The sequence below is a fragment of the Xenopus laevis genome, chromosome 1S (genome assembly GCF_017654675.1).
Source record: "Xenopus laevis strain J_2021 chromosome 1S, Xenopus_laevis_v10.1, whole genome shotgun sequence".
Taxonomy (NCBI): domain Eukaryota; kingdom Metazoa; phylum Chordata; class Amphibia; order Anura; family Pipidae; genus Xenopus; species Xenopus laevis.
The window spans coordinates 92,274,951-92,419,129 of record NC_054372.1 but is presented as its reverse complement, the minus strand read 5'-3'; the positions used below and the strand labels follow the sequence as shown (position 1 = coordinate 92,419,129).

General features: G+C 39.4%; 1 protein-coding gene across 2 annotated transcripts; it reads right to left on the bottom strand.

The window, feature by feature from the left end:
* Positions 1 to 34,869: 34,869 nt before the first annotated feature.
* Positions 34,870 to 114,184, bottom strand: LOC108706858 (neurturin). 2 transcript variants are annotated; one of them, XM_041579916.1, is made up of 4 exons: positions 113,163 to 114,184; positions 77,006 to 77,079; positions 39,369 to 39,597; positions 34,870 to 38,100 (listed from the first exon to the last, which is right to left on the bottom strand). In XM_041579916.1, the coding sequence occupies exons 3-4, from the start codon at positions 39,568 to 39,570 to the stop codon at positions 37,667 to 37,669; spliced, it is 636 nt and encodes a 211-aa protein (XP_041435850.1). In that variant the 5' UTR covers positions 39,571 to 39,597; positions 77,006 to 77,079; positions 113,163 to 114,184; the 3' UTR covers positions 34,870 to 37,666. The 2 variants fall into 2 exon arrangements, with proteins under 2 accessions (XP_041435850.1, XP_018099115.1); XM_018243626.2 differs by lacking the exon at positions 77,006 to 77,079.
* Between the last annotated feature and the right edge of the window lie 29,995 nt (positions 114,185 to 144,179).

Genomic DNA, 144,179 nt, shown 5'->3' with positions numbered 1-144,179 from the left:
TCCAGTATATGGAGGATTCAGAAAGTGACTTGATAAGATAATTATAATTACAAATGGCTGCTTTGGAACCCTAAATAGTTTTTATTTGTTGCACAGAGCTTCTGTCTCTAATTTATATGGTATTATCTTCGTGTTTGCTCCTTCACATATCACTTTTTTTCCGCATATACAGCATTCCTTCACATTAAGGCATTGGACATCACAAGGAATTGTCTTTTTGGCAGCTGCATTAGGACCTTTTCCTTCCAGTCTGAAAATTAGTAAGGACAAGTTATGTGCCCATGAAGCCAAATTATGTGCACAGTTTATTTAAGTTGCCTCTTTTCGTCCTTTGTAAAATACAGTTAACTCTTTTTGGGCCTGCTAATATAATAAATGAAATCAAGGCTGTTCAGCTGGGTCCCTTGGCTTGTTTAACTCATGTTTAACTCATTTTATTGTTGAGTTGATGAGCTTCACAGGAGACAGGTGCAACATCTGCCACTTCCCAACTGATGTCTCATGTACACTCAAATAAGAGTCATTAGTTTGTCAAAAATGCGTCTTGACAGGCCAGTGCATGCACCACGTAGTAAAGCTAAATTTCCCTCTGTCTTGCAGTGTAGGTGCATGTAATTGCCACCTTTAGAATAATTTCTTTTGCGGCTATAGTTGTACTTATATACTTATGTACTTATAGTACTTATGTACTAATAGAACAGTTAAATGTGAAGTGTAGCTATACTAAGCAACTTTGCAATTGGTCTTTATTATTTATTTTGCATGGTTTTTGGTTTAGCCTTCATATTCTGCCTTTTTGCAACTACAAATCTTGTGTGGTTTTCATGGACAATTCACCTTGACAATTGAAAAATAAATTGATAGATCCATGTTTCCCCCCTTTTAAATATTCATCTTTTCTGTTGATGTTAAAACTGATTGATCGTTGCTAGGTTCATTAACCTCCAAGCTACAAGAGAGAGAGATAAGGCTAGTTCTAATAAACGGTTAATTAAAAAATAGGAACAAAAACAGAATAAAAAAAATGACTGGCTATAGACATGACCAGTTCTTTATGGTATTGAGCTTTGAGCTAAATGGACCCATATTGTACCATGGTTACATGTGTATGGAAGCCTTCCCATTTATATATGTTATATAGAATATTATGAGTCACAGATGAGTTCCATGACTATATATAGGTCATGGGACTTCTCTATGACTTCTATGAACAACTTTTAGCTATCCCACTCTTCCACTATGCAGATACAGAGGTCGGCAGCAGAAAGTGAGAACCACACACACAGCCACTCCCAGTTAAGGGATAGTCTTTTATAGTCAATGCAATTACGCCATTCAATGTTTAGATGTACAGTTTGTACAACAGAGAGAAATCTTGCATGTCACAAATCGAGGTGAAATGAATCTTCTAACTAAATATTTTTTACTTGCCTTTCCTTTTTTTTTCCATTTCTTTTTTTCTTTCCCAATTCTTACACCTAGGGGCAGATTTACTAAGGGTCGAAGTGAATTTTCGAAGTTAAAAACTTAAAATTTCAAACTATTTTTCGGGTACTTCGACCATCGAATAGGCCTAAATTTAACTTCAATTCGAATTGAAAATACTTTGAATATTCGACCAGTCGATAATCAAAGTACTGTCTCTTTAAAAAAACTTCGACTTCGACACTTTGCCATCTTAATTTAAACCTGCCTGTCTATGGGGAACTCCTAGAAGTTTTTAGAAGTCGAAGTAAAATCAATCGATCAATGAAATTGTTCGATTCGAAGGATTTCATCGAACGATTTGACTTTGAAAACAGCTAAATTCTATTAAAAAAGACCGACTTCGACATTCGAAGTTGAAGTAATCCAATTCGATGGTCGAATTTCGAAGTATTTTCCACTTCGAAATTCGACCCTTGATAAAAATGTCCCCTAAATACAGGTAACCCTCCTTAATTATTATCACTTACCTGATACCCAGGGTTGGTGCTCCTGTTATCTGAAAACTGCACAGGCCCAGGGTATTCTGTGCGAGCACCATGGAGCAATCTTATTCTAAAGTAATGCTAGAATGTTAACTGTGCCCATGTACAGTTGTGTTCAGAATAATAGCAGTGTGTTTAAAAAAGTGAATAAAGCTTAAAATCCTTATAATAGCTTTTATTTCCATGCATTGGGAACACTGCTCTTTCTGTTCCAAATCAAAACGTGATTCACTCTTTCTGCCTATTTCTGCTTGTGCTCAGTGAGGAAAGGAGATGTTCCCTCTCCATCCACGTGAGTTGTTTCAGTAACAAGTCATTTTGTTCTTTTAAGCTCTTTAGGTCATGACACTGGTTACTGCAATGTCACCGAAAATACTAAATAAATAACACAATAATAAGTAGTTAAATGAAATTATATGAAACACAGAAATCAGAGGCATAGTTACTGTATATTCTGCTGGGTCCCACTGCAAATGAATCAGAAGGTGAACTATTTTACCAATGTACAGTTGTGTTCAGAATAAAAAGCAGTGTGTTTTAAAAAAGTGAATAAAGCGCAAAATCTTGTAATAGCTTTTATTTCCATACACACAAATGCATTGAGAACGCTGCACATTCCAGATCAAAACATGAAGAAAAAATGTATCACATCTGTGTTATTCCTTTACAGAAAGTGAAGAAAATGGAATATTAGACTGTTCCAAAAAAAATCTCCATGTCTGCATTCTGCAAATTTACACATTCACTGTATAAACTGAAAAATGTTTGAAGATTTTGCTTTCCTTTGAATCACTGAACTAATATTTAGTTGTATAATCACTGTTTCTGAGAACTGCTGCACATCTGTGTTACATGGAGTCCACCAACTTCTGGCACCAGTTACATTCCACAATTCTTCAGCATTTCTTGGTTTTGCCACAAGTTTTCTATTGGATTAAGGTACAGGGATTGGGTTGGCCACTCCATAATGTCAATCTTGTTGGTCTAGAACCAAGATGTTGCTCATTACTGGTGTGTCTTGTTAAAACATCCATTTCCTCTTCAGCATGAGGCAAAATTACCTCTTCAAGTATTTTGATGTATTAAAACTGATCCATGATCCCTTACATGCGATAAATAGGCCCAACACCATAGTATGAGAAACATTCCCCATATCATGATGCTTTCGCCACCATGTTTTACTGTCTTCACACTGTACTGTGGCTTGAATTCAGTGTTTGGGGGTTGTCTGACAAATTGTGGCCCATAGAACCAAAAAAGAACAATTTTGCTTTCATCAGTCCACAAAATATTGCACCATTTCTCTTTAAGCCAGTCAATGTATTATTTGGCAAATTGTAACCTCTTCAGCACATCTTTTTTTCAACAATGGGACTTTGCAGGAGCTTCTTACCGATAGCTTGGCTTCACATAGGTGTCTTCTAATTGTAACAGTACTCACTGGTAACTTTAGACCAACTGGAGCGGATCATTCCCTGAGTCTTTGCCGTTTTTGCTATTTGTCTATCCAGTCGAATGGTAGTTTAATGTTTTTATCCACGTCTTTCATGTTTTGGTTGTCATTTTAAAGCATTTGAGATCATTTTAGCTGTGCAGCCTATAGTTTTTTGCCCTTTTTTTTTTATATGTTTTACCCTCTCCAATGTAATCAAAGTCTGCTGTTCATCTGAACAATGTCTGGAATGACCCATTTTACTAGGATTTTCAGAGAGAAATGTTAGGTTAGTGATGCCGGACTGCTATTATTCTGAACACAACTGTAACTGTGCATAGGCACCTCACTCAAGGCACAAGCAGATGGGTTTGCATATGTGTCCAATGAAGATGGCAGGAGTGGTGCGTATCCTTACATTGGCTTTTTTTATACTATTGCACATGTTTATCTGCCAAGAAGAAGATGTTCTCTCTGTGGTGCTTGCACAGAAGTACCCCTGGTCAATGCAGTTTCAAGAGCACTTGGCTGGGGTACCTGGTAAATAATTTTATTCAATGGGGGCTGCTTAACCTTTAATGATTATAACTTTCCTTCTCTTTTAAGGTAAATGTCATCAAATGACATCAGCTAATGGTCAAGCTGATTGAAAATGGAACAGCTTAACCACACATACAGTATGTATCAAAATCTTAAATAGAGCTTGCTGTAGCCCCCCTGAAATGTTGACACTTTCTAGTCACTATGCCAAATGCATTTGGAAATCACAGCATACAATCATTTTTGCTTTTGTGTGCCGAATTCCCAAGAAAACACAGAAGAGAGCAATGTGTTATTACAGCAAGTGCTGAGAGAAAGTCAGGCAAGAAGGCACACTTTCCCATATAGGGGCATATTCAGAGCTGGCACATCAGTGCACACAGTGATCTTTCAAGTAGGGTTTATCAACTGGATTTTGGAGTAGAAGCCTTTTAGAATAACAAATAAGAATTACATTTGTATGTGAGAATATATATTTGAAAATGAACAATGTAAGTGAATTTAAGTAAATTACAGCTGCAGGAATCAGTGTGTTAATAGAAAAACAATATATTTGCAAATGTAAATTTTATTTCACAAACTTTAAACATAGGGACAAATGTCCAGTTATAAACAGGTGTTTTGCATGGTCTCCTCTAGGCAACAGAGTTTTGATCTAAAAATGGATGTAATTGATGCCTACAAAGCAGAGGAAGTGTATAACATGATTGCAAAACACTTTCAGCTTGCAATTTACACTTGCAAGGCGAGGAAGTTCTATGTGTCTTCTACGTTAAGGTGAAACCTAAAGATGAGATGAGGTCACCAAAAGAGAGAATGTAAAGAGACCTGGTTAGAAACCATGATTAAGCAGAAACAGTTATAACAATAATTTGTAAGTATTTTACAAGAGTGTCTCTGCTCCCTACCAGCATGGATATCATTTATGACCTTCAGTGCAGACCTGCGCAGAAACGTAACTGAACGGGGTCAAGAAGATGGTTGTTATGCAGAAACTTCAGCAAATGTTTGGAGACAATCCATTCTAGTTGCTTGGAGGGGAAGTATTGGAGTGAGATAGGCCTATATCTATCAAGAGAATTTGGGTCAGAGGTGTGACAAGTGCATGCTTGACAGTGGATCGGAATACTGTATATGAATTGAGAGGGATGAGCTGAATATGGGTGTTCGTGCAGCAAAAACAGGGCATGATGGGGCTTTTGGAAAGTTTGATGGAATGGGACCAATAGAGCATGTTGTGGCTGTGGAGGAGCAGAACAGCTGTGACACAATTTATCTTCAGTTACAGGGAGGAAAGAGTTCTAGGAAGCATCATGTTACAGAAGGCATAAGAAGACAGGGATGTTACTTTGGCATATTAGGTCAACTTTGGATTTGAAGTGGTTTGTGAATCGTTGTGGTGAGAATAGAAAGCAGGTAGTGATTGTGCTACAGTATGGGGATTTTGAAGTAAACTGAACAGAGAAAATGTGTTGTGGATTAGAAGTATGTTTGTGAATTAGTTGAGAGAAGTAGGACTTTAGCCTAAAAGAGAGCAGTGTTAAAGGAACAGTTCAGTGTAACAATAAAAACTGGGTAAATAGATAGTGCAGTATGTGCAAAATAAAAATAAATGATTCTAGTATAGTTAGTTAGCCAAAAATACAATCTAACAAGGCTGGAGTGGCTGGATGTCTAACATAATAGCCAAAACACTACTAAAAAAAACAATTTTTATTTTACATAGCCTATCTGGATGTCTAACATAATAGCCAAAACACTACTAAAAAAAACAATTTTTATTTTACATAGCCTATCTACTTCCCAGTTTATTTTTATACTGAACAATTCCTTCAAAGCAAAAGAGGTTGAGCAAGTACAGAAGCAAAGTAAATGTGTGGGTGTTTAAACAGGGTCTAGGATAGGAGAGCAGCATGAAGATCCAGGGAGGAATCTTTAAGAGCTGAATTTCTGTTTTTTAAACTGGAAATTCAGCTGTTCTAGTGCGAGCGCACAATTGCCCCTCCCTGAAAAGGTAAGCGATGGGGAGCTGCATTGCAGGATGCACCTCCTGACCCTGAAACGGTGCTGTAGTTTTTGAGTCATCATGAGAATGAGTGAATGCCCCTCAGGCAGAATAAATGGGGTTAGCTCCCTAGACAAAATTCTACGTGTGTGCGGTCTGGAGAATGCAGGTGGAAAGCAGAAGAGTAAGAGATCATGGACAGTGGAGATTTTAATTAGGCAGTCAGCATCCCATAGTGCACAGGAGAATGGAATAGGATAGGTGACATTGGAGGCTGCTCCAGAAAAGAAAATTAATGCCAGAGCAAGTCTAATGCACAGCACGCTGGAGTTCAGGAGGGGCCCCAGGGACTGCCAGGAGGGGGGCCCTGGGCCCCCAGTCTAACTCTGGTAAGGCCCATAACTGGGATTGATATCCCCTGAGAAAAGAAGCAAGTGCAAGGTGAGGAAGTACAAATTAAAAATGATCTGTAACTGATTTCCTGGAGGAATTGTGGTTAGAATCTGCAGATAGTAAAGTAGCTAGTGAGTACTAATATCTGGGGAGGCCAGAAGGGATTGGGTGGTTGCAGTAGATCAGTTACAAGGGGAGCTATGTAAGGCAGGGGCAATCCGTGGGCTGCTGCCGTCTGAGGCAGCAACCCCGATGCCGCCCCCTCTCCCGATCCGTGCTTAAAATTTTAGCATCAGAGTGGGTAAAAAGGGGCGGTATCGCTAGTGTAATGAGCACATACTGCGCTTTCTGCACTAGCAGAGCCAAATTTCCGGTTTAAAAAACGGAAATTCGTCTGTTAAAGTTACAGGAGGCGGCTTTTTGCCGCCTCTTGTAACTGGTGCTCACCTTGCCTCATGGCAGGAACAGCCCTGGGCAGTGGAAGTTCTGACAAGTCCAGTAAAAAATATGACAATTACCAGCACACAGTGCATGTTAACAAATCAGTATGTTGATATACTGTCATTTATAAATGCTGGGCGAATATGTACATGAGCAGTAACCCATGGCAACAATCAGATGTTTTCTTTCACTGTTTTATATGCAGCTGACTAATCACTGATTGGTTGCTGTGGGTTAATTCCCAGTTGTAAGTTTGACCAGTGTTCAGAAATGAACCCCAGTGGCAGGTAAAAACAGCAGACAGAGTTACCAATCTAAACTGTCAGTTGCAGAGCAATTAAATGTGGTAAACTTAAAATTCTGGTTTCAGGTGTCAGTTTGGTTTTTAATAGGTGATGTCCCCTGAAGCAGCAGTATATAGGACAGCAGCAAACTGTGTAGATGAAGAAAGCCCAGGACCTGGGTTTCTGTTTCAGATTTCAACTCCATTTCTAACGCCAAAACCTCATACTGTAAGCCTGTTCCAAAATGTAGGGAAGACAGACTAGATAGTTAGGATGGTAAGAGGCAGTGGCACATCATGCAAATGTAGTTAACACATGATATTAATAGAGTTGACAACACAGAATGCCGAGTTGGGGGCTGCAGCGTGAGGCACAGGTCCATGGGCTCCATACTACTTATTGGGGCCCATGGACACTTGGAAATATACTTGGAAATACCAAAACACTTTCAAAGTCAGAAAGGCTGTTTATGTGACTCCTAACCAGGGCTGCTCCTGTCATGAGGCAAGGTGAGAACCATGTTTAATTGCGGCTACAATTGAGAAGCAGGCATGGCGGAGCTCATCCTAGCGTGCATCGTTCCCTTGCTGGTCGCAGCTATCGAGAGAGTTCGGTTCCTCCTCCTGAATGTTCCAAATTTGCACAGAATGATGCTCGCTTGCAGCACTGACCGTTCCGTAAGGAAGATGCTGGGTAATGTCAATCCAGCTTTATTGTATATTAACACTGTGAAAACATAGTAACAGTGGGTGTGCACAGGTGAGAACCATGCCTCAGGCAGCAGTGAGTGGCCAGTTACAACTTTTGTAACTTTAAGAGCCGAATTTCCAGGGTTTACCCTAGAAATTTGGCTCTGCTAGTGCAGTGAGCACTATTGTGCTCATAGAGCTAGTGATGCTGCCCCCTTTTGGCCCACTCCAACGCTGCTTTTTAATCATGGGGGCGGGAGGGGGGTGGCCTCAGGCGGCAGCAGTCATGGGCTCACGCCTGGTCCTAACTAATAGCAATCTGTCTGAAGCAGCACAACTTAACCCTGCAAATGTCTAGTGTTAGCAGCAATCCCCTTATGGTTATGGGCCCCTTACAGAATTCATCTCTGAAATTTTTATGTGTTTTCCTTTATGCTTAATGTATATACCCATTTATTGTACAACGCTGCAGTATTTTATAGATACATGTTAATAATAATAATAATAATAATAATAAGGAAAGCTGCAGTACCTCTGAGCTCCCTAATTATAATTATCCAGGTGTCTCCAGACACACTGGTGTGAATCCTTGAGTAAAACTCTGCCCATACATACATTTTTATGTTTACCAAGTGTAAAAATCTGGAAAAACTCTAATAGAAAACTTTTTTCCACTAACCTTCAGTTTAAACAAAGTAGTAAAAGAACAGATCAGCCGATGTTCTGCCCCTAACAACAATCGTACAAAAGCTGGTGACAGTCTCCCACTGAAAATCGTCAGATCGGCAATACATGCAGAGATATTATCTGAAGCCGACAGACCAAACGGCCAATCTCCATGGGATGAAAAATGTCAAGACACTCCACACATGGTCCGAAAATCATACGAATTGAGTATTCGTACGATCAGACCTTTGCGTCTATGGCCAGCTTAAAAGCTGTTGAGGTCATGTAGAAATCAATTGTAGCTCTTCTTTGCAGTTTGTAAAAATCTTTCTTTGCTTTGTCTTCTGTTGGCTTTTTGCCAAATATTAAGCCCTACTTTGGTTGTGTGCATCATTGTTGTTTGTCGTGGGAAGGAAAAAAGTTTTTGGTACAGCAATCCAGAGGTAGGAGATGGAGCAGGTTTGCCATTGTTAGCAATATTTTGGTTCCAATGTAGCTATCGCTTCTTGTGCCATCTCCAGGGGTAAAATGTGTGACTTTGTCTCAATTAGTTTGTAGTATGACACTCTGCTATAGTCTTTAGGGACTGTGTGACCGACCTCAGTGATGTGGCTGGGAAAGTCAGCGTAAGAATGATCTGCAAATAATGCCACTTGAATACCTGTTATTTCATCATTTTGCCTGTATTGTTCTGGCCAGGGGTTCCAGTGTCAGACTGAAAATGAGTGGGGACAAGGGGCATCATTGCCTCGTTCCGTTATCTGTAACGATTTTGAAAGGAAGCCAATAAGCTGTTGGTGTGGTATAAAAGAATGGCATGGTGGATAGGTCCTTGCAGCCCAAATGTTTAAAGGACCGCTGCAGGTAGGTCCAATGTACCCTATCAAAAGCCTTTTAAGCGTAGAGGCTTATTAGTAGTGTAGAGTCTTTTCCTGGTGATATCTATAACATTTTCCTTGCATTGCCTGGGCCTTGCCTGTTCTTTGTGAACCCTGCTTGGTCCATCGGTAGTAGGAAGGGAAGGATTGCCATCAGCCTGGTTGCTATTACCTTGGCATATAGTTTTAAGTCTGTGTTTTGTAGGGATATAGGGCGGTAATTAGCACATGCCTCTGGACTTTTTTTCTGAATGATAGTATTCGTTGCTTTAAGCATTTTCTCAGGAAAGCTGCCTGCTTGTAGTATGTAGTTAAATAGTTCAATGAGGTGTGGGATAAGGATATTTTGGAAACTCATAATATACGGTGGTTAATCCATCAGGCCCCTGTGCTTTTCCTTTTGTAGTTGATTTTAATGCCATTTTTATTTCATCTGGGGAGATGGACCTGCTCAACTGTTCCATTTGTTGTGCTTGGACTTGTGGTAAGTTGGCTGCTGTTAGAAATTGGTATATGGCTTCAGTGGTCTGCTGTGGAGTTGATGCATCTATGCGTATATTATACAGTAGATAATCCCGGGCCTAGGACGGCAAGTTGGTAGCGGCAGCATGCCGCCCAGCCGTTGCTGAGGAGCACTGGGGACGCGCAGCTCCCTAGTGCTCTGGTGTGCCTGCTCTCGCAGCTGAAATCCGGCCCTGACAGTAGAGTAATAATCAGCAAATTGATCTGCAATTTGTTGATAACTATCTTACCATCTTGGCTTATAATTTGTTCTTATAGATGGGTTGACTTGTTTTTGTGTAAGCATGTTAGCAAGTAGTTTAGTGGCTTTGTTTCCTTTGGTGTGTTGGAGAGTTTGTCTGCAGAGGTACCATTCCATTTTTTTTGAGTTCTATTCCTTCTACTTGAGACTGCAAGTCCTGTATATGTTTGGTTCTATTTTTGTTTGGGGGTGTTTTGTTTTGGTTCTCTATGGTTTGTAGTTGTTCCTATAGGTATTGTAGATTGTTCTTCTCCCTGTTTCGTTTGTCAGTGGCCCCTATTTTTATCAGTTGTCCCCTAATGACTGCTTTATGTGCGGCCATTGCCCTTTGAGCCTTGCAGAGAAGAAGTTGTCAAAGATTACGGAGTGCGTGTGTTGGTGGATTGGCTCAGAGTTGGTGGATTCGGTTCTGGAGTTAGGTGAAGCTCGTCCTGGTGGCTGCAGTTGTACTCGGCATCTGGGATTCATTGGGGTATATTTATCAAAGAGTGAAGTTAGAGATTACCACAGTCCTCTAGATTTTGAAAGGCGTATTTTTCAAATGATGTACTTTCACTTTTACCCATTGATAAATACTCTTTTAAAAATCCCATAGAAATTAATGGAGAGTGGCGGAATTTCACTCTAGAGGACTGTGGTAATCTCTAACTTCACTCTTTGATAAATATGCCCTATTGTCTTCCTTATCATTTTGAGGCGTGGATTTCCTGGAGTATCACTGTCTTGTGGGAGAGAGATAACGGAACCGGAAATTAGAGATAGCTCTAAAAAAGAGAGGCATGTTAACAAATAACATAACAGCAACAATGTGTAACTTATTACAGCAATACTGCAGTGGTATTGCATGCGGGGGATTTGGCAGTGGTCAGCCCTTTAATGGGTCTTTGGCTGTATAGTCAGAAATATTGTTTTCTGTTATCAGGGTGGGCCCAAGTTTCTGGGGGGTAGATCGTTCAGTGTGCAGTGAGCTTGTGGTCCCATGGGGAGTACTTATGCTGGAGCTGATAGTATTTAGGTGTGTTATACCAGTCCTTTGAGGTGTATAAGTAGGGACCTTTTGGTATTGTCTTGCTGTCGGGCTCTTCCATCGCTGTTAGATGCGGTTGGCTTTTCCTAGGGTGTCTAGCTTGGGTAGCCCAGTCTGGCTGTATTCTTGCTTTTTCTCCATAGGTTCCATTGTTTCAGCAGTTGTTCGCTCTGACTTGGCGTGTCCACTATGACTGGCTGGTTGTCCTTTAGGATCCATAACTTAAAAGGATATAGCCATCTGTAGGGTATTTTATGGTTCCTTAGGATACCGGTCACTGTGGCATATTGTTTCCTTTTTTACTGCGTGTTGCTGGACAGATCTGGAAAGCATTGGATTGTTGGTAAGCCAGTCTTGTTTCTAAAGGCTTGTTGTAGTTTGTCTTTTACTAGGTAATAATGTATTCTCATTATTGTGTCTCTGGGGGCACTTGGTGGGGCAATTTTGGCCCTTGCCAGTCTGTGAATCTGTCTTTGATCATAATGCAGACATAGTCATTTAGTTCTTAGGCCTGAATTTGTTCACAGATGCCCCTCAGTCTGATGTTATTTCTTCTGTTTTTCTCCTCCAGGTCTGCTAGCTTGGTTGTTAGTTTCTGTACTTCCTCTTCTAGTACACTATTTGCATCTATCAGATCATTGTGTCAATTAACTAGTTCTGTCATTTTATTTTCCAAATGGTCGGTGCGTTCCCCACTTGCCTGATGTCACTGCGCAGGTCAGCTACTGCTGTTCTGAAGTCAGTGTCGGACTGGGATGCCAGGGGCCCACCAGAAAACTTTTTGCTGAGGGCCCACTTTCCAAACTACTGTATTATACTTCTTCTCCTCAATCAACCTCTTTATTTCTCTAGTCCTTTTTCTCTACACACTATACTCTATTCTTCCATTATTAAACCTCTTTGTTCCCATAAAGAAATGGGGAATGACCATGAAATAGGCCAAATAGTTAAAAGCAAGAGTCCACATGACACATGGGGGGCCAGTCCCCATAATCAATTTGCATCCATTAGTCGCTCTTTTACTGTAGAAAAACGTAGTGTTTCCCTGGAAGCTCCGTCCCTGGCTTCCTCGTGTAAGTCAAATTTTTATCAAAGTATGGGAATCACACGCTATAGGCAGAGTACCTGCATTAAATATTTATTATATTTCCACACACTGGAGGGGGGCCAGTCCGACACTGTCTGAAGTCCTCTTGCAGTTCTATCGTAAGCGTGGCTAGGAGTGCCTTTAGTTCTGGGATGGTGAGTGTCTCTTTATCTGTGGCAGGTAATTTATGTACTGGAGTAGTGCTGTTGTTGGGTGTGGTGGGTTTCTGGCTTCCGCGTCGGCACCATCTTGAGAGGGAGATCGCAAACCCGGAAGTGATACTGCATTTGGATAAAACACAGCCATTTTTATAGGTGAGGGCTTTTTCTTTTGCGTGCCCATGTCTCTGATATCGTACCTGCCCTGCTGCGGTTACTGGTGCGAAAGGGACTAGTCACTTGTTATGTAATTTTCCCGTGGGTTTACAGCTCCTGGTTCATGTGTCCATTCAGCTCCGCGCCTTGGCTCTGTCCCCATCCTTTGCCATTCTTATATGGATTCATTCCTTGTTTTTATCAGTTTGCACTTTATTTGGATATTTTAATAAATAAGTAGACATTTAAGCTTTTTTCAAATGTGAGTTTAGTTGTGTTTGAAAAAAACTCTCAAACTACACTTTGAATTTTGATAGATATGCCTCCAAAATAACTGCCATGGAAGCCCATTAAATAAATACACATAGAGATATGAGAATTTCTTCTTATTTCTTCCTATACATTATTAACATTAACAAAGTACACAATATTTAGACATCATCTGCATGTAGAATGAACGACAATGCACCAAAGGAAAATAGCGCATGAGAAAAGTTTGAGACAGTCTTTCTAGTAGTACTACACTAGTAATGTGCTGGCCAGGCTGAAGCCCACGGGACCTGCGGGTTGGGTGTTTTTGGGCTGACTTCTGCACAACGTCCTCAGGTGGCCTTCTTCTGCCCCACTTCCCTTTTGCTCACTTTTTATATACTTGTGAAGGCACGCCCCTTTCGTGACATCACAGCAGGGCAGGAGCGTGTAGATAAAGAGGGGAGTACGTCTGGTTAGAATCAGGTGTGAGTTCTTCTTGACCCACACATGACTACACTATACATACAAAGGCTTTTTACTAGCGAGCTTAATATTCTGTACCCCAAAAACATTTTGTATGTAATCAGACATTTCCAAAATGAACAGAAAGTTAATGGTTTTCATGCTAAACTGTGTATAACTATTCCAACTAATTATTTTCCTACCCCCTATGGACCTCTCCATCTTTCCTGCCCATTTCTCTCCAGTTTAAGCCAGACTAATGCTGCCACCAATAGATAACTACATCCATGTTTGATTAGGCTAGATTTCTTTTTCAAGGACTCATTTATGTTTTTTAATTGGTTTATCATTATATTGGTTTGAGAAAACCAACATTTTGTTATTTGACTTCAGCTTATTCTTCCGCTACTACTTCTTCTTAGCGCCCTCCCTTTTCTAAACGCTTTGCCTTCTTCAGTTTTAGGGGTACAACACCCAAACTCTCCCCACTTCTTCATCTTATTGCAGATCCGGTTGCTTATGCTTTTCTAAGCGGTCCCACCCTCATCTTTTTAGGACAGCACCCTGATCACCCCAATTTTTCCATTTTACAGGGAAGAATTTTAAAATGCTTCCACACCAAACTTGAATAACATAATAATAATGTCACCCCGAATGAAACAGCAACATTTATTGGATTCCCAAAAGTGGATGGAGCTATGAACAACCATTCAAATTTAAACCATTAATTTTCATTGTGGAAATTTAAATTGCTCCTATTCTCACAGTATTAACACCATGCTTGTCACTATTGGACTGCAGTTTTAGATTTGGGAAAATAGGCAGAGCCACCAACAGCCAATCAGATTTCACCTATTGAATATTATTGGTTTAAATGTAAATGCTGCTTTTCTGATACTATTTACTCCAGGATTCCCAAACTTTGCAGAGTTAATCACTGGGTGACAATAATTCAAGGTTTGAAAAAAAAGGGGGAGCAACCAACAGCCAATCAGATTTATTTAATTGAATTTAATGGGAAATTTTAAACTGTTGCCATTTTCACATGTTTAATGTCAGGGTCCCCAACATGGCACAGTCAGTCACTGGGTGACTACATCTCAAGTTTAGAAAACTGGGCAGAGCCAATAAAAGCCAATCAGATTTCACATATAGCCTTTCACTGGCATACATTTAAACTGTTGCCATTCTTTAAATATTAATACCAGGGTACCCAAACTTTCCAGAGCTAGTCAAGTGGTAATTTCTGTTCAAGGTTAGAACAAGTGGGTGGAGATACCAATCAAATTTTACCTATTTACTGTCAATGGGGAAATTGAACCTGCTTCACAGTAGTAATGACAAGGTCCCCAAACTTTTCATAGTTGGTCACTAGGGGACTGCAGATTTAGTTTTAGGAAAGCGGGCAGAGCCACCAACAGCCAATCATATTTCATTCATTGAGTTTTATTGTTTAGATTTAAAAAAGTCCCGTTCTCACACTATTTATACCAGGGTTCCCAAACTTTACATAGGCAGTCACTGAGTGACTACATATTCAAGGTTAGAAAAAATGGACGGAGCCGCCAACAGCCATTTCACATCACATTTCTTTCAGTGATTACAGTGGGGACATTTTAACTGCTGCCATTCTCACAGTATTAATGCCAGTGTCCCCAATCTCCTCACAGTTGGTCACTAAAGAACTGCAGTTTTAGGTTTGAGAAAGTGGACAGTCAACCAGATTTCACCTATTGAATTTTATTGGTTTAAGTTTATATTGCTGTCATTCTGACACTTTTAAAACCAGGGTCTCCAAAATTTATACAGTGGTTTTTACTATATGACTATGGTCCAAGGTTAGAAAAACTGGATGAAGCCAACAGTCAATCAGATTTAATTTAGTGATTTAAAATGTTTTTTCAAACCAACATGAAGTTTGTTCTCAAATTTCTCTTTCTAGTTATATTTAAGTACTGTTCTCCTACTTCAGCGTATTCGTCCGCCCCTTCTTATTCAGATTATACTTAGTGCCCTGCATTTTCTACAGATTTAGGGATACAACACCCACACTCTCCATACTTCTTAATCCTATAGTGGAGCAGGTTGCGTGTGCTTTTCTAAACCATCCCACTCTCCATATTTTCGGGTAAGCGCTCCGAACACCCTGAATTTTCCATTTACTTTGACATGAAAGATTTTCAAATTGCTGCCCTTCTTACAGCTGTGGGAGAAGCCAACAGACACTCAGATTTCACACATTCATTTTCAATGGGGGAATCGAACCTGATTCCATTCTCACAGTATTAATGCCAGGGTCCACAAACTTTATGGTTAGTCACTGGTGGGCTGCAGGTCAAGGTTTCTTTCATTGATTTCAGTGAGGAATTTTTAACTGCTTCCATCCTCACAAGTCACAGTCCCCAAACTTTGCACAGTTTGTCACTGGGTGACTATGCTTTTTTTACGTTTAGAAAAGTGGGCAGAGCCAAAAACAGCCCAGTCAGATTTCACCTATAGACTTGCATTGGTTTATATTCAAACTGCTGCCATTCTTTAAATATAAATACCAGGGTCCAAAAATATTGCAGTCACCAGGTAACTATGGTTCAAGGTTAGAAAAAGTGGGTGGAGCCACCAACAACCCATCATTAAGAGTTCATATTTAGGGATGGGCGATTTTTTTCGCCTCGTTTCGCCTTGGAAATGACACCCATAGACTTGTATGGCATCGTGTGTCAAAAAAAATGAATTGCGTGTCAACATTTTTTTGCTGTCCCTAGACTTTAATGGGCGTCGGCGACATTTTGCCAGCGGCTGATTTATGTCGAAACTAAACGGGTCAAATTCGCCCAAGCCGATTTATATTTATATATTTATACTTTGAAGAGTTAGTCACCGGTGGATTGCAGTTCAAGGTTATTCAAAGTTGGCAGAGCCACCATAGGCAACCAGATTTTACCAATTAAATTGTATTGGTATACATTTAAAATGCTGACATTCTCACATTATTAAGGTCAAACAAGATTTCACCAACTGAATTTAATTGGTTTAAATGCTGCTACATATTTATCACAGGGTCCCCAAACTGAGTTAGTAACTGGGTAACTGTGGTTCATGGTTATTGACAGGAGCCACCAAAAATCTGTCAGATTTCCACTATTAACTTTTATTGGTTTAAATTTAAAATGCTGCCATTCTCATACTATTTACGCCAAGGTCACTAAACTTGTCACAGTTGGTCACTTGGGGACTGCATTTCAAAAATAGAAAAAGTGAACGGAGCCACCAACTGGCAATCAGATATCATTGACTTTCAGTAGGATAATTTTTATTGCTATCTTTCTGACACTATTAAAAACAGGGTCCCCAAAATTTGTACAGTGTTTTGTACTTCCTGTTGTCTCTGCCTGAAACAGAATCTTTTTAAAACAGAACTCATTATATTTCCTCCAAGATCCTCTCCTGTCCCTCTGATATCACTCACAATTAATAACATCACCTTTCATTTGACCACCCAGGTACTCTGCCTAGGAATTATCTTAGACTCTCATCTGTCTTTTTCACAGCACATCCAAATACTTGCAATTTAGCTGAGCAACATTGCCCAAACACAACCGTATCTCAGTTCAGATACAACCAAAACGTTTATCCAGTCCCTTATTAAATCCAGTCTCGACTACTAACAAGTCACCTTTACCAACTCCAATCTGTTCTAAATGTTGCTGCTAAACTCATTCATCTATCTCACCACTCAACATTAACTGCTCCCCTATGCATATCCTTTCACTGGCTCCCAAACTTCTCTAGAATCAAATTCAAACTACTCACATTCAAGGTCCTTAACAATGAAGCCCCTCCCTATATTTTATCTCTTATCTCGAAATACACTCCTTCACACAACCTTCTGACTCTCATCACTTCATCCCATTCTCTTCTTCAAGACTTTTCTCAGTATTCTCAGGCTTCTGTTTTTCTCTGCTACTCTCAAATTTAAAATTAAAATTTTATTAGTCACATACACAATCATACACAGTACGACATGCAGTGAAATGCTTGTTGCTGTGCAATGCCCGACCGTAAGAATTTACAGTAAAAAGAGGCAAATAAGAGTTATATAACAGATAAAAATTAACATGGAAGTAAGGTCTAACTGGAGGATATAACTTAAAGAATTAAAAAATTACTTAAACAGTTGTAAGTTAAGATAAGTGCAAGTTAACGGTGTGCAAAGTAACAGTGAAAAAAACAAGTTACTGATGTATATTAATGAAGTCCATTATTGTTATTAAAGTGCATGTGCAGTGATGTGATATATGAGAGAGTCCAGTCCTACACCTGGTTCAGGGACTGAATGGCCTGATGCTCCTCCTCCTTCTCTCTATGTTGACCTTAAGGGAGTGGAAGCGCTTCCCTGACCTCAGCAGTGAAAAGAGTCCATTTTTGGGATGGGAGAGGTCTTTCATAATCTTCCTGGCTTTGGTCCTGCACTGCTTAGTGTAGACAGACAGCAGGTCATGAAGCTCAGAGCGAATTATGCGTTCAGCCTAGCGCACCACTCTTTGAAGAGCTTGTCTGTCCTGCTTGGTGCTGTTCCCATACCAGGTGCAGATATTTCCTGTCAAGATGCTCTCGATGGTAAAAATTCTTAGGCACCCTCAGAGGCAGATGGAAGTCTCTATGTCTTCTGAGGAAGAAGAGATGCTGACGGGCTTTCTTCACCAGCGTGTTGCTGTGACAGGTCCATGACAGGTCCTGTGTGATGTGAACACCCAGGTACTGGAAACTGTTCACTCTCTCCACTGGCGCACCACTGATGTGTAGGAGGCTCGTAATTCCTCGCCTGCTTTGTGCTAAAGTCCACAATCAGCTTCTTAGTCTTGCTGATGTTTAGGAGGAGGTTGTTCTCCTGGCAGCAATTCTCCAGGTTCCTAATCTCCTCCAGGTAGGCCATCTTGATTTTATCAGAGGCCCACCACAACTGTGTCGTGAGCAAACTTCCTCTGCTTTGAGCTGTCAGCATTTCTCTTTCCATCCAAACTTTTAAAAGCTCCCTAAAGACCCACCTGTTAGGGAAGCTTATTCAATGTATCATAAATGGAAAACTATACCCCCCGAACAATGTAGGTCTCTGTAAAAATATATTGCATAAAACAGCTCATATGTAAAACCCTGCTTCATGTAAATAAACCATTTTCATAATAATATACTTTTTTTAGTAGTATGTGCCATTGGGTAATCATAAATAGAAAATTGCCATTTTAGAAATTAAGGGTCGTCCCTTGGAATCCTAGGATTCACGGTGCACATAAACAAAACAAACAAACAAACAAACCATACATGAGCCACACGAGCTTGTTGGCTCTATATAAATAAAGGAATGATGATTATGTTATTAAATTATAGGGAGCATGCCAATAGATTCCCTGGAGTGCATCATCATCCTACTCACTTCTGTCCTACTTTAGACTACTGATGTTCCCTGTCATATTCCCCATATGTCCCTTGCTTGTGTCAGGTCTGTGAGTGCCAGTCTAGGCTATTTATTTTGGGTACTAAGGCATTTGAGCTGGGAAACATTTCAAAGGTGTGTGTTAGTTCCAGTGTTTGAAAATATGTAATTTGGGCATGGCCAGGGGCTCTGCGCCCACACAGCTGTTGGTACTCTTTAGAACCATTCCAAATATTTCTCTTTTATTGCAAGCCATCAGAAACCCAGTGGTCATGGGCCAAGGATTATTTTTGTCACCTGTTAGGGAACATACCTAACTAAACATTTCACCGTCTGAGACAGTCCTAATAACCAACAGTCATAGAACTACATGCATGTTTTGTCTGATAAAAAAAGATTTATTTTTAAAAAGATTCAAGCTCCAGCATGTCTTACACAATGAAACAATCACTGTATTCATTTATATCATGTACAATCACTGTATTTATATGGACATCTAAAATAAGCCATGCAATTCTCTTTACACTATTGCACATGTTGAATATTGCTCACCTGCAGCCAAACTCTTGGCACTGCTGTGCTTTTCCTCCCTGTCAGGTCCTAGACTTTATACACTGTCAAAATATGATACATTAGTTCATACATTTCTCAGCAGCATCAGAAAATTTCTTGGTTACCCTTCCAATGTCTTGAAATTTCCAGCAGCTAATTTATCAGCTGTACCAGTTGTGAAAGTCTTTAGAAAGACTTTATTAAAGGTCAGTAGGGGTGGCAGCTTTCATTCCAGCTGATGTATCAAATCGGAACAGTTTTGAAAATCAGCAATCTGACTCATTAAGGTGCAAAAAAATATTTTATGGTGAACTTTTTCAAAAAATGTTAAGTTGAAACTGTAAATAAATCGAAAATCCGTAAAGTGCTGAATGGGTCAAAAGACACTAGTCGTTTTCTTGGCAGAAGACCTTAGACATAAAAAGAGCCAGATAACAAATCTCATTGCCGAGAATAAATGACACTTGATTATAACATAGTTTTCTAGTTTCCATATTTTAATCTCTTCCAGTAAAACTATCAGTTTTAAACTCCTCTATTCTTGAGCCCAGGCAGTTACAGATCTGCCAGATTGCCATTCAGTCCACCCACACAGTAATATGAAACATCTCATAGAGGCAAGAATGGGTCAGTATTTCCCATGTGTAAAGCACTCTAATGTCATTGCCATGTTTACAAGAAACAACACAATATTAAGTATCTATTAACCATGACTATGTCAATCAATTGCTCATACCATTAAAACTTGGCAAGATATGGCCAACAATATCACAAGGGTGTTTCAATGCCATCTTTCAGGTTGTCATTGCTCAATCAATACAGGGGCATAGGTGCTTAGTAAGTGGTGGTGGTGATGGTAGGGGGGTTGAGAATACAAAGATTAAAATAATGTACATTTTTAGTATTCTGCATCTATTTTGTTTTCATAAGCTCCATGATACAACAATCAGCTGTCACTGAGGACTAGATGATGCAGTAGTGCAGGAAAATGTTCAAGACATGGGAAGGATCGCCCAGATAAAGAGCTTTAGGACAGGCCATGTCAGCTGTCAAAAGCAAAGAAAAATTAACCAAGCTGTTTAGCTTATAATATTTTGGACAGGACTCTTGGCTACTATAGATATGTATCCATTTTCAATATTCAAACAGAAAAGCAAAAAAAAGTTTCAATGCTAAGACCAGTTCATTTCAGGGGTTTACTGCAGCCACAGTTCAGTTTGGGATTTCGCAGTATGATTCATACAAATATTTACTGACTTATTACTATACCTTGATGGACAAATCAAGACCAACATAGGCGATAAGATTTTTTACAAATATAGTGTCATTTGTGTTTGGTAGAATCTTTTCTGATGGATTCTATACTCAAATAAAAAAGGAATAAAATGCACACCACAAGAGACTTATTTATTAAACATCTTGTCTGTGTGGTATCAGGAATTGAACCCATAAGCAAGAAAATCCTTTGCTACATTTTGAACTTGACTGTACCATTCACATGTTATATTGGAGAAAATGTTTTCTGTGTTTTTAAATGTGTCGAGCAAAAGATGAAGTCGATTTCTGGTCACTTAGTAGTTAATGTAAAATTTTTTTTTTGTATGATCCACATAGAATCTTGGCAAATATTATTTGTTTGAAACTTTGTTGCTGGATTGTTAAAAATTCAATAAAGAAAATTTGAAAAACAAGAACTGTCCCTGCTGCTCTTCTGAGCCACTGGGGCCTTTTGGAATGGGTTTGTTATCCTAATGGACTTATTCTCTCTTGGTTATTCTCTTGGTTGCTTGATCATTGAGCTCCCCAGCCAGATCTAGCCTGCGGCTCTGTTGTATTCTTGTCTTGTTCCAAGTCTCCCTCTTCCTTGTCCTTGTTCCCTGTCTGCTTCATGCGGATTTCCTGGTACTGCTTCGACCTGCTTTCTGGACTTCTGCCTGTCCTGACCTTGGCTTGTTTATTGGACTTTGCTTTTCCCTGCTGGTACCAGTCAAATTATGTTTATTATTTGATTATGCAAATTAGGGTCAGGGAGGGAAATTGCATGACATTTTGTCACAAAACAAGGAAGTAAAAAATGTTTTTCCCTTCTCACCCCTAATTTGCATATGTAAATTAGGATTTGGATTCGGAAGAATCTTTCGCGAAGGATTCGGGGGTTCGGCCGAATCAAAAATAGTGGATTCAGTTCATCCCTACAAGATATTTAATAAAAATCAGTCATAGTATGGTACATGGATTCAACACTAACTATCTCTGCCTGGAGGGATTACAGTTAAATTAGGGTTAGGCCAAATCCAGGATTCAATTTGCTCACACAAAATCCAAACCCTCAAAGTCGTCTCTTTAATGCTACTACGTTTGTACATAAATGATGTATCTATTTTAGTTTTCTCGCTTTTAAATGCAGAAATTAGATTAGGCTGCATTCTGTTTCTGTATTTGAGCAGACTCCTTTATGGAGGATTTGGCTTTTGGCAGAATCCAAAAACAATGAATTTCATGCATCCCTAAAACAGAAACTTTATTCAATATTCAGCGTTTCTCAATAATTGCTTTTGCACTGGATGAGATTTGGTATAATTTAGATCTTATTGCCATATCAGATTGGCAAGTAAAGAGAAACATTTAAAACATAGATTTATAACTTGGTTAAGTACATACTTCTCAAAAAAATATTCTCAGAAACACTTTCCTTGTGCTGAAACTAAGGAGCTGGAGAGCTGCTGAATAAAAAGCTATTATATATATAACCCGAAAATCTGTTGGGTGCCCCGAACGATATGACTTGCGTTCTGATAAACTTCATACACTCTTTACTGTTGCACTACAAGTTGGAGTGATATCACCTACCTTCCTTTCTCCCCCAGCAGCCCATCACCAGAACAATGTGAAGGTAACCAAATAACAACTCCATGACACCTGCATTGCTAAAAATGCTAGATAGATATGAGAACAGCAATCAATAGTAAAAATCCAAGTCTGACAAACCCAAGTCATGACTCCTTGTCAGCAACGCCGCAGAGCGCACAGCAGCGCGTCTTCTCCCGGCGGCGCGAAATCCAAAATGGCAGCGCCCATGCCACCCATGTGGATGCAGCCCGGCGCGGTGACGCAAGCACAATGACGTCATCACCCGGCGCCAAAGTTGAATAAAAGGACGCCTCAAAACAGTGTATCCTTGCCCAAGTATAGGTTTTTCTGCTATTTGAACCTGGGTGTTTATTCTTCTGATTTTCCCTGTTTCCTGACTATTGCCTGTTCTGGATTTTTTGACCCTTCGCTGCCTGCCTTGTGAACTCTTGCCTGAGACTTGACTACAACTCCTGATTAACCCTTTGGCTACCATGAGCACTGGGCTTCCTCCTTGGTCCGGACTTCTCCCTTGGGAGCCGCTAGGCCCCCTGACATTATACTTGGGCCATGGACCCCTCTGAGGAAGGTACGCCTGATGTCGGACGAGCACTTCGGGGTTTGGCGTCCCACATGGAAGATTATGAAGATCAGCAGTTCCGCATTGGGCAAGTACTCAATACTCTCTTGTATGCCTCCAGTGTCTCCAGTTGCTGGCAATCCTCCCACGGCCGCTGTTCCTCCTGCTGCTATCTCTCCGGCTGGGGAGCCGCGCATCCCACCTCCACCTCGCCTGCAGAGGTTTTGCTACGCAGTGCCAGATCCAATTCGAGTTTCAACCCTCTCACTACCCCAGTGGACGTGCCAAGGTGGGATATGTGATGTCTCGCTTGGAGGGCAAACCGCTTGAGTGGGCAACATCTCTCTGGGAGAAGAATTCTCCATTGACCTTTGATGTCAAAGCATTCCTACAGGCCTTTCGCACCATGTTTGATGCCCCAGGAAGGGTCTCTTATGCCTCTTCTCAGCTCCTGCAACTTCCGACAGGGAAACCGCAGTGCTAGCGATTACGCTATTGACGTTAGAACTTTAATGGCTGAGACCTCCTGGAATGAAGAGGCATACAAGGCTGTATTCTACCAAGGGTTGTCCATGAGACTGAAAGATGACCTGGTTTCCAGGGAACTTCCTGATTCTCTGGAGGATTTAATTACTCTTACTGTTAAAGTGGATACTCGTCTTAGAGAACACCAAGTTGATAAGGAGTGCAGTAAGAGATTCCAACCTACACTGACCCCACGCTTTCAAAGACCTCTGATGCCTGCACCCAGCAGCCTTCCACTCCTCCTACGGAGGAGCCTATGTAAGTTGGAAGAGCTTGTCTCTCTGAGCAAGAAAGACTTCGCAGACGAATGGCGGGTCTATGTCTGTACTGTGGAGGACAACCTCACATTGCCAATACCTGTCCTGTGAAGCCTAAGGGTTCTATTCCCCAAGGTAAATCCAGGGTGTCGCATGTAGGGGGCATTACTTCTCAATCTCAAGAGAACTCTCACAGGTTTCTTCTGCCTTTAAAGATTCATTTGGCCACTAAGATGATTATCGGCTCTGCTTTTATCGACTCTGGGGCTGCTGGGAATTTCATGGATGCTCTCTTTGCCAAGTATATGGATGTTCCCCAATATCCATTGTCTACTCCCCTTCGGGTCACTGCTATTGACGACAAGCCTCTAACGTCCGAGTTTATCTCCATGACGACCGGGGAATTACCTGTGTATGTTGGGACTTTACATAAAGAAAAATTATTGTTCCTGATTATTTCCTGCCCTTCTGTTCCTGTCGTCTTGGGTCTTCCCTGGCTGCATTTGCATAACCCTTCCATTGATTGGTCCTCTGGACAAATCTCTTGTTGGAGTCCATTCTGTCAACAGCACTGTCTTCCTGCTAAACCCCTTCAGAGGGTGAATATCTCTACAACTGATTTGAAGACGCTGCCCTCCTTCTACAAGGAATTCTCTGATGTCTTCTGTAAAAAGTCTGCAGAGTTCCTTCCCCCTCATCGACACTATGACTGCCCTGTCGATCTCCTGCCGGGAACCATGCCCCCTAGAGGTTGCACTTATCCTCTCTCTCCAGCAGAGACTACCGCCATGAAAGAATATATCTAAGAAAATCTCCAGCGGGGGTTTATTCGTCCCTCTACCTCTCCCGCAGGGGCTGGTTTCTTCTTTGTGGAAAAGAAGGATGGTGGTCTACGTCCCTGTATAGATCACCAAGGACTTAATAAAATTACTGTTAAGAATCAGAACCCCTTGCCTCTGATTACAGAAGTTTTTGACCAACCCTCTGTAATGCCCCTGCCGTCTTCAGGAATTTGTGAACGACATCTTCCGGGATCTCTTGGGAAAATCTGTGGTTGTGTACCTAGATGACATCCTGATCTTCTACAAGGACCTAGAAAGCCATTGCTCCCAGGTAAAGGAAGTACTCTCTCGTCTGAGGAAGAACTCTCTCTTTGCCAAGCTGGAGAAATGTGTTTTTGAAGTGTCCAAGATCACTTTTCTGGGCTACATCATCTCTCCAGAGGGTTTTGAGATGGATCCCATAAAAGTGTCCGCAATTCTGGAGTGGCCCCTTCCATTGAGTACCAAGGTGATTCAGAGATTCATTGGATTCGCCAATTATTATCGACAGTTTATTAAGGGGTTCTCGCATTGCACCTATCCTTGCCCTCATCCGGAAAGGGGGTAAGCACAACTCGTGGCCCCCGTCAGCTGTTGAAGGGTTTCAGTCCCTGAAAGATGCTTTCACTTCTGCCTCAGTCCTCCATCATCCAGATCCAGAGTTACCCTTTTTCATTGAGGTGGATGCTTCTGAAGTTGGAGCTGGCACTATTCTGTCCCAAAGACACCCTTGTGCTTATTTCTCCAAAAAGTTCTCTCCTGCAGAACAGAATTACGATGTGGGGAATCGTGAACTCTTGGCTGTCAAGCTTGCTCTCGAGGAGTGGCGTCACCACCTTGAAGGTTCTTTGATTCCAGTCACGATTTATACTGACCATAAGAATTTAGAGTTCATACAATCTCTCAAGAGCTTGACAGGCAAGATGGGCTCTCTTCTTTTCTGGCTTCAACTTTGTCCTGACTTATCGTCCTGGTTCCAAAAATCAGAAAGCTGATGCTCTATCCTAAAGTTTCACTCCGGTGGATCGTTTCCTGAGAGGCAAGAACCAATTATTCCTCCTGCCAAGTTTATTGCATCTCTGTTTCCTCAATTTGCTGAGCAAATCTTGGCTGGCCAGTCTTCTGCTCCTCCTGATACTCCCATTGGGATGGCGTTTGTAGCCTCTGAACTTCGCCTGCCCATCTTACAACAGACTCATTGTTCCAGGCAAGCTGGACATCCTGGTCCAGAAAAGACTCTTGAGTTGTTACGAGTATCCGTAAAGAAGTCAAAGACTTTGTTGCTGCCTGTACCATTTTTGCCACTTCCAAGGCTAGCCATAATCGCCCTAGCGGGTTATTGCAACCTTTACCCACACACACACGTGACTTGACATGGCTGCCCACACACCAATATTATAAATAAATAAAAATACATTTATTGGTTCAAGAATAAATGGTAGAATTAATTATGTACACAGTTTAATTTTGCAATAAAAAGTAAGCCATAAAAATGACAGAATCCCTTTATAATGTGTTTAATAATACATACACTGCACCGTGGTGTAAACTATGAACTATAAGGTTTGCTGGAATTATTTATATGTAAAAAATAATGTAAAACTGAAATGCAACAAAGCAGAAGAGTTTATTAAAATATATGGGAAGAAAAAGAAAATGAATCCTTTGGCAAGATCCACAGATTTCTCTTGAAGTGTTTGCCCATAATGGAAGCAGCTGGCTTAATGGTTTAAGGCAGCTGTGACAAGATCTAATATCAATGGGAAGGAAGCAAAGGATACTGGCACACCTTGGGAGGGTCAACATTAAAGCAGAAATATTGCAAGTTTCTCAAAGCAATGAAGAGAGAAGCGAAAAGATTTGTTTAAGCAAACCATGTGGTGTAATTCATAAAGTGAATTTCTCCACTAATTCAGTTGTGGATTCCATGGCTCCCTAAAGAATGTATTTTATTTCACGAACTGCCCACTGCCACCAAACATTACAAATACAATGCTCCGAGCTGTCCTTCTGATCCACAGACATTAATAGCATTATTAAGCTGGCATCTACAATTCTCCTTCAATATGTAAATTCCAACCAGTTTGAAATAAAAAATATTCACAACCATGCCATGTCAAGTGAGTTAAAATGACATACAATTAAAAACAAGCAGCGCTGCAGATGGGAGAAGGGATCCATCTCTTAGAAATATTGAGCACCACCATCCGATTAATTGTAAATCAGATGTGTCTGCAGCGCTGCTTGTTTTTAATTTTCATTTTAACTCATTTGACATGGCATGGTTGTGAATAAATATTGCCTTTTATCTTACTAGTTGGCTTGTTATATCTACAGTAGCACATTATCCAAGGATCTAAAGGTGGCCATACACGGGCAGATAAAGCTGCTGATATCGGTCGTTTGGACCGATTTGACAGCTTATCTGCCCGTGTATGGGGGCTTCCGACGGGTCTTCCCGATCGATATATGGCCACGATATCGATCGGAAAGGTTGGATTTTTAACCGACCGACCCGTCGGAACCCCTTGGCGCATCGTAATTCGATCGTTCGGCCATACGGCCGAACGTTCGAATTACCCCCGATATAGCCATGCTGTTTAGTGGCATATCGGGGAAAGATCCACTCGTTTGGCGATGTCGCCAAACGAGCGGATCTTGGAGTCTATGGCCACCTTAAGACTGGAGATTTAGTCCCAATTTTGGTGCATATATATTTATAATGCATTTATCTCTGAAATGTAAAACAGCGTACTTTGATTAAGACGTTGATTGGAGAGGGTAAAACATATAAAGAAGTGCAGAAAATGATAGGCTGCTCAGCTAAAAGGATCTCAAATTATATGCCAAAACCTGGAAGACATGGAAGAAATGGAAAACTACCATTCAACTGTATAGAAGAATAGCCAAAATGGCAAAAACTCAGCCAATATTCAGCTCCAGGAAGATCAAAGAAGGTCTAAAGATACCTGTGAGTATTGTTACAATTAGAAGATGCCAATGTAAAGCCAAGCTATCAGCAAGAAGCCCCCACAAAGTCCCATTGTTGAAAAAAAGACATGCTGAAGAGGTTACAATTTGCCATAGAATACATTGACTGGCCTAAAGAGTAATGGTGCAACATCTGGTGGACTGATGAAAGCAAGATTGTTTTGGGGCTTGTCAGGCAACCAATTCTATTAGCAATAAGGAAATACCCGTAGATTCATATGATAAAGAAATCAGATAAGGTTTATTCGCATGCGGGGACCACTCACATTTGACAACAGTTGTACATAAGTATTCTAAGGCGTCCCCGTCCCTGAACCCCTCTTTATACCCCAGAGTGAGGGGTTACACCCATGACTCTGTGCCAACAATCTGTGTCAAATGTTCATGTTTATATTAGTCCATGTTCTGTGAAGCATCCTCTCGATTAACTTCCAGGTAGTCTGGTCTAATAATCTTGTCTGGGAAGATCTTTGGGGGACTTGAGACAGCTGGATAATGGATTAATGATGAACAGAAAGTACAATACAAGCCAGACACTATAACTTATACTTATACCTCATTCTTATGCACGTAAAATTAAGATGGTCTAACTTATCCTCACATTCCCTCCTCTTGGTCCTCTTGGCCACACCTAAATTCTTACCTTCCTATCCACAGAAAAGTGAGACCCCAGGTTAGATACTTAGTACCACAGCAGCCATTTTGGCTTCCAAGGGCACAGAAGGACCCTCTGCTTGGGGAAACAAATCCACCTTTCCCTACCTCTCCCTACCCCTCACCCTTCTGTATTGTCCCTACACTCTTTTTCCTTATATATAAGAGGTGGTTGTTTTTATTATAGCCTTTATGATGAGTACTTACACAATAGTACATGTGCAATATTCAACATATCAATAAGATGCATAAATATAGTTTCCAAAACTAATTTCTAAGGATTTCACAAGGAATGAGATGTTTACAAGGCTCCCAGGTATCTTAATCTGGTGGATATCCTGCCCATCTCACTCGGTAAAACATCTTGCCATTTTTAAGCCTGCAATCTACTTTCTTATATACGTCATATTGTTCAGTGGTGTAGGACGTTAAATCGGTTCCTTCAGACATGATTGCGCTTGGTTGTGGCAGCAGCTCTGTAACAATATTAATTTAGCTATGAAGAAAAACACTATAATGCATGTCGGCCATCGCTTCACCGACGGGGACGCCCGCCGCGTGGCTCTTCGGCGCCATCTTGATTCTCCTAGGGCGCGCGCGGCGTGCCTGCGCGCCTCTTAAAGGTACAGATATAAATAAGATTCTATCACGTGCACTGGCTGGGGGTCAGAATGGGCTTTATATACATTCAAAATTGGTGCCAAAACGAGCGTCAATACGCGCTGGCGCAATCACGCCAGCGCGTATTGACGCTCGTTTTGGCACCAATTTCGAATGTATATAAAGCCCATTCTGACCCCCAGCCAGTGCACGTGATAGAATCTTTATTCTGTGGTTCCTGAAGCCTTGTGCTGTCTGTTCCTGTGTACTTTATATCTGTGATTCCTGGTTTTTGATCCCTGCCTGTTCCTGACTATTCTGATATCCGAACTCTGACCTTTGCCTGCATTTTGATTACTCTTCTGCCTGATCCCTTCTGTTTGAATACCCGGTTTTGACCCTTGCCTGCCTGACGATTCTTGTTATCTGCCTGCCTCGACCCAGCCTGTCTGACGATTCTCTCGCTTTCTCCATTTGTACCGTGACCTTCGGCCCAAAAGACTCTGCTAAACAGCCGTGCCCCTACGCCAGCCAGAACATCTCGCCTTGCACCCCTCGTTAAGTCCAGGTGGCACCCAAATAAGCTGAGGGCTCCTCCCGAAGCCCAACGGTGGTCACCCTACTGGTGAAGCCGAGCCGAGACCAGGGTGCTTGGCATTTGTTCTGGTATCGGGTGCCGGCCGTGACAACTGGCCTTAGATAAATACCATTTAGTGGGCTGGTGAGGGTCTGTTTGGGCTTCTGTGTACTTGAAATGCCAGGGCCTATTTTGATTCCCAATCCAGACTTGCTATAAAAAGTATCACACACACAATTGGTGCCATGAAAGACCAAAAGAAATTTGACAGCCAAGTTCCATTGCTCCCTAGCCACAAAAAAACGATTTCCCCGGATTTGTGGAAAGGCCACCAAGGCCCAGGCCTAGGGCGGCAGAATTTTAGGGGCGGCAGAATTTTAGGGGCGGCATGTTGCCCAGCCAAATCCACATTGGTTCAGAAACATTGGGGATACACAGGAGATACAATTGGTTTTTACATTTCCTGTGCATCAATCCCCATTGTTCCGGTCCCGATGAAGAAATTTCGAAGCAAATAAAAGGGAGGGAACGGGAGCGACGAATGGCTGCAGGCCTAGGGGTGCCTGCTATATCTGGCCCTGAGAGCAATAACCCTAGCTTTTCACTGTAACTCTCTTACTTTAGCTAGGTGTGCCTAGATTGGGTAATGAGAGTCTTGGATCCAGGTGCAACATTCATTTCCTACAATGGCACAAACTTCACCTTGCACTGCCAACAAGTAATCTAACGCCATCCTATTCTGCAAAGCATTGATAATAGAATTGGTTGCCTGCCAGGCTCGGGGCAATAGAAAGTTTGTCAGCAACCACCAAACACGGAATTCAAGCAAGAGTACACTGTAAAAACAGGGTGGCTTGGTGGCACAAGCATCATGATATGGGGATGTTTCTCATATTATGGTGTTGGGCCTATTTATCACATACTGGGGATCATGGATCAGTTTCAGTACACCAAAATACTTGAAGAGGTCATGTTTCCTTATGTCGAAGAGGAAATGGCCCTGAAATGGATGTTTCAACAAGACAATGACCCCAAACGCATCAGTAAACAAACATCTTGGTTTCAGACCAACAAAATTGATGTTATGGAGAAACCAGACCAATCCCCGGACCTTAATCCAATAGAAAACTTGTAGGTGATATAAAAAATGCTGTTTCTGAGACAAAACCAAGAAATTCGGAAGAATTGTGGAATGTAACAGGTGTCGGAAGTTGGTGGACCCCATGCAACACAGATGTGCAGCAGTTCTCAGAAACACTGGTTATACAACTAAATATTAGTTCAGTGATTCAAAGGAAAGCAAAATTGTGAAACATTTGTTAATTTATACAGTGAATGTTTTGAGTTTGTAAAGAAGAATGCAATTTTTTGGAATAATATAATATTCCTTTTTCTTCCCTTTCTGTAAAGGAATAACACAAATTCAATACGTTTTTCTTTAGGTTTTGATTTGGAATAGAATGTGCAGTGTTCCCAATGCATTTGCGTGTATGGAAATAAAAGCTATTATAAGGATCTTGCTTGTAATTCACTTTTTTAAACACACTGCTATTATTTTGAACACAACTTTATTTCAGATCATGTCATCACTTTTATTACATTCATCATTCTGGTTGATGTATTCCCTGGTTTTACAGGTCTGGTCTTATTTTTACTTATTAACATTCAGAATGTAATTTTGCCATAGTGCAAAGTAAACCTGAAGGTCAAACATTTCTGCATAGGTTTGGTTTGTCACAGAGCGACAAGAGTCAAAAATGCAAGAGAAATGACACTTACCGGCAAACGCTGGCAAAATGGCGGCATCGTCATTTGAGCCTAGCTTGAACGCATGCCAAATGCAGAAGTACGCACCTGTGCACCAACAGACGTGTAGAGACGCTCTGGGAGGTAAGAGACTGGGACAATTTCCTGGTGCGTCTTACAGTATATATTTAGGGCTTGATAAATAAGTATTTAAATAAAAAAGTCCAATCAAACTAGAATCCACAATTGGAGCTATTTATTATTAAAAAACACAATTTAATCAGATCAGGGACAAACTGGATAAAATCAAGCGAAAACCCAAATCATATGATTTTTGTCTGAGTTTTTTCTCCAATCACATGATTTTTTGGGCTTTTCCCCCGAAAAGCCCAAATTTTGCGGATATTTGCCCGAAAACATTCAACATTCAAACTTTAATACATAATTCCCTTAATTTACTGTAAAATAACAAAGATTATGTTGATATTATGTATTAAAGCAATTATTACTGTACACTAAAGCAAAGGGACCTTATTGCTATTGAAACTTTTATAAAAATACAATTGCATATGGTTAACCAAATTATTAATAAATTAGCTGTGGCTTGAATGGCAAGGAAAGTGCGTACTTCAACCAAGTGATTATGCTGGATAGAGAAAAAAGTCTAATCCAGCGGTTCACAATCATACCAAACACTAAAGAACACAACATATTAGAACGAAATTGTCTGTGTATGACTTCCCGAAATAGTATTTGAACTATGAGCATTGTGGTGATTCACTTAAACGGCAGAAGCTGCAATACCTTTTCCACAGTAAGAGACATCATGGGTAACTTGAAGCAGCTATTTTCCACAAAAGCACACAACAAACAAATGAAAGATTATTGATCTCAATCCAAAACAGACTAGTCCACTGTACTGTATATATAAAATAACAACTTTATGTGTGAATACCAGACTTTGTATGAGCAAAATAAGCTTTCTAACTCACAGGAAGGTGGGAACTGTGACTGATAAAGCTTAGGAGGTTATTTAATTAACTCCGGATGCCAAAAACCTGAAAAATTCATTTTTGTATAGAATCAAATTTTTTTGTGGAAAAAAAATCACAAATTTTTCAGATTTTATTATACCCCAAGGATGGATAAAGTCTGAATCCGAAAATCCGACATCTCAGACCTGCCGAGGTTGCATATAAGTCAATGGGAGAAGTCCCAAAAATGTTCTGATCTGTGCTGGGTTCGTTTTTGGGGTTTTTCAGGCAAAAATCCAAAAAAACCTTCCTGCCATTGTACCTGGTCCTCCTGCTAACTCCTACTGCAGTAGTACTGGGCTAAGGTGTTAGAGACTCTCCTTACACTGGGCTCAATTCGTCCTGACATTTACCTTCATCAATCCCAGTGGCAAGTTCAGTTCTCGTCCAGATTTAATGAATTATATCCAAACACAGACATTTCTTTATTAGAAGCATTCTGCCTTGACACATGTTTGGATAGCTAAGGACCTCTTGACAACATAAGCACTAATTGTTTCCCTGTGAACAAAATATATTACTTTACTTGGGAAAGCAATCCCGAGCATAAAAGGCAATTTCATGTTGGCCTAGTGTTCCCTTGGTTTTTAATTCTCCAGGCAACATAATGACAGTTGTGTTTATGACTTAAACCATGATCTGTATTAAAGTTTAATATTTCAGTGGAAACCATGTGTATTTCAATGCATTATTGTAAAACCCCCTTAGATATTATTTCTATTGGCACTGAAGTGATTCTCTTATTCTCACACAAACACTTCTTTCCAGGAAGGAAAACCTTGTTTTCACCATGATCACAATGTTCCATGCTGTGCATTACTTCTGTCATCAGTCTTTAGCCATTCTTCGCTTCCACCCTAAATGATAACTGCAGATTTATGTCAGAACTATGCTATCAGCAACATGGCCTCTGTCATTCTTACACAAAACATGAATGATTTTCTGTTAGCCAAAGTAAAAACATTATACATGAATATCATTCAGCATTGTACTGAAATATATATATATTCTTTAGATTCTATTGGAATCTATCTATCTATAGATTATCTATCTTTTTTAATTATGTGGAGTTTGCAAGCACTACAAATTGATCATTCTGTTTTGCCCAACCCTATTTTTAATCCAAGCCTGAAATGTGCTCAACCTGAGCACCTTAGAAGGCATCAGACTATTTAGCCTTCTTTGTTTTAACAGCAGCTTTCTACCTAATTACATTTCCTAATAGCCATTCGAATGGCTAAATGACTACATGGAATGGCCTACTTGCAGGGTGAGGTAAGCTGAAAGCAAGCAGCTACTGTAAATCAGTCTTACCATAACTTCTTCTTTACCAGATCTAAGAATCTAAAACTAGTGAATCATATTCCTTCACTGTGTTATAGAAATATATCTTGTTCTGAACATGTAGTGAATACGAGGCTGTCCTGCGTTAATCGCAATATGTGGAAAATTCCAATATACAGTAGGAAGAGACCATCTGCTAGTAAAGCAGTAGTCAAAGTATTTATAAAATTAAAAAGACTTTATTAGGACATATGTAAGTCTCTTCCTATATTCAAATTTTCCACATATTGCAAAAAAATGTTTGGCAAACCCTTGGTAAGAGACCACCTTATTTCTCTTCCTTTCTCTTTTTGATTTTTGTTTCAAGAACAGGGCCACACACCACTGTCTGTGTGGTTATTTGTCCTGCATTAAGCACCTTGTGCATCTGGCTGCACATATGAACCCTATTCCTATTATAAGGTCAGAGATGTAGGCATTGCATAGGGTTCTCAGTGGGTACACTATCCAGGCAATAAGCAAATATTTACCACATTTATGTCATGCATGCAGAGGCTTAGCTGCTTAGTTGGTAGAGACAAAAGGCATATATTAAAATTCTGTAAACTTTTTAGATTCCAGAAAACTTTCTAAAAGTCATGTGACATTAAAGTGCTGGACTATTGAATGTGACAATTTCTATTCTGTTAAAATGAAAATAAGGGGTTGGATTCTGTTTGCTATTTGCTATTCCAAATTATGGATTGAGTGTATCCTAACTGCATAAATACATTTAAAATACACATTTGGTGTAATAAAGTAAATTAGGTAAAACAGGTAAAGTAAATTAGAATCAAGCAGTGCAGTAGTCTCTTGTACTGTTACCACCCCCTAAATAGCTCCTAGTAGACAGGGTCAGACTGATTTGTGCGACCCCATTGGCCCCTTCCCCCTTTAGGGCCCCTGCCTCCTGCTCGCATCTGGGTCGTCGGGGCCCATCTGGGTTTTTCCACTGATCCAGCCCAACCATGCTAGTAGACATTGATAGCTATGTACTAAACTAAACAGATGAACAGACTAAATTAACATGTCCTGTGTAATAGCATTATAGTCAGGATGGCAGTAAATATGATGAAATAATTGTTTCCATTTTGGAACCCCTGTCCTTGGTGCTACCCCACTAATGAAAACTTTCATGAGAAAAGGTGCAGTGTGTTACCCACACAAGATATAAGTAGCAGAAAATTATGTTTTTCGAAAGCAAAAAGGAGTGATAACAAGGGTCTAACAGTAAATATAGTTTTTCTGTGTTCCCTTGGATAAAGGGCATATCTTAATGCCCTAAATTTGTGAATTGTAAATGTCATAGAGATCATATTTTAATTTTATAACTGTCAGTGCAAAGTTATAGATGTGTTTGTAAACTGTTCCATACTGCAAAGAAAATAATTTGCTTATTTCCCAGTATAATGCAGGAGTCTATAACAGTAATTATGAAGAAAGTAGATTTGCAGCCATTAGTTGGTTAGGGTACAGGAGTATCTTAAAGAGAAAATACACCCTGATTTTTTAAAATGAATCAGTTGGGCTTATGTAAAAAAAGATGTATATGATTATATGAGCTCAGTATATGAGCTTCCAAAAAGAAATGTATTTTTTACACAGGCATATCTGATTCCAACAATGTAATCTGGCAATATTACATAAACATGTGCCATTTTCGTTTGAAAATATTTATTTATGATTTCTTGACTTTTTTTATACAAAATAACATGGTACAAATAAAACTTTGATGAATAAAAAGGAATAAATACATTTTTACAAAGCAAACAAAATCTTAAAACAGGTTTAAATAACAATGGAAATAAAATAAACATATCTTTTGTTGGCTTTAGCAAAACTTTTAATATATTTATGTATATATTTATATATTTCAATTACGCTAATGCAAGAAAAGATGGTTACCACACAGTGTGTTATTGTTATATAACAAGTGAATGGTTATTTAATATTTGGGAATGAATGGATGATATGACACAGGCTTCTATATTTGCACCTATCAGAGATGGCATTGCCAGCCTACATGCAAATGCAACATGGTATAAGTAGAGTATAATAATATGCAGTAAAAACTGAATGATTCTGGACTTGATAATGTCAGACTCATGCACCCTGCCAAAACTGCAGTTTTAATGCATTTATTTTTCATGTGGTTGTAGTTTTTGTAAACATTTCGAGCAAGATGTTGATCCTAGAATTCCCTGACAAAATGTCATGTGGTAAATCAGACTTTCTTAGCTACAACAAAAGCTGAATCAACTTAATTTCCATATGCTGAGCTGTTTGTTTACCCTGGCTTAGATATATGTAGAGACATAGGAAAGGGGCAGGCAGCAAGGAATGAAAAACAGCCTGGAGAGATTGCTCTGCTGTAAGGTTTCCTTTTAATAAGTTAATTCCCTACAAATAATATAGAAATGTCATAGGGAAATGAATGTATGCAAGAGAGACATACTGCTGCCCAACCTTTGTAGACTGTTTTAGTCACTGCCTGCTCCTTTTTACTACTTCTCTCTCTGATCTGTCTGCTTGCCGCAGCTTGGATTCAATCAGTAATAGTGGTGATTCACTCTTCTATAAATAAGTGGTGCTCAAATCTCATTTGAATGATATCCAGATTTTATGTAGTAAAGCTTGATTTCATATAAAGTGAGCTCCTTGGTATCATAGGCATGTAATTGAAACTTTCTATTGCTCAAGCTCCTAAACTATATTTGAAAATGTTGATTTTGGAGATGAAAAGATCCTGCACTGACACAAACACCACTAGGGGGTGGTCTATCCATATAAGCAATAGATCATGACAAGCTGACTAAGGAGGGCTAATTTTCAGATGTTGAATGATCTGACATTTTGGCAGAAGATTATGGCAAAAATATATTAAAATTTCCACGTTTCGCTGCAAATTGCGAATTAATTTGTGAAACTGTCAAATTCGAAAAATCCGCATGTCAACATTGACGCGCATGAAAATTATTTTGACGCCCATTGACTTCAATGTGTTTCATGAATTCGCACAGATTCGCCCATCACTAATCGGCACAGACTGATGCAGCGATGGATTATTGTCCTGTCAATGTATACTGCCCCTTGCAGGAGAACATAACTGCATTTCATTATTCTATAAAGTGTCTACTACTGGGCAGTAGCAGCTTGTGACTGCTGAGTCACCCAGTTGTACAGAAAGCCCATTGGGGTCCTGATTGATTGTTTTTTCAAAATATGTTTACAAGACAAACTATATATCAAATTATATAAGTTGTGGGACCATAAAAGCATTTAGTTGTAAGGGCTAGTAACTAAAATCAATTTTATGTGGGATGGGGCTGTGGTACAAGCTAACAGCAAGTTCCTTGGCCATTCCCCAATCATTTCAAAGCCCTGCCAACAATGTCCACAAAGCTCACCCATTTACCCACAAGCCCCACACTTTCATGTCCCATAAATTGTGCTTTTCTATCATGGGATCCCTGACTGCTGTACCCCCATTTTCCCCTCAAAGTGCAGCTCTGAATGCAGTATTATTTTAGCAATAAAGCAACATTTATAAAACAGGACTTTCTGCATATCCCCAACAGATGTACTTGTTTCCTGTATTAATCAGTTTTTAAACTAATACTAGTATTTTGTGGAATGTGTGACTATAGCGTGTTTTAATTACCAATGGCAGCACTTTGTCTAACTACTAACTTCCCACTGCTGCTATACAGATTATTATTAAAGAGCTTGAAAATACTCATGCCCCCATACACAAACATACAGTATAGTATAAGTACTCCTTGATTCTGACAGACATACATATATGTATACAGTTAAATAAAGTTGATAACCAGTGGTCTTTACAGTCTCAGGTAAAGGTCAGCACAAATGGAAAAAGTCAACTTCACTTGTGGAATATGAGGCTTTTGGCACCAAAGTCGCAATCACTATGTTATCTGCTCAGTGTAGTTACCTACATCCTTTCTGGTAGGGAAATGACAAAGCTAGATGCAATGGTCTTCTGATACCTCATATTAATCTTGATTGTTTACTACACTCTCGTACTATAGATTTGGTCTACTGAATGGTGATGTCTTGCTGATGTGAAACTCTACATCTCATTTCAGCTTGGTCACTGTTATATAAAATAGTTGAAAACACATGAGCAGTGAGCATTCTTAAATATATTGTGATATTTGTTTTTAAAAAGTTAATTTTTTTTATTTGTAGCTTGGTATTTCCACCCTAATACCAGATCCTTCATATCAACAGCAGAAATGCTCAGAGAGATGCTGACCTCTTTTTCTGTGGGTGCCATAATATTGTGCAATTCCATAATCTTGTTTACTTAGTCCTTCTTTGCTTTTGTGTCACAAAGCTGATTTCCATTTGAAAGGTTTGAGTGAGGTAGACAATTAATACTACTTTGTGACCTTTTGTTCCCATTGGGCATACTGGCTCCAGGGAGAGAACACTGGCTCTCTATAGGGAGGTCACCTTACTGTTAGGCTAGTTACTTCTGGTTCTCCACCCTACATTTTCATCAAACACAGCCACAGTCCTTTGCAGAGACCTCTTTGATGGTATGGTAATGGTTTTTGGAGTCCAGAAAAGACACATCGTCCTCGTACTCTGTTGGCCTGCAGCAAGGTCGGGCTCTGACCTTGTCTTTTTTTATCTTCTTCTTGCCTCGTATGCTTTGCAAAGAAAGGTCGTAATTGCGCACAGCGGCTTCGCAGGTACCACTGCAATAACGGAACAAGACAGTTTCGTCGGATATGTAGCCCAAGCCAAGTTCGCTTACGCTCACCTCTAGTTCCTTGAGGGTGCAAGGTTGTTTGCGTACTCGGGCCCTCTTCATCCTGGCACCATTTTTTGGGTCGTCTCCAGAGTGTGCAGACTGGCTGTACCTTTCTACCAAAGTAGAAACAAGCTCCCGAATCTCGGCTTGTGTGTAGCTTTCGAAAAGAGCTGTGTCTGGGACAGAGAAGTGCATAAATAATTTTAAGTGTTGAGTGATATTTTACAAATCAGCAATTTCCTGCTATTACCTAATATTAGTTTTTAATATTGCTGCATAAAAGTACAGGCGGATCTGTCAGAAAAGGATAAAACCACACAATGATTCACCTGTGCAAATGTCAAATATGCTGCAAGACATTGCCTAGCACCTTCTGCTTTTCCTACAGACTTTCCACTAATTCCTCAACCTTTATTCAAGCACTTTATTCTGTTTATTTAAGTGACCCATTTCAAGCACACTTCATTCAATTATTTATCGCCAGTTTATATAAATATAATCCCTTGTTTAAATTCTTTCATTTGCTTTATGAAGCGGCAGCAAATGGATTGCAAACATGCTCATCCCTCTCTACTATTACTTTCGGTAAGGCTACGTTGTCACATGTTGCTTCAGAAAGCCAATGTATATGAAAAGATTTTTAAATACACACAGACAGTTAAATTTATCCCATTGCTCTATATTACCTCTTTTATTGTGCCATCTGATCCTTCTCTATAAAGTCTCCTATTTCTCTATTGCAACAATTGATCCACTTGCATCATACTTTCACTCCTGTTGTCAATGAAACACCTTGACATGTCGATCCTAGAAATATTATGTAATTTTCCTTCAGCTGAATTGCTGAGGTTATTATCCAGGAAATGTGCAGATCCACTTCATTAAAATGATTGGCTTTCATTTTCAACTCCCAGGTGTAAAATTAAATCAGATTGTAAAGTAATGTGGGAAGAAAATGACTGAGGGATTTCTTGTTTTCGTGTGAAGCATTTAACACTTACATTGTGGTTTTATTTTTAGTTGGAAGGGAGACTGCTACATATGTGAAACGTTTATGGTAATGGTTTGCAGGCTTTTCTGGCTAGGAAGGAGTTAAGAGTCTGTGCGCCAGTGAAATGGGTATGAGCTGTTGATCAAAGGAATACTGCTTCCTGCAATGCAGGAGAACATTCCCAAAGCCTCTAAATTAAAACCACCAGGTAGGGACCAAAAAAGCAGTAACATGAACATTACTCATGAAACAGTTTGGTACTGTAATATAATTTTGTGTATAGATGATGATGGAAGAAACAAGGAAACAAATTGCACAAGCATCATCCAAGCATTAAAAGCATTTTCCTTCTTTCCTGACAAATTCCATTCCTTAACAAACACTTGCACCTGTTCTGGACTCAAATTTATATGACCATAGAAGAAGTCATCTGGAGAAAGTATACCCTCTTACATTGAGAAATCATTGGCTGTTTGCGCTCCAGGCCTCGAGGGAATCTTCTTTGGCCATTTAAAGTTGAGCGCATGGCCAACCGTGAGGAGAAGGAGGCCGAATTGAATGTCCATCTCCTGTAGAAGACTTCGCCATAGACCAAAAGGGACAACACAGCACAGAGGAGAATCAAAACAGTAGCTGCCCTCTTCCATACCTTCATCTTAAGGACAATCAAGGCATTGAGACGCTGCAAAAGATGAATAAATAAAAGATGGATTATTTCAAGCTTTTGCAACACTGTTATGTGAACATAATGGAAGCAGTTACAAAAATCAGTAAATAATGGAAATGTGATCCCACTATATACACAATATGTCTATAAGAGGAATAACTGAAAAATAATTAAGGATGATAATTAAGTATTTTGATCCAAGTGCACATAACACACTGTGATATGTACAGAGAATTGTGTGTGATAGCACATGCTTATTCAGACCCACCCATGCAATTACCCCTCGTACCTTCCCCTGAAGAGAGGCAGATCTGGGGAATGATTTATGACTAACAAATATTATTTTGGTTACTAAACTCCAGTTATAAATAGAGAACCAAATACTTCATTCACTCCAACTTATATAACTGGTGGTTTCAGCATTTATTCCTGTTTCTCAGCAGTGTGGATGTGCAAACAAGCACACAAGTGTGGCAGTTTACACTATTTGGACATCACCTATTGCTTACTTGGCTGAATGAAAGTAAGGTCTTGCAAGTAATATTCTTTAGAATGCCTTGTTTCTCATTTGAGCATCTGCTTGGCGAACAAGAAACCCTAGCCAGGCTAATAGCATGGCTGTATGCAATTAGGCAAATGGAACAGTTATTGTGCCTGGTGGAAGTTATTGAGATAAGCCTTTTTTCATTGTTTCTTACTACAGCATGTTGCTATTCTTTTATGATATCAAACATGTGATGATAACATCCTGATTAGAAGTCTGCATTGAAGAGTGCAGTTTGTAGCCAAGGGTAGCTTAAAAAATTGATCCACCCCCTTTTTCCAAAAGGTTTGATTTAGTACAGGTATAGGATCTATTATCTAGAATGCTTGGGCCCATTGGTTTTCCAGACAAGAAATACCTTAAAGGAACAGTAACGTCAAAAAATAAAAGTGTTTTAAAGTAATGAAAACATAATGCAGTGTTGCCCTGCACTGGTAAAACGGCTGTGTTTGCTTAAGAAACACTACTATTGTTTATATAAATAAGCTGCTGTGTAGCAATGGGGGCAGCCATTCAAAGGAGAAAAGGTGCAGGTTACACATCAGATAGCAAATAAGCTCTGTCTGTCTAATAGTGTTATCTTCTATCCATTAGTTATCCTGTGCCATATAGCCATTTTTCAATTTCTGCCATTGCTCCCCAGCAGCTTGTTTATATGAATAGTAGTGTTTCTGAAGCAAACAGATCAGTTTTACCAGTGCAGGGCAACAGTACATGATATTTTCATAACTTTAAAACACTTTTTTGGTGTTACTGTTCCTTTAAGCCTGCTAAAAAAATGTAATCATTAAATAAACCAAATAACATTGTTTTGCCACCAATATGGATTTATATAGCTTAGTTACAATCAAGTACAAGGTAGTATTTTATTCTTAATTGCCTTTGAGCCTTTGAGCTTTTTTTTAATAATAATGGGTTTCTTAATATGGTATCCCATATCTGTATTTTATTTGACAAAGTATAAAACAGAGGATTATAAAGGATTATATGATTTCCCAATATCCCTCTTTTTACATATGTTTATGAACATGTAATACACTATTTTTCTGTTACTTAAGAGTTACTATCTGCTAGTATTACAGATGTTGAAACTAATGTATGTTGCTTTCTAATCTCTTTTTTCACCAGTTTCAGTTTAGTATGTTGTACCTTTAATAAATACAGTTGTGATGCAATGTAGGGCTTCAGGGCCTTCCAGGTGCGTGTCTTTCATCTGCCCTGTTTATAGCTGCTCAGAGCTCATTGTGTAACCAGAATCATTTGCACAATGTTGTTTTGGCTTAATAATTTGTATTTGTCCTAACTGAATCCAGATCTTAGTTTTTTTTTATTTCACTACTGCAGGAAACTGAAGACAACAGTTTATTTTTTCTTAGAGAAGCCAGAAATTTACATTTTTCAGTAGTTGGATGAGTTTTGGGGGAAGTATTTGGATTTCATCTGAATTCAAAAATCATGGATTTGATGCATCTGCATTTGATACTGCCATCTCTGCACATTTCCAGTACTGTCAGATAAGGAAAGCTTTACTGATCCCTCCGGTTTAATAATGCAAAATAATGCTCCATTACTTTGCTTTATAATAAAAATATATATCTTTTTCCATTTTTTTTCAATTTTAAAAATAGGCAGAATATATTTTAGCATATGTTTTATTTATATTGCTCATTAACAATATTATAGCTGGCCAATGAAGAATATCACATTGCAACTGTTATTACATTCCTGTATAAACTGTATTATGTTGGCAATTGCCTTGTACACTGATACAATTCACACCTCAGTTTCTTATTACAGATGCAAAGCTTATGTGCAAAGCTTATGTTTTTGTACATCAGAGAATAACTGAAATGGCACTGCAGTGTTTTTCAGACATCCTATTATTCCCCAGCTCCCTTTCCCACCCAACAGTTAGTTCTTACCAGACAAAGCAGGGATTTGATGTAAGAAAAGTCATCAAAAAAGTCCAGTCATAAATAATTGTGCTTGGGCTAAAGGAGGGAGGGTAAGCTATAGTCTGCTGCCTCAGGGTTTTATAACCAGCAGTGTAGGGAGCAGGAAGTAAATCTACCATGTGCTGATATGTGTTTCATGCACACTGACACTAAGGAATACTACTTTAGGCACTGTACATAGTATTCCAAAGGATCATAGCTTAACAGGCATTCATAATATAGAAATGCAAAAGACAGCTAAAGACAAAACACTTGAACTACTTTTTATAGTTGTGCAGTAGAAGTCTGTGACCATTTCTGACTATTACTTTTTGAAAATTATAACAGTAAGCAGCAAAAGAAAAAATATAAGAACTGGAGTGTGGCATAATGAAATAGTCAAAAGAAAAAAGGACTAAACATTTTCAATCAGTAGAAATACCAGTGTGCAGAATGGGAGGGAGGCGCGGAGGACAACAACCTGGTCAATGTGTTCACTAAAATAAAACAGGTGCTGACAGAGAAGTATAATTGGGGACACATAATTTACGAGTGTAGATGTGAAACAGAATAACCTCTCTGAAAAGACACTAGTCTAAAAACAGAAATTCTTCAGAGCCCCCTTGCTGTCTATTTACAACATACAGATTTCTTTCCAATATCATTCCAGCAGCACTAAAAGGTTTCTGGGACTTCATCCATCCACTTCTTTTCCCTCCCCCTGCCATGAAAATCTGTTATGTGCACCTCGTGGTTGGCATAGGTCCTGAGGATTCTAGGAGAGCTATGCGTGAGAAGATGGGCGAAGAGAGGGTTAGGAAGTAAGAGAGAGGATTATAAGAGACAAGAAAAAAATATATAGATTTATGGGACAGTAGACAAAATACATTTTTGATGATAGGTAAGTGTAGAAAGATATTCAGATCATGGATGGTGAGGAGTAAACAAGAAAAAGTAAGAAAGAAAAAGACAGTGATATGTAGAAGTTGAATGCAATGGAACTGCAGACAAAGTTTAAAGAGACCGGTAATGTATTTAAAAGGGGCGTAAGTGAAGACGGTGACATGAAAGTAATGAAATATTTAAGGTGACAGGGCTAAGATTAATAAACAACACAAAGGAAATATTTAAAAGTTTGAGGAAATGTACACTAAAAAAGTACAGATTTATACCTAGAAACAAAACAATTCTGCTTCTCACTCTTTGTGCTGTCATATATAATAGTATGTTTATCAAATGGTAAAATAAGTATCTTGTTGTTTTTAAAGAAACATATTTTCAAAGGTGTGGGAAAATGTATTTTGCCTACTGTGCACCCCTAATATCGAACCATCCCATAGCAAAATATTCCAAGCATTTTGCCAGGTCTGGGCTGGCAAGAAATACCTTTGAAATGTTGGTAGAAAAGTCATTTACTGTATATATATATATTATTACCAATGCTTTATAAATAGGATAAAAAACAATGTTAATTTTGGTAGAGAACTGTAAGTCAGACAAAATCCACAAAACAAAAAAAAAAGAAAAGTAACTTCAGATTTGCTCTTTAAAAAATACACCCCTTATAAATGTTGAGAATAAATAGTTGAATGTATGTGAAGAAATCTGAGTAGAAAGAACAGGTTTTACAGCTGTTTCATAAGTACTGTTTGCCACTTCAGTTGGCATGTCTATGGCATGAGTAGAATAGCTTTATTCTACAAGATTTTAACATGGTCTTAAATGTGAATAGTAGCACGAGTGAATGTTTTAGCTACCACATATATTTGGGGTAGTAGAATCTTACCGTAGCTACTATTATGGATACTGTTATTCATAATTATTTTTTAATAAAGGAGGAATGCTAAAGTGAAAAGAAGGAGCAGAGCAAATAAAACAAATACATGGACTGAGAGATGATAAGTAGGAGCAGCCACTTAGGAGAGAAGTGCCAGGGACAGTGAGACAGTAAAGTGATTCTTGGAAACAGTCTCTGAATCAGCTCTTAGCTTGCTGGTGGAAAGGGCAGGGTTAATGTCACCAGACAGATATAACATTTAAAAAAGGGACAAAAGACTTCTGTTGAAAGGAAAAGAGACACCAGCTGCTGTCAGAAAAAGTGGCATATTGACAATGCAACAAAATACCTTTAACAGCCAGCAGTGATTGCAGGTAACATCCCGTCACAAGTATAATTCCATTTTGCTAATAGTACATCCAAGTTAAAGAATGCCCCCAGCAGTGGGTGTGACGCATCAAGCCTGGTCCCTCCTAGTGAAGGAACAATATCCCATACATCAGAGTAACACGAGATACATGACAACAAACCCATTGATCCACTGAACTATTGTGACCTCTGGTGACCACAAGGGATTAAATCTGGCTGCTGTCCATGGTGCTGAAATGCCCACAGGGCACAACTCTGAAATGCTGACTTCCTTTTAACTGGTGCTGTGCCAAAAAGGCAACAAGGAGTGTGTGTGTATGTGTGTGTATTAACAGATACAAAGTACCGCTGCTTTTCCTCTGCATGCCCTATGATTTACTGCAATTATAGTTTTTAACAAAGTATAAAGCAGACAAAGTAATATGCAGCAAAGCGCAAAAATAGATTAGATGGATTTTTTTGTATAGCACTTTTTCATAATTACTTTTCCGTACTGAGTAATATGAAAGTTGATACTGGAGTGAAAAAAAAAAGGTGATGTAAGAAAACAGCAATAGAAATGTAAAAAGGGGATCTACCAAACATTCCCCTTTCAGCTTTACGCCGACTTGTCTCCCACAACGCTACAGAGGAGAAGGAATATGGGCCCGATTACAAGAATTCTACAACAACGTAAAATTCTATACCGTTGGCTATTTCCGTTCCGTTTGATGCTTACCTACAATAATAAGCAATATTCAGCTTCATCGCCAGAAGAGGGCCGCGACTTACTTATAAAACTGGGTCTAGATGATGCCTCATTGAAAGAGATCCCGAAAACCTCTAAGGCTTCACGGAAGATTTTACCAATGTGGGAAAGAGTAAAAGGGCCTGTATAGTATTATGCTCTATTCTAGTAATAAAAGCTATGTATGGGCCCTAACTTTTACTAAAACCTGGGATTTAGGCCCATCTATTTGTTAAGAATTGATCCTGGATATCCTTTGATAAAGGCTTATGTTTAAGAGAGAGGGGGGAAGGCGGGGGGGTTCCCCTCCTTTTTTTTTTTTTTTTCTCTCCTCTCCCCTCCTCTCTATGTTTTATTATACTCCAGAGCTTCTACTGCAATTGACTGGCTTGGAGGTTACAGGCATGGAAATGGATATTATGTGAAGGAACCATTGTCCTCGATCTGTTCAAGGGGTACAATATGTCGCGAAATAAGTAGCCATCAAAAGCTCTCGATACTTGGGGCTTTCCCCCCTGCCAGGAGGGTTAGTTGGGTGGGGCTTCTCTAGAGTTAGGTTGAAGTCCCAATCCTCTCCTCCACTAGATTCTTGGGATTATTATAAAGTATTTGTGGTAGAGCTATCTATAAGCTGGATGTATGTATGGTTTATATTGTTCCCTTATTTTTTTTTTTTTCCCTTTTTGTGTGGGTTTTTTTTTTTTTTTCTTGTTTTTTGTATGCCTTAACTTGCAGGTCCAACTTCAAAAAAGGAAATGTATAGTATGTTCGTTGTATTGGGATTGTCTGGCATTGCCCTAAATGGTTTGATACTTAGATGCCTGTCTTGGCCCGTAAAAAAGTGTAAACTGTATACCGTTATACATAATAATGTCAATTAAGATACTCAGTCACAATGTGCAGGGGTTTAATTCACCGGTTAAAAGAACCAAGGCTTTTGTCCAATATGCAGCTTTGAAAGCTGACATTGTCTGTTTACAGGAGACCCACTTCTCGCATTCTTCCCACCCTAAATATTTTCATAAAAGATACCCCAGAGTCTTATTAGCAACTAGTACTACAAAAACTAAAGGGGTCGCTATATGTTTCCATGCTAGCCTATCAATTGTGATAGACAAGGTTATCACGGACCCCGAGGGAAGATACATCATAGCTAATGTCCACATTGGCGACTCCCCTCTTACTATAGTGTCTTATTATGCTCCCAATTTACACCAGTTGGGGTTTTTAACCAAGCTGTTTGACTCTTGTAAGCAAAATCAGGTTGCCCAGATGATTTTATGTGGTGATTCTAATATGGTCTGGAACACACACCTAGACCATTTATCTCTTATTGATAGGGGAAATACCGGGACTACAAATAAGCAGGTTGTAGAATTTAAGAATCTCCTAAATTTGTCAGGACTTGTGGATGCTTGGAGAGAAATTAATCCGGGAACCCGTCAATTTTCCCATTACTCTGCCCCTCATAAGGTCTCTACTAGAATAGATCACATTTTAATTACCTCTCCTATAGTTACATCACTCCAATCAGCTAAAATGATTAATATTGGGTGGTCTGATCACTGCCCGGTATTGATAGGTCTGTCCCTTGGTTCTGTCACCGCTCCGGGCCGGCAATGGCGACTCAATGAGTCTCTCTTGAGCTACCCCGAGGTCGTGACAGAGATAAGGGAGAACTTAGATAGGTATTTTCTTGAAAATGCTTCCTCTGTGGCAACTGAAACAACATTATGGGAAGCCCAAAACCAGTAATTAGGGGGGTATTTATCAAGATAGGTTCCCAAAGGAAAAAAACAAGGGACAAAGCGGTCAATGTGTTGGTTAAAGAACTTGATAGGTTATCAGAACTGTATATAAGTAAACCTACAGAGGCCCTCTTATCCCAGGTGCAACAAGCCCAAAGGGATCTAGATCTTCTCTTAACCTCTAGGGCAGAGAAAACCTTGAGATGGGCTAAACATAAATTATACAGTTCCCTAGATAAGCCAGGCAGGATGCTGGCTCGGAAATTAAACGAGAGGGACAATCCATCCCCGATTCATAGAATTAAGACTGCCCAAGGCCCTATATCAGGGAACCCACGGAAGATAGCTGAGACATTCGAGCAGTTCTATCAGAAATTATATGCCTGCCCGGCCCCGTCTGGACCCGGGGCAATACCCACATTTTTTAAAGATCTTGAGCTACCTCAACTTTCCCCTGAGCAATCCTCATTGATTGAGGAAAGTATAACGGTGGAAGAAGTAGCATTGGCGATTAAGCAGCTCAAATCTAATACAGCCCCAGGTATCGACGGCTTTACCAATATGTACTATAAAAATTCTCAGTTGAATTAATTCCATATCTAACTGACATGTTCAATGGCCTGAGAGAGGGACAACGATTTCGACGGGAATCTGTGCAAGCTAAAATCTCGGCCATACCTAAGCCGGATTCAGACTTATACGACTGTAAAAACTATAGACCGATTTCGGTCTTAAATACAGACATTAAGATCTTAGGGAAAATTATAGCAACACGGATTAATACATTTTTCCCGTCTATAATAAATAAGGATCAAGTGGGGTTTGTTCCGGGGCGCCAGGCCTCAGACGCTATTAGACGTTTAATCCTGCTTACACAATATGCTGTTTCTAAAGGGATTAAATCTATGATCCTTAAATTGGACATACGTAAGGCCTTCGATTCTTTATTGTGGGAATATCTCTATTACGTCCTCAGAAAATGGGGGTTTGGATCAAATTTATTGTCATGGGTGTCTGCGTTATACGATAGGCCTTCAGCTGTGGTCAATATAGCAGGCTCTGTTTCTAATCCATTTCAGATCTACAGGGGGACTCGCCAGGGGTGCCCCCTATCTCCAATTTTATTTAACCTGGCAATTGAACCACTAGCTATAGCGGTCCGTTCCAACCCAAATATTGCTGGCATTGAGGTAATGGGTCACCAACACAAACTTAGTCTTTTCGCGGACGATTTGTCCCTTACCATCTCTAAACCCCTTACGTCACTTCCAAATTTATATGGATTACTAGATAGATTTGGTAAAATTTCAGGGTTACAAATTAATCATAGCAAAACTGAAGTCTTAAATATTAATCTCCCTCACGATATGGAAAAGTTACTTAAACTAAATTTCGACTTTCATTGGCACCCTAATTATATTTCGCTATTAGGAATTAAATTGACCAGATCATATGATCACCTATTTAAATACAATTATCCCCCACTTTTTAAGGCCCTATCCTCTCTTCTGGAGAAATGGAGCTCCCACCATATCTCATGGATAGGCCGTATAAATTCTGTAAAAATGACACTTCTGCCGAAATTGTTATACTTATTTAGGACTTTACCGATCCCAATCCCATCAGGACATCTTAAGAAGTTTGAATCCAAGGTATTAAAGTTTGTGTGGGCAAGTAAAATACCAAGAGTCAATAAAAATACATTATTTCAACCTAAAGATGGAGGGGGGCTGGGTTTTCCTAAGCTATCCTATTATTATCAGGCTGCCCAATTAGCACAGATTCTTACCTTACATATTCGGGAAGATAGTCCTCATTGGGTGGCACTGGAAGGTGCATTCACAGGACCCTGGTCCCCTCTTGCACTTATTTGGAATCGACCAGAGGGGAAATTTAAACAGACAAGCAGATGCTTACAGCATACTCTGAAACTCTGGGGTGCTGTTGGTAAACATATTCAGCTGAAAACTCCTGGAAGTCTATTGGCTCCCTTGTTCCAGAACCCACAGTTCCCACCGGGGTTACAAATATTCCGATTTAAGTGGTGGTTAGATAGGGATATTAGAACAGTGGGGCAATTATGTAACTCCTCAGGACCTCTGTCTTTACGGAAATTGATCGATAGGTTTTCGGTCCCTTTAACAGAAAGATTCAGGGCACAGCAACTGCATCACTTTGTCTCAACATATTGGCAGGTAAAAGATGTGGATAATAGGGAGACATTTTTTGAAAACTGGTGCTCCCGATCCCCTAGAATACAAAAAGTGGTTTCTATGCTATATAACAAGTTTTTTGGGTCTTCTCCATCTTCAATGCTGCCCTATATGTCAGCTTGGCAAGAGGATATATCAAGGGAAATATCCTTGGAAGATTGGGATCAGATTTGGAGTTCAATTAAAAGGTCATCTAATAATGTATCCCTACTAGAAACAAACTATAAAGTTTTATTTCGCTGGTACTTAGTCCCCACTCGTATAGCCAAATTTGTCAATTCAGCAGACCCTAATTGCTTTAGAGGTTGTGGGGAGCCAGGTACAATGATTCACACTTGGTGGACATGTCCCCAGGTTAGGAGATTCTGGATAAGGATCTTCAACATGATCTACTCAGTCTTCGAGGTTCCCATCCCTAAAGATCCATTGTTGGCTCTCCTTGGTAAAAAACCGGAAGCCCTCACTAATACCCAGTTTTGCCTACTTGGATTTATCTTACTGTCAGCCAAAAGAACGATAGCTAGTGCATGGAAGCAAAAACAAATTCCAATAGAGCCAGTTAAATCCAGAATAGATTGGATTATGTCCCAAGAGAAAATGATGAGCATCCTCCTGGATACTCATTCGAAATTCCTAGTAGTATGGAATCCTTGGATTGAATACAGGTATGGATCGGGAATGCCAGACAATCTTCTATCATTGTAATAGTATAAAAATACTTGTTCATGTGTAAATGCAAGCAGTTGAGGTGAAATGTATAGTTTTGGACTGTACTGTATTGGGGGCTCCCTTTTTTTTTTTTTTTTTTTTCCTTTATTTTTATTTTTTATGTATTTGTTTATTTATTTCTCTTCTCCTCTTTATGCACTAATAGAGATTCGATCACTATGATTAACGAGAGTTTAATAGTAAGGTCATAGAGACCCTAGAGACACGGGTGTTAGTAACATGGGCCCTCTTCGGGCCTTCACTTGGGCACGAGTTCTCACTTTCACTTTCTATTCTATTATCACATTTAATATAGATATGGGTCAGTTATATATGACCCTCTTAAGTTGTGGTTCACTTTGTTATGATACCCATAATAATTGCTTAGGCTCCATATCACGTTATTAGATAGGGGAATATGGTAACGTCACGTTAACTTGGTATTTCACCTTTCTCTGTTCCCTTCCCCCCTTTTTTGTTTTTTTTTTTTTTTTTTTTTTTTTTTTGTTTTGTTTTGTTTTGTAAGATTAATTCAAGTATTATTCTGTAACCTACAGTATCGTGTCTTGTCCTGTTATTTGTGACTTAAAATAATAAAGAGATTGAAAGAGAAATGTAAAAAGGGTGAAAATGAGAAGGCAGAGGTAAGAGGAGTGCAGTGAATAAAAGAGTAATGTAATTAGAAGTGGTGAAAGAAGTACATAAAACTAACAGCCAAGATATGAAATAATAGCTGACTGTCTGCTAGGGAAATCTTATATATCAGCCTCAGCATGTCAACGATTTTGCAGACCTTAGATTGGGGGTCTTCAACCTCTTTTACCTGTGAGCAACATTCAGATGTAAAAAGAACTGGGGAGCAACACAAGCATGAAAAATGTTCCTGGGTGGTGTAAAATAAGTGCTGTGATTGGCTATTTGGTAGCCCCCTATGTGGTCTGTCAGCCTACATGAGGCTTTGTTTGGTAGTACACATGGTTTTTATGAAACCAAAACTTGTTTCCAAGCCAGAATATCAGGGTATATATCATTACATTTAAAATGTATACTGTAAATAAAGCAAATACATTTTAGGTTGTGAGGGGTAATTGTTAAGAGGAATTCCATTTGCCCGTTTTATTTCATTTGCCAAAGGCTTAAAAGCCCACTAAAAAAAACTAATTGGAACTTGTGCACTATGCTTAAAAAAATTTTTCTCTTAATTTTTCCATATATTTTGAAATAGTGCCCATACTTTGAGGTTTGATTTATATTACCAAATGGGTTCCTATGTTGTTTTTTGGAATATAATATCTCGATGTAAACATAAAGAAGTGATGACTTTGTGTCAGTGATATGATGAGATGAGTGATGAATGAGTGGCAGGATTGTGCTGAATGGAATGAGTAGACAACCCATTACCTCAAACTTGCTAATATTTATATTATGGCTAGTGATGACAGTGGTGGTGAGATTTAATCAGGATATAAAGAAGAGCTTGCAGACATATCCCATTGGCAGCTTTTTTAAATTGATGGATCATAATCATTCCAAATACAATTCAAAGGCTTTCTATGGATCTTTTCACAATCTCATAATTGTCTGAAATGTATGATTCCTGTTCTGCCTGCTACACTAAAGTTTTAAACAGAAGTGTACTGTGGTAGAACTGGTCTTATAATTTAATACTATATTTATGTTATTGTTCACTGTTAATTGGAGGGCAGAAAAAACCCAGGTTCAACCATTTATTGTACTAGGGGAGTATGGAGGCATCAGCAAACATCAGAAGCATATTCAGTTGCCATTCATTCCAGTGGAATTACCCTTTGGTTTAAGACATCTTCTTGATACAGAAACAAGAATACAATTTAAGATGGAATATAGTCTGGAAATAAAGTTTCTAGATTTTGACAGAATAATTTATGTTTGTTACCTTCATAAAGCAAAGGCAACCAAGGTATCTATTTTCAAAAAGCTCACTCTCTGGAAAAAACACCAGGGGAAACAGTTGAGAGGAGTTAGTTTTAAAAATAAATAAATGAGAAAAACTATGTATTTTAAAAATAAAGCAACTGAACTCTAATAGTGTCAGTAAGTAATACAGTATATCAACATATCTCTCACACCAGCTGCTAATTAGGTAAAAGCAATCTGCAGACACCACTTTTAGCATTCACCTTCAAAAGCCTGCACTGGGAGAAGCACAGCTTGAAAATCCCTAGGCAAGAGTGAGTCTGCTGTAAGCATTGCATGCAGGAAGTCCCAACTCAGAAAAACTTAGTTCCAATGCTTTTTCATTAATCTATACAACCCAGGACAGTTCATGCATATTTTCTGCACATTACTATAGTGGTTTCCCTGCAGATTTGGTATTGGGGGAGGTTCGCATCTTGATTTATTCCAGAGAGTCCCTGGAATATTCCCTAATCGAAGCATCTTGAAGAAAGCGTTGATATAAATTTCAGACCATTTAAGGAGCCCATTCACTGACAAATCCTGGCATGTAGTATGGACTTGTAGTCATTCATACGTCATCTAGGCCTAATGGACATTTCAGTAGATAATTCTAACGTTACTGTATACATTCTACTCATTATCTGATTGTTGGCCCAAGGGATGAATGGCTGGGTCAGGCAGATGTGGCCCAACATGTGTGTGGCTGTGCTGGCCAAATATCGGATCATTTGGAGAAGTGGATTGTACTGTTTATGGCCAGCTTTAGAAGTTTTACAGTCCCTGTCAGTATCCCGGGGCATGGTATAAATGCAGAGGTGTAGAATGTTTCTCATTATCACACATAGATAATTGTCACCAGAGCTTCTTTCTAGATAGTAAAAAAATAACTGTCAATTGCAAAAGGCTGCAGTGTGTTTCTTATGTGAGCGTGCAACACTTTAACACTTTAATGGTTCAGTTACTTATTTGTTACATCTCCCATGCCTTTCATAGGAAGCCCATATAACTTCCACTGTGGGTGGTTATTAGCTCTTCCTCATTCAGTACTGCTGCTTGTCAGGCATGTTGCCTCACCTCATGGCAGGAGATCTTCTGGAGTTAATAACATGGGGGGAGGGGTGCTTTCCATCCCTTGTGCCTCCACTCCATCTTGTCTTAGATTATCCATATTTAGGTTTTGACAAACTTTTTCTTCAAAAAAGGGCACTGATAACTATGCAACCCATTTTACATTAGGAGCCATACATGTTTGTGGCTACTTTCCTATTACCTCTATTGCTGTGGCACAGCAGCCCAATTTGTAACTGTAGGATAATTCTTCACAACCTCATCTGCCAATGTGACATGCACTTGCCAACCTGGTGCATCCACAGATGAACTTTAAATTCCAAATTAATTACTTTACATGTCCAGGTGGTCAAACAGTATGGTTAAATTGGTAAAACTGCCCAACCAAATCTGGCCAGCTACAGAACTGTGTGGACTAGCATTAGATGATAGCAGCAAAATTAGTCTAATTTAGCAGTATGGCAACCTGCTTAGCAACTAAGGGCTACAGTGCCAAAAGCATGATGATACAGTGTAAAACTGTTGAAATCTAAAAATTTAGTTTTCTAAAAGTTTTGAAACTGCAAAACTGCAGTTTTTTTCGCCGGCGCAGCGGCTGTAATTGAATTGGGACGCACACGTCCCCATAGTGCGGCTGGGCGGCATGCCGCCCCTATTTTTTTGCCGCCCTAGGCCCGGGCCTATGCGGCCTTGCCGCAAATCTGGGCCTGGCTGTATGCATCACTAACTTCAGTATAGGATATAGTGGCTGGCCATTGACTAATGAGATATCAAAACCACTACTGTGACAAAGGTTTTTCCACTGAATTTTAGTGAGGATGCACACATTTGCAGAGGTTAGCTAATGAGAATAATGTTTCCTTTCACTTTCTGGGCCTATTCTATCATGCATAAAATTCTGCATTCTATATTTTACCTGTGTTGTACGTCTCTTCAAAATATTATTGGTGCTAAATAAAAATAAAAGTAAACACAACAAGAAAATGTATTTGCATGGGAAAAATAAGCTTTATCCTGTTTTCTTTTTTGTGAAAGATGCCCACACCATTTTCACATACATTTTCAGTAAAACATGGGAGGGTTCATTTACTAAGGCAAGTGCAAAGTAGAAGTAGTAAGTGTGAAATGATTATGTTTTCTTAACCAGTGGTGTAACTATACATACAGATCACTCCACAGTCGCAGGGGCTTAAGCAACAGGGGAACCTCGGACAGTGAGGTCTGGTGTATCATTGTCCTTGGCCCATCTTTAAAGGACAAGGAAAGTTAAACTAAGGAAGTAGCTAGAAATGTTGTACATTATGTTTTGGGCTTCTGTCCCAGCCCCAGGCAACCAAATCCCTGTAGCAGGGAAGATCTGTGTCTCCAAAGATGCCCTAGTAGCTCCCCATCTTCTTTTCTGCTAATTCACTGCACATGATGCTGTCAGTTACTGAGTTAAGGGACCGCTCAAAATATACAGTACACATAGAATAGAAATGTCACAGTATAAGGCTGATTAGTAATATTAATATAAATTACTACATGGCAGCACAGAAACCAGTGCAACTAGCATCAGAATTTAATAATCAGCCCTGTAGCATCAGCTTTTATTACAGGCCAACCTCATTTTCTGGTTGATAATTTGCGACGACCCCTAAATTTAGCTTCTCAACAGAGGCTCAGAGCCCACTGAGCATGTGAGTGTCGCAGACACTTTCCAAGATGGGGACCCCCTATGACAAGTTTGAAGACCTGGATCTTTGCTGCTATTGAGAAGCTGAAACTTTAGGCTGGTGTAATAAGTTCAGTATATAAAACATGCCATTTTAGACCTATTCATTTTTAGGGTTCAATTCTCCTTTAACCACAGTAAATAGAGACAAGCAGGTAATGAGTGAGCCGGGAGGGAGGCAGGGGAGGCGGGACTGCACATGCAAGGCCCTCCAAAGATTATTTTTGTGGCGGTGCCACATTTTCAAGGTATGCCACTGTTCCTAACACTTTTTCTCCCAGAATTCAACTAAAATATCCTGCACCTGTAAGAAACATGTACTGCACTGGTAAATCACAAGCACAGTGGATGGGAATAGCATCACTTCCAGTGTCAGTGTGCCAATTGTTAGGTGCTGGTAAGTTGTGTGAATCCGCACAACATGTAAAGTGAACCATTACGCAGAGGTAATAAACCTTATCCATAAACATATAAAACAATGTCACTCCATGGCTACATTTTTGTGAAAGTGGTTCCATTAGTAGTGGCACAAATTAAACACATTTTATGGAAACCTATTCTTTGCCCAGTATTGTAATCATTCCCATCAAAACCTTCTAACCACGTAAATCCAAAATAAACAACAAATGTTGCAATAGTGTGTCTTTCAGGGAGAGCTTTATTGATAAAGTCAGTGAAAGTGACCTGTTCAAGTACTGCAAATACAGCAAGAAAGATCCGATGGCACACAGGTCGGCAAGAAATCTTCAAAAATGTATTTATAAGTGGAGTGAAATGCAACGTTTCTGGGAAAAAAACCCCTTTGTCAAGCAAAAGGTTTTTTTTTTCCCGAAATAAATTTTTGAAGATTTCTTGCAGACCTGTGTGCCATCGGATCTTTCTTGCTGTATGTTGCTGTGAGGTGGCCGAGCCTCTACTTTGAGCCTCTACCTGTGCACCAAGCATCTCTTTGATTATGTAGGGTGTGTGAGGGCCTGCACTGTTCCCAGTCTACAAGTACTGAAAATGCCATTGCCATTAGGTCACTTTAATAGGACAAATTTTTACCTTATTTTTTAATTTCCCTGTATATTAAAACATTCATGATTTTCAGCCTCATTTAAAATGAACAGAGCAATGTGATTTTTGCTTGCGTGCAATTTTCTTCTATGAAAAAAAATCTGTCAGAGATTGTTCTTATATTTAATGCTTGAGAGAAAAAAATGTGACTGTGTAACAAAAGTCAAGTGTGCCCCCCCTCTTTTTATGCAATCGCTTAAATTGTAACCCAAATGGTAGTTTGTGCTTAAGTGCTATGATATGTTGTAGCCAGCCAGTCTGAAGAAGCCTTGCTTACTTGTGCAAAGTGCAAAATGGGCACAAACATCATGTATTTTTTCCCATACTTTCCCAACGTCCAAAAGGCATAGTTCATGAAGACCCAGGCATCTCCCATGAATACATTCCTGCCTATACGGTACGGTATTCATGAATGTGTTATGTGGGTGTCTTTTTAGCGGTCCCTAGCTTGAACATCATTGAGATGCACAAGCTAGGGATGATGTAAGAAGAAGCAGGACCCTTTATTTTCTGTCTCCCCATGGCAGTCATTAAGAACAGAGCTGTGCTGAGCCCATTGGCAGTTCTGGACTAAAAAGCCCGAATATAAAAACACGTCATCTCAAACCTGTCGAGGTTGCATAAAAGTCAATGGGAACAGTCCCATTGATTTTTGGTTGTGTCGGGGTTTCGGGCAATTTCACAAATTTTTTTTCGGATTTTTCGGGTTAAAACTCCAAAAAATTTCGGAGTTTTCGGGGGAAAATTCACGGAAAAAACTTGAAAATCTGAGCTTTTCCCGCAAAGGTAATTTTTGGGAAAATGTAATAATAAATTAGCTTTAAAAAGTTTGTCTAAATTGTCATTATACTGGACCATGAGATATTTATATTATATTTTTTATCATAATGAATACAGATCAAATATGAATTAAATACTATGCTTTATAACACAGATAGACATCAGTAAATCATTCCAGACATTTTAAGAATTATCCAGCATGTAGAAACTAGTGGGAACAGAGATGTATTTGAAGATTACTAAACCTACCATAATCGTGATTTTAACATATTAAGCATGTCAGTCTCATTACATCTGATCTTACACTGCCCAGAATTTTGCTTGATCCCAACCTCTAATAAGCTGAAATTCTTTGATCACAGAAGCGCAGCGTAAACCTTGAAACAAGAAGGAAAACAAATTTGTAAGCATTGCTGGGATTTTGCTTCTTGGCTTTTCCTGGGTTTAATTTTCCTGAAATTGAGAACACATAATTCACCCATACATGGAAGTAAAGCAATTTATTAAATGGAAAGTTCAGTGAAACTTTTACCTTGGGTACCACATGCCCCAGCATCTAAAATACTGGCAGCACTTTATGCAGGGGCGTTAACCAGTGGCCAGAAAAATAAGGCCAGGAAAAGAAAAAACAACATATTTTGGGGGTTATTTACTAAAACTTGACAGGAAATGCAAGAAAAACACTTCTGTTCATTGAGCAACTTGCCTCAGATGGCAGCGCCAAACAAGTTACAAGAGCCACAGCAAAAAGCTGCTCCTTGTGAGTCAAATTTTGCCGGTAAATCTGTATTAGAGCATCTTTTCTTTCTCTCCCTAAAGGCTATGACAGACATGGAGATTAGTTGCCTACAATAAATCTGCTCTACTGCTGAATATATTGTAAATCGCCATTGGGAAACATACAAGTCACTTTGCCTTTCCACAGTAGGCAGAAGTTGGCTTGCAAGGGAAACTTTGGGCTATTTGAGTAAACTGAAGGTTATGTTTTCCCACTGGCAATTTGCATTATTAGCGGTGGGAAAGCATGTTTGAAGATTAGTTTCCAGCAGAAGAGCAGATTTATTGCGGTCAACTAATCTCCACACCATTACCCAAAATGCATTGCTACTAAACCCTCAATTCAAACCCTCCCTCCCCTCTTTGACTGCTTACATTTCCCTATTTCACCTGTTCCCCATTCAGCCACTAGGTGCAAACATTATACCAGTAAGCTCAGGGCTGCCATCATAAATCACGTGGCCCTGTACAATAACATTTTTTGGGCCCTCTGGCCCCCCATCCACCCCAGTACGGCCCCCAAGCCCCACCCCAGATCCCGTTCACTTCACACCACAGTAAAACGGCCACACAGACATCAGCTCTAAAAACAGTAGAAACACACACAAGTTAAAAAAACCTTTGGTAGTCAGGACCCCCTACAAGTAAAAAAAAAGACATTGGTAGCCTGGGCCCCATTATAAGTTAAAAAAAAAACACTGGCGGCCAGGGTCCCCCTTAAAAAAAAGTAATTGGTGGTCAGGGTCCTCCTATTAGTAAAAAAAATTTAGCGGCCAGGGTCTCCCTTAAAAGTAAAAAAAGACCATTGGTGGCCAGGGTGTAAAAATAAATAAATGAATAAAAATAAAGACCATTGGTGTTCAGTGGAACTTACCTTTAAAGGTCTTCTTCATTCTCCACTTCTTTGGGTCTATTTGCCAACTTTCAGCAGCTTCTCCTCTTCTTCGGATTCATTTGGTGGCTTTCAGGTTCAATCAGCAACTTTTGGGTTCAATTGGCAGTTTTCGGCTCCAAACTGTGGAGTTCGGCTCCAATCGGGGCTTTCGGCTCCAATCAGCAGCTTTCGGCTCCAATCAGCGGCTTTCGGGTGTTTTTGCGGAGTTCGGCAGCTTTCTGCTCTTTTTGTGGAGTTCAGCAGCTTTTTGAAACTTTGGCGCCTTTCGGTGACTCAAGGGGGCCGGCAAATTCAGGAGGTGCATCGTGGCTGGGCCCCCTTTACAGCACCGCGCCCGGTACGGTTGTGCCCCCTGAGCCTCCCTGATGGTGGCCCTGAGTAAGCTGCTACAGTTTCATCACTGTAAAACAAGCATTCATCTTAGTGGGCAATCTCTTAAACATAATCCAACTGTACACTATTTAGCTGGTGCATGATAACTTATATGTGGGACAGTATAATAAAGAAGAAACTCTAGACTTAATAGAAGTTCTGTGGTACATGCTTAGCACAGTATACTTACAGTATAAGGGGACATTTCTTAGACCACAGACAGAAGAGCAAGAGCTCTTTAGTACCCTTAGTACTTATTTAGAGAGCACTGTCCAGGTTTGGCTGCACCCTGAACCAAGGTGCAGAGTGAAGTTCCAGCAGGCCCAAGGCACCCTTGTCTCTACCACCTGTCCCAGAGTCTAGATGCAGCTACCCCCCCCTAGCTCACCCTAATTGGCACCCTGCCTTAAACGTAGTAAATAATCCATATAGTGTTGCACATTGACACATGAAAGGACACAAGTACCCATATGCTTTTATCTTACTTGGATGGTGAACAAGAAAATGAAGCAGCAGACCTATTCTGAATCTCTACAGTGTCTTGATGACACCAAATCTTGCTATCTGTAATCTCCCAGCAGAACACATAGCAGTAGAATGTAGTCACACAGTGGATATAAAATTATAATAGTGCAGACTTTTGATGTTCTGTAGGTCTAAAAATAGGAGGAGCAGTTTTATTACATCGACCCCAAAGGAGCCCAGGCCCCATAGCTGACATTCCTTCTGTTACTCCATTATATACAACTATGAAACAGAGCTAAACAAAACAATTTATCACTGTGTACTTTTCCAGGCACTACTCCAGTTTGGGATTGGCACATGCCTTGGTAATGGGAAATAACCAAGTGGGAATGAGTTTGATATTTCTCATCATAATAGCAATGTAAGGGAAGTGAACAGTTGACTTCTTTTGGCTAGTTGTTAGTTGCACTCTCCAGGCAGTAACTTGTTCTTTTATACCTCATATATAATCCCACACTATATATCGACAATCCCCTGGAAGTTTTTGGGGCAGCAGGAATTATTCCCAGTAAACGGAAATGCTACATGCACCATTAATAGTTGCTGTGTTACACTCTAATACACTCTATTCAAGTGAATTAATGGTTTCCTTTTAATGTTACCATTGCCTTGAGGTTTGCGGTTTGTGTAGTGGGAAAAGATTGAAGTATTTGGTATAGAACAACTGCACAAAATTTGTCAGTTAATCTGGAAGGGTATATCCACTTTACTTCTCTTAACATTGGTACTGTTGCTATAAATAAATAAATTCACATACTTACTTTTATAAACAGTGGATACATTATACAACAGAAAACTACACAGTATACTTTAGCATAGGTATTGGAATGGGGGGGGGGGGCAGTTCCCCCCCCCAAATGTTTGGACTGTTTTGCAATGCAGAAAGGGAACAGGTTAAAGTTTTCCATACAACCCACACTGCAAGCCACCCAAAGCGTGCCCCCAGATTGGAAACATCTTCCACAACACATGCAACTTAGTCAATCACAAAAACAAAAGTATAAGTGTTTCTTCTGCGTATAAACTATGTGTTTTATAAAATTATTTTGAGACTTTTATAAATACTATCGATACTGGAAATATGTTTTATTATGTTGCAATACAGGTCATACAATGAAGCAATTTTTCTCTCTATTTGACACTGAACTTCTGCAGAAAAAAACTATGTAATCCAGCGCAACAGGCAAGCACAAGCTTATGAGAACAGCAGAAGCTGCCAAGTAATTTCTTTAAAAAAGAAAGCTTATAGGCTGGATTCAATAGTGGAAAGTGAAGACAAAATGAATTTTCCATCAGACAGAAGAAAATAATTCCTTGAAGCCTAACAGAGCCTGACTTTAGACATAAAATAAGGCTATTTATGGAGCTCTTTTATTCCATAAGACCCAAAGGGGTTGCAATAGTCAGGACAATAAGGAACTGACAATCAGATTCTCAGTGGTCTTTTTGCTCTGATCTTGCAACACACTGTTCCTATGTCTTTGGGACACCCAATCTTAACAGAGAAATGATACCCTGGGTCAGGGACACAAATTTAAAACCAATTGATTTGATATGATTCTGTTATAATTAGGGATGCACCGAATCCAGGATTTGGCCTTTATCAGTAGGATTAGGATTCGGCTGGATCCCTCTGCCTGGCCAAACTGATTCGTAATCCTAATTTGCATATGCAAATTAAAGGTGGGAGGGAAATCACGTGACTTTTTGTCACAAAACAAGGAGGTAAAAAATGGTTTCCCCTTCCCACCCCTAATTTGCATATGTTTGGTAATCGGCTGAATCTTATGCAAAGGATTTGGCGGTTCGACCGAATCCAAAATAGTGTATTCGGTGCATCCCTAGTTATAATGCAGTAGCCTAAGCAGGGCTTTCCAGTGCCCGTCATGTTCAACTACTCCAAATGAACCACAGTGCACATTTATCACATGTATAAAAAAACCTATCTGTACACTCACATTATATAAACTACTTATACCAATACCCATATTAAACAAGCTGTCTGCCCCTTTCTATTCTTTGTCCTGGAGGCTCAGATCATTCATACAATTAAAAACAAGCCATCTGATTAACAGACTTGTCTTTGCTGGGGAACTAAGACTTTTGTAACAATTATTTAAAAAAGTAACAGGCTGTTGGCATATTTGTGCAGGCTCAGAGAAGCAGAACTGCTCAGTGCCCCTGCTCCATTGATTTGAAACTGATCAGCCTGTATGCGCTCACACATAGGAGTATATTTATCAAAGAGTGAAGTTAGAGATTTTTAAAGGCATATTTATGAAAGGGTGAACTTTCACCCATTGATGAATACTCTTTTAAAATCCCATAGAAATGAATGCAGAGTGACGGAATTTCACTCTAGTGGACTGTGGCGATCTCTAACTTCACTCCTTTGATAAATATGCCCCATAGGCTGAGGTCAGCCCAAATACTGACCACACAAAGGCTGAGTCCCATTCTTGAGTTTCATTTAAGGCAGATATAATTGCAGATGTATTCAGTAATGTAGCAAATTGTAACAGTTCAGAATCTTCACCTGGATTACTGAGCTGCCAGACTGAAACACCAGAGACAGGAACATTAAACTTTAAACGTCAATTGTAGGAAAACAATAAAAAAATAACAGATGAAAGCAACTCAAAAAAGTCTTTATTTTTGGTGAACAATCTGGAAAACGTGTTTGGAAGGTGAATTACCCATTTAAGCACTGGAGCCCAAAACTGATGCAATTTTTGGCTCACATAATATAATGTAAGTGACAGAAGATTGAGGAAAATAGAGTTACTTTAATGCATTGCGCTTGGTCTGAGGTGGCGAAGGCAACTCTGGCGAAAGAGGTAACCAGTAAAATCCGAATTTTAGTGAATTTGCGGAGTAGCGTCTGTTCGCCAGTGCAAATGACCGCTAGCGACAGTCTCTTTTGTTAGTGAATTGGCGCCTGTGCCCATAAATCAAGGATGTCCCTGCGGGTGGCAACGCTGAAGGAAAGTCGCTAGAGTTAGCCACTTCGTCGCCCTTTAGTAAATCTGCCCCAAGGTGAGCTGTTACAAGGGGCAAAATTAGTCACTGACTGACACAAGAGTCGATAAATACTTCTCAATTAAGGATGCTCCCAAAACACTACTGTTTGGTGGATACGTCACATTTATGTTATTTCTAAGCACATAACCTTGCACTTATCAACATTGAACCTCATTTTCCAGTTTGCTGCCCAGTTCTCCAATTTAGTCAAATTGCTTTGCAAAGTGGCAGCATCCTTCATGGAACTTTTACACACTTTTGTATCAATAGCAAAAATAGAGATAGCGCTCACAATGCTGCAGTAGAGACTGCTGTGGTAACAACCATTTAGAAAATGTTCCATTTACCACCGATTTTTTCAGTCTAGCTTTTAGCTCATCTCCTCATTAGGGATGTAGCGAACGTCGGAAAAAAAGTTCGCGAACATATTCGTGAACTTGCGTCAAAAATGCGAACGGTTCGCGAACGTCGCGAACCCCATAGACTTCAATGGGAAGGCGAATTTTAAAAGCTAAAAAAGACATTTCTGGCCAGAAAAATGATTTTAAAGTTGTTTAAAGGGTGCAACGACCTGGCCAGTGGCATGCCAGAGGGGGATCAAGGGCAAAAATGTATCTGAAAAATACATTGTTGACACAGCGCTGCGTTTTGTGCTGTAAAGGGCAGAAATCACACTACATTTCTAAACCTGTGTAATAAACTGCTTTAAAACGTCCGGCGTCTACATGCCAATCAAGTCGTGTAAAGGTTACAGCCTGTTCACACGCAAAGACGAAACGCGGCGCTTACTGCAACGCAAAAAAACGCAAAGAGCTTTAATGAATGATACCGTCAAGTGAGCAAATAATAGTTGTTAATTACTAGTTGAGCTTGTCACCTCCAGGATGTTCGTCCTGTTGGTGGCAATATTTCTGTAGTGGTGTGTTTAGCAGTCACCGTGCTTGTGCGCACGTGCACGGTCAGGCAGAGGTAATTCAATGTACAGTGAAGTGAACCAAAAAACACTGATTCTGCAGTGTGGGCCCAGTTTTGGTCTACTTTATTGATCACCTGCGGTGACCATAAAAGATGCGATTTTGCCACTGTTGCAGAACCCTGAAAAATTAGGCATGTGTACTTTCCTGAAAAATTATGTTTTTTTTCTCGCAGCCACTGAAGCACAGAGGCCAGAAAAAATATGCCATATGAATGCTAAAAATATAAAAAATTTTGTCGCAGCCACTGAAGCACAGAGGCCAGAAAAAATATGCCATATGAATGCTAAAAATATATTTTTTTTTGTTGCAGCCACTGAAGCACAGAGGCCAGAAAAAATATGCCATATGAATGCTAAAAATATAATTTTTTTTGTCGCAGCCACTGAAGCACAGAGGCCAGAAAAAATATGCCATATGAATGCTAAAAATATAATTTTTTTTTGTCGCAGCCACTGAAGCACAGAGGCCAGAAAAAATATGCCATATAAATGCTGAAAATATGAATTTTTTTTGGTCGCAGCCACTGAAGCACAGAGGCCAGAAAAAATATGCCATATAAATGCTAAAAATAGTCTTTTTTTTGTCGCAGCCACTGAAGCACAGAGGCCAGAAAAAATATGCCATATAAATGCTGAAAATATGATTTTTTTTTGTCGCAGCCACTGAAGCACAGAGGCCAGAAAAAATATGCCATATAAATGCTAAAAATAGTCATTTTTTTGTCGCAGCCACTGAAGCACAGAGGCCAGAAAAAATATGCCATATAAATGCTGAAAATATGAATTTTTTTTGGTCGCAGCCACTGAAGCACAGAGGCCAGAAAAAATATGCCATATAAATGCTAAAAATAGTCATTTTTTTGGTCGCAGCCACTGAAGCACAGAGGCCAGAAAAAATATGCCATATAAATGCTGAAAATAGTCATTTTTTTGGTCGCAGCCACTGAAGCACAGAGGCCAGAAAAAATATGCCATATAAATGTTGAAAAAAGTCATTTTTTTTGTCGCAGCCACTGAAGCACAGAGGCCAGAAAAAATATGCCATATAAATGCTGAAAATAGTCATTTTTTTGGTCGCAGCCACTGAAGCACAGAGGCCAGAAAAAATATGCCATATAAATGCTGAAAATAGTCATTTTTTTTGTCACAGCCACTGAAGCACAGAGGCCAGAAAAAATATGCCATATAAATGCTAAAAATAGTCATTTTTTTTGTCGCAGCCACTGAAGCACAGAGGCCAGAAAAAATATGCCATATAAATGCTGAAAATATTCATTTTTTTTGTCGCAGCCACTGCAGCACAGAGGCCAGAAAAAATATGCCATATAAATGCTGAAAATATAAAAAAATTTTGTCGCAGCCACTGAAGCACAGAGGCCAGAAAAAATATGCCATATAAATGCTGAAAATATTCTTTTTTTTTTGTCGCAGCCACTGAAGCACAGAGGCCAGAAAAAATATGCCATATAAATGCTGAAAATATGAATTTTTTTGGTTGCAGCCACTGAAGCACAGAGGCCAGAAAAACTCAGGATTTACCTGGATTCAAATGAAACCAGTAGGGAGGGAGGAGGACGCTAAAGGACAGCTGTGTGTGGAGTCATGAGGCGTGCAGAGAAGGACAGCTGCATGGGGAGTCAGAACAAGTCTTCCGGCGTGCAGTAACCCTCCGAGATCCACGCCTCGTTCATTTTAATAAAGGTCAGGTAATCCACACTTTTGTGACCTAGGCGAGTTCTCTTCTCAGTTACAATCCCTCCTGCTGCACTGAAGGTTCTTTCTGAGAGGACACTTGAGGCGGGGCAAGACAAGAGGTTCATGGCAAATTGTGACAGCTCTGGCCACAGATCAAGCCTGCGCACCCAGTAGTCCAGGGGTTCATCGCTCCTCAGAGTGTCGATATCTGCAGTTAATGCCAGGTAGTCTGCTACCTGCCGGTCGAGGCGTTCTTTGAGGGTGGATCCAGAAGGGTTCTGGCGCTGCCTTGGACTGAAAAACATTTGCATGTCTGACGTTACAGAGTGGCCAAAGTGCTTTGTCCTTGCAGGTGCGCTCGTGGCAGGATTACTGGCAGCTCTGCCCCTGGAATGTTGATGAGTTCCTGAAGTGACATCACCCTTAAAAGCATTGTACAACATGTTTTGCAGGCTGGTTTGTAAATGCAGCATCCTTTCGGACTTGTGGTACGTTGGTAACATTTCTGCCACTTTATGCTTGTACCGAAGGTCTAGTAGCGTTGCGACCCAGTACAGGTCCTTCTCCTTAAGCCTCTTGATACGGGGGTCCTTCAACAGGCATGACAGCATGAAAGACCCCATTCTCACAAGGTTGGATGCAGAGGTATCCATCTCCGCTTCCTCGTTATCAAGGACTACATCATCCACGGTCTCCTCCCCCCAGCCACGTACAAGACCAGGGGTCCCCAAAAGGTCACCACAAGCCCCCTGGGAAGCCTGCTCCTGTTGGTCCTCCTCCTCCACAAAGCCACCTTCCTCCTCTGACTCCACTTCTGACACCTCTCCCTGCGTTGCAGCAGGTGCCTGGGCTCGTTCTGGTGATTCCGACCAGAAATCGTGCGCTTCCTGCTCCTCGTCACGCTGGTCTACAGCCTCATCTGTCACTCGTCGCACGGCACGCTCCAGGAAGAAAGCAAAGGGTATTAGGTCGCTGATGGTGCCTTCGGTGCGACTGACCATGTTTGTAACCTCTTCAAAAGGGCGCATGAGCCTGCAGGCATCGCGCATAAGCACCCAGTAACGTGGGAAAAAAATCCCCAGCTCTGCAGATCCAGTCCTACCACCCAGTTCAAACAGGTATTCATTGACGGCTCTTTGTTGTTGCAGCAGACGTTCCAACATGAGGAGCGTTGAATTCCAGCGAGTCTGGCTGTCGCAAATTAAACGCCTGACTGGCATGTTGTACCGCTGCTGAATGTCAGCAAGGCGTGCCATGGCTGTGTAGGAACGTCTGAAATGGGCCGACACCTTCCTGGACTGCCTGAGAACGTCCTGGAATCCTGGGTACTTCGAGACAAAACGTTGGACTATTAAATTCAGAACATGTGCCATGCAGGGCACATGTGTTAAATTGCCCAGTCTCAGTGCTGCCAACAGATTGCTTCCGTTGTCACACACCACTTTTCCGATCTTCAGTTGGTGTGGGGTCAGCCACCGATCGGCCTGTGACTGCAGAGATGACAGGAGTACAGATCCGGTATGGTTTCTGCTTTCCAGGCACGTCATCCCCAAGACAGCATGACAACGGCGTACCTGGCACGTCGAATAGCCTAGGGGAGCTGGGGGTGCACAGGTGTGGAGGAGGAGGACCCAGCAGCCGAGGAGGAAGAAGAGGAAGAAGACGAGGTAGAGAGCGAAGGAGGAGTAGAGGTGGTGGCAGAACCGCGTGCAATCCGTGGCGGTGACACCAACTCCACTGTTGTTGTTGAGCCACACATTCCCTGCTTCCCAGCCATTACCAAGTTCACCCAGTGGGCAGTGTAGGTGACATACCTGCCCTGACCATGCTTGGAGGACCATGCGTCAGTAGTCATATGGACCTTTGGCCCAACACTAAGTGACAGAGATGCGGTGACTTGGCTCTGCACATGGTGGTACAGGTGTGGTATTCCCTTTTTTGAAAAAAAATTGCGGCTGGGTACCTTCCACTGCGGTGTCCCAATTGCTACAAATTTGCGGAAGGCCTCAGAGTCCACCAGCTGGTATGGTAAAAGCTGGCGGGCTAAGAGTGCAGACAAGCCAGCTGTCAGACGCCGGGCAAGGGGGTGACTCGCAGACATTGGCTTCCTACGCTCAAACATGGCCCTCACAGAAACTTGGCTGGGGGCAGATGACTGGGAATGGGAACTGGTGGTCAAGGTGGAAGGCGGAGTGGAGGGTGGTTCAGACGGGTCAAGGACAGCAGAGGTAGAGCAGTAAGATGCTGGACCAGAAGGAGGGTGGCTTTTAGTTTGTCTGTTGCCTTTGAGGTGTTGCTCCCAAAGTGCTTTGTGCTTGCCGTTCATGTGCCTTCGCATAGAAGTTGTACCTATGTGGCTGTTGGGCTTCCCAAGACTCAGTTTCTGACTGCACTCATTGCAAATTACAACGCTTTTGTCAGAGGCACACACATTAAAAAAATCCCACACTGCTGACCTTTTTGAAGCTGGCAATCTGGCAATCTGGCGGTAACAGTAGAAGTTGGCGGCGTTGGCGGCAATGGCGGGTGCGTTGGCCGGCTGACCACAGGTGAAGATACATGTTGTTGCCCTACTGTTCCCTGCGAGCTGTCCTCCCTGCTTCTTCTAAGTCTTATTCTCCTCCTGCCTCTCTGACTCTCCGTCTCTCCATCTGAACTATCCTCCTCTTGCTCTCTTCTACTGGGCACCCACAAAACATCAATCTCCTCATCATCATTCTCCTCAGATGCATCAATTTCTTCTAACAGCTCACAGAAGGAAGCAGCAGCGGGGACCTCCTCATCACTCATTATGTCCATCTCTGTTGTGTTCTCTGCCAGAATTAAATCTGGTGTAACGTCCTCATCTCCTTCATCTTCTTCTGCCAATAATGGTTGCGCATCACTCAGTTCAAGAAACTCATGTGAAAATAACTCCTCTGACTCCAGTGAAGAAGGGGCGCCGGTGGTGGAGGAAGTGTTACGTGGGGTGCCCATAGCAGTGGAGGATGAGGATGTTGTGGTAAAGTTAGAAACGGTAGAGGATGGGGTGTGCTGTGTAAGCCAGTCAACTACCTCTTCAGCATTTTGGGAGTTCAGGGTCATTGCCTTTTTAAAACTGGGCAATTTCCTAGGGCCACAGGATAGCATAGCAGCACGGCCCCTCTGCGTGGCGGACTGCCTTTGCCTGGCATTATTTTTAAAACAACAACAACAACTCAGTTGGTGTTTGTGGAGACGGTATTATTATTGATATTTAGACAGATTGTGAAAAAGCTCACACAGCTAGATGGCAGTTGTTTGAAAATGAAGAACACACTGGGCAAACAAATTGAAACAATGCCTGCAAGGTCAACGTATACACTACTACAGCAGTGGATACGGAATATATTATTGCTGCTTGAAAAACGTCACTCGGGTGGTGGTTCTGGAGACGGTATTATTATTGATATTTAGACAGAATGTGAAAAAGCTCACACAGCTAGATGGCAGTTGTTTGAAGAACACACTGGGCAAACAAATTGAAACAATGCCTGCAAGGTCAACGTATACACTACTTCAGCAGTGGATACGGAATATATTATTGCTGCTTGAAAAACGTCACTCAGGTGGTGGTTCTGGAGACGGTATTATTATTGATATTTAGACAGAATGTGAAAAAGCTCACACAGCTAGATGGCAGTTGTTTGAAGAACACACTGGGCAAACAATGCCTACAAGGTCAACGTATACACTACTACAGCAGTGGATACGGAATATATTATTGCTGCTTGAAAAACGTCACTCGGGTGGTGTTTCTGGAGACGGTATTATTATTGATATTTAGACAGAATGTGAAAAAGCTCACACAGCTAGATGGCAGTTGTTTGAAGAACACACTGGGCAAACAATGCCTACAAGGTCAACGTATACACTACTACAGCAGTGGATACGGAATATATTATTGCTGCTTGAAAAACGTCACTCGGGTGGTGGTTCTGGAGACGGTATTATTATTGATATTTAGACAGAATGTGAAAAAGCTCACACAGCTAGATGGCAGTTGTTTGAAGAACACACTGGGCAAACAAATTGAAACAATGCCTGCAAGGTCAACGTATACACTACTACAGCAGTGGATACGGAATATATTATTGCTGCTTGAAAAACGTCACTCGGGTGGTGGTTCTGGAGACAGTATTATTATTGATATTTAGACAGAATGTGAAAAAGCTCACACAGCTAGATGGCAGTTGTTTGAAGAACACACTGGGCAAACAAATTGAAACAATGCCTGCAAGGTCAACGTATACACTACTACAGAAGTGGATACGGAATATATTATTGCTAAAAACGTCACTCGGGTGGTGGTTCTGGAGACGGTATTATTATTGATATTTAGACAGAATGTGAAAAAGCTCACACAGCTAGATGGCAGTTGTTTGAAGAACACACTGGGCAAACAATGCCTACAAGGTCAACGTATACACTACTACAGCAGTGGATACGGAATATATTATTGCTGCTTGAAAAACGTCACTCAGGTGGTGTTTCTGGAGACGGTATTATTATTGATATTTAGACAGAATGTGAAAAAGCTCACACAGCTAGATGGCAGTTGTTTGAAGAACACACTGGGCAAACAATGCCTACAAGGTCAACGTATACACTACTACAGCAGTGGATACGGAATATATTATTGCTGCTTGAAAAACGTCACTCGGGTGGTGTTTCTGGAGACGGTATTATTATTGATATTTAGACAGAATGTGAAAAAGCTCACACAGCTAGATGGCAGTTGTTTGAAGAACACACTGGGCAAACAATGCCTACAAGGTCAACGTATACACTACTACAGCAGTGGATACGGAATATATTATTGCTGCTTGAAAAACGTCACTCGGGTGGTGGTTCTGGAGACGGTATTATTATTGATATTTAGACAGAATGTGAAAAAGCTCACACAGCTAGATGGCAGTTGTTTGAAGAACACACTGGGCAAACAATGCCTACAAGGTCAACGTATACACTACTACCGCAGTGGATACGGAATATATTATTGCTGCTTGAAAAACGTCACTCGGGTGGTGTTTCTGGAGACGGTATTATTATTGATATTTAGACAGAATGTGAAAAAGCTCACACAGCTAGATGGCAGTTGTTTGAAGAACACACTGGGCAAATAATGCCTGCAAGTGCACTACTATTGGTGCACTACTATGAAGAACAGCAAACAGCACTGGACACGTTAAAGAACAGTAAGATAAGTAAAATAAAAAAAAATATATATGTATATTAAAAAAAAAAAATTACTCGGGTTGGTGCTGCTGAACTACTAGGAGCAGCACAGTAGCACACCAGTCCCACTCCCCAACACAGCTAGACTAATAGCACTGGGCTCTTATAGTAGCAAAGTAAAAAAACAAAAAAGAAAATAAAAGCAGTCCTTACAAGGACTATTGGGTTATTACAGCAGTCAGCAGATGAGATCAGAAGAGATCAGTGCCCACAGCAGCTACATACAGAGCACTGCAGTAGAAGGTAGATTACTAGCCAGCAAAGCTACCTAACCTAAAATGTCCCTCAAATCCCTGCAGAGTTCTGTCCCTCCAATACAGAGCAGTATCAAGTAGATTACTAGCCAGCAAACTTACTATCAACTGTCCCTCAAATCACTAACAGCTCTCTCCCTGCACTAGCTCTTCCAAGCACACACAGGCAGAATGAAAAAACGCTGCAGGGCTTCAGTTTATATATGGAAGGGGAGTGGTCCAGGGGGTGTGGGGGTGGTCCAGGAGGGAGAGCTTCCTGATTGGCTGCCATGTATCTGCTGGTCTGGGGTGAGAGGTCAAAAAAAAGCGCCAGCTAAGGCGAACCCAAAATGGCGAACGTCGCGCGACGTTCGCGAACATTCGGCGAGCGCGAACAGTCGATGTTCGCGCAAACAAGTTCGCCGGCGAACAGTCCGCGACATCCCTACTCCTCATAGTAGATTAGTTGATTAATCTATTACACAATTGCAATGAATTCAAAATAGTACAAAATATGTGACCTGTTATCCAGAATACTTGTGGGTCTTCTAGATAAGAGATATTTTCTTAATTTGGATCTCTATACCTTGAGTTTACTAAAAATCATTTAAATATTAATAAAACCCAATAGGATTGTTTCGCCTCCAGTAAAGATTATTGATATCATAGTTGGGATGAAATACACATTATTTTTTTATTATTACAGATAAAAGGGAAATTATTTTCAAATTTTGAATTATTTGATTAAAATTGAGTCAATGGGAGATGGCTACCCATAATTTGGTGTTTTGTGGATAAAAAGTGTCTGGATAGAGGATCCCATACCTGTATTTTATCGCTCTTTACCCCTTCAAAAAGCTTTCCTACCACTAATGTTAAACTCATTAGTTTTCAAGATGAGAATGGGATCCATTTTTGAATAGTAGAAATGCTTTAGCAATTTGCCAGTCAGCACCATGGTAAACCTCAAAGAATCCTGAAAGAGTAAGTAAAGAGTTGGTCGAATGCAAAAATAGTTTTGCCATTCGACCATTCGATAGTCGAAGTACTGTCTCTTTAAAAACAAATTGACCCCCTACTTCGCCACCTAAAACCTACCGAGGTGACATGTTAGCCTATGGGGAAGGTCCCCATAGGCTTTCTATCAATTTTTAGGTCGAAGAAAAATCGTTCGATCGTTGGATTAAAAATCCTTCGAATCGAACAAATTTTTCGTTCGATCAAACTATTTTCTGTAAATCCATCGACTTCGATATTCGAAGTCAAAGGATTTACATTCGGCAGTCGAATATTTAACCCTCGATAGTAGACCCTTTGTAAATCTGCCCCTAAATATCTTTTGGAAATTTTGAAATGCAACTGCATTGACAGATTGGAACATTGAAAAAATCTTTATTCACTCCTCTATGGAAATGCTATGTCCCTAATGATTATGAAGAGTTCAAAACATCCCAGACCTAATTACTACCAGAGTAGAGGCGCCATCCAGATACAAATTCCAGAGCTTAATTCACTTCAGATCTTTTAAAATGTGTAATGAGATTAGAATGGATGTGGGGAGATATGATGGGAATTTAGGCATGGCAGAAAGCGAGAGAAGGTCTGGAAGCTAGAAATAGAAACAATAGAAATAAATAACATTGGAAGTCAGAGGAGAATCAGAGTTGAGACCACAGGTAGGAAAGAGAAATAAGATAAATAAGAAAGAAATCAGTGAAGATTAGGGTTGCCATCTTTTCTGGAAAATACCGGCCTTCCTATATATTTAACTTTTTTTCATATTAATAACATTGGCATCAACCATCATTTTTAATATTCCCAGGTAGACAGCACCACACATCCAGTCATGTTCCTTAAAAAGCCTTTATTAGCAAAATGGCTTTAGCAAGACAGAAATACAGCGACGTTTCAGGCCAACATCAGCCTTTCCTCAAGCTTGAGGAAAGGCTGATGGCCTGAAACGTCGACTTCAACTCGAAGTGAAAATGCTTTGACTATTCGACTATTCGATAATCGAAGTACTGTCTCTTTAAAAAACTTCGACTTCGACACTTCGCCACCTTAAACCTGCTGAATTGCTATGTTAGCCTATGGGGACCTCCTAGAACATATAGCCAACATTTTAGAAGTCGAAGTGAAATCGTACGATTGTACGATTAAATCGTTCGAATCGTTCAATTTGAAGTACGATCGTAGAACGATCGTACGATGTTAAAAATCCTATGAATTCTACTTCGAATATCGAACTAGCCTATTCGATGATCAAATTTCGACGTTTTTTTCACTTCGAAATTCGACCCTTGAAAAAAACACAATTAATTGTGGCCAAAGCAAAGTTAATGGGGTTTCATGTACAACCTATTTTTTTATAGGGAGGATTCAAAGTGCGCCCAAATTTTTTGTCACTTTGCTTATGCAAAACAGTCCATCTGGGAAGGAATTTCCCCTTTGCAAAGATTTCTTTATCTGTATATACTGATTTGCATATACACCTTGTGATCTCCCTGTGTACAATGTACAGTGCATTAATGTGGCAAGTAACCTGATGACTGTATTTCAAGTGTGCACAAGGTCGGACTGGGGGGCCCGGGGCCCACCGGGACTGCTGACCAGGGCCCCCTCCGCCCCTGTCCCCTCCTGTAATGCGCCATGCATGAAGGCGCGCATGCGCACATGCGCACACGCCACCACCTCGACGCGCATGCGCACACACGGCGATGCGTGCCGCTGAAATTATTCTTTTTTTTTTTTTAACCGATTTTAATCCATCGATCGAACGATTATCCTTCGATCAGAAAAAACTTGGAAAGCCTATGGGGACCTTCCCCATAGGCTAACATTGACTTTGGTAGCTTTTAGGTGGCGAACGAGGGGGTCGAAGTTTTTTCTTAAAGAGACAGTACTTTGACTATCAAATGGTCGAATAGTCGAACGATTTTTAGTTCGAATCGTTTGATTCGAAGTCGTAGTCGAAGGTCGAAGTAGCCAATTCGATGGTCGAAGTAGCCAAAAAAATACTTCGAAATTCGAAGTATTTTTTATTCTATTCCTTCACTCGAACTTAGTGAATGGGCCCCTGAGTGTGCATTTCACTGTGGTGATGTTTTTGTGGTGGTAGTTTAATCTCCTTGTTGGTATCAAGCTATGCTGTAATAAATTTCATGATGCACCTGTGTATCAATGCCCATGGGATTGTTTGGCCAGAGTTATTTATGGAAATCCCTCCAGTATTCATTTTAGATTTCTTTATTTCTCTATAGAAGTTGAAGCAATACTTAAAGGAAAACTATACCATTTAAACAATGTAGGTCTCTAGGACAATATATTGCCTAAAACAGCTCATGTGTAAAACCCTGCTTCATGTAAATAACCCATTTCCATATTAATATACCTTGTCAGTAGTATATGCCATTGGGTAATCATAAAACTGCCATTTTAAAAAATAAGGGCTGCTCCCTAGGATCGTATGATTCACGGTGAACACAAACAAACCAAACGTAATTTAGTTTCCCCTAGATAACAAAAATTGATTCCTTACAATGGGACCTTTTGTGGGCTACTATGGTCAAAATTTGTATTCAAATTAACTTTAGGATGTGGATCTCCACATTATACCATAATCTGACAGCAGGCATAGTCAGATTTTTCCCATCTTTTCTCACTCACAAGAGGCATTCATAAGGAATTCCCCACTCAACTTTACACTTTATTGTAGTAATGGAGCCCCTGGATTTTTTTTTACTACCTCCAAATGTGTTCCTACCACAAATGTCATTTGTTAAAGGAACAGTTCAGTGTAAAAATAAAAACTGGGTAAATAAATAGGCTGTACAGAATAAAAAATGTTTCTAATATAGTTAGTTAGCCAAAAATGTAATCTATAAAGGCTGAGTGAGTGGATGTCTGACATAACAGAACAGAACACTTCTTCCTGCTTTTCATCTCTCTGAGTTAGTCACACATGGGACATAGCAGTTCAGTAAGTTTGCAATTGATCTTTAGCATGAGATTTAAAAGCAAACAATTATAACCCTTGTGGGCCACTTCAAGTAATTGATTGGTGCAAAGCAGGAACGAATATTCTGTCTATTATGTTAGACATCCAGTCACTCCAGCCTTTATACATTACATTTTTGACAAATTGAGGTGCAAAGCAGGAACGAATATTCTGTCTATTATGTTAGACATCCAGTCACTCCAGCCTTTATACATTACATTTTTGCCTAAGTAACTATATTAAAACCATGTTCTGTTTTGCACAGCCTATTTATCCAGTTTTTATTTTTATACTGAACAATTCCTTTAAAGGAAAAATATACCCCCAATACTAAGACTTAAGCAACAGATAGTTCATATCATATTAAGTGGCATATTAAAGAATTTTACCAAACTGGTCTATATATTTCGGTAAATATTGACCTTTTACATCTCTTCCCTTGAACCACCATTTCATGATGGTCTCTGTGCTGCCTCAGAGAGATCACCTGACCAGAAATACTACAAGTCTAACTTTAACAGGAAGATGTGTGGAAGCAAACGACAGAAATCTGTCTGTTAATTGGCTCATGTGACCTGACATGTACGGTTTGTTTGAATTGTTTGTGTGCACCATGAATCCTAGAATCCCAGGGGATAGCCCTTACTTTTTAAAATGGCAATTTTCTGTTTATTATTACCCAATGGCACATACTAGTAAAAAGTATATTATTATGAAAATGGTTTATTTACATGAAACAAGGTTTTACATATGTTTACAACTGTTTTATGCAATATATTTTTTTTTGTTCAGGGGGTAAAGTTTTCTTTTAAGGTGGACAGATAAGCTCCTGACACCCAATACAAGATCTCTTTCTTACCCAATAATCCTAAATGCTTATCTGCATTTAAGGCAAGTTTTTTTGTTTTGTTCCATTAGAAATTCCCAGTTTAGATGTAGTTTACTTCTGTAACAACTTTTCTTCAACCAGGAGTGCAATATTGCCTCAAACGCCTATAATCTTCTTTGACATGGTTACTATTGATAACTATAAAGCACTATTAACACTGTTTGTTAGAAACACGTGTTACCATTTAAATTAATTATTTTACAGTGCTTTATTTATAATAGTATTTATTTTATAAATGATGAAATATCCTTAGCTCTTGGTGGTGGACGATTTGGCCATATTGTATCTAAAGAGATACAGCAGTATTGAGGTTTTTAATTGCCAAAAGTAATATGCAACTGTTAGCAATATTGATTTCAATGTTTATAAAATATTGCTGCAAGTAATTTGGCAGTTGGGTTTTAGATTGTTACTTCCACATGACCTCTTTGTGCTGCAAAATGAGTTGTGTGTTATTATATTGTGGGTCATATGATAATGTATAAAGTATGTACAATCGTGTATGTCAAATATGTGTATTATTATAATAAATTGTGTATAGCAAATACCATATGATGCAAAAACTGGTATGCTGTATAACAAACATAACACAGTAACATTATATGCTAGATCACAAAGTACAGCCCTCTAAATCTCTAAATCATTCTTTCTGCCCCAACATGGAAATTGCACATATTACAGAAATGCACTATATAAATATTGAAACAATTATGGCAACGTTTCTGTCTCCATCTAGGACTGAAACACTGGCCTGTTTTTAATTGTTTCAATAAAAATAATGTTTTTTTAAAAACTCTTTTGAAGGCTCCTGGTGTGCACCCATTCATTTTGGATTTTATTGACTACATCATATGTGAGAAACAATTTTTTTTTCTACATTGCACAGAGATATAATACTTTATTGAACTTAAAGCAATGTCAGATATGGGCTCCTGGGGTTCCCAAGAACCTGAAATCAGAGTCCACTTTCAAAACTATTAAATGGAAAAACTAATAAAAGACATTACTGGAGGTTATGGATAAGGTGCAAGGTTTGCTACAGTCCTTTTATCTAGACAAATGCAAACCTGCACCTGCTTGCTATGAGTTATTTAACCTAGGTAAACGCTATGGGGCTAATTTAAAAAACATCGCACAGGGCAGATTGGTTCACACAGTGAATATATTTGCCCTGCACATGGTTACAGTTATAAAGCTGAATAAGAGTGTCCAAACAGAATTTGCGAATTTATTTTCACACTGCGAATGTCTATAAGAGCATTTTAAATATGGCAAAAATCTCAAATTGCGAATATTATGTGCACACTCTGCATTTGAAGTAAGCCACAACTTCAGTGGTGGAGAAAATATTCGCAAACAACCTTGCACAGCACACACTCACGCAAACACCCATCTCATTTGCAAGCCATTTGCGATCATTTATTCTCAATGCGAATTTTCAAAAAACAGAAAGACGAGCACAGCAGTGCAATATTTTAGCGTTCAGGAAAAAACATGGGCAATACAAACATTTGCAAATAAATATGACTAAATGTGACTTTTATTACATATGGGGGATTGTTTTATAGGGGCCTGTAATATCTTCTAGTAAATCTACATATGACAAGATATAAGAGTGAACTTGCGCCATACTTTAAGGCAAAATTGTTATCTGGAAATACAAATGTAAGAAGAAGAGATGCAACATATTAAAGAATACACCCTTAGTGGTCATACACAAAGTACTTCTGCCAGGAGACTGGCTGAATAGGTGGACAGAAGTCAGCCCTTTCTGGACAGAGTCAGCTCTTTCCTATAAGCAGCTCTGTTACAGGCTGTTTCTTCTACTTCTTCCTATGTTGTCTGTCTAAATAATAGGATAAATATACTGTAGGAGGCAGTGCCCTTATTCAATGAAAGTGGCCATAGATTGCTCCAAACTCAGAGACTTAAAGCAATTCATTAATGCAGGGAGGCAGTGCGCAAACAGAATGGTAGACTGGACTCGTATTTTGCACTTTGCACATTGCCTTCATTTTGGTAAATAATACATTTGTGTATATATATATATTTACCTTCCTCCACATACTATATTACATACTGTATTTTGTTGTTATAAGGTTACTAAGCTCTCACACACAAACACTGTTCCCTATGGAGGTATATTTGGCTAATAGTAGAAAGGAAGTTTAAAATAGCAATGTGTGGGTTAGTTTTTACATGCCTTACCAGATGTATGGCAGAAGGATCTCAGGCGGTGGGATGGCAAATCCAGACATGAAAGTGTCAAAAAGGTTGGATTCCTGTAGAATGCATGAATAAAGACAAGGTTCTGAGATGAACAGAGTGTTCTACAATGCAGAAATGTATTGTATTGTTCGGTTTTGTTTTCTATGCACTGCTGCTACAAAAAGTCTCCAAATGAGTGAACATTAACAAACATGGCTATATCGGGGGTAATCTGATTGTTCGGCCGTATGGCCGAACGATCCGATTACGTTGTGCTGTGGGCTCCGGCGGGATTGGTCGGGTCAAAATCAAACCTGACCGATCGACCAAACGACCTATCTCCGCCGGACGAAAGATGTCGGCACATGCCACACATGATCCGAAAATCGTACGAATCCTCGATTCGTACGATAGGATCTGTGTGTCTATGGCCACCTTTAGTCTAAAGGACCTGAAACAGCAGGTTAAATCTGCCCATTTACTACCGTATATCTATTTTATATCTTTGTAGCCCTATACTGGGCTGCAATACAAACAATCAGTCGTTATGCCTAGTTTTGTCTAATTTAGGAAACTATCATTATAATCATACTAATGTCCAAATCACATAGGGTGACTACAAATTATCAGGACATACTCAAACACTTGCCAGGCACACGATAAAAACATTAATTTTGTCATGGTTAGATTCCCAGATAAATATGTGCAGCTACTGCAGAAGTCACGTTGATTTAGAATAAGCAGTGTCAAATCCTACCACTGCTGCAGCTAACTGGAATATATCTGCAGCTACAAGTTCAAGACAAAAATAAATGTTTAAGTCATTATAGCAGTCTTCACAGACTTAGTCCATACTCTGATAAAATCAGAAACCTTCAACCAGAGACACGGATACCAGAGATGCATATTAAAGGATCTAGGGAGTTACAGTTTAGACACATCCTAAGGTATGACAGCTAGCCTGTAGCACTGATATAAAAACCCAATCCTTCTGTCCATTAAGGACAGGAAATTAAGGCGACTATCTTGATTGGCTTAGAACTTGTCAAAGAACATGCAAACTGCACTGGGCAAGTGGGCATCACAAGCTAGCAGCAATTAAACTATATACAAAAACTGAAAGCAACTGAAAGACTTCTAGGTAGGGAGTATTAGTAACGATTTATAAACCTTTGACTAATATTTTATATTATCGATTATGTAAATATGAATGGTGCAAATTTTGCCACAGGTCTTGTCACCTATAGCAACCAATTAGCAGTTAGTATTTACTGTTATCCGTTTAAAAGCCAACATTACTATTAATTACAAAGCTGCACAAACTGTGTTCCTTTTATTACACAAATGGGAATGCCGTCCCTCTAGAGAAAAGTTACAAGGAGGAAAAGTTGTTTCATCTTTAATAAGGATAAATTATATCTTACTTGGGTTCAAGTACAAGGTACTGTTTTATTATTACAGTAAAAACAAGAAAAAAACATTTAAAAGTTTAAAAATTGTAATTTTTTTTAAATTAAAATGGAATCTATAGGAGATGGCCTTCCTGTAATTTAGAGCTTTCTGGATAATGGGTTTCCTGATAACAGATCCCATACCTGTACTAGAGTTTACACATGTATATATCCAATTTCTGCCAATATATTGCACATTTCAAATGTTTACAGTGCCTTTTTGTGATATGTACTAACTGGAGCCACGTCGTCTTGTCTCACTGTGTATTCGTATACTGCTCAGATGACAATAAAGTTTACTTTGACTTTGACTTTAGAGAATATCATACATCAGATGTAATTATGAAGAGATGATTACAAACAGAAATAGTGAAACTTTCAGAAATAGTTAGAAAAAAATTACACTGGAGATCCACACAATTCACTAAGCGGCGAAAATACACTAGCGACGCCTTCGTCGCACTTAGCCAGGCGAAGTTTCGCCAGGGCGCCGCTAATTCACTAAAATCCGAAGTTGCCCTCAGGGAGGTGAAAGGTAGCGAAGTTGAACTACTGTTAATTCGTCAAGCAAAGCGAAGTTACGCTACCAATGCCTAATTTGCATACAGCGCCAAGTTAAAGTACAATGGACATATATGTAGCAGCAAATATATTACACTACACAAGCTTCATAAAATAAAATAGAGTTGTTATATTGCCCTATACATGTGCCCACTGTATAGTTTAGGTGCCATATGTTAGGAAATGTAAAAAAAAAAATTACAATCTATAATCCTTAAAAAACTAGAAGATGCCATCTTTTTTTGGGACCTCAAACTTTTTTTGAAGAAAGTCTTATCTACTCTATTGCTCTTCGCCTGGTCTGAGGTGGCAAAGGCAAGTCTGGCGCAAGAGGTAACGTTCAGTAAAATCCGCAAGTTAGTGAATTAGCATAGTTACATCCGTTCGCCATAGCGCAACTTCTCCTGGCGTAAGGGAGGGAAGTAGCGCTAGAGTAGGTCCACTTCGCTAGCGAATTTACGCCAGCACCCGTTAGTAAATCGGTGAAGTAAAGAAATGACATCACGCTGGCGAATTTTCTCAAAGTCACTGATTGAACTGAATGAAGCAGAACAGGAAATGCACACAACACTTGTGGTGAGTGATGGAGACAGGTAATATGAAATTGGTCACATAGGGATTTTAGGTAAAGGAGCAGAAAAATTACATTGTGGGGAAATTCACAGAATGCCTGCTCAGATCGAGTTCACTCTTACAGTTCACACAATTTATTATACAGAAGGGGATAGGGATAATCCACAGACTTATGCTTGTGCTATAAATCTACTTGTAAAGCAAAGTGTTAGTCTGCTTAAAAAAAAAAAAAATATATATATATATATATATATATATATATATATATATATATATAAACACACACAAAAAAAAACCCAGCTGCTCAGGTGCAAGAAAAACAAAATATGTAAGCAAATCATTTCTCCACTCTCGGATCTTTTAAAAGGAATAAGAACATTTATTTAATCATATGCAAAGTCTTGCGTGAACCAATATGTGTATAAAGGGAGTAGCATTTCTGTTCATTAAACCTTCTGTTCGGAATTAAGAACCACTGGCACCAGGGGCGTAACTATAGAGGAAGCAGACCCTGCGGCTGCAGGGGGGCCCAGGAGGTATAGGGGCCCCATGAGGCCCTAATTCATATACAATTTCAATAAATATTGGAGAAACAAGTCAACCTCTAAACATTTTGGGGGCCTGAAAAAATAATTTGCTGTGGGGCCCAGTAATATCTAGTTAGGCCACTGACTGGCACCCTTTTATTTTATTATTTTTGCTGTCACAGCACCATAAGTCAGTAGAGAGAGATATATATTGTTCAGCTGGGATTTCATTTGACCCATCACCTCTTTCTACCTGTGTTTCACACATGCTTTGTAAATTTATAAATGATACTCATGTAATTTGGTTATGTTTATGACGTTATTAAAATTTGAAATTCCTGTTAATCAGTGTACCTGCCTGATGTAATGCTCAGTCAGTTTTCCTTTATCTAAATGTGCAGTCTGTATTAGTTTAATTTACCCTTTAGAATTCCTGTGACTTCTTATTAACTATACAGGAAGGAAATACAGCTGCAGCACCTCTTTGTTGCAAAAAGTGAAAACTTGAATTTATTAGGTCAAACAACCAGGCAATGTTTTGGGCTTGCTCTTGCCCTTTCACAAGCCTCTCAGGCAAGAGTAAGCCCGAAACGTTTCCTGGTTGTTAGAAAATCCAATATAATTCCAATATAGTATCAGTTTTTGTCTATGGAGAATACAATCCATTTTCACCACAATTTACTGCCATTCTCTGCCAGTGTAAAAATGTTTTTCTCTCCAAACGGATGATGAGCTACTAATCAGCTAACGATAATTAAAATTGAGTGGATGAGCCACATTCCTACTCTATTCTCCTGATCAAACTGACTTTAACATTATGAACATTTATTTGTATAGCGCCAGCATATTTCGCAGCGCTGTACATATATATCAATACCCCCTCAGAAGTTCAATGTTATTGCTAGTAAATCTGAATTGTCTGTATGACCCTCCTGTTTAATGCTTTTCCTTTATTTATTACATTACGGTTACATAAGAAATAGTCGATTGTTAAATAGAGCATTATACATTTTCCCATAAATCAATATTTAAGTAATATTTTCCATAGAACAGAATGCTAACAATGCTATTATAGATGTAGATCATAATGGGACAACATCACTAAAAGTAGATATCACATTAGTAAAGTATGGGCACTTCTGATAGCAAACACAAAGAGAGAGGGCTCACTTCCTTGTTTGTTTCTTACAAACATGACTAAATTGACATTTATGTTTCTCTCAGCTCTCCAAAATTTTCTGTGACCTGCAATCCTGGCCCCCTCCTTATATACAACACACTCTGTGACATCTTGCACAATATATGAGGAACATGTTGAAATCAAAGAAATAGTTTATATACGTGTGAGGGCTGTCAATAAATCATGACCTTTAATATTTTTAAATACTAAAGCAATTCTTAATAATAGAATGCATTACATTCTACAGTAGTGAAACATTTAGTTATTATTCTCTAGGCAGTGGCAACTTAAATCAAATACCAGTACTAGAGAATATATAATTAATACAGTAATAACATTTGAACTATGATTCAAAATATGGAAGTAATTTACTGTCACTGTTTTGGTTCTAATGAGGGAAGCAGACAGATGGTTAATAGGAATGATATAAGCTAGTGGCTGATGGCAAATGATGCAAATCATAATTTGTAACCCACAAAGCAGTGGAGTTTTCCTAAATTCCACCGTAATTGCATCTGTGTTGGCAATTACACCTGCCAATTTTCTCCCTATGTGTTAAAATACAGCTGGGTGTGCAGCTCACTTTTTCACAATGGGCATTGCATTACTTTCAGTGTGGTGCTTATAGCTAAAAAATGTTTTCGATAAATGAAACTTTTTTCAATAAAGTCATAAAATGCATTTTGTAATGCTATAACTGAGAAATATTTCCAAACTGTGTTATGAGTTATAAAGGAAAAAAATCATACCAAAATATTTTTTCATGCCATGGTTTTTAAGCATGTAAATGCTTTTCCCCTGATATAATTATTTAACCTTAGACTATACATAGACAAAAACATATGAAAAACAGATTAACAATAGTTGAAATCCAGAGGGGAAAACAATCGAGATACAAATGTACAATAAATTAATTCATCACACATACAGGGAATTGTTTATTAAAATCCGAAAAATTTCTCACTATTTTCTAAACTCCACCAAACTCCCATCCATATTTTTACCGTATTTATCAATAAATTAACTAGAAAAAATATGGTGTGGGAAAAGACTGAATTGTCTGATTTTTTTTTGAGATTTTGAGATTTGAAGCCCGAAATTATTATAGCCCGGATTATTACCAGAAAGCTCTGAATTCTTTGGATTATTGTACGAAACCCAGCACAGATAATGATATTTTCCAATTGTAAATCTGTCATGGACTTCTACATGTCATCAGCATGTTTGAGATGAAGTACTTTTTATTTTGACTTTTAGCAGCTTCGGGGTTTATGAAATCACAAAAAAAGTTATTTCTTCTCCTAAAAAATGTTTTCTCCTTTAAAACTCTGACCAGAACAAATCGGACTTTAATAAATAAATCCTTAAAACTTAGACGTTCAAACTTTGACAGTATAAGGGCAACTCTGCAACATATTAAATGGGAAATGCTTTTCACGGGGGTTAAACACAGAACAAAAATGGGAAGTCTTTAAAATGCTGCTTAATAAATATACGTCAGTATATTCCCCTCCTTAGCAAGGAACGTTGGTGCCAAACAATACCTTTGTGGTTCAATAAAAGTGTTAGTGTTAAGGTGGGTAATAAAAGATATGCTTTTAATGCTTTCAAGTTAGCTGGGACAGCCAAAACATTAATCAGGTACAAAGAATCAATAAATCATGCAAAAAAGCTATCAAACAAGATAAAATCGATATGTAAAGTGTATTGGATCAAGCAGTAATAATACAAAATGGTTTTCTATATATGTAAATAGTTAAAAAATTAAGCAGGAAGGGGTGGGACCCTTAATATCAGAGGAGGGGTCAACTGGTTGATGAGAACAGAAAAAAACAGAGATTCTGAACTGTAATTTTTAGTCTGTCTAACAAATGAGAAACCAGTTAATGAAGGTTTCCTTCTTCTTAGTCTCAATTCTAGTAATACAACTAATGATGCATGGTTCACACACAAGGAAATTCAAAAGAGACTAGACCATGTTAAGATAAACAAAGGTCTGGGACCGAATGGTATTCATCCAAGGGTACTTAGCGAGCTTAGCTCTGTGATTACCAAACCTCTTTACTTAATTTTTCAGGATTTATTGAGGTCTGGCATGGTGACGACACTGGTTATGTGATTGTGGTGCCACTGTTCAAAAAGGGATCCTGTTCTCAGGCTCAAAACTATAGGCCAGTTAGTCTGACATCAGTGGTAGGCAAGATTTTTAAAGGGGTATTACGGGATAAGATTCTTGACTTAATTGCAAATCATATTACTATGAGTTTGTGCCAGCATGGTTTTATGCTTAATAGATCTTGCCAGACTACTTTAATTAGTCACACACACATGTGCTCAGGGCTCTCTTCCTGGATCCAACCTTGTTGGGAGGTGGGCATAGGAGTGGGTCTGGGCTGTATCAGGCCCCAAGTTAGGGAAAGTTTATTTACTGGAAGGTGTATAGTTGCTCTAGGAGTGAAAGTTAGAGCAGATTATTTTAGCAAGCAGCTGTCTGATTCCACCAAGGAGAGTTGTTGCGGTTAGCAGGGTAAGCAGGGAAAGTGCCAAGGAGCAAGATACCCCCTGGGATCCCTAGTGCTGGGTAAAATAATCAAGGCAGGTTGCACTACCCCTGAAAGGGATCTACTGGCATTATCAGAAAGTGTGAAGGTTTTCTATGTGTGCTGTGATTGTATTTGGAGAGCTATACTGCCTGACTGCTGTGAGCCATGCCATCTGCCATTATCCAATTAAAAAGTTTATCTGTTTGAAGCAATTAATCTGGACTGCTGTTACATTCAGCCTGATTGATCTGTGCACCAGGAAACACCCAGGATCCACCTGAGGGTAAGGTGCTTAAAGAGGCCACTACACACTGCTGGGAGTTGCCCACAGCCTAAGGGTATCCGGGGTACACTGTCAGCAAGTCACACTACTCATTCTCAGGCCCACCCACAGGTGTGCTATAGTACAATCTCTATTTTTGCTGATGATACAAAATTGTGCAGAACTATAGGCTCCATACACTTTGCAAAGTGATTTGACTAAATTGGAAATTTGGGCAGCAAACTGGAAAATGAGGTTCAATGTTGGTAAATGCAAGGTTATGCACTGTGGCAAAAATAATATAAATGCAAGTTATACACTAAATGGCAGTGCGTTGAGCGTTTCCTTAAATGAGAAGGATGTAGGGGTTTATGTAGATAACAAGTTGTCTAATTCCAGGCAGTGTCATTAGGTGGCTGCTAAAGCAAGAAAAGTACTGCCTTGCATAAAAATGCCATTAACTCAAGGGATGAAAATATAATTTTGCCTCTTCATAGGTCCCTGGTAAGGACTCATCTGGAGTATGCAGTGTAGTTTTGTGCTCCAGTCCTTAAAGGAACAATAACACCAAAAAATTAAAGCGTTTTAAAATAATGAAAATATCATGTACTGTTGCCCTGCACTGGTAAAATTGATCTGTTTGCTTCAGAAACACTACTATAGTTTATATAAACAAGCTGTTTATATGTGTAGCAATGGCAGAAATTGAAAAAAGTTTATATGGCACAGGTTCTACAGAGCTTGTCTGCAATCTGCTGTGTAACCTGAGCCTTTTCTCCTTTGATTGGCTGCCCCATTGCTACACATCAGCTTATTTATATAAACAATAGTAGTGTTTCTGATGCAAACACAACAGTTTTACTAGTGCAGGGCAACACTGAATTATATTTTTATTACTTTAATTTTTTTTTATGTTATTGTTTCTTTAAGAGGGATATAAATGAGCTGGAGAGAGTGCAGAGACGTGCAGCTAAACTGGTTAGAGGGATGGAAGACTTAAATTATGAGGGTAGACTGGTTGGGGATGGGGGTTTGCGGTTGATGCTTGCGAGGGGACCTTTTTACCCATAAAGAGGATCGCTGTACCAGAGGCCATCCCTTCAGACTAGAAGAAAAGAGCTTCCATTTGAAGCAGCATAGGTGGTTCTTCACAGTGAGGACAGTGAGGTTGTGGAATTCACTGCTGGATGTGTTGTGATGGCTGATTCAGTTAATGCCTTTAAGAGTCGCTTGGATGATTTCTTGGACAAGCATAATATCCAGGGCTATTGTGATTCTAAAATCTATAGTTCATAGCCCACATTGTACAGTTGAATTGATTTGTTTCACAGTCTTGTGTACTGTATTAATGAGCTTTTACTCTGCCATCTACTGTGTGCAATATCTCTGAGTCACACTGCCAACCATATATGACAAGCTACTTCTCTGGATTCTCCTGCTTATCTATGGCAATATATTTAGCATGTCCTTTTCCTGACTGTCACATCCTAATTTAACACTTTCCTATCTTTCCCACATGATTTCTCTGATCTTGCTTTTCCTATCCACCTAATGTAAAACGTATCTATTTGAAAAAGGGGGGTATATTTTATAAATGAAAGAGTTCTACCACTACAAGGGAATGTAACGTTTTGAAGTTTTCCTTTGGTAAATTTAAAAGAAATATTTTTCCCCTCTGATAAACATTCTCCAACGTGTAATATACATATAGCCCTCCTTTAGACATGTCACACTTTGTTTCAGAAAAAAGACAAGAAATACTACTCAGAATCAAAAAATTTTATGAAAATCCATTCATGCATCTATAAAAGGTAGTAATGCAGAGGCAGCAGTTTTTCGAAGAGAAGGTGATTTAAGAGTTACAGTAGATATTATGTGATACAAAGAGAGAGTGAATTTTGGTGGCATCGTGGTTGATAAACGATCATTTTTTGAAAATATTTTTTTAGTGAAAGTGGCAAAATGTAGTTATTGGTTGAATGTAGGAGTGAATGACAGAGCATAATCAAGGATACCCTTAAAGCAATGGGCCTGGAGAGATGATAATGGCATTGTTAAAGGAGACCTAAACCCTCCACAGACAAAAGGCCCAATCCATTGCCCTCCATTGGCCACCCTCCCTGCCTCCCCACTGTTGAGTCTATTACAAGGAAAAGTGTCCCTGTTTGTAAAGCTGACTCATAGATATAGAGTAGCACAGCAGAATTCACAGGCACCATCTTCTGGATCTTCGGATCACTTTGCAGACGCAAAGCTTGCTGGCGCATGCGTAATTGAAGATATTCTGTAATTATCTTCAACTGCGGATAATGTGGGCTTGTGTTTGTAGTTCTCCTTTAATGGAGGTAGAGAATTGAGGGATTAACCCCGTTAATAGTGTCAAAAGCTGTTTAGTGATCTAGGAGATTTAGAGATCTAGGAGTTTTTTGGGTTTTTTTCATTGCTAGATGCCAGCACAGAACAGACTTGGTTGGAGGAAGGTGGATGGGTAGGAGGATTTTGTTATATAATATTTTCTAATATTTTCAATTCTGCTTTTGAATCTTTGAAGTGACTAAAGCACACAGAGATGATGGAAAGGGGAAAAATAACCAATTTAAAGTAGAGAGTGAATTAAATGGACAGTGAAGATGGTTTATTGGACTAAGCAGAGGATAGTAGAGTAGATTTGTATCTGTTTCTGTATCTGTTTGGGATTTGCACCAGCAGTGCTCAAGTGAACGCGACCATTTTAGGACAGCTTTGGTATTAACTGTATGCCAAGGCTGGAGCTGTTTGGGTCTAATATGCTTTGTTTTGGCGCGAGCAAGCTCATTAAGATGCTTCATATTTCAGAGTAAAGAGACTCAAAAGAATAAAAGAGATTTGACAAAGTCAATGTATGGAATGTGCATTTTGGTGAGGTTCATGGGGGTAGAGGGAGTTAGCGAGAGTTGAAATGTCGTAAGATTGTGATCAAAGATGGTAAAAGGGGGGTTAGTGTAGTGAGTTTATTCGTAGAAAATAAGACAAAAATAGTTACCATTAAAGGAGAAGGAAAGTCATTTTATACTTGGGGATGCCAAAAGTTAGGCCCTCCTTCGGCTGCGTCAGCCTATTGTAGGTGTGCATTCCAGAGGGCACAATAAAGATGAACAGTGTTTTTTTATGTAGAAATGAAGTTTCTTTAATGTATATGTATAATTATGTTATTATAGAGTGCCTTTCCAGCTAGCAATAGTAGTACATGAGTCACTCAGATGGATCCTCACTAAATAGAGGAAGAAGGTATTATGCCACAACACATTTCTGCAACTGTGTAAAAAATAGAACACCAGAAGTTATTGCAAACAAAAAAAATAAAATGGTTTTATTGAAAACCACAACGCATGGTTATTACTCACAGATCAATGAGGTAGTAGTAAAATCAGACCAACAATATCATATCAACGTTTCAGGGGGTACAACCTCCCCTCATCAGGATATGACGCTTGGTAGGTAAATGTTGGCCTGGATACAAATGTCCTTGAGAGAGCCTTTAAGGCTACCAGCTAGGCATCCCCTCCAGTGTAATTTGCTCAGCAATATGCTAAGCCTGAATTCCCTTCAGCTCTGTGTTCCCTTTAATTTAATTATGCCTAAAGGAGAGCTTGATGGCGCACATGACTTCTCTAATGTAAAACAAAAGCTGGCTCTCGCACACCCAGTGTAAGATGCGATGTCTGGTGCTCAATGGCAGAGGTTCGGCCACCTCACAATTCAATCAATTTAGAAAATATTTACGGCACACAGGCTGCTGCAAGCAAGGAACTGCACATGACTTCTCTCTCTTGCTTGCCTTATATCACATTTCTAGAACATTCTCCTAGCAAAACTAGTCCTGTATCTAATGAAACCTCTTTCATGTGGTCCCTGTTCCATGACTATCACTAAAAGTATTGTCCCACTAGGACAGAACTTTCTCCAGGCTCCCCAGACACATCCACCTGGGTTAGGAGATGGAGGCCAAAGAGCAAGAACCACCCCATTCCAATCGCTATATTAGAGTGTGACAGGAATAAATCACTAAATCCCTGGGCCAATAACATAGATATGTGAATAAGGTAGCATAAATACAAAGGCTTATAGGCAACTAGGGGAATGGAACGTATAGGGGATTTCTATAGGTTCTAGGGGATACCCCAGTAGCTCCCCATCCTTTTATCTGCTGATTCACTGCACATGCTCTGTGCTGCTGTCACTTACGGAGCTTAGGGACCAACTCAAAATATATAGTACACATGTAACCCTAATTTGGTTACTGTCTCTTTAAATAGCAATTAACCCTTGGCAATCCAGGGGCCCTGAGTCCCTTTTGCATATGAAAAGTACTGGGAACTGGAATTTACAGTGTAGTGCCTCCACCTATGGAACACACCTCAGGGGGGTTCCACTAGGAAAAATAAAACACACCGTTTGCAAATGAAACAAATATAAACTTTATATAAAACAGTAGTGAAAGAACATGGGCAATCTAATACACAATGCACTCCTGCACTGGGGACACGTGGGACCTACCTAACTCACACTTAGGTACCTGTCTGTTTCTCCAACACAGTCCTTTTTATTATCAAAGTCCCAATCCTCTGTAAGGGGTTAATAACCACACAGTTCAGTTCAAATAGAATGTCCCTTCCCCAGAGCTCATATATCCCAGGTAGTGCTACCTTTCCCAAAAGTACCTCTCCCTTTGAAACTTAGCAGCCGATCCCACGTAGCAGGTAAATGTACAAGACCTGTCCTCAAATTCGGGCCCCACGTTTGTATCCTTGCCAGTATCCTCCCTTGAGTGGCTCACTCACCGGCGTGCTCTCAAAGGCAGTTATACTGGAGATTACAGTCAGCTCTGCAGCAGGATCAATTTCACCAGTGGCATCTTTCTCCTCCTGAGTCTCTAGCAGCTTGCAGGGAACAGGAAGGGCGCTCTCTGTACTTCAGATGCAGCAGCTACTCTACACTAGACAGTCTCACACAAACATGTTCTACAACCCCTATTAAGCTCTGTCGGAAACCCTGTCCAAATGGCTCCAAAGTCAGGCACTCCCTCTCTCCCAAGGATGCACTGGGGTACCTAGCCAATTGGATGGCTCTCCAGCCTGTAACTGGGCTGGATGATGTCACAGACAGAAACAGGAGAAGGATTTATCTGATCCCCTACACACATAGAATATAAATGTCACAATATAGGGCTGGTGCAGAAACTGGTGCAATTCGAATTTAACAATCAGCACTGTAGCATCATCTTCCAGAGCATGTGAGTTTAAGACACTTTCCAAGATGGTGACTCCTACTTTGACAAGTTTGGAGTTCTGGATCATTGCTGCTATTGAGAAGCTGAAACTTTAGGCTGGTGCAATAATTTCACTATGTAAAACATGCCATTTTTAGCCATATTCATTTTCAGGGTTTAGTTCTCCTTTTACCCTATAGGTCCCAACATATATATTTACACAGTAGAGAAGAGGAAGTTAATTGTAGCAGAAATGGGATGGGGTGAGGGCAAAGGTTGGAAGAGATATCTCCAGCAGGCAGCAATAGGAAGGGTAGAAAAGTTAGGCGAGAGTAGGATTTTTAGGTTTTACAAACTATGAGAGTGCAAAAAGGAGAAATAGAGAATAAAGCATGTTTAGAATGGAAGTTACAATTAGCAGGTACATGCAGGGTTGTTTTCTTGGTTTTTGGGAATGTTCGGTGTTGGTTGCAGATAGTCCAGTGTCTTTTGTCTTGTCCATCTGCACTGTTTAATAATAGCACTTATGAAATATTAGCACTTTGAAAATATTAGTACAATGTTTTCCTGTAGGCTAGTTTCTGAATACACAGGCAGCAGTGATGGGCAAATCTGTCCTATGTCGTTTCAATGAAAAAAAGTCTCCAAAACTGAAAAAAACATTGCATTCAATGGGTGGTTTTTCTAAGCTGCATGGCTTTTCTTTTTTTTTTTTTTCTTTTTTTTTTTTTACAATGTATTGGAGTCTTTCGCCAATAGTCAATAAGCAGCTGATTGGGAAAAGCAAAGCCTGATACCAGTTAATCAATAATCAGTGATCAAAGGAAAGCAGAGTTTTACAACACCAGAAACATAGTGTAAGGTTGAAAACACGCTCACTAAGGAGTGGACACAGATGTGATTGGTGAAAACGTATCAGAGAATTTATACTTGGATATAGTTATTATAATAATACTTTCTATTTATCTTTCCCCTATCAATTTTAAGTTAATAATAAGTGAAAGAAAATAAGTGATATGACATGACAGAAAATAAAGTATTGCATTATCCACAAGGTATGAAGAACAATAAAACAGAATTATTCAAAACTTCTGCAAAGGAACAATGTGGCTAACAAGGAAAATAGACATATGACTTGATAGAGAGACAGTATAGGGAACAGTATGTTAACTTGTAACAGAGCCTCTATCTTCCACCTCTCTATCTCTTTTCGGTATGACACTCATCACTATTTTAGTATCCACTGCGCCAAACAGCCACATGATATACTAATGCATTTCACAGCTTCTTTGGGACTCTGGTTAGGTGGTTGTTTCTAGATTAAAGGGACACCATTACTTCATTAAATTACATTTGTGAATTATACTTTAATGTATAAGCAATGTAAACTGAGAAACAAAAGTACAGAGACTTGACAACAATCAAAGGTCAGCCTAGTTCAGAGAGTTTGGCTCCTTGAGCAAGTTAGTTCCTCCATGTTTATAACTACATGCGGAGTATTCATATTCTTATGAATATGCACCCATATGTAAAAGGCTAAAACTAAACAACAGTGGGGGCATACTTTCTAGCCACAATAAAACACTAAGGAGACAGCTTTTGGCTCCTCTGGTGTTCCATATTCGATTTTACCAGCTGCACGTTAGCATACTGGAGAACGCCACAGCAGTCTTCAGTCAAACAAATTATCATCCAGTACAATGTAAACACTTATTTCATTGCTTCATGGCAACTGCAATAGGCTGATTAATGGGACAGTATATCCCCTTTCCAAATGAGTTCATAAAATAGAGTTTATGCTGAACACACTTTTTCTCTATTGTTTCAATTACAAAAAAGTATATTGTTTTTATTTCTTAAACTACACAGGAAAATTGAAGCTACTCCATGCTTTGACCTTGTGAGGTACATTATTAAATTACCAGAGCTCAGATAAAAGAGGTGGATAATCTGTGATGTGGTAATCTATCAATCTACTTTATAATGCCTAAACATAGAATAGCTTTACTTCTCTATTTGCAATGATTTCCTCAAGAAATAACAAACACTGATTTTTATCATGATTAAAAAATAGCCAAATGTTATATTTAGTGATGGGCGAATCTGTGCCGAAAAATTAGCGAAACGCATTGAAGTCAATGGGCGCCAAAATAATTTTGATGTGCGTCGATTTTGACGCAATTGTGCTTTAATAAGCACGACTATTTGGTCCAAATGCATTAAAGTCAACGGGCGTTTGAATAATTTTGACGAGCGAAAATGTTTTTTGACGGGTGGATTTTTTGCCTCAAATTCGTGTCTGCCGAATTTAGCCACCCATCACTATATATAATATATTATATTCAATACAAGCTCTATTCAATGAAATCATGTTGACATGGGATATAATCCCCCCTTAATTACTCTTGACATATTTAGTTCTCACCCACAGATGTATAGATGTGTCTACATCTATATATATATCTTCTTCTTCTTCCACTAATCTGGAATTCTCATACATGTTCCATCAGTATCTTAAAATATACTCCTTATCTTCATAAAACTTAGAGTATCTTTGCTAAAAACCCCAAACCCTCACTTTGCACCACTCGCCTCCCTCTTTACCTTCTGTGTTTGCACAAATCCTATATATTATAGGGATGCACAGAATCCACTATTTTAGGATTCAGCCAAACCCCAAATCCTTTGTGATAGATTCAGCCAAATACCGAGCCAAATGCAAACCTTAATTGGCATATGTAAATTAGGGAAACAAGGGGGGAAAGAACCATGCGCGGATTGACTTCCTTGTCTTTGTGATGAAAAGTCACATGAGTTTTTGGATTCGGTTTGGCCAGGCACTTGTATTCGCCTGAATTCTGCTGAAAAAGGCTGAACCAAACCCTGGATTTGTGTATCCCTAATATATTGGATTATTTGATATCTTTGATGTATATGCTTAGCTCATATTTATAATGCTGATAAATATGGAGCTTTATAAAACCTTGTTATTAATAATATTAATAATTGTAGTAATTTAGAATAATCATGGCAACCTACAGATGCAGCCACTTTGGTTTGTCTGTTTGACACAGAATAACTAAACACAGATATCCCATTTATCTCATTTAACACAGAAAACTGTGTCACAACATCCCATCTAATTAAAGCATTCACCATTGTGAACAATGGTGCTTTGGTATGCTAATGAAAAGGTTAAATGCATTAAATGAGATAAGATAACTTTAGATAACACAGTTTCTTCAATTAACTCTGAGTCATGACGCATTTAACTCACAAATCCAAGTGGCTTCATCTCTATACTCTCTACCTCTACATAGTGAACATTTACATACACTTTTGGAGGATATTATATTTACCTGCTTGTACTTCTGTTCCTTTCTCATCACAAAATTATACAAAAAGATAAAAAGACTGAGGACCAAAAGGATATAATACTCTAATGAATGCAATATGAATGGTTGACACCACACTGTGAACACTACTATAGCAATTGGTCAGTGAATTCTGACTTTATTATTGCTGAGGTTTCTGTGTGTATCTATGTAGATGTGTGTGCATTGGTTTGTATGCATGTTTGTGTATGTGTACAGTTCTCTGTTTTATAAGTTTAAACAAATCTTAAAAGCACTGTAGCCTTACATTAACCCCCCAAGTTAAAAAAAAAAAATTCTATACTATACTCAGTTTTATATGTTATATCTTTATTTAAGAGTTTTATATATCTCTGAAATAGTTGCTGGTCTTTTCTGCTCTTCAGAAATAACCAATTTTACTAGTACTTGCTAGATGTAATATTTCAATCTATAAACAAATCCTTTTCATATTTGTTTTTTTGTCACTGGACCTTTACACATGCCTAGAGACTTGGCCATTGAACGACAGTAAAACTATTGTCTGATTACTCATAGCAAAAGTGTTAAAGCTGATTCACACTATTCATGCTATGGCAATGAGCAATTCTGTTGCTAAATGGAAACAACTACAGAAGCTCTAGGAAGGGTTACATAACATGACTGAATCATCACTAAGGATATTCTGCTTTTATCTATAATGGTCAGTGGGTGGAAGTGAACATTCTGCAGTGTCATTGATGATGTCTTCAGAATGTCTATTGACCATTGTTTGTCACAGTAAGCAGTGTTCCAAATGAAGTACTTCTGCTTGCAACTCATGACAGCTCCGAGCCGGATTAAAAGGTGGAGATGGAGTATATATATTAAAAAAGCAACTTCCATAAGCGAAAAGTGCCATTTTTGTAACACAGTAACTTTTTAGTTGAGGTTGAAAAATAAATGGTACTTGTATCCGGTTCAACCCTTTTCTCTGAAATCTGATATTTATCTTTCAGCTGAATTCAATAACATTCAAAAGTGCATATATATTGAATTCAACTTTAGGAAAGTGAAGCTTTAATAGAAGCAGCCATCCCCCATACAAACATCTGACTTCTTTAATGAGTGAATAAAATATTTTTACCCTTTATTATTATTACTCTTTATCTAGTGCTTTATAGAAATTGTTCATCATTCATCAAATGGAGTACTGTCCAGGTCAGAATTGGGACCTCGCCACTGCAGGCTAGCAGTGCTAACTACTGAGCCAACACTATCACCCACCAACATTAGTTCTTTCATGGGGCCAGCCCCACAATTTGGAAATATTTGCTACTCCTTTTTTTTACAGCTTTAAGCAGCAAAGAAGGGAACCAAATGAATGAATGATCTGAAGCTGCAAATACCAAAGGGGAAGCCATGTCTCTCTGTGTACACACATACATATACTGTATATGTATGCAGTATCTATATACATACATAGTAAGGGTATGAAAAGTGTTCATTTTCAAAAACTGTTTGAAGAACAAATGTATTTTAAAAAGTTAATTGGTTAATAAGTGAATGATTTTAAACTTACCACCACCCAGCTAGGATTAGTGCATGATTTCAGGAGATTCTTGTACATAAACAGTGGAGCACATTCCACATTCTAACGTCGATAAGATATTTGTATTAAGGTATAAAAGTATATCTATATATTTGTTGATGGGGAAAAATAAAATTGATCCAGTTGGCTGGAAGCATACATTTCGGAAGTAATGGTGGTGGTGTGTGTGTGCTTGTGTGCTTGTGTGCATGTGTGTAGACTTGGAAGGGTTGACACACTTAGACAGGAGTTGTAAAGATCTTACAGATAGAAAATAATGAAAAATCTGTTTTAAATTTGTTTGAGGATTCATTAGCAGTATGTTTACAATTAATGTTCATCGCAAGTCAACACTTTAATAACAAGAGCTTGTAAAGCATCAGTTTCTGAGAAATATTTAAATATTTATTTATTTATTAATTATATATTTATTGCAACTGGTGCATCAGTTGGAAGCTCATCAGTCAGTGTGTTGTAGCAGCTAAATACCTAAAACTTGCTAAAATGTTTTGAATTCAAAGCACTAAAAATAATTTCCTCTGCAAACTGGCAGTAAAACCTATTTCTGGTTTTCTAATATGGCTAAGGCAGGAGCTGATCTCAGTCTGTGGAAATACAAAGGTAGAGCATTTGCCTGTATGCTGTTATCCACTTCATTCCTTGCCTGGACACGAACAACTGCATCAGCCCGGGTACAAGAACACATGCTGGATTTTGACACAGAAAAGTCAAGGTTTGCATTTTTGTGCCAAATTCTGGCATGTGCGCCTACACCTGGGCCAAAGCAATGTTTTTATAGTTTAGGCAAGAAAGGAAGCAGAAGCCAGCATAATTGCTGAATTCAGGCCCCGTCTGCCATTAGCCTAAGGCATCAAATGGATGTAATTTATCACATCACTCACTGAAACTTGTATATTTAACAAATAATGTACTCCTGTTTTAAAATATAAGGATATTAGAAGTCACATCTGATCTGTTTAAAGTTATCATGTTTGGGCCTTGTCACTTTATATGGCCATTGATCTCCTTGGCAACTTCTAATATCTTTAGATTTGGAAACAGGAGATATTGTATTCCTTATAAGTAAAACTATGAGCACAAAAAATACAAATGAATGCAAGGATATTCTGACCATTAGCTACAGTTTTTATTAACAGACATGGTAGTTCCTGGTAATGTGAAACACCATATCAATGATCCATAAGGAATCTGTATCTACACTATATGTCATCTGTCACACTGAGCACTGTCTTGTATCAGCAAAGAAATGTTTGTTCTAAGCCTTCCTTTTAGTTCTGTATTATAGAAAGGCAAGAATGGACAGTAAATAAATACCATTCTGCTGTTGATTTGTTTTGTCTTTTGTTGTTGCCATTCTTACAACTCCAAAGTCTAGTACCTGGAAACCTTTTTCTATAAAACTCATTTTTTCTTGTTTTGACCTCTTAGCTAACATAAGTAATAATATACCCTTAACTGATGTGTATCAGGTTTAAATGTTGGGTAGAATGCTCTGACTTGTAGAAATGCATTTGGACTCTGTACTTATGTAATAAGATGTTAATAGTAAACATATGTGTGACAACCTGAAGGCCGTGTTATAATTTCCTGCCCCCTCCAATATAATTACCAGAGAGCCTTCCCTTATTTGATCTCTTTGGTGAATTAATTAGAGGATTTGAATCGGGCATGGGTTATTAAATTCCCTCTTTAGCCTGGGCTGTGTTGGATTGAGAAGGACCATTTTTGGGGAAATCCATACATCTTTACTCCTTAGTAAATGTTAATTATCTGTAATAGTGGATACAATATTAAATGGTCACAAAATATACTGTATCCAAATACATTTTACCATAGAAGGCCATTGAAATAAAATGTATTCTGCAGTGCTGGAAATGTGCTACAATTTTGTCACAGTTTATAATCATTCATCACAACATGGATAAGGGTTATTTTAAAACCATACTTATTGCTTTGCATTGGAAAATATCTGTAGCCTTTTTTTACACATTTTCTAACAAATTTCCCCCATTCTGTGCAGAGTAGAACTTGCAATGTATAGTTTTAATTAAACATATATCTGTTTAACTTCGGTTCCTTTTTATTGATGTAGTGAAATGCATTAAACTTTAATGTTGATGAGTGTTCTTGTAAAAAATATATTAAAACTTTCTTTTTTTCCTGTCTACGCAGAACCTGGCATCTAACAGTGCTGCATTATTTAGTTGGAAAGATTCCCAGAAATGTAGCAATTTATAGATTGGTTCTACTGAATCTGTAATCAAGCTGATGTACAGTGCACTTCTGTGGGGCATCATATTAAAGAGTCTGGTCCATAAACATCTTAAAAGTATACTAATGACATTCTTTTTGATTTTTCAATGGTATGACTAAACTATTCTAATAGCAGTGCCAATAGGTTAATAACGGGTCGATTGGTCAACTGTGGGGACAAGTGCACTTTGCTCACTGCCCATGCAAATGTAAATGAGCCCTTTGCCCTTTAACATTACAGATATATATTCAGCTGTTCAATAAAGAGTTAAAAAAATAATTTGTCATAAACAAAACCGCGTGAGGAAGTGTCAGGCAGAGTTACTGTAGAGTTATTTCCTCCCTGCCCTATTCCATAGTAAGAAAAGCAATCAACACTTCTAATGAATTTGCAGCTATGAAAATCATGTTCATTCATCAGTTGCCATATTTCTCCTCCCTGCTTTTTCCCTGTCTTATGAGACACAATGCAAGTGGTTTTGGGATGACAAAATATAATTCCTAACTCAAGATTTCAGCACGTGCGGTGTAGCTTGTAGGATTAGATGGGAGATTTATAGTGTTTATCATTGGGATGTCGGTATTTGTAGGGATTAGCAGGCTATCCAAGTGCTTGCTTACACCCTAACACATGTTTACACTTCTGAACATCCTGACTGATTTGTCATGGTACTGACTTTAAGGATTGACTTTAAGAGACATCCCCAAAATAGAAATCATAGACTTAAATAAGAAAATGATAGCATGATGCATAGTCATAAAGTGCTCTATTCAAATGCATATCTGCTTTTGCCTTACCTATTTCTCACAATTTACTCCACTTAACCAATTAATTTGTAGCATTTACTCATCTCCTGTTTAAAAGTAAACATCTGAATGATTGCTATGGATTTGCAGACCTGGAGAAATTATGAGCCTGATATTATGTTGTCCCTCTACTTTCTACTATGTATATACTACTACTAAACCTGTTTAAAACCTGTAACCTGTTTGAAAGTAACCTGTGGCTACCCACCTATGTATTTTAATTTTGCCCAAGAGCAGTAACCCATAGCAACCAACAAGTTATTTGCTGTTAAATAAGTTGCTTATTGGTCGCTATGGGTTACTGCACCTGGGAAAATGCGTGACTTTGGCTTAATTGCAGGAGGGGAGAATAGAACCTAATATTTTAGGAAGCCAAACCTCACATTTTATTCCCTTTACAATAAATGAAATGCAAAATGCAGGTGTCCAACACCTGTATCACAAAAGCCCCCCACCCCCAATTAAACATGCCCACAAGTTTTATGACCTACAGTCAGAGGTTATTCCCAAGAACACATAAATATTATTGTCAACTTTTCAACAACCTAAATGGCTTCAGTGTCCAACAATAACATATGAGGGGCCTGGAATCTGGTTTATACATTCACTTTGCCGAGACTTATTTGGGCAGTGAAGAAAAAAAAATAATGCTGTAGTAATCACTCTGGCTTTGAGAAGATGCTTGCAACCTGCTTTATATCCAAGTTTCAAACATCATAAAATCTGTAATTAAACAGCCTCAAAGCTGTTATAATCTGTTGCTATATTAAAAGCATGCTATTTTACAGAGAGTTTAACATTAAAATCTAAAATAATGTTGCAGCAATTAAGTAGGGTTATGTTACAAAAAGACGAATAACGAAATAATATTATATTACTGCTGAGTTACTAAAACTGCAATTCTCTTAAAAAAGATCAAGACACCAATGGATCATTAATATCCTAATAACTGACCTACTGAAAAATAGGGGAAAACAGAGGGGAAAGTGACGTAGGTCCCCTGGCCCCTTTTGTATTAACAATGTTAATACACGGAGGACTTGCTGAAATGTGGATAGGGTATCGAGTAGAAAAGGACATGTCTCTGTTTAATTGGGTATGGCCTATATTCCATCTCAGAAATGTTGATGTAATCTATAATCTATCTGGCACTGCACCATTAGAATGGATCAATGAGGATTAATTTACATATGATGGCTGTTGCCACTCATTCTGTATTTGAATCATGCGCAGAATAACTTATGTTCTTAAGAGTCACTGAATAGTTAAAGGGATTCTGTCAAGATTTTTATGGTGTAGTTTTTATTTCTAAATTACATGTTTACATTACAAATAATTCCCTCTACCATATAAAATTGTATTCCTGAACCAACAAGTATATATTGTTTTAGCTGTAATATTGGTGTGTTGGCAGCCATCTTTGGTCATTGTGCCTAATCCTGTGCTTTCAGAAACAGCCAATACTTCACAATAGAACTGGAGGGAGTTGCAGTGGGACTTGGGTTTTTACTACTGAGTGCTATTCTCATATCTTATCAGGGAGCTGTTATCTTGTTACCAGGGTCGGACTGGGAGGCATGGGGCCCACCGGGGCTACTGCCCCAGGGCCCCCTCCAGCCGCCACTGCCGCTCCGGAGTGCTGCAGGGGGGCTAGTGCGCATGCGCACAAACGCGGTGCCGCGTTTGTGCGCATGCGCGCGGCGCCACGTTTGTGCGCATGCGCGCGGCGCCGCGTTTGTGCGCATGCGCAGCCATTGTATTCTACCGCGACCCCAAACAAAGTGGGGTCGCGCCGCCCCACTAAGTAGCGGATCTGGGCCGGCGGGGCCCACAAGAGCCCGGGGCCCACCGGGGTTTTTCCCGGTGTCCCGCCGGCCCAGTCCGACACTGCTTGTTACATTCCCATTGTTCTGTCAATAGGCTGCTGGGGGGGGGGGTGATATCACTCCAACTTGCAGTGTAGCAGTAAAGAGTGAAGTTTATACGAACACAAGTCACATGACTGAGGGTACCTGGGAAACAAACAACATATCTAGCCCCATGTCAGATTTCAAAATTAAAGATAAAAAAAACAGTTTGCTTAAATTAAATATTTCAGATTTCAGTGCAGTGCAGAATTCTGCAGAATTAGGGCAGCACTATTAACTGATGATCTTACAAGCAATTTGCACACTCTATTGCCAATTTTATAAAGAGACAGTTTACCTGCATACATGTTTCTAGTGTGGGAGACAACCGGAGTACCCATAGGAAACTAGGAAACTAAAGGAATACAGCTAATGGAACAAGTAGATCTCTAGGAAATTATAGTTCTGATTTTGTTTAACAGAAGGGCTTACTAAGCATCCCTCTTCCAGCACCAGTAAAGCTGCATATCACAAGGTGTCATTATACAAGCAGGGATGCAAGTTACAAAAAGTACTGGGTGTGTCGCAATGTTATGTAGTAGCTGCATCATTCTGGTGAGGGTCAGACATACTGTATAACTAAATGCTGCTTTCTGTACTTGCAAACAAAATTGTAATAATAGTTTGTAAAGTACTTATTATCTTTTTAGTAAAAAAATACTGTATGCCAAGACTGACGATTATAATACAGCTGTGAAATAGCATTTATAGCATGACAGTCTGAAGGCATAGCCTCATTTACTAGAAATGTAATGCTGCCTGTAATCAAAAAAGTTTTGCATTGAACTAGTTTGCATGAGCCTTTGAAATGTTGAAATTATTTGTTTTACCCACAAATTATGTATCTAGGTTTTGCTATCTAGGCTCACTGTACTCTGATAATTTTTCATTGTACCACAGTGGATGAAGGCCTAAACCTAGCACCGATCTACAGGTGGCACACAGATGAAATAATGATTAAGAAGGCATTTAGGCTCCAGGCTCTATATCTGTTACTAGCATGGCTTTTGTTGTTGCTTGCTGAATTTTGAATATTGCTGAATATGAACAATTTGCTGTGCACAGAACAAATACAGTAGATGTAAAAATAATTGTATCATATATTGTATCGTTAAATAAATGCCAACAATAATAGACTTTATATGTCCCATGCAAGAAGGCGCTGAAATTAATGCTGCTCTACATTGAGGAAATATATATACCCTATTTATAGGGTAATACAGGTATGGGACCTGTTATCCAGAATACTCGAGACCTGGGGTTTTCCAGATAACGGATCTTTCTGTAATTTGGGTCTTCATGCCTTAAGTCTATTAGAGATTCATTTAAACATTAAATAAACCCAAAAGGTTGGTTTTGCTTCCAATAAGCATTATTGAAGTCTTAGTTGGATCAAGTACAAGCTACTGTTTTATTATTTCAGAGAAAAAGGAAACCATTTTTAAAAATCTGGATAATTTGGATAAAATGGAGTCTATGGGAGACAGCCATTCCGTAATTTGGAGCTTTCTGGATATCGGGTTTCCGGATAAGGTATGCATTATGGATCTTTGCATGTAGAATTGTATAGAACATACATGACTGACATTAATTCTTGTTAAGTTTATGAAGTAATAACTAATAGTTGTACGAAATAACATATAGCCTGTCAGTTCAGGTCACCTATATTGTTTTTTGTTGCCCTGCCACCTCACTTCCTGCACTGTCAAGGAACAGACGTTCTTGGCACACTCACTGAATAACTCTGTCAATATGTTTTGGATTTGAAGGCTTTTCCCGCTAAGCTGAGCCATCTGTCTGAACCTTGCCTTGGTCTCCCAGCAAAAGCACACATGTTGGCCTCATTTGCATGAACTTGCCCATGCATCCTTTACATCAGCATGTACTTTTATGCCAGCCAGAGCCTGCTATGATTTAAATTAGGCTGCCTTAACCCTTTAATTTCTACCCATTACTTGCTAAATAAAATTGCTTAGTATTATGCCTCCATTTGCATTAAAATATAGTCTTATGCCAGTTGTAATGATGGTGCTCCCAACAAGAGAACATACATTACCCTGCTGCACAGAACCCCTGACCCTTAGAATTTTTTTCAGTGCAATGCCAAACTGTTAAAATGAGTAGGCAGCTTGTTCTTGGGTAGAATATGCCATTGTGAGTATTCTGTTCCATTGTTAAAATAAACTTTTAGGATTTAAATCCTGGATCACTTGCAGTCTGATAATTGCTAAAAATAGCCAAAGAGGAATTCTGCACTGAACAGTTTGTCTGACTTTTCAGAGACTGTTCCCTTTGGATGCTGGGTGATCTGCTGAAGATCTGCACCTGCACAATACCATGTCATTAGATTATGTCAATGCGAAGTAACCTTACTATGGAAATAACTGATCGTTTCAAAAGACTCTTTTAAGGGGATTCTTGACAAAGGCTGCTGTGCCAAAACGTTGGGGTTATTCTCATTTTTCCGCAGGTGTATCCGCTCCTTGTTGCTTTCTTTCTGCCTTGTACATACCATTGGGTGGTATGTAGTATATCATTGTTAGATATGCTGATGTTCTTGTTGCAAACATTGTTGTAACTGCAAAATTGATCTTTTCAACAGTAAAAAGTTTGTTTTGTGATACCACCCGTGTCTAAGAAAAAAGTTTTTTCTAAGTGTGCAAACCTGACATATATCTTAAAGGCAATTATATTAGCCTGGCAACATATATTATGCATGATCCTTGCACAAACTTACAGAATTAGGATTTACAAAATATTCAGGTATCTTACCCCTTATTACCCCTTCCAAAAGCGTTCCTACCGCTGATGTAAAATTAACAGTAGAATGGGACCCCAGCTGTAACATTTTTCACATGGAATCTATAATATTTCAATTACTTTTTTAACTGATGCTCATATCTGTAGCCTTTTGCAGAGTTGATCATCTCAGTTTCTCAACCATTTCTGCCACCATTGTCAAATAATCTGCCCAACAAATCTAGTACTGTATTTTTTCTGCTAAATCAGTGATCTCCAACCAGTGGCTCTTGAGTAACATGTTGCTCACCAACCCCTTGTGGCCTCAAAGCAGGTACTTATTTTTCAATTACTGACCCCAGTGGCCTCAAAGCAGGTACTTATTTTTCAATTACTGGTTAGGAGGTAATTTTTGGTTGCTTAAAAAACAGCTGTTCTACCAAACAGAGCCTCCTGTAGGCTGACAGTCCATACGGCTACCCGCACTTATTTTGCACTACCAAGGACATTTCTCATGCTTGTGTTGCTCCTCAACACTTTTTAAATCAGAATGTTGCTCACGGATAAAAAAAGGCCAGGAACCATCATTCCAAGGGCTATTTAGCAGGGGGTGTTGTGGGCAAGCAAAACCCAAAATACATATTATGCACTAATTCCATTCACATCAATTTTGTGTCCAAAAATGTATCAAGGATATATTCTGCATACAAAGTATATACTGTATATTCAATTGAACATTTAAATACAACATCATTTTATGAATGGGCCCAAGGTTGCCTTAGGCAAATTATTTTCCTTTGTATTACACTTATATAAGTGAAAAATATTTGACACAACCTCTATAAAGATGCTTCTCTATTTTTGCACACTAACATGCCTATTATTATTCCCCCTATAGAATGTTCTGCAATATTTAATGGAATAGTTGGGTTTCTGAACTTCAATTTAACAGGAGTATAAATCCCGATACAAATGCTAAACTATATCAAGTCCTCTTGGAATAAAACGAGTATAACTGCTTTCACAAGTGGTTACAAGGACAAGTGGCTACTGAGAAAATGTTGCACTGTAAACAGGAGAAACAGAATCAGTTTACACTCCTACATTTACTTTTTGTTAGGCTAATGACTGAAGGGAAAAATACACTGTGGTTTGGACAGCTGACAATAATATCAAAAGCGTAATTTTTCATAAAATAACAGCAGGGTCTGGGTAATTACCAAATGCGTCATGTAAAGAAACAGACCAAATGGAAAAAATATCTTATATTTTGAATGGCGGTTTTAACATTGTTTTAGGGGGTGCAGTTTGACACCTAATAAAAGAAATATGTTAAGTGGGGATGGCCAACCTGTGTTTCTAAAGTTCCTAATGAATTACAACTCCCATCTGGCCTTAGTTAGACTAGCTATGGGGTTCCCCATGCTGGAGAGTGAGTTAATTATGCCCCAAATCATATAGATAGCAAAATATGGGTATATAGCCAACAGCCCTTGAGCTATTGTTCTGTTACAGCTTCATTGCCACTTATCTAAAAATAATTTCACATGCGACTTGGCTTGTATGTCTCATAAGACCTGGTATATGGGCATAGTGCTTCATGTTTGCCATACACGATATATGTATTGTTCCTGGAATTAGACACAGGTGTAAACTCAACTGCAACTCTAATGGATTTCTGGCTTATATACTCCATACCTGTACTGGCAAGTACATATAAAACTACAGCCTAATATATAGTGCTGTACATTAGGTTTTATCCAAAAATATAAAGGTTACCTACAAATACAGACAGTTTCAGCAGCTAAAGAGGGCTTTGTTATACATATTGTACTGTGTCCATGCGATATATGTATGCCTGTTTGTTAGTAGAGCAAAAGAAACCTGTAGCAATATCACTGAACAAAAAATTATCTTTTTCTAAGATATGTTCCCCCCAAATAAAATGTTATACTCAAGTTACACTGTTGCTTTATAGCTGTGAAATATGTATGTCACCAGGATAGATGTGTGTAGATGTCCACACACTCTAAATAGCAAATGATCTCTTTACACACTAATTTCAAACTGTGTCAGCAATCCTTTCACCATATCAAAATAACCACCTATGTACTTGTAAGGTTTGAGCCTTCTAGACTCCTGAGGTCGCAAGGATCAGAGTGTTTAAAGGAGTTTGGCTGTAGGAGCTATCTGCTCGTGTGTATACATCTGTTATTCTTTAAATGGCAGCTCTGTGGCACTCTTAATTAAAAGACCAGAAATGAATAGCAACTGCTCATTTCTTGTCTGGAGCATACCAGTGCTTCATGCATTTCTTTATTATTGTGTGACTTCCACTGCAATTGTGCACGCACAGAGAGATTCACAACAAAACAGCGGACACAAGCACCATAAAAGTGTCTGCTAAGTGCCACCATGTGTCTCTTCGGCTTCTGTAAAGTATATTACAAAAAATAACTCCTTTTTTCCCCCTGACAATCATGTGAAAAGAATCCAGATTCAAGCCGCACATGAAACCACCCAGGGGACCAAGCAGAACAGCTCTGATGCCTTTCACTTTTACTGGTCTCAATAAAAGAAATTCACTACAGTCCTGTCTCTCTTTAATATTTATATAAAAACTCTGCAGACCATTGAAAACAACTTTAGGATTATGCTGTCTATGCTTCTCTACTCTCCTTTTTCTACAATCCTGCTGCTGGGCATAATTGTTTTGTAAACTGGTTGTGCTCTAAGCCCCTTACAAAAAGTTAGCTCTGAAGTAGCTACTGATGATTTGCAGCCAAATCTGACAAGGGATGTCACTGCAAGGCTTTTACTATCACATTATTAATTGTTGCATATTAGCATATTTCTGCAACCTGCACTTTGCATTATGACCCATTAGTAACATTTCAAACAGCAGCAATGACTATCTCTGGTCTAGTTGAAAAGTAAAGCATGCATCATTAGGTATTTCAGCATATTTTGGAGGCAAGGACTTTTCAGAAAATGAGCAAAAACAGATGGCAGTGATTCACATGAAGAATAAGATATTTGAAATTACTAGTGTGCTACAGTACTGCTGTATACAGGCATTAGCCCTTCCAGGAATACAATGACCATGTGATGTCAGTGGAAGAATAACAATTTTGTGGTCTAAACACTTATTGACAATAGTGCTCTGACTAATGAGTAACTTGTATATTTCTTGTATAGCTGAGACGGCACAAACTGAACTTTAGTCAGTAGATGCTGTCGTTGTTCTAAATAAAGGTTCAAATACCCTCTAACATAGAGTAAATTAAGTTTTGTGCCTACATGGGGCACTAAGCCATAGGCCTTTTTTGAATGGTATGTTACACTATGTTAAAGGAACAGTTCAGTGTAAAAATAAAAACTGGGTAAATAGATAGGCTCTGCAAAATACAAAATGTTTCTAATATAGTTAGTTAGCCAAAAATGTAATGTATAAAGGCTGGAGTGACTGGATGTCTAACAGAACAGAACACTACTATATACTACTATATTGTTCAAGGCACCTGATTTAACTTTACAAGTGGTATACAATCTTTATATTTATTTCTGAAATAAATATTAACTTTTTTATTGACATGAATTTTCGTCAGATCCTTAGTCCGTACTTCATTGTCAATGGGTGATTACCCCCAAAAAATCATTGTCAACTAGCTAAGCCCTGAAAGCAATAAAGTGAATTTTGAGGCAATTCTAATAATGCCACTGCTGATCACCACACTGTTCTACTTTCCTTGGCTAAAAGACATACATTGTACAGTACATAATGGTTAGCTAATACAGTGCTGCCAGAAAGTGCTTGGTTAGCAAACAACGCCAGCTATCACTGGAATCCACCTTATGTGTGCATACAAATGTGCAAACTGGGGAACTTTTGACACATGATCTGACAGCTCTGTATTGATTGCATATTGTAATTGTATAGTGCGCCAACTAAAGCAGACATGAGTTCCATGAATGCAACACTCATAGTCCTTGCTATGAGGCAAATGCGATAATTACAGTAAACATTTCAAGGCAAATGCTCCAAGTGCTTCAGTAAACGTTATCATAAGGTTACATATGTTATGTCCTAATCATAAACCCAACCTCTGAACCAAACAGAAGCTCTATGACATTGAGATATTACACTGAAAATATTCATATATAAAACTATATAAAATGATATGTGATCGCAAATGTGCATGTGCTCATATATATATAATATATATATATATATATATAATATATATATATATATATATATATATATATATATATATATATATATATATAGATAGATATACATTTTTGCCTGTATAATTGGAGAGATTGGCTGTCCTCTATAATCACAAAAAAGGAGGGTTGTGGATGCACACCTAAGGCAAATTTCAGAATATTTAAATACAATGGATGTGCCACTGATCCGGCCAGTCAATCAATGCATGCCTGATGCCCTGTCTAAGTGATTCAGTAATTAAGTGCATGTAGTTTTAAAAACAGGGGTTTTTTTGTTACAAAGTTATACACAGCCATGTCAAAACCAATGCTCAAGAGACACTCATTACATTTGCTGCACTTGCCACTAGGTAACACTCCTGCACAAACATACACACAACCCATCACACTCCACACTACATTTTTCCTTTCATTTCTTGCTCACTACTACACACACACTCACAACCATAAACACACACACACACTAACGTACAACTATACATAACGTTTTGCTTTGCTTTTAATTTCTCTCTACTATCACATTTTTTTCAAAAAAAAGTCTCTCCCTCTTAAAAGACGCATAAGTAGTCAGCGGGGGAGAATTTAGCTCACATGTTGAAACCAAGGCACAGGAGATATTCATACAAAGTAATGCAATTATAAGCAGAGAGGTAAAATACCTTTTATACTATGACCAGAGGTAAACAAGTTAGGGACCACCATGTGAGGTTTACCTTGATGTGGTATGTTGGCTTATCAACTTTATGATAATTTTGTAACAAAAAAAACCCGTTTTTAAAATTACATGCACTTGCATTTTTACTGAATTACTTAGTCAGGGCATCAGGGAATGTACATTGATTGACTGGCCTGATCAGTGGCACTTCCATTATACTTAAATATTTTGAAATTTGCCTTAGGGGTGCACCTACAACCCCCCTCTTTTGTATTTGTCCTCTATAATGCTGCAATTAAGAAAGTCTTATTTTCCAAGTATTTATCATATGAAAAAACATAATAATAAACCCACCTGTACAAATTAAAATTTTTAGCATTAGCCCATCAAAAGTATCATCACCAGTATAGTTCCAGCAAGTTACAAAGTTGTTTATAACAAACAGGTGTTGTGATCCCTTGTAGCCACATATCAATGTATTTTAAGGGGTAAATTCACTTAGCGGAGAAGCTACACTTTGCCAGGGGAAAATTCGCTCAGACATCGCTAATTTACTAAAATGCAAAGTTATGTCTAGGGCACCGAACACTAGCGTTACTTCGGCAAAGCGAGCAAATCCTAGTCCTAGAGGTCTTCGCTCTGGCTAATTTGCATAAGACGGAAAATTTAAAGTTGAATAGACGTATATGTTGCAGCAAATACATTACATAACACAAGTCAAGGCAACATTAATAAAGACAATAGATTTGTTATAATGCCCTACACATGAGCCGACTGTATAGTAAATGTTCCATATGTTAGAAAATGTATGGGGGAACCGGTTACCCAAAAACATTTTTAAGGACTTTTGCAGGCTATCACTCTGAAAAAAGGAAAAGACGCCAGCGTTTTTTGGACTTAGAAACTTTTTCCACTAAAAAATATGATGTAAGTAACAGAAGAATGAGGAAGATCTATGTACTCCAGTGCACTTCGCCTGGTCTGAGCTGGCAAAGGCAAGTCTGGTGAAAGAGGTAACGTTCAGTGAAATCCACATCTTAGTGAATTTGCGGAGTAACGTCTATTCGCCAGAGCGAAAATTTGCCTGGCGATAGAGTGCGAATGAGCACTAGCGTCTGTCTCTTTCGCTAGCGAAGTTACACCTGCGCCCGTTAGTAAATTGATGAAGTCCCTAAAGTGCCTGAGTCTCTCCCTGCTCGCTCAGATTTCAGAAGGGACAGGAGGAGGGAGCGGAAGAGGAAATCAAACTGAGCATGCTGAAGCCCGTGCCCTGGAGATTTAAGTTGAAGGAAAGTAGTCTGAGACAGAATCCCATGTGTACACAATAGAAGGAGAGAAATTTGGTTTCTTTTGACAGAGGAATCAGAGTAACATTACTTTGTTTTACTGGTGTATTTATATAGGCCTTTTTGAGCTAACTTAGTTTTAACCCTTCCTTCTCCTTTAATTTCTTACTTGTAGACAGAGAATAATGTTGCTACCCATTCATGGAAAATGGAGTATCCCTGCCAGGTATGTATCAGTCAGGAACACCAACTGTTATATAATTCATGGTATGCAAAATAGTAAGTTTAAATGTGATTGTTTATTTAGTGGCACTATACAAGCAATCTAAAAACCTAATCATTAATCCTAAACATGTATGCCCCAAAATATATTTTAATGTAAAAGAGACTCCAAGTGAATTTTACAGCTTAAAGTACATTCCTTACAAGTCAAACAGAAAAACACAAGACTATTTTAATGGTCTGTGTCTTTACTGAGGTATTGAAGTTCCAAGGATTGCAATTCTAAATTCCATTCTCATTCTATTTTGGCTTGCTCCTCTGATGGCTGTATCCTAAAATTTACATGATCCACACTATATAATATTAACCCTGTAGCCCTGGCAGTTCAGGGAATAATGGGCAGGAACATGATCTTTCTTTTGTAGAAATAAAATAAAGAGTGATGGAAGTTACCGAGCAGCTGCAATTTGTATGTATTGTTTAAAATCTCATCCAGCTCTACCACGGATAAGCACATTATAATCAATGTACCTTTTTTTTATAGAATAAAGTTTATACTCTGATGTTGTTGGTATGATGATTCACTTCCCATTGCATTATCATTTTACAAAAAAGGGAGTATCTTGGTCCCATTTCCTTACCTGTGTATTCCATATAGGACCAATCTTTAGACAATCTCATATGGGGTCAATGCCAATTCATTTGTTTGTTAGGCCTAAACAAGAGCTACAATTAAGAAAAGGAGTAAGTATAGGAGATTGTTGTTGGGGGCACTTAAGTCTTAGTGGAGTTTAGGAACTAATATAAAAGTGACAAGATGATGTAAATTACTTATACACAGATGCACACTGTTGAGTAAAAGTGATTTGGGGACATCTTGATGTTATATAATACAGATCACAGCATACTTCCTTCAAGGGGTTTTCTGTAATCCATTAATCGTCTTTTCTATCCTGACAAGGACCCAGACTTGGCCCATATAAAACATCCCTTTAACATGCTTCCATCGCTATAGATCATAATATAGGTGTCTTTCTTGTGACATGCTGTGTCTAAATTAACTCTTTGCATTCAGGTCCATAATTTGTTAGTTTTCCAGATCAATGAACAAAGTAACAAATTAACAAACAAACTGTGTTTGTATATAGGTGTTCTAGCCAGGGTCCTGTGTAATGACACCTCATTATTTGTAATTATTTACATACTACACAATCTACATAATGCTACATAATAGCTTATGCTTAACTGCTGCAATATACCCTAGGGCAGTGATCCCCAACCAGTAGCTCGTGAGCAACATGTTGCTCTCCAACCCCTTGGATGTTGCTCCTAATGGCCTCAAAGCAGGAGCCTATTTTTGAATTCCAGGCTTGGGGGAAAGTTTTGGTTGTATAAAAACCAGGTGTACTGCCACACAGAGCCTCAATGTAGGTTGACAATTCACAGAGGCTAAAAATGGCCAATCACAGCCCTTATTTGGCACCCCAGGAACATGTTTCATGCTAGTGTTGCTCCCCAACTCCTTTTACTTCTGAATGTTGCTCACAGGTTCAAAAGGTTGGGGATCCCTGCCCTAGGGATAATAAAGCTCTGTGTCTGTGTCTTTCAATAAACTGTTTTGAGATCCATATTCCTGAAAAGGTTTCTGATGGAAGAAGCTGACACCCATCTTTCAGTGTAAAACATGCCTAGGCCATTGAAAGCTTCTGCAACTGTCACGTTCCTTACAGTCAAAGAAGAGATGATGGCAGGGGTTGAGTTTAGGAAGGGAAACACAAATGAGAGTCCTCTGAAACAAGATGTGGATTGTAAAATTTGAGGTGCACTGGGCAGTTTTAATACAGTTGAACAAATGACAATGCTGTTTTTGCACTTGCACTTTTTGTCTGTTTTCTGGTACATCTATGTTGTGTGTAGCACCATGGTCCTACAGGAACGTTGTTTTGTTTCACTGTGTACTGTACAAATGTATTTGGATGAAATGACAAACTCACTCTTGACTCGACTCTTGACTCTTAAATGACTAGAAATGTGGTTGTATGCATGGGGTTCCCACAGGACACATTTCTATCTGCCTGTCTGTCTATCTAGCTAGCTCGCTATCTGGTCATATAAAATCATCAGGTGCCAATCACTCTAGCGAGACATCCCAGCTGATTACTTGCTGCCATAACAATCTAAGAGAACAACAAAACCTACTAATCATTTACTGTGCAGCACTACAAGATGCTGGTAGATTAGCTAGTGAGATGTTCAGAACTCCTCATCTGTTCAGCTATATACCGTATCTGCTGGGAAATTCAGTGGGTCACAGCATTTGTTGAATTTGAACTACAATAAACATACAGTTGGGCAAACTTGCTGCATTTGCACTGGCAGCAGAAACTGGACACAAAATTACTGTAAAAATTGGTTCACCGCCATCTTCAGATACATTTTGTCATTCAACTCTCTGTCCTGCAAATGAAACGAGCCCCCGCCTAGTGAAAATGACTTATTTCCAGAAACAGGTTTCAAATTATTTTTTGTCACCAAGACTAAATATCTTTGCAGTTCCAACTAGCTGCTGTATTTACCAGCTCTCTTGCAAACTAGATCTGCCTGTTAAATGATGTAAAAAAAAGTTCAAGTATAAAAGTGATATTATTTTTACCATAAAAGAAGATGACATTTTCTTAACATTTTCATATCATAACTATCATACTTTAGATACTGGCAGGATTCCAGACATGGGTAAGCGAAGAAGTCAAATAGTCTAGCACTTGTACCTAAAGTACAGCTCAAGAACAGCATACTGCTATAAACCTAAACTTGATGTAGCGTGAGCTGAATAATAGCACACTGGGTGGTCAGTTTAAGAATAATTACTGGAATTCTTATATAATTATCTTATATGCCCCTAGGCTATACTAACGGACTGATTAATGCTCTGATATGAACATAAAATAAAATAACTAGCAATTTAGCACAAGTTGATCTCATACAATCCTGGGTTATCTGTTGAGACCCAGACAGTTGCATATTTGTGTTTATTACAGGCTGTAGACCAGACTGCAGGTTATAAGAACATCACCCTGGGGTTTCTGCTTTTGTAGGGAAATTAAAGTTTATCTAGTACAGGTTGAAAACATAATGGCAAGTCACACCTGCAAATGATCAGGTCAGGCATGTTTCTGCAGAATGCAGCTTTAAGGGGTAGCCTAAGATGGATCTGCTTTTCTATGTTCTCTAGGGTGATCCCCTGACTGAATATTTTCAGGACTGGGTCCGGGGACAGACAGTACTTTTTTTTGTAACACAGACCTTTCTTCTGACTTATAAGGCAAAGCAAAGAGAAGCTTAGATAAATAGGCATGAAGATTCTACTGGTTTTATTTCATGTTGCAAAACCATTTGATTGCAGAGTTGCAGAACAGGCTCATATATTAATGTGTCTTAGTCTAACTTTTATAGAAACCTTTTGCTTATTCATGTAATGTACCAGGATAGCATTTATGATGTTTTGCTATCTCCAGCTTGTGCTAGTTTGCTGCTTCATAGCGATACATGTGGGACAGTTGTGGTGCACATTGCAACATTTTTTGTACATACTTTTTGCCATGTGACTATAAATCTGCCTACACCACTTCAAGCATTTTACGTAATGTTCACAGCATGCCCCAAATATGAAATAAATAACAGTTGTACATGCATTCTTTAGAAACCGCCTTAATTTGTCCTGTGAGACAGACACTGTCATTTTGAAAAGTATATCCCATTACTCTCAGCTATGCTGTTACTCTCGAGGAGCTTTCTGCTGCTCCATTATTTATTGACATTCTAGTTGATGTGTTGTAAGTACAAGAATACATTTGTGTGACATCATTTTGATGTGTGTGACATAAGCAATTTCCTTCACCACAAACGACAACCTCAAAATGACAAAACACTGGCTTCCGTTTCTAACTACATGTTAAGGTTCTAAATGTGTATGAACTAGGCATAAATATTTATCATTTGAAAGGCTAGGAAGCCTGGTCCTAAAAATAACAGTATGTTTATGCTTAACTCAGTAACACCACTGAAAAAGTTACAGCCTTTGTGCTGATATCTCACATAGGACAGACTAGCCAAATAGCATTGTTCAACACCAGACAAAATATTTTAAGCATGTACATATATTGGTACAATATCCTATTACAAGTATGGGACCTGTTATCCAGACTGCAAAGGACCTGGAGTTTTCCAGATAACAGATCTTTCTGTAATTTGGATCTTAACAACATAAATCTATTAGAAAATCATTTAAACATTAAATAAACCCAGTAGGATGTTTTTTTCCTAATAAGGATGAATTACAACTTAGTTTGGGACAAGTACAATGTACTATTTTATTATTACAGAGAAAAAGGTAACTATTTTTAAACATTTTGAAATATTTGGATAAAATGTTAATTATAACATGATAATTCAGAGCTTTCTTGATAACGGGTTTCCAGATACCGGATTTTAACTGCGGAAATGGCAACTTTATTTTTATGGACAGAGAAAAAACGAAAAGCAATAAACTGCTGGTACTGGGGAATTTCTAAGTACATTACAGCCATTTAAGAATGAGAGAACTTAACTCCAGTGATTGATTCCTGCAAGTATTAGCATCTAACCTGTCCTCTGCTGACTCTATTATAGAAAGTGGCAGACAATGTAGAAAAAGATTTCCCATTGGCTTTCACACAACAGAAAGATTAGAGAAATTAGATAATTAAAGAGTATTATTATTCCCTTACCTTTAGCCCGGACCATCCAGACTGTTACTTGATACTGAGTTGGCGTATCCTTAAATCAGATCCACGGTTGAAAGAGCAAAGCCATAAAAACTGGGCAACTTTGCTTAAATCTGTGTCTTCCATTGGGGCAGAATAGTTAACTAATGCAAAAATCCACTAGATAGGTCTTACCGAAATAGTAGCCGCTGCCCAGAGTCTTGTTAACCACGCCATCCCATACTGGACATTGCCGGAGCTGAATTGTCACATCCCTTCGGCCACTTAAAGATCCAGTGAAAAATCTTTATTTTCAACCATTTTCCTAACAGGACCACGTTGATTTATAATACTCCAGTGACAAATTTTCCTTTTATTATATTTCCTTTAATGTTGTTTGTACAGATTTAAAGGTCTATTGAAATATTCATTGTGGCACTCTTTAATTTTGTGCTATAAAAAGTCATAGCTTTCTGGCAAGTGGTGTACATGCCAGCTGAGCTGACAGAACTGGTGCAGGTTAATTTGTCCACTGCTACAGTCAAATCTCTCCTTAATGTCTTCCAAGTCCAAGAGCTGTCAGAATGTATCAATGCTTCATTATATAACTAGCCAATTAGCATACATGTCTTTAAAGGCATGATATTTTCTTAACTAGTAAAATATAAATCCCCACTTTCCCTGGACTAACCTTATAGAAATTTAACGTTCTTCAGAAATTTCCATCATTTCATGCCTCGTTCAGTCCCAGTCTGCAGAAGCTCTTGATATATGTTCCTGACAAATGATCTTCTTCTGTGTTACATTAGGTGTCTGTGAGTGGGGAGATAGATACTGTAAGGAAAGTCCTTCATAGGATTGTTGGAGGATTAATTATTTTTAGCAGTAGTCTGATGTTTAATCTTTCTCCCTCTTTCAGCCACCCAGAACCTTGTTGTAAGGAGAAAAGGAGTTTCTCTTGAAGGAATGGCTTGAGAGGTGGGAGGGTGAGCGTGTGTATATATGTATATGTGTGTGTGTGCGAGAGAGAGAGTGAGAGAGAGAGAGAGGTCTACTGACTTTTTAAGTTTAATCTTTCTTTTCTCACTAACTCCTCCTGCTGGCCAATATCTGGTTACTGAAAATACCATATAACCCTCTCACTGCCAGTGTTCAATATATGCAAGACAAAAATATCTGTGCATCAAGTGCAAACCAACTATGGCAGCACTTTCAACAGCTTTTTCTTGTGGCAATGTGATTTAAGGGCTGTGACGTTTTGAATGTTGTATCCTGGTCAGTCCTGTAAGAAAATAAAACAGACCTACTGGTTGTGTTATAGCAAGTGGGGGAAAATATGCAGAAGTTTTGCAAAAAAAGCTTCCTTACTTTTTGAAAGGGATCTCCACCCAAAAACAGTTTTTTTAACATAATGAAAGGAAATGTATTTCTAAAGACTTTTCCAATATACATTAATTAGAAAATGTCAATGTGGCAGGAGCCATTTCTCCTGCAGGTCTGTAAATCAACAGATTCTGCTGCTGCTGCTGATACAGGAGTCAGAGCCAGTGATGGTGTATTAACAATCACACAGAAGCTGCTTTCAATACTGCAATTGCTGCTTTTACAATTAACTTTAAAACCATTTGTAATTAATCATTGGAAGGTTTACCCTTTTTTTTATGCAGAAAAATATTTCTGGGCGGAATTCCACTTTCAGTCACACCAAATGATTTGTTGCTGCCATTTTAAAAGTAGAGGTCTGGATTGGTAAAAGACAGATCCTGACACACACTACCACTCTTTTTACCCTTCCACCCCCCCCCCAAACTTTCCCATCATCTTCCTTCCCTCTTTCCCTTCCCCCCTTTCCCCCAGTAAAGAGACTCATAAGATGGAAGTTGTTTTTATAGTTTACTGATGTTTTAACATATAAATGTATATATCACTTTTTTATATATCCTACTACCTTTAATACAAATCTTTTAAAAAAGTACAGGTCTGGGATCTCCTATCCAGAATGCTTGGACTTGAGTTTTTCTGAATAATAATTTATATCTCCATAAACTGTCTGCTAAAAAGCACTGAAACACTAAGTAGGCTTCCTGGCCTTTCAAATGGCATCCGCATGAATTGATGTCACTTAGTGATTATGATGTACAAAGTGATGTATTATTATTATTATTATTATGGGAAATTCTTTTTACATTTAAATTATTTGCTTAAAATGTCTGTGTGGTAGATGACCTTTTTGTACTTTTGGATATCAGATTTTTGGACAAGGATTCCTATACCTGTACCATCATTCTTTCCAATATTAAATCTGTAAAATCTAGAAAACTAGCAGCTTTCCATAATACAATCTGTTGCTATACAAACACATTTGACAGAAACCCTGCTTACAGACTCCTCTCTATGAATCCTACCTATAACTCTGCCCTTATATTACAAATATAGCTGTACCTTATAAATCATTTTATTAGACAGCATGATTCCGAAGGGTTAATCATCAGGGTGAAGGCATTGGCAGGATACCAGTTCCACTCAGCATGCTTGCACCAGCTCCCAAATAGGTCAGGCCTTGTTCTTCTACACCTGATAGGACTTGCTCCTGTCAGCCTTTGGGCACAGATATGTTAAGTCTCTCATTTTACACACCTTGTTGTTTTTCTTGGAGCTCAGCTCGGGTTAATAGGGTTTCCCTCCAATTCTGAAAGTACAGTAAGTCACCCTAAACCTGTAGGAAACTTGAAATAAGGAATCTCTCCAATGTATATAAGGCTAAACTTTGTGCCAGATGTCTCTTCTGTCCAGGATATGCAATTATTTGGTAAAGGATTTGGCAAACATTGCTCTTATTCGTGAGATATTCTAAATTATTGTGTTTATTTCAAAAGAGGAGAAAGCAATATTGTGCTAAAAATTCTTATTACAAGGGGAATATGATGAGCACCAACTGAAAATCTAAAAACAGTAAAATGCAGCTATATGTAGATATAGCATCCCTTATCCAAAAACCTGTAATCCAGAATGTCACCTCCCACTGTTCCATTTTCTCTGTAATAATAAAACATCCACTTGTAGTGGCTGCATGAATCCATTTTAGTGGCAAAACAATCCTATTGGATCTATTTCATGTTAAATGGTTTTAGCGTAAATAAAGTTAGGTATAAGATTCACAAGTATTGTGTTTTATGTGCATTTGTGACACTTGCTGCTCTTACTTTTTCAATAGAATAGTAGACTTACTATAAACATGTATGTAATTACTTATAAATGCAGTGCAAAAACCACAATAAGAAATCAAACAACACGTCATTTTGTAATTAGCGAACACATTGTAACTTATATAAAATACATATTGCTTTAAATACCCTTATACATGTGTTTTTCAATTGAAGCCTTCAAGATTACAACCACATGTACATGTTCCATGACTATGTAGCCTAAATGCTGCAGTACCTCCCATGTCATTAATTTATAAAGTGCCAACATATGCTATTGCAATGTACATAAGGGCACATAAGAGCTGACATAGTGACAAACCAATACACAAGGGTTTGCAATCTAATGTTGATACCATAATATTATTTATGGGGGCTTTCTTTTCATATGGTGAGGCAGGAAGGGGGTGCTGATTTGTGTCTTTAAAAATCAGTTACCTGTACAAATCGTTAGGTATGTGTTTTCAGTTGTGAAAACAATTCTATTTAGGGTGAATCGTTTCTCTTAGTTGCCTCTTTTAAACAGGAGAATACTTCATCCAGAGCAAAGGACAAGTAGTGCTAAAACCATTCTCTATTGTTGTGTGATTCATACTGTGAAGTCCATATATCTTCATATGACAGTTATACAAGCTGAGCTTTATACAGTAGTTCTATGCAATGATGTGAGTCAGTAGAATCTTGGGAAAGATGTAGAATGTTCTGAAAAGACATACCAAACATATTGCTTTTTCCTCTTCACCCTCCAAATTTCCCAGAAATTGGTATGGGCACCTTATGTCTACAAAGCTTTATTGTACTAAGATGTGGAACATTTTGCATGCCCTAATTGCTGTGGGTTGTCTATTGTATGCACATGTGGTAGATTGTTTGCAGGCAAAACATTGTACAGACTTCCAAATTGCCAAAATGATGACTTTGTGCTAAAATAAAATGCGTGTGTCAAGTCACAGTATTTACATCTGTGTTTATTAAAACAGAAAAACAGGCAAACTTGCTTTGTTATTCTAACAACATTAAGACATGCTATTTCTCTGTGCAGAGGACAATTGTCTTGCTTTGCACAAACAACTCAGCCCATAGATTACAGTTGTGTATGTAGGTTTATGTTTCTTTGGCATAATTCTGGGGTTGGATCTGGGTTCCCTAAATCTTTATTAAAGTTTACCCTTCAGAGATTCATTTGAATAGGCTAAAGGAAGACAATAAAATATATCAGTTAAAATAACAACAAACACAAGTTTATTAAAAGCAAATTGATGCATGTTAAAGAGTTAATAACCTTTGCTGAGTTTTTTGCTGAGTTTTCCACTCAAGGGACCGATTTATCATAAATGAGGTAAAGTGCAAAAAAAATGGACCTATGACATTTTTTCAATATCATTTTGTATGTATCACAGAGACCTGGTTTTGGCATAAAGAAGACAGTAAGAAGGCTGTGAATACTGCGAAGAATGAACTGATTTACATGGACCCCTTGTGTCCTAATATTAGCCTTCAATTTCTCATAATGTTGAACTTTACGGATGTATTTTGCATTTTGAAACAAACAAAACGCTTAACAACAGACAATGTAAGCATTGTTGATGAAGGATGCAATTGGTCACGCAGGACCACAGCCAGGGCCGCCATCAGGGGGGGACAGCGGGGACAAGCGTACCGGGCCCGGGCATGAAGGGGGGCCCGGCAGCGCTGCATTTCTTGAAGATCCGGGCCCCCCTTACGAGCGCCCGAGCCGTACGTCTTGCCTCTTGCGTGCAGAATGCGGAAGTGCCGAAAAGTCGAAGCCGATGCGCCGAAAAGACCCGAAGTCACGGAAAAAGCCGAAGTCACGAAGCGCCGAAAAGAACCGAAGTCACGAAAACAGCCGAAGCCGAAGTCCTGAAGCAGCGCAAAGACCCGAAGTCACGAAAACAGCCGAAATTGAAGTCCTGAAGCGGTGAAAAGACCCGAAGTCACGAAAGGAGGCGAAGTTGAAGTACTGAAGCCATGAGTTCAATCCTACTGAACACCAGTTTGTGTTTTTTTTTTTAATCCCCTGGCCACCAATGTATTATTTTAATATTCTATAGGCCCCTGCCACCAATCTTTTTTTTAAAACTTTTTTTTTGGGGCCCCAATTTTTTTTTTAACTCGTAAGGGGCCCCTTGCCACCATTGTATTTTTTTGTTTTGTTTTTTTTAAAAAAAAATTAATTTTCTTTTTGGTGGCCCCAAATTTTTTTAACTTGTAAGGGGGCCCCTGCCACCAGTTTTTTTTGGTTTTTTTCAAAAAAAAATTTTTTTTTTCAAATTTTTTTTGGGGCCCCAATTTGTTTTTAACTTATAAGGGGGCCCCTGCCGCCAATGTTTTTTTTTTTTCAAAAAATTTTTTTTTTCAAATTTTTTTTTGGGGCCCCAATTTGTTTTTAACTTGTAAGGGGGCCCCTGCCACCAATGTTTTTTTTTTTTCAAAAAAAAAATAATTTTTTTTCAAATTTTTTTTTGGGGCCCCAATTTGTTTTTAACTTATAAGGGGGCCCCTGCCCCCTTATAACTGCGATGTGGAGTGGGCGGAATATGGGGTGGAGCTTGGTCGTCAGTGTGGGCGGGGCCCAGGGGGCCCCAAAAATTTTGTTGTACGGGGCCCCGTGATTTCTAATGGCGGCCCTGACCACAGCATAGTAAATTAAATCATTTAGTGATACATTTGGAGCATAGAGTATGGTACATATTAGTTTAATGTGCGTATTACGTGTTACTTCTGTTCTCACAGAATTTAAACGTGCTTATATGAGATTGAGTTTACTGAGAAGGAAATAGGTATATTACATATATTATCTCATACATTTGCATTTATTGAGTCTCTGGGTCTACTTCAGGACAGACCTCTAACCAGGGTTCCCAGATTTTTTCAAATTTTTGGGCATTGTCTGGCTATATGTGTTAATTATATCATCGGTAGCCTGTTATTAACCAGTTTTACCCACTGCTTTACTGTGGGGGGTTGAGGGCTCATCCATGTCATGGCAATCTGCTTTTTGGCATGGAATTGAAGGGTTTTTAGTAAACATCTAGTTTTATTTAGAGGTGCCAATTCATCCACAAGTCCCAGTAGGCACACCTCTGGTGTTAGTGCTCCAGGGAGCAGTTTTTCATTAGTCAGGTAGGCTATTACCTTGGCCCAGAATCTTTGTATCAGGGGGCATGACCAAAGCAGATGGAAAAAATCTGTGTCCGGGTGCTGGCATTTGGGACAATTTCCATTGGGGCTTTTGCCCATGGCTTTAAGCCTGATTGGAGTAATATATGTACAGTGTATGATATGGAATTGTACCATCCTATCTTTTGTAGATATTAGAGAGCTGCATGGTTCCCGTATTGCCTCTTCCCACATATTGTCATCTAGAGCAAGAATAAGGTCATTCCACTTGGTTTTTGCTTTGTTAAATGGACTATTAATGGTGGATATCAGTGTCTTGTACAGCCCAGAGACCAGCTTTTGTGGATTTGGGTCCCATTGCCTGTCTTCATGTGGTTGGATTTTAGTTGAGATTGTCAGGTTACCAAATTGGGCTGCAAAAGCATGTCTGAGCTGGAAATATCGGTGCCAATATTGGGTGATTTAATTTAGTTTCTATTTAGGTAAGAGTCGGAAAGGTGTCGTTTACTAAAAGAGCTGATAAGTATCTAACCCCTAATTTAGGCCAGCACTTAAAGTCCGGTAGGTGAATTAGGTGCTGCAGATTGGAGTTTCTCCATAGCGGAGTATAGGGAGATGGAGGGCTTGCAGCTTTTGAAAGAACCTTAGTTGTAAGCATCCAGGCTCTTTGTGGGCAGCTTAGCATGGGGGGCAGTTCAGGAGTGTCTTTAGCTTTCCTGTAAGGCGCATTTCTAATTTCTTCAAGAGAGCCCGCCAGAGTGGCGTGTAGTGCTGTGAGTGAGTTTTCGGGGTCGGGATTAATCAAGTTATGTATGATTATCTAGGGGGTTTGTTTGCCCAGATAAAGGGGAAGAGAATCGCGTCAATGCACTTGAAGACCTGGTAAGTATACCATTTTGAAAAGGTTGACCCTGCCCCATACCGTTAATGGTAGACCAGCCCATTGACAGACAATGTTTTTGAAACCGTGTATCACATGATCAGTGTTTTCCGTTACATAATTTTGTGTGCTTGGCGAGATAGTCACACCAAGATATTTAAAGCTGGATACCCACCGCAGTCCCTGAATCTCACCTGCTCTCTGTTCAGTTTCTAGGGTTAATAAGACTGACTTCCCTTTATTTATGACAAGCCCACTGTATGTGCCAAACTTGTCAGCTAGGCAGAGGGCAAGTGTGAGTGAGTCATGTGGGTCAACTAGGAATAATAGAAGATCATCTGCGTATAATGCAATTTTCTCCTCTAGTTTCCCATATTTGAGTCCAATAATTTCAGGGGTTTGTCGGACCATACTGGCATAGGGCTCTATCGCTAGGGAAAAAAGGAGGGGAGAGAGGGGGCAGCCCTGTCTGGTGCCTCGGATAAGAGGGAAGGCTCTGGAGAGAGAGTTATTGACTCGGACTTGCGCAACTGTGGTTAGGTAGAGGAGTTTAAGCCAAGCTATGAAATTGGGGCCTATGCCAAATTTTTCTAGGGTTTTCCATAGATAGGTAAATGAGAAAGCAGAATAGGGACCGCACAAGCTCACCGTTTTTCCCTCCGGTTCAGGTGCTCAGTCTCACAGTGTCCCCACTGTGAATACAGCAAAAATTCAAGAAAGCAGACGGCACTTCTGAAACTGGGGTTTATTGGAGTACCTGCTGGTAACACCTGACGCGTTTCGGGAGTTATCCCTTAATCATAGGTAACAATTACCTATGATTAAGGGATAACTCCCGAAACGCGTCAGGTGTTACCAGCAGGTACTCCAATAAACCCCAGTTTCAGAAGTGCCGTCTGCTTTCTTGAATTTTTCCATAGATAGGGCCAGTCAACCTAGTCAAAGGCCTTAGTGGCATCTAGTGCTGCCATAAGTCTGGTACCTCCATTTGTATGAGTGGTTTGCATATGGGTGTGTAATCTGCTTAATTTATAGTTGTACTTTTGTTGGGCATAAAACCTGTTTGGTCTGGGTGGACAATTGATGTTATACAGTAACTTTGTTAAGGCGTTTGGAGAGAAGTTTGGCCAGAATCTTGACGTCAGTGTTTATAAGTGAAATGGGATGGTCCGGGTCCTTCCCCTCCTTTGGTATAAGCATGATCAGTGCGGAGTAGAAGGATTGAGGGAGGGAGCCTGTTTTGTGAGCATCTAGAAGAGTGGCATGGAGTTGCGGGGCAAGTGTTTCACTGAGGAGTCTGTACCAGGCTACCGGAAGGCCATCAAGGCCTGGGGTCTTCCCTGACGGGAGCCTGCCAATGGCGTATACTACTTCTCCCAATGTAATTGGGCTAGATAGGAGGATTCTGCTCTGGAGAGGCTAGGAAAGGGGATTTCTTGCAGGAACTGTCCTAGTTCGATGTCAGAATATTTGACTTGTGAGGTGTATAGATCTGCAAAATGACATGCAAATGTTTCTGCCATTTCTGTTGGGTTAGAGGTATATATGCCTGTTGATGTTTTGATTCTGGGAATCAGTGTGGATGGTTGGGCCGCTTTTGCTAGGTAAGCTAGGGTCTTCCCATTTTTATCTCCTTGATCAAAGGACCTCTGGGCTGCATATAGTATTTTTTTCCTTGTAATAGCTGTTTGTGCTAGTTCTAAATTTCTTTGGGCAATTACCAGTGCCTGGTGGGTAGAATCTCCCTCCACTTCACCATACGCTCGTTCTGCTTCCCAAACCCTCTCCTCTGCCTCAGCAACAGCCTGTTTAGCCATATTGCGCACCCCAGCCATTGCTGATAGGTGTACCCCTAGCGGCTGCCTTGGACGCCTCCCAGACCACATTGGAGCTACTGGTTCCTGCATTAACACCCCAATATGCCACGTATTCGGATATACATGCCTCCGTCACCTCTGAGTTGTTGAGCCACAAGGGGGATAGTCTCCAGAGAGAGCGTCCTTGTCTTAGCGTAGTGCTAATCAATAGTTGCAGGGAGGCATGATCTGATAAGGCTCTTGGGAGGTATTTGATATCTTTTACCCATTGTGCAAAGTCTGTGGATGCGATGGCCATATCTAACCATGACAGGGTATGTTTCACCACAGTATGGCAGGAGAATTGCCTTCCCAGGAGGTTTTTATGCCACCAGATGTCTAATAGACCTAGGGCTTCTGTCCATTATTTTAGTGGGCCAGGTTGGTGTGTTGTTGTGGGATGTCATTTTGCGTGTCCATTACCGTATTTCAGTCTCCAATGATACAGAGCGGGTTGGGGAGGTATAGTGACACCTTAGTAAATATTAGGTCTAGTGTCTCCCTACTGAAGGGGGGTGGCATATATAAGTTAATCAGTACCATATCTTGGTTATTTATCCTGCAGTGGAGGATTATAAAATGACCATAGTGGTCAGTAGTTAGATCTAGGAGCTCAAATTGTAAGGTTTTATGGATTAGTACGGATACCTCTCTGGAGTGGGTGGAATAGTGGGAGTGATAAGCATAACCGACCCACCGTTTCTTAAGTGCCAGCAGTTTTTGCCCTACCAGATGGGTCTCTTGCAGTAGGAGTATGTCTGGCTTGTACCTGGTTACATAATCAAATACTAGGGCCCTCTTAAATTTTGAGTTCAGTCCCCGAACGTTCCATGAGATTAACTTTATGTCCCCCATAAAAATGTTGAATAAGGACTGACAGAGTGGTATCTTATTGGGGTTGAATTTTTGCTCCTTTTAGTGGTTTGTTTTGGTTGAGTGTTTTGCATAAATACGTCTGTTAAACAGTAAACAATAGACACAGAAACATTCCCTTCCCTCCCTACCCACCCCCCAAACCTGGGTGGGCCTATATCCATAACAATTACATGACATGGGGAGTGTTGCTGTGGCGGCCTAAGCAGCGCTCCTTTTTAACCCATAAACATGATAAAATAACAATAACAAGTAATAAATGCAATAATAAACTGTTCAAGGATTTAGATGGGATGCTGTAAGCAGCGGCCTCCCATGCACCTGTTGTTTTTGACCGGCACAGCTCTGCGATGAGAGTCTAATCAGATTGTAGCCTAATAAGTAATGAGTGGCTCTTTAACCAAAAGTGTGTATTATAGTACCAGCATTAGTCTATGTGTTTCAGGTCAAGATCTAGTACAGCCCAGTACAAAAGTCTGAGAATAGAGGGCTCAGCAAATGTTTATGCGTTTCCCCTGGGCATATCTGTGGGCTGAGCTCTGTCATGTCCGTACTCCTAAAGTGGGGTCAGCAGCTTGTTACCAGGATGGTTATCAAGGACCAGTGTTGGAGCGGCCCTTTGTTGGTACGTTGGTCAGGAGTCAAATGCTAGCTGCCACAATTGGGCCATGGATGGGTGTATGTAGAATAATGTAGCTTACAGGTAAGGTGTATAATAACGGCTACTCTCCGCCCCCAGTAAATCTTTAAGCCAGTTCTCTATGAATATTTCAGGGTGTTGAACTTCCGACTTCTCTGGTAGACCTATGATACGCACATTGTTCCTGCGTAGTCGGTTTTCTAGGTCGTCGGATTTGTCAAGAGTAGGGATGTCGCGGACTGTTCGCCGGCGAACTTGTTCGCGCGAACATCGGCTGTTCACGCTCGCCGAATGTTCGCGAACGTCGCGCGACGTTCGCCATTTTGGGTTCGCCTTACCTGGCGCTTTTTTTTTACCTCTCACCCCAGACCAGCAGATACATGGCAGCCAATCAGGAAGCTCTCCCTCCTGGACCACCCCCACACCCCCTGGACCACTCCCCTTCCATATATAAACTGAAGCCCTGCAGCGTTTTTTCATTCTGCCTGTGTGTGCTTGCAAGAGCTAGTGTAGGGAGAGAGCTGTTACTGATTTCACTGATTTCTTTGAGGGACAGTTGATAGTAAGTTTGCTGGCTAGTAATCTACTTGATACTGCTCTGTATTGGAGGGATAGAAGTCTGCAGGGATTTGAGGGACATTTTAGGGTAGCTTTGCTGGCTAGTAATCTACCTTCTACTGCAGTGCTCTGTATGTAGCTGCCTGCTGTGGGCACTGATCTCTTCTGATCTCATCTGCTGACTGCTGTAATAACCCAATAGTCCTTGTAAGGACTGCTTTTATTTTCTTTTTTGTTTTTTTACTTTGCTAGTTGCTACTATAAGCCCAGTGCTATTAGTCTAGCAGTGTTGGGGAGTGGGACTGGTGTGCTACTGTGCTGCTCCTAGTAGTTCAGCAGCACCAACCCGAGAAAAATATTTTTTTTAATATACATATATTTTTTTTTCTTTTACTTATCTTACTGTTCTTTAACGTGTACAGTGCTGTTGCTGTTCTTCATAGTAGTGCACCAATAGTAGTGCACTTGCAGGCATTATTTGCTCAGTGTGTTCTTCATTTTCAAACAACAACCATCTAGCTGTGTGAGCTTGTTCACATTCTGTCTAAATATCAATAATAATACCGTCTCTAGAAACACCACCCGAGTGACGTTTTTCAGGCAGCAATAATATATTCCGTATCCACTGCTGTAGTAGTGTATACGTTAACCTTGTAGGCATTATTTGCTCAGTGTGTTCTTCATTTTCAAACAACAACCATCTAGCTGTGTGAGCTTGTTCACATTCTGTCTAAATATCAATAATAATACCGTCTCTAGAAACACCACCCGAGTGACGTTTTTCAGGCAGCAATAATATATTCCGTATCCACTGCTGTAGTAGTGTATACGTTAACCTTGTAGGCATTATTTGCTCAGTGTGTTCTTCATTTTCAAACAACAACCATCTAGCTGTGTGAGCTTGTTCACATTCTGTCTAAATATCAATAATAATACCGTCTCTAGAAACACCACCCGAGTGACGTTTTTCAGGCAGCAATAATATATTCCGTATCCACTGCTGTAGTAGTGTATACGTTGACCTTGTAGGCCTTGTTTGCCCAGTGTGTTCTTCTTCTTCATTTTCAAACCACTGCCACTTAGCTGTGTGAGCTTTTTCACATTCTGTCTAAATATCAATAATAATACCGTCTCTAGAAACACCACCCGAGTGACGTTTTTCAGGCAGCAATAATATATTCCGTATCCACTGCTGTAGTAGTGTATACGTTAACCTTGTAGGCATTATTTGCTCAGTGTGTTCTTCATTTTCAAACAACAACCATCTAGCTGTGTGAGCTTGTTCACATTCTGTCTAAATATCAATAATAATACCGTCTCTAGAAACACCACCCGAGTGACGTTTTTCAGGCAGCAATAATATATTCCGTATCCACTGCTGTAGTAGTGTATACGTTGACCTTGTAGGCCTTGTTTGCCCAGTGTGTTCTTCTTCTTCATTTTCAAACCACTGCCACTTAGCTGTGTGAGCTTTTTCACATTCTGTCTAAATATCAATAATAATACCGTCTCTAGAAACACCACCCGAGTGACGTTTTTCAGGCAGCAATAATATATTCCGTATCCACTGCTGTAGTAGTGTATACGTTAACCTTGTAGGCATTATTTGCTCAGTGTGTTCTTCATTTTCAAACAACAACCATCTAGCTGTGTGAGCTTGTTCACATTCTGTCTAAATATCAATAATAATACCGTCTCTAGAAACACCACCCGAGTGACGTTTTTCAGGCAGCAATAATATATTCCGTATCCACTGCTGTAGTAGTGTATACGTTAACCTTGTAGGCATTATTTGCTCAGTGTGTTCTTCATTTTCAAACAACAACCATCTAGCTGTGTGAGCTTGTTCACATTCTGTCTAAATATCAATAATAATACCGTCTCTAGAAACACCACCCGAGTGACGTTTTTCAGGCAGCAATCATATATATCGTATCCACTGCTGTAGTAGTGTATACGTTAACCTTGTAGGCATTATTTGCTCAGTGTGTTCTTCATTTTCAAACAACAACCATCTAGCTGTGTGAGCTTGTTCACATTCTGTCTAAATATCAATAATAATACCGTCTCTAGAAACACCACCCGAGTGACGTTTTTCAGGCAGCAATAATATATTCCGTATCCACTGCTGTAGTAGTGTATACGTTGACCTTGTAGGCCTTGTTTGCCCAGTGTGTTCTTCTTCTTCATTTTCAAACAACTCCCATCTAGCTGTGTGAGCTTGTTCACATTCTGTCTAAATATCAATAATAATACCGTCTCTAGAAACACCACCTGAGTTGTTGTTGTTGTTGTTTTAAAAATAATGCCAGGCAAAGGCAGGCCGCCACGCAGAGGCACAAGGGGCCGTGCTGCTATGCTATCCTGTGGCCCTAGGAAATTGCCCAGTTTTAAAAAGGCAATGACCCTGAACTCCCAAAATGCTGAAGAGGTAGTTGACTGGCTTACACAGCACACCCCATCCTCTACCGTTTCTAACTTTACCACAACATCCTCATCCTCCACTGCTATGGGCACCCCACGTAACACTTCCTCCACCACCGGCGCCCCTTCTTCACTGGAGTCAGAGGAGTTATTTTCACATGAGTTTCTTGAACTGAGTGATGCGCAACCATTATTGGCAGAAGAAGATGAAGGAGATGAGGACGTTACACCAGATTTAATTCTGGCAGAGAACACAACAGAGATGGACATAATGAGTGATGACGAGGAGGTCCCCGCTGCTGCTTCCTTCTGTGAGCTGTTAGAAGAAATTGATGCATCTGAGGAGAATGAGGATGAGGAGATTGATGTTTTATGGGTGCCCAGTAGAAGAGAGGAAGAGGAGGATAGTTCAGATGGAGAGACGGAGAGTCAGAGAGGCAGGAGGAGAATAAGACTTAGAAGAAGCAGGGAGGACAGCTCGCAGGGAACAGTAGGGCAACAACATGTATCGGCACCTGTGGTCAGCCGGCCAACGCACCCGCCATTGCCGCCAACGCCGCCGACTTCTACTGTTACCGCCAGATTGCCAGCCTCAAAAAGGTCAGCAGTGTGGGATTTTTTTAATGTGTGTGCCTCTGACAAAAGCGTTGTCATTTGCAATGAGTGCAGTCAGAAACTGAGTCTTGGGAAGCCCAACAGCCACATAGGTACAACTTCTATGCGAAGGCACATGAACGGCAAGCACAAAGCACTTTGGGAGCAACACCTCAAAGGCAACAGGCAAACTAAAAGCCACCCTCCTTCTGGTCCAGCATCTTACTGCTCTACCTCTGCTGTCCTTCACCCGTCTGAACCACCCTCCACTCCGCCTTCCACCTTGACCACCAGTTCCCATTCCCAGTCATCTGCCCCCAGCCAAGTTTCTGTGAGGGCCATGTTTGAGCGTAAGAAGCCAATGTCTGCTAGTCACCCCCTTGCCCGGCGTCTGACAGCTGGCTTGTCCGCACTCTTAGCCCGCCAGCTTTTACCATACCAGCTGGTGGACTCTGAGGCCTTCCGCAAATTTGTAGCAATTGGGACACCGCAGTGGAAGGTACCCAGCCGCAATTTTCGACGTGCCAGGTACGCCGTTGTCATGCTGTCTTGGGGATGACGTGCCTGGAAAGCAAAAACCATACCGGATCTGTACTCCTGTCATCTCTGCAGTCACAGGCCGATCGGCGGCTGACCCCACACCAACTGAAGATCGGAAAAGTGGTGTGTGACAATGGAAGCAATCTGTTGGCAGCACTGAGACTGGGCAATTTAACACATGTGCCCTGCATGGCACATGTTCTGAATTTAATAGTACAACGTTTTGTCTCAAAGTACCCAGGATTCCAGGACGTTCTCAGGCAGTCCAGGAAGGTGTCGGCCCATTTCAGACGGTCCTACACAGCCATGGCACGCCTTGCTGACATTCAGCAGCGGTACAAAATGCCAGTCAGGCGTTTGATTTGCGACAGCCAGACTCGCTGGAATTCAACGCTCCTCATGTTGGAACGTCTGCTGCAACAACAAAGAGCCGTCAACGAATACCTGTTTGAACTGGGTGGTAGGACTGGATCTGCAGAGCTGGGGATTTTTTTACCCCGTTACTGGGTGCTTATGCGCGATGCCTGCAGGCTCATGCGCCCTTTTGAAGAGGTTACAAATATGGTCAGTCGCACCGAAGGCACCATCAGCGACCTAATACCCTTCGCTTTCTTCCTGGAGCGTGCCGTGCGACGAGTGACAGATGAGGCTGTAGACCAGCGTGACGAGGAGCAGGAAGCGCACGATTTCTGGTCGGAATCACCAGAACGAACCCAGGCACCTGCTGCAACGCAGGGAGAGGTGTCAGAAGTGGAGTCAGAGGAGGAAGGTGGCTTTGTGGAGGAGGAGGACCAACAGGAGCAGGCTTCCCAGGGGGCTAGTGGTGACCTTTTGGGGACCCCTGGTCTTGTACGTGGCTGGGGGGAGGAGACCGTGGATGATGCAGTCCTTGATAACGAGGAAGCGGAGATGGATACCTCTGCATCCAACCTTGTGAGAATGGGGTCTTTCATGCTGTCATGCCTGTTGAAGGACCCCCGTATCAAGAGGCTTAAGGAGAAGGACCTGTACTGGGTCGCGACTCTACTAGACCCTCGGTACAAGCATAAAGTGGCAGAAATGTTACCAACATACCACAAGTCTGAAAGGATGCTGCATTTAGAAACCAGCCTGCAAAACATGTTGTACAATGCTTTTAAGGGTGATGTCACTTCAGGAACTCATCAACATTCCAGGGGCAGAGGTGCCAGTAATCCTGCCACGAGCGCACCTGCAAGGACAAAGCACTTTGGCCACTCTGTAACGTCAGACATGCAAATGTTTTTCAGTCCAAGGCAGCGGCAGAACCGTTCGGGATCCACCCTCAAAGAACGCCTCGACCGGCAGGTAGCGGACTACCTGGCATTAACTGCAGATATCGACACTCTGAGGAGCGATGAACCCCTGGACTACTGGGTGCGCAGGCTTGATCTGTGGCCAGAGCTGTCACAATTTGCCATGAACCTCTTGTCTTGCCCCGCCTCAAGTGTCCTCTCAGAAAGGACCTTCAGTGCAGCAGGAGGGATTGTAACTGAGAAGAGAACTCGCCTAGGTCACAAAAGTGTGGATTACCTGACCTTTATTAAAATGAATGAGGGGTGGATCTCGGAGGGTTACTGCACGCCGGAAGACTTGTGCTGAGTTTCTGATTCTGACTCCCCATGCAGCTGTCCTTCTCTGCACGCCTCATGACTCCACATACAGCTGTCCTTTAGCGTCCTCCTCCCTCCACCACCGTTACAAACTAGGGTGCAAACCCTACTGGTTTAATTTGAATCCAGGTAAATCCTGAGTTTTTCTGGCCTCTGTGCTTCAGTGGCTGTGACAAAAAAATTTAATATTTTCAGCATTTATATGGCATATTTTTTATGGCCTCTGTGCTTCAGTGGCTGTGACAAAAAAATGAATATTTTCAGCATTTATATGGCATATTTTTTCTGGCCTCTGTGCTTCAGTGGCTGCGACCAAAAAAAACAGAATATTTTCAGCATTTATATGGCATATTTTTTATGGCCTCTGTGCTTCAGTGGCTGTGACAAAAAAATTTAATATTTTCAGCATTTATATGGCATATTTTTTATGGCCTCTGTGCTTCAGTGGCTGTGACAAAAAAATGAATATTTTCAGCATTTATATGGCATATTTTTTCTGGCCTCTGTGCTTCAGTGGCTGCGACCAAAAAAAACAGAATATTTTCAGCATTTATATGGCATATTTTTTATGGCCTCTGTGCTTCAGTGGCTGTGACAAAAAAATGAATATTTTCAGCATTTATATGGCATATTTTTTCTGGCCTCTGTGCTTCAGTGGCTGCGACCAAAAAAAACAGAATATTTTCTGCATTTATATGGCATATTTTTTCTGGCCTCTGTGCTTCAGTGGCTGTGACAAAAAAATGAATATTTTCAGCATTTATATGGCATATTTTTTCTGGCCTCTGTGCTTCAGTGGCTGCGACCAAAAAAAACAGAATATTTTCAGCATTTATATGGCATATTTTTTATGGTCTCTGTGCTTCAGTGGCTGTGACAAAAAAATGAATATTTTCAGCATTTATATGGCATATTTTTTCTGGCCTCTGTGCTTCAGTGGCTGCGACCAAAAAAAACAGAATATTTTCAGCATTTATATGGCATATTTTTTATGGCCTCTGTGCTTCAGTGGCTGTGACAAAAAAATGAATATTTTCAGCATTTATATGGCATATTTTTTATGGCCTCTGTGCTTCAGTGGCTGCGACCAAAAAAAACTGAATATTTTCTGCATTTATATGGCATATTTTTTTCTGGCCTCTGTGCTTCAGTGGCTGTGACAAAAAAATGAATATTTTCAGCATTTATATGGCATATTTTTTCTGGCCTCTGTGCTTCAGTGGCTGCGACCAAAAAAAACAGAATATTTTCTGCATTTATATGGCATATTTTTTCTGGCCTCTGTGCTTCAGTGGCTGTGACAAAAAAATGAATATTTTCCGCATTTATATGGCATATTTTTTCTGGCCTCTGTGCTTCAGTGGCTGTGACAAAAAAATGAATATTTTCAGCATTTATATGGCATATTTTTTCTGGCCTCTGTGCTTCAGTGGCTGCGACAAAAAAAACAGAATATTTTCAGCATTTATATGGCATATTTTTTATGGCCTCTGTGCTTCAGTGGCTGCGACCAAAAAATTGAATATTTTCAGCATTTATATGGCATATTTTTTCTGGCCTCTGTGCTTCAGTGTCTGCGACAAAAAAAATTTATATTGTTAGCATTTATATGGCATATTTTTCCTGGCCTCTGTGCTGCAGTGGCTGCGACCAAAAAAAATTAATATTGTTTGCATTTATATGGCATATTTTTTCTGGCCTCTGTGCTGCAGTGGCTGCAACAACAAAAAATTAATATTGTTTGCATTTATATGGCATATTTTTTCTGGCCTCTGTGCTGCAGTGGCTGCGACAAAAAAAAATTAATATTTTCAGCATTTATATGGCATATTGTTTCTGGACTTCTGGTTCAGTGGCTGCGACAAAAAAACATAATTTTTCAGGAAAGTACACATGCCTAATTTTTCAGGGTTCTGCAACAGTGGCAAAATCGCATCTTTTATGGTCACCGCAGGTGATCAATAAAGTAGACCAAAACTGGGCCCACACTGCAGAATCAGTGTTTTTTGGTTCACTTCACTGTACATTGAATTACCTCTGCCTGACAGTGCACGTGCGCACAAGCACGGTGACTGCTAAACACACCACTACAGAAATATTGCCACCAACAGGACGAACATCCTGGAGGTGACAAGCAACTAGTAATTAAAAACTATTATTTGCTCACTTAACGGTATCATTCATTAAAGCTCTTTGCGTCTTTTTGCGTTGCAGTAAGCACCGCGTTTCGTCTTTGCGTGTGAACAGGCTGTAACCTTTACACGACTTGATTGGCATGTAGACGCCGGACGTTTTAAAGCATTTTATTACACAGGTTTAGAAATGTAGTGTGATTTCTGCCCTTTACAGCACAAAACGCAGCGCTGTGTCAACAATGGATTTTTTAGAAACATTTTTGCCCTTGATCCCCCTCTGGCATGGCACTGTCCAGGTCGTTGCACCCTTTAAACAACTTTAAAATCATTTTTCTGGCCAGAAATGTCTTTTCTAGCTTTTAAAATTCGCCTTCCCATTGAAGTCTATGGGGTTCGCGACGTTCGCGAACCGTTCGCATTTTTGACGCAAGTTCGCGAATATGTTCGCGAACTTTTTTTCCGACGTTCGCTACATCCCTAGTCAAGAGCTGTCTTAAGTTGCTGTTTAATCTCCGAGATGTCATTTGGAAGAGGAGTTACGGTGTCCTCCAATGTAGAGACCCTTGTCTCTAGTTCAGTAGTACGTTCCCTAATATTTTGGAGGTCATGTCGTAGGAGCGACAGATCAACCTTTATTTCCTCTAGTTGTGTTGTTGTCGCTGTTCGACTCTCCATTATTGCTGCAGGTAACTCTGATGAGGTTGGTTCTCGCATCTCCTGGTCCATAGGAGGGGAGGGTGGTGATGATGGAGGTGAAGTATTATCAGAATCTTGCAATGGGCCCTGAGATGCTGTTCTTGCAAAGCGTTCAAGCTTTGCCGCTGCATCCGATTTTTGTTTTTGTGAGTGTTTCGCCATTTTTGTATTACACTGGTTGGAGTGATCCGCAACAGCTGTATTCTGCTTTTGAAGATGTGATTAGGAGGAAGATGAAGGAATATGTATAGAGTTACTGATGGTGCATGGGTCGACCACTCAGGGCAGCCGGTCAGTCTGTCATGTTAAAGGGGTTCAAATCTGCCACTGGAACGCAAGTCCGTGCTCCACGACTCGCTGATGTTTGCAGAGGGATCTGTGAGCACCATATATTGGTCTCAGTGTTCCTGTGCTTAGCTGGGCTCAGGACTGAAGTGACAGTCTAGGGGTGTCACTAGTCAGGAGTAGTGGGCGGATCCAGTGGGTCTAGTTGTACGTATGCCCCCTTACACACTCTCAGTACCTGATCCAAGTTTTGTTTTGGCTAGAGTCTTATGGGTCAATGGGAGGTGTTCATCCAGCAGATAATTGAAGGTAGGTGCCACTTAAAATTTGTTGGGCATAGGGCACCACTGTGGCTTAGCTGGGGGATGATAGGGCCTTGTGTGCTGGCACTAGTGTCGCAGATGTTATGCGACAGTGGGGGCCCCAGGGCTCCAGAGCCACTCACCCCTTGCTGCCGATCCCTGCCTCTTCCTTCCCAGGCACCAAATCCAGATTCGTGCGGGGACCGCACTTCCGGTTGGCCGCGCTTGGGGGCCTTAATCATGCAAGTCCACGGCTTTCCCCGCCGCTAGGCCGCACAGCGTCCTCAGGCTCCAACAGTGCTCAGAAGCCCGCACTCGCAGGAAACAGGCGCCGGATTGCTTCCCTGCTTTAGTATGTCGCCGGTGGGCGCTTATCAGCGTGAGTAAGAGGTGACTAGGGGGTTATTTGCCATGGGCCCCAGGCAAACCCAAAAATGCGGCCGTGTAGCTGCTCGGTCGGCCACGCCCCCGACGGATGTCTTTTTTAAACTACAACTATAATATAACTTGGGTGGTCACAATGAGAAAATGTATTTGGCTACTTTGCATATTGCATTTGAGCTGTATTCCCTATTTTATGTAGGAATATCATTAAGATTCACATACCACATACAGAGCTTACCAGCAGAATTTGGCAGCATTTTATCACCAGGCAGGGGAAAATCAGTAGACAATGTCCCATAACATTAATATTAATGGCAAAAAAGAGACTTGCTGAAGTCACCTGCAATGCCAAGTATCAAGTTGCACCCTGTTACTCATATAACAGATATCAGCAGTGCCGATAGCCAATAATAGCCACGGATGTTTCAACCAGTGTTGAAGAAGTTTTACTGGAATTACACCGTCTGTGTCGTTCATTAGTAAGAACCCTGGATGACTGCAGGCAAGCATTTCAGAGGCCTGTCTAGCAGAATTAAGAATGCTACAATAATGTAACTAACCTGGTTCCTATACCTATAATTCCAAAATCCTAATTTGGTCTCAGTTGCAATTAAAAATACAAACACTGAACTTGGTTCTGGGGATGTTTCACTTAAACCTGGTTCCAAAGCTTGACTGCAGTTCTGGTACTAAAAATGTATAAAATCAAACCAGGCCTTTACATTTGTTTGTGATCTCAGCTGATCTAATCTAATTTAGAAACCAGTGTGAATGTTTGAGCGATAAAATCCTTTTCTGTAATAACTACAATATATTTTCATTTAATATACAGGCTTTTATTAGATTCAAATGTATAATACATATATATATATATATATATCTATCTCTATATATCTATATATATATCTATATATATATATCTATATATATATATATATATATATATATATATATATATATATATATCAAAACAAAACTTACAGAAATTGTCATTTGCAAAGACAGTGGCTTCAGTATAATTCCTGGGATGATCTTTTTTCAGATAACTTTGCTATGGATTTCAAATTTTTCATATAAAACGAAGGCATAAAATAGTTACTAATTACAAAATTATAGTAAAATAGTAATCATGTTAGGTTAGCCAAAACAATCATTACAATAGCTGCCATCAAGTATAGACAAACCCCAAAATTTATTTGACCGTTATTGTGCATTTATTGTATATTTATTGTGCAGTATTTAGCAATGAATCACCTTGTGAATGGAAAACATTATAGGGCAGAGAGGCATGTGTAAGAAATATATGGTGGCTGGGCAGAAAGCAGCAGTGGAGTGTAATTTTAGATCAGATGATCAGCTATACTAGATTTTAACATTTAGGACATTATATTTACTACACTCACCCTCAAAACTCAATCACTGATTACTAATGACATTAAGCATGTTGTTTCCCAAATCCCACACCCAGTACTATTCATTGCATGTTTTATTCACACTGTTTTCCCATATTAACATGGTATTTTTTCGTTTTTGGCCAATTACTTTGCTCGGCTGAATGACTCATTAATCAGTTAGGTTAATAATTGTATAAATGCACCAATAATTAATTGATTAGTTGGCATCTCTGTTTAGAAGTGATATGATTTTGAGCAGATTATAAATGGGATTGGGTTGTTTTGACCCACACAAATTGGCAGATGTTGGTCGGTTTGAACAAAAAATAGCTTGTATTTCCTGTCTTTTTGCTTTAGTTTTTATCTGTTGCAGAACTATAGGGGCCCAGATTAATCATTAATATTCAAAACATAATAATAATAATCCATTTTTAAAAAGAGAAAAGATGAGTATTAAAGATGACATGCAACAGTTGTTGTGTGTTAACATTTCATAACACAAGTTTTTATAAAATTTGTTTTTTTCCACTACCATTCCAAAGATGCCACTATTTCCAAAGACACATATTAAAAGATAGCTATGACGAATACTATTTGACATACAAAGTATACTTTCTTTAGCAAGGTCTTCATGAGGCCCTCTCCAGGCTATTGTCTGAGCATGATAGGTGACAAAGCTTTTACTTCAGAACATATTTTAACATGGTTACCATTAAAGAAAAGACATTGGCTATTCAATGGTCTCATGCCATAAGCTCATTTTACAAAACATATTATTGAATCTTTACTAGAACATTTTCTTATTTTGTGCAATAAATGGAATCTACCTTGAAGCTCAACACATTTTTTAGCATTAAACAACAGTTGAACTCAACTGAAACCACGTGTTCACACAAAGCTCAAAATAGAATATGTCCAATGAGATGCTATAGTTTCAAAGTCAAATATGACTTTAATTTGATCCTGAAAAAAAGACTGATACTAATTCATCCAAAATTTACCAGACAGAAGAATACTGACCTGAGGTGTTATAAGTGCCCAGATGTTAAAGGACATTTAAAGCCCCCCACACAAAAGTTTAATCACTAAAGAGCATCTATGAAATCTCTAAATTCCTGCCACTCTGGTTGTTCTAAGGTTAATAGTAAGGCTGCAGTATCCCCATAATCACTTAGGATTCCTTCTCCTCCTCTAACCTACTCTGCCCCTTCCCTCGGAAATGTAATTTGGCTGGCATGACGCTGGCAAATAGATGGGGTATATGCAGTACAAATAATGTCATCTGGGTGGGGGAAATGTGCCTAACATATACATGGTAAGAAAATGTAGGCGTTACATGTACTTTAAGTCAGCAGGCCTGAAATAGTCCAAAACTGCTAGTTTAATAGCGGAATTTATGAATACCTTACAGCTTTAATGAAAATAGTTGGGAATGTTGTACATCTTTAAAATACACAGATTAAATTAGATACTATCATACCCAGCCAGGACCCATAGCACTTGGGACTTGCCTCATCAAGTCCTCGGTGCTACAACAAGTATAACGGATAGGGACATGGGGAACTGCTGGCCTTGGGGAACAAATCTGTGCTTGAATATAAACAATATAGTAAGCACAGACAGGGGGTCCATATATGTACTACATGGCATACTTTTGACATGCCCATGCAGTTGCTTTAAAGCTATGAAAGGTACTTTTTTACATCTGCAATGAAATTGCATTTCATTCACAATGTGTGTTGTTTTAAAGTCAATGATTAAAACCACTTGCCATATGCACTACTGCATTGCTTACAACATTTACAGAGTTAATTCCTCTTTAACCCACTATTTCTTTGAAGCCTGGGAGCCTTGTTTAGGAAATATAAGGCAGGAAGCCAAGTCCAAAAGTGCTGTGTGTTTTGCACTTTGCACCCTGCCCCATGGGCTGTGTCTTTATGCCTGCCAGGGTGCACCAACAAGAGCAGAGTGCTACAAAGCTTTGTAGCTAGCGCCTGCTTATGGAACGTGTTAAGTACAGGGTTGTCCTGAACCTGACTGCATTGACTACAATAGTGTTAGTAAACAATCTGTGGGAATTTTTCATGGCTGAAATGTTCTACTTGTGCCTTTTACAGGAAAAATTTTTTTTTACCATTGTCCCAGCAATAGTAAATGTTTCAGAATTCTTTAAACATGATGCCTGAGGAAAATGACTGTTTTTCAAGTAATAGGTTTGAACATTATGTGGATTTAACATTTAGCAATTTGCCACGGCAAATACATGATTGCTGGACCTGTTTTATGTTTGCCTGGTGTGATTTGTTTTGTTCCCTGGGGAGGCAATTTCTACTTCCATGTCTTCTCATTGTTCGCATATGCTAGATACAGTGCCACTCCTTTTATAAGGCAATGTGAGAACCTTGCCCCAGCGGGCATGGAGTGGGCAGTTACCAGGGGCGGCAAAAAGCTGCCTCTGGTAACTTTTAGAGCTGAAATTTGGCTCTGCTAGTGCAGCGAGCGCAATAGTGCTCACTGCACTAGCGATGCGGCCCCCCTGGATTCACTCCAACGCTAAAAGTTTAAATCGTGAAGCAGGAGGGCAGCAACCCCTGAAACGCCGCTGGCTAGATAACATCTTCTGACTGTGCAAGTTTCAAATAAAACTGACAGCCCTGTTTAGTTGAGGGAATATAATAGTTGTGCCACCCACTACCTGGTTCCATGACCCACCACCACCCACTTACTGGTCATTTGATTGCGCCCTAGGCAGATGCCTCTGTTGCCTACCCCTAGTTTGGCCCTGCTTAGATTTAAATAGATGATAAACAATTCATATTGCTATATGAGGAATAAGAGATACATTTTTTAATTTATTTTATTTTTTAGCTGTAATTGTTTTCTTTTTATATTTATTATATTAATTTGTCTAAGGGACTCATCCAGGGACCTGTCATTCAGGCCAAAGATAAAAGAGGTTCCAGGGTCAAGTGAAAGAGGAAGGAATTTGGTGGACCAGGGGCAAAGCTGGGGGACAGGGTAGATCAGGGTGGGAACAGGGAGGGGCAATGTTCAGGTCCCTACTATAGGTTAATCTAGACTCATTTTAAGGAAAGCTTAATTCCATGGGGATACCAGTATGTTAGACAGCCCTTATTCACTAGGTTTTTAACCCATCCAGAGGAAAAAAGAAATGCTGTGCTGCACCTCTATCTTACTTACCTTTCACAGGTTTACAAAAACACAGTAACAAGTGAGCGATTAAGTTAGTATGCATGGGTTGCACACTAAAGTGGTTATTAATTAAAGTACGATTTTTTTCTGGTCGGAAATTGCAAGGGGAAAACACCATTTTTTTCGTGATTTATTAAACCCAGATGCTGCTTAAAGTCCAAACAAAAAAATACCTGCCACGGTCATGTAGAAGTCAATGGCAGATGTCCAGTTTACAACTGAAAGATATCATGATCTGATCTGGATTTTGTACAATAATCCGTTTAATTCATGAACAGAAATTATTCAATTTTGCACAGAATCTCACACTTTCCAGATTATATCAGGACATGTAATTAATGCTAGGTGTCAGAGGTAGGCTACTAGCAGCACAAGAGCACTATTACCTGTACTTACTATGTCATTTTCACTTTTCTTTGGGAGCTGCAACCCATTCCTATACCCAGTCTATCTCTCTCCTTCTTTGAGTTAGTCAAATTTGTACATGTGCCAAAATATGCTGTCTATACGATGTCTTGCAATATACATGTGACAGCCAGATGGGGTGATAACAGAAACAACAACAACTTCAAAGGAGTTTGCCTAGAAGCTGCTAGGCTTGACATAAAATTGAATAATAGGTTGTTTCTATTAAAATTAAATTTACACACAATAGCTATCAGGCTGTGTCATGGAAATCATTTCCAGATAACCCCCCCTTTTTTTAATTTTATTTGTGTAACTTGTCATTTTAGTTCCTGTGTTGCTCTTGAATTGAATTGCATGGCTTACCTAGCAAGAATATGGAATTGACAGGACTAAGGCTAGAAGACTTTCTAATAGAAGCCACCTTATATTATTTACATCATGGTCGATTTGTACAATCATCCAAAGTAAAACAAGCAACTTAAAATTATTGCTGCCATTAGAGCACTAAACAAACAATTTAGCAACATTGACACACAGGAAGGCTGGCTCACATTTTACTCAAATACCAAGAGAATCACAATCCTCAGAGTTCTGGAATCTCTTATGATTTCCCTCTGTGGATAATGTGTAATCAAAAAATGCTGTGCCATATATATTTTTTTGGATACTAGTGTTGTGCAGTTATATCCATACATTATTCCACACTATTGTAGGGACCAATAGGTTTAATGGCACCTAAGCCTTCAGTCCCCGACTCCCCCTATAATTGCCTCATTTCCTTGTTGCTGCATTGAAACCAATGTAACCATTTCTACTCATTTGCATACCCAGTTCATAACACCTTGGGTCAATGACCATTTCCTGCATCAGATCTTTGGCCTGTAACAGTTGATCTGGGTGGTCGTCCATTGAGTTTAGAGTCAACAAGGCTCCAGAAGTGAATGAGGTTAGATTTTTTTTTTTTTTTTTTACTAAAGTCCAGTCTGGCTTTTGGTTCAAATCTCTAATTTGTCCGTTTTTTTTAAAACTAAAATTTTTCGGGATTTATTAAAGTCCGATGCTGCAAAAAGTCTGCCAAGGTTGTATATAAGCCAATGGGAGAGTTCCCTATCCTATTTGGAAGTTTCTTTGTTCTGCATTGGCATAGAAATCTGACTATTTCAGGCTTTTTGCCCAAAATCAAGCAATTTGGGAAAAACCTCATAAAAAATTGTACGATTCAGCTTTTCACTCAATTTTATCTAGTTTTTGGCCAATCCAAATAAATCGTGCTTTTTGAATAATAAATAAGGTCAAATCGTGGATTCTAGTTTGATCTGACTTTTTTATTTAAAAAAAATCTGAAAAATTCTTATTTAAATAAATAACCCCCCTAAACACCATAAAGATGTCTAACAAAAATCTACTAGCAGGTTTCAATAAGTAAAAGGCCAAAATCTGGCCAAGTTAACATGGACTTCTCCCTTAAAACCTCCAGTTAAATATAGCCATTGTCTTTACCAGACAGTCACTTAGCTTTAGTCTCCATTAAATGTAGTGTGAAAACCTCTTAATATTTTGGAAATAAAAAGAGGGACAAAAAAGTTTCCGTGCATTGCGTGGTGAAAATGTATTTGACCACGCCTTTTCTGTGACCACACCCCCTAATTACCATGTTCATTTTACAAAATTTGGCAGGTTATGGAAGTTTGAACATATTTCTGTGTTTTTTTTTCAGTTATTGCAGTTTTGCTAATGAAGGTGAATTGACTTAGGGCAGGGGCAGATTCGGGAAGATTCAGTCGACTGGCGACGATTTTTATAAAGCAGTGATGGAAGCTTTAATAAGACTGCTTATATGATACAGTTAAATAAATAAAGAGCTGACCCAGCTGACACTGCCATGACAAGGGAGGTAACAAGAATCAAATGGAGCAGACTTAATCTAGAAATTTGGCTTATATGACTCACCATATACAGTACTTCTATATCATACTTTTCACAAACTTAATTGATGGCATTTTGTCCTGTGTTTTGAGTTTGGTGATCTGTGATGTTAAAGAGTATGCTTCATCTTTACAACACCAGAGATATCAACTAACCCAGGGGCAGATTAATACATAGGCTACCCTAGGCTATAGCCTAGGAGCTCAGTGTAATCAGGGGCCCATCTACAGTAGCTTCTTTCAGTTATTATTTCTATTTTATTTATTTTTATTTGAACTGCTGGTTGAAAATGGCAGGTAAGGCGTGCCTGTGCAGATCCAGTGACGTCACGGTTGTACACTGAACCCGACCCAGTATAGAGAGTTCAGGTGCACACATGCCTGGATCTACATACATCCAGACTCTAGAGTAGCCTGAAAGGGGGACCTGTGAATGTAGCCTAGGGGCCAAACATCTCATTAATCTGCCACTGAACTAACCCCATGTCATAATGATCCAGTAATAGTTTTTTAAACCATCCTTCTTCAAACTAAATGGTAACATGACATTCAGTTTTAGAAATGCCTGGAGAGGATCCTTATCTCCCTAATCACTAGTTGATGTTTCTGCAACAGAATAAGCAGATTACGAAGGTCCTTGGGGAAATCACTTTTTCACTCTACAGCTCTGAATTGTATAAGTAACCATTCAATAGGCCTTTGTGTGTTTTTATTTGTGGAAGATTATCAGTGGCACTAAGTGTTGCACTTTCACATATCCCTTAGTGAGTGACGTAGTGAAGCTGTTTAGGCTGCTGCATGGTAATGTACTTCTACACCAATTGGTAATACCGCTGTGCTCACCTGTTTTGTTTGGAGAAAACTGTAACATACCAATCCTAACAGCTTTCTGAAAATCTTCTCACATACACAAATGTAATCATGATTAGTGAAACACTACAGTTCTGAATAAATATTTCTATGCCCTACCAGCCTTAGATGGGGTGGATAAACACTATCTGCTATAAAAAGAAGTTAACGTGAAGTTTTTCCACAACACAATGGGGAATGTTGGCATCAATCACAAATACCTATTGGTTTTTAGCTTTGGCTGAGCTGTCTGTATAGTCTAGAAAAGCTGTTGGCTGTAATGTTACATCTCACTTTGATGAGCTTTCAAAACTCAATAAGACTAATGACCTTGCCTTGCCAGAAAAAAAATCTGATATTTTTATTGCTCATCTTCTTCAGCATTTCAGGGCTTAAGATGTCTTCAGGCTAACAGTGGCCTCTGACCTTCTCAGTGCAACAGCTTCAAAGGTTGGTCAGTGGTCTGTTATCTCTCAGAAGAAACTGTGTTGTATCATCACCTAAAAGCATCATGGAATCTCATTCCCTGCCCTGATTTACAAATGCCTTATTTAAACATAAGTTTCACTTTTATGTGATAATGGCAAGGAATAGAAAAGGGACAAAAATATAAAATATCAACAAGTGGGTTGAAAGAAAGGCTTTAAAATACCAGGATAAAAAAATGCTATTATCATAGATAAAGTGGTAATGAGAAACGTTTTCAAGATGGTATCACCATTCACATTTTACATTTAGCCAGAAAAGGTAAAGATGAGCAATGTGAGAAATAGGTACATAATGCATTGTTGTGGTGGCAGGGGGCTACAGAGAAGCACAGAGGGATGCATGCCAGTGGGAGAAATAAATAACAGGCAAGAGCCTGAACAACCTAGAAGCAACAAGAAATTAAAGTATTAATACCAGAAAGAAAGGGTAGGACAGCAAGAAGCTGACAGCACTAAACCTTCTAAAGGACTTTACAAACCAATGTAATGTGTAAAGTTCATTTTCTGGATGCAAATGTGTTTTTACAATGTAGTACATTTCCCAGTATTCCAAAGTATGTGTGGGTGCTGTAAATCAGCTTCTGACAAAAATTTCACAATGTGACAATAAGTGCCCAGATTATCATCAGTTTATAAAGTATCACACCCTAATTTATGCTTTGTGTAGTCAATAATGGAATTCACATCTGATTCACTTGTCAGCTGAGTCCTTGACAGCAAACTTCTAGGGGAACACTAGAATTACCCAGGGTCAAAAATAGGGATAGGCAGGCAAAGTTTGTGTGGGGTGCAATCAGAGGCTTTGCAAATAAAATAAGTGGTGGGGAGGAGGGATTAGTGTGAGCAAGTAGTGAAGGTGATTGCAGGGTACTGGGTCAAGTAGTATTTGCGTATGGTGCCAATACTACACGTCATAGCTATGGAATTAAAACCAGATGCATTTGAATGTCCATATTGCCCATAAGCATAATAGTAGGCACTTTTATTATAGTTGGCTGAACAGATGCATTGCTGCTCACTGAAAGTTGCTCAGCACACAGACGGCCATAAGTGCCTTTGTGAATAATATCAATGTGCACTCATTTTTGCATCTAGTCTTTGCATTTATAAATGAGTTGCAATGTCTGTATTTGTATTAATAAATGTATATACCTGTTTATTAATCTTGTATTCCATGTTTTAACACATCTGCAACATCTGAGCAACCGCTTTATACATATGGGTAGGAGATGCCATTTTCCTGAGGCAAAACCACATTCTTATCAATGCTCTATGGGCATTGATATTAATAGACTCTATTTATATTACTTGCCTTTGAAAATGAAAGGATCATGGCAAGATGAATTAGAAGATGAATTACCTGTGCATGAAATTATCTATGTCTTCATACATATTTTTGTTTAAGAAAAAAACATGCCATAATAACATACCTTTAACATCTGCGTAGCTCATGAATTCCCTGCTTAGGGTTGTCTCCTTATTTTTGTAGGTTCTGCTGCTTTAAATAGATGCATCCCTGATTGTACTAAAGAAAGCATCCTGCTTCCCAGATGTATTTTTTGAGAGAACAATGTTGTTCTAGTTGTGTAACTACAAGAGAAACTAAGCAAAAGAAAATACAATTCTAGTTTGAAATCTCCCCATCTCACCTTGCCAAATATTTGCCACTACTGGGAATGTAATATTTATTTCCATGTAATCCTTTTCCTTCAATTTCTTAACACTGAAATCATGCCCATAGCCTGCTTACAATCAAAGCAACCCAGGGTGGCAAAATGCCATCAGGGACTGCCAGCTTAAGCATGATTAAAGCAATCATTAACTTAAGAGACACGTGAGTTCTTATCCTTAGGCTGGCTTAGGTGAGCAATATGTGCAACATTTGGGAGGGAAGGCATATGAATGAGGCAAAGACGGGTTATGAGGGACAGCAATATGAAGAGGGGGATAGTGAGAGAGGTGGGGGGAGTTACATGAGTGGCTAAGTACAAATAATGGAATGTTGGCTTGTTTGATAATAAATTCAGGTATGGGATCTATTAATTAGAATGCCTAGGACCTGAAGTTTTTCAGATGCAGTGTTTTACTTTAATTTGGATCTCCATACCTTGAGTTTACTAAAAAAGCATTTACATATTATATAAAATAAAATGTATTTTGCAGTCATTATAGAATCTGCAGCTTAGTTACCATAAAGCACAAGTTATGAAAATGATGGAAATAATTTAAAAATAGAATGATGTGGTTACAATCATTCATAATTTGGACCATTCTTAATATCAAATTTCAGCATAGGACAAGGTAAGGCTTATATGAGTGATCAGAGGTTGACTGAGCAGGAATCAGGACATTTATCTTGAAAATTCCCTCTAAATTTTATGATGTAAATTTATTGTTATTGCTGAAAGGGAGCACACATGCATCATCTACACATAACACATGCCTACATCCGAGCATTTTTGGTTTTATAAAAAACTTGGCTGTAAAATGTGTCATGGAATCTCGAGATTTATCACTTTCATATTACTTGCTTTATTGTGATCCTGGTAAAGACTTAGAATGAAAGTATTATTATTATTTACCCATTTTTTAAATAAATGACAGGCAAATAAAGTCATGAAT

Bases quoted from the DNA above. Each gene is read 5' to 3' on its own strand.
- LOC108706858 (XM_041579916.1), bottom strand. From the start codon at position 39,570: ATGAAGGTATGGAAGAGGGCAGCTACTGTTTTGATTCTCCTCTGTGCT. The intron at 38,101-39,368 runs GTAAGAGGGTAT...TCTCTGTCCCAG, and splicing joins ACAGCCAATGATTTCTCAAT to ACACAGCTCTTTTCGAAAGC.